The 135,256-nt window shown below is 40.3% G+C and overlaps 1 pseudogene; it reads right to left on the reverse strand.

The window, feature by feature from the left end:
• Positions 1-733: 733 nt before the first annotated feature.
• On the reverse strand, positions 734-95,601 carry LOC132677527 (dolichyl-diphosphooligosaccharide--protein glycosyltransferase subunit KCP2 pseudogene; annotated as a pseudogene).
• Between the last annotated feature and the right edge of the window lie 39,655 nt (positions 95,602-135,256).

The raw sequence follows: 135,256 nt of genomic DNA on the forward strand, positions 1-135,256 counted from the left end.
TCTCCAGGCCAGAAGTCAAGCCAAATACTTGCCATCAGACATGTCTACAATACCTGTAGATTTGGGCGAATTCCTCTTCATGAGGTCCCCAAGATATCCTGAGGTTCCTGCACCTGCCAGGAAATGACATTCTTTACTCACCTGGTAAGGCTGCTGGGAACCCTGTTACCAAAGTATCAGGCCAACATTTCCAAGGGCCTTTATTGGTTCCAAGCTTCATAAAGTCAACCTTAGTTCCTTAAAGCTGTCTGGTCATATTGGAGTCTATGCATGTCACTCTCACATATGACATTCTAGTTAAAGCCTTGGTAAAATAACCAGTATTTCCAATAGCGTCCTGGGACACCATGGGGAAATCTGAAGTAGGCGGTCCAAGGGGGTGCTCTTCACTCCTAGACATCTCAAATGTTTTATTTATAAATACTTTTAGATTTATATAACAGTTGCAGGGACTGTAAAGAAAGCTCCCTATTCAAAGGGAAACCCAGTTTCCCCTAATGTTAACATTTTATATAATCATGGTACATTTGCCAAAACTAAAAGATCAACACTATATATATATATATATATATATATATATATATAGTCAAAATGGTTCAGGGGGGAATGATGTGGGAGCCAAAGGCAAGCTGAGGGCAAAGCACAACATATATATATATATATATATATATATACACACACACACACACACACACACACACACACATATGTATAATGAACTAAACTCCAAACATTTTGGATTTCATCAAATTTTCTATTAATATATTTTTCTGTTTCAGGATTCCATGTGATATCCCCTTAGTCTCTTCTGGTCTGTGACAGTTTCTCAGTGTTTCCTTATTTTTCATGGCCTTGATTGACTGTTTTAAAGAGTGCTGGTCAGGATTTTATAGGATGTCCCTCCATTTGGTTTTGTCTGATGTTTTTCCCATGATTATATTGGGGTTATGGGTTTTGAAGAGGAATATCATGGGGATGGAGTGCTCTTCTCATTATACCAAAAGGTACTTAATAGCAACATGACTTACCGCTGGTGATGTTAACCTGGATCACTTGGTTAAGGTCGTGTTTGTCAGGTTTCTTCACTGTAAAATTGTTTAAGTTTTAGTTTAAATTACAGTTAGTTAACATATGGTATAATATTAGTTTCAGGTGTATGTAAAATTATTATTTTTTCCCTTTCTCTACTCTGTTCTATAGATACCTGAGTCACTAAGCCCAGCCCACACTCAAAGGGAGGGGAATTAAACTCCACCTCTTGGACTGGGGAGCAGGGACATATATCATTTCAAATTATTCTGTAAGGAAGTTTTGCCTCTCTTTCTCTATTAATTAAATCACTTATTTATATCAGTTGGATTGTTAGTGTCTAAACATAGTACTTTTTACCCCCAAATTTACAAACGAATGAGCTTTTCAGAAACATGTGTATCCTGAGGATTCTGAAAAACACAGACAAAACCCATTCCTACTAGGTCACTTCTTGCTTCCTCTGAATCATAGGCTTTAATGATAGCTGTAAATGAAAAAAATAAATGAATGACACACACAGGTGAGCATGAAGATCATTAGCACTGTCTGAGGGTAAGGATGTTTGACTCTAACACCAGTGTCTGACCAAAAAGCTACTCATATTTCCTTTTGCTTTGTTTTGTTTTAAACAAAGAATCAACCTTATTGGACATTCGGGGTCAGTTTCTCTTTTTGCCCTTCCCTGTGACTTTGGCTGGTGTGAGGCCTGGGACTGCTGCCTGATACAGAGTGGAGGAGGCCTTGTTGATGTAGCATAGGCCAACCATGGAGAATGTGAATCAGGTGGTGAGGCAGACTCGGTGGGTGAGGCCGGATGCAAAAAGAGCCAACGGGAGGCAGAGAAGAATCTCATGGAAGATCTTTGCTTGGAATCCTTTGCCAAAGACAAGATTCTCCAGATTATTGAAAGCAGTCAGAGAGAAGACAAAAAGGCCAAAGCCCAGCAGTCCCCATGAATGGCGAGCTACTCGCTGCAGACAAGCTGGTGGCTACCATCTGCAACCTGGTGAAGAGTAGCAAGTACATGAGGGAGGAGAGTGCCAGAGAGGCACCTGCATCTTACCCTTGGGCCCAATGGATGCCTCAGGCCAAGAAATAAGGTAGCCTACCTGAGCCTTTGCTCTGCGCATGCGTCGGCCCCTCAGGGTTCTCCTTTTGATTCTCCTTAAGGCTCACAAAATCTTTCACGTTAAGACTAAGTGCTAGAGGGGTAGTTGATTCAGCCACTTTTGGAAGATGACTCTAAAGTATTCCCTCACAATGTCTTCAACAACTCAGTGACCTTTACCAGGCAGGAAAAAAAGCAGAGGGAGAGCACTGCCTTTTTAAAGTGAGAAGCCTAAAGCTTGAGGCTCTGGCAACCGGGTATTTGGAAGGCTATTTTTTTTCACCAGCCGGAAATCACGGACCAATTGTAGACCGGCTCCTCGGTGTTCTCATTGGTCCGCACCCAAGAAGAAGGCGGGGCTTTGAGTATAAAAAGGAGGCTGGCTGGCGGCCGCAGTTGCTTGCGGTGCTGCTGTAGGGTTGGGGTGTGTGGGTCCCTGAGTGAAGTAGTTCGCGGTTTTACAGGCGTATTAGTAGCTGAGGGGGTTCTCTGAGGGTTAAGGAGGGGATGGGTGGAAAGAACCAAACTTCTCGTTGGATCTCAAGGGAAATTTGGGGTAGCTTACTTTAGAAGTGAAAGAATGAAGAAAAAGATGGGTATCTAAGCAAACAGATCAAGGAACTCGAAAGCAGTCATTTGCAGACCGAAAATATCTCTGTTATGTTATGTAGGATGTTATGGCCGCTTCCTGAAGTCACTTTATCAGTCATGTCTTCCTCGAAATATAGAGGAGAAACTTTTATAGTTATTGGGAGTCCTGGGGGGGGAGGGGCGGTTCTTAAACTTTGGGGCTCCTGGGTGGCTTAGTTAAGCATCTGACTTCAGCTCAGGTCATAATCTCCCAGGTTGTGAGTTTAAGCCCAGCGTCGGGCTCTGTGCTGACAGCCTGGAGCCTGCTTCGGATTCTGTCTCCCTCTCTCTCTCTCTCTCTCTCACTCTGTCCCTCCCCTGCTTGCACTCTGTCTCTTTCTCCCTTAAACATTAAAAAATACAAAAAAACCACACTGAACCTTGAACTTTGAGTTTTCTTCTCTCGTGCTCAAACCTCGCTGAGAAGTCACCTGCTTTAACTGACTTGTGTTTAACCTCCCACTTAGAAGATGGTTGATCAAATCACTCTTCCAACTAACTTCAGTTGTATAAGCCTTAAAAGGACAGAAGTTTAGAGCTTCTATGCTCAAAGCAGATTCAGTAATCTAGCTTTCCTCACAAAAATTTCCTACTTTTTTTTTTTCTAGTGTTCAGTTGGAGTCCTAAAGTCTCTATTGGAAACTCCTGTCTAGACTAATGGCAAAAAGTGAGGACAAACCACCTCCTCCCTGCGTTAAGAGACCAAAAGTTAGATTGGCTTGGGTGGAAACCGTGGGAGAAAAATGTAGAATACTTTGGAATTACATTTCTTTGGGGGAAGGAATTGTCTTTAGTGACAAGTTGGTGAAGAACTAAAGTGAACTTCTAGCACATGTGGCTTTTGAGCCTTCTTACCAGGGAGTTAAGTTTTAACCACATTCATTTTGCAAGCCCTTGTCTGACCTGAAAATGATACAAAACCTGTGGGCTGAAACTTACCTACTTGTATGTGGAGCTGGAGGGGGGAAATGTATTACCTCTCCCTGAACTCTTCATTTAATGTCAGAATTGCTCACCTGAGATCACTTTTCTGATGAGGAACGGATAGGAGCTTTTGCAGTTGGAATAGTAAAGAAATTTGACTTAGATGGTTACCTAAAGCACCATGAGGATTGTGAAGTTTCCTTGAGCTTATTAACAATGTCACAAAGGAAGTCGATAATGTGGCATCTTTGTAACAAACTGATCAAGAGCATCCTAGGTGACAATCGGGACTATGATGATTTCCCAAGTGCTACCTAGCAAATCGTAGTGTCACCTGTATAACAAAGTGGTCTCGTAAAAAATCGCACTATATCCAAACTATACCTAGGTCTACCTGCTTTAAGAAAAATCTGGAAAAATAAAGTAGGATACACAACTTTGTCTACCCTCACCCCTATCAGTGGGGAATTAATTTCGATAATGTACTTGTGAAGGAAAGCCGGGCTCAAGAAGAGCAAAGATCTTGCCTTGTAGACAATGTGCTCAAGACACGTATAGTTCTGGGGTTGGCAATTTGCTTGACGCAGAATCACTTGACCGATGAGATCTGGGGTCTTGAGTCCCAGCTTTTCCAGAAGATGCTGCTGCTTGCTAACTGACGGTTATAACTAGAACTGGGGTAAGGGGAGGGAGTGCTCCAGCAGGATGAGGCCCAGGGATTGCAATTAATGGCTTTGCTTCTTCATGGCTGCCTAACACTGAAAACCAATATTCTCGTTACTCCTCCTGTAGCATTCTCACCTGTAATCATGTCTTTACTGATGGCAAAATTTCTCTGCTTTCCAATAATTCCAGAAACTGGTATACTGGTGACTTGCAATGAAGAATTCAGTTAAACTTAGGTGAATTCTAAGATGAACAGCATGGTATGTTTTGTCTGCCAGTCCCCTTTCCATTTCTGTAAACTTCATTAAATATAAAAGTGAAAGGAAAAAATGAAAAGCAAACCATATACACAACTTCAAATCTACAAAATACTTCAGTGTACTAGACAAAATGCTGACTTCCCAGTAGAAAACTAACTGGAGACCCTGAAAAGCTTTGCTTTTCTCCTTAAAAATGCAGACCAAAACAACACCTACTGTTTGCCTATTTAAAGGACTCCACTGCAGGTGGGCCCTATAAAACTGGTGTCTGTATGTTGGTGTTACTGCATAGGCTTCTGGAGCCACTTGGCTCTAGATATCAAACTAGGGTATGATGAAGGGTTAGTAGTCACTTTTGTAAGACCATAAGTGAAGAGTGGGGAGAAGGGGTTCAATAACACCAAGCTTCTTAAATGTCAAACTTCTAGAACAAAACCTGGAGCAGTGCAGGGTTCTCTGCCAATGGGAATTTGGCCATGCTCTAGGACCTTTTTATCTGTGTGGTTACCTCCGAGCTGTGGCCTGATGTGCATTCTGTCTGCTTTCTGGCCACTGGGCTCCGTTCAACCCAAACCTCCTAAGTTTTTTTCTTGAAACTTGCCTGGGATTTAGCTCTTCATAACTCCAACCCCGACAAACCCTTAGGGTGGCATTAATAGAAATTCTTCAGCTGTGGCAAGACGATTTTGCGTTCAACTCATTACTTGGGTTTCTGCTTAGTATTCAGTGGTTACCCAGAGCTGCTTCACACCAGAGTTCAGTGCTACCTTCCCAGGAAATTGGTTGTTTGCTTAGTTTATTTCTTAGCACTAAATCTTAGTGTCTGTAGTCAGACCATTATCATTATCCTAATTGTAATCAGCTACTCAGACTAGAACTAAGCAAGAAGAGTAGGAAAACTATTAGAGGTGAGAATTCAATGATAGAAATTGTAACCAAGTAAACTGAAATGTGTGCCTCGGAGAGAAGCAGTTTCTCAGAAGGGTTTTTGTTAAAGGCAGCACTCTGAATATCAAGAGCCCCCCCCCCCCCCCACCATAAATCTTACATGTAGCTGATGCATTATTGGCTATCCTTTTTTAAAAAAATATAATTTGTCAAATTGTTTAACATAGTGTGTAAAGTGTGCTCTTGGTTTTTGGGGTAGATTCCCGTGGTTTGGCTATCCTAACTCAAGCCAGTAGCTTTTGGACCTTTGTGTGTGCAATCTTGATACATAAAAAACCTGCTCTAGGAACAGGGGAGAAATGTACATTTTTATCAGCCTACTGCCCCAGAGAATATTCAAGGTACTAGGGAACATAATTTGAAAGTGTTTAAAATATACTTAAGCTTGTTGAAGAAAAAATACTGACGCATTAGTTTTAAAAGGAAAAAAAGTCCTCATTCAGGAAGACACTTCAAGCTTGCAGCTGTGATTACAGTATTAACTTCTCAATTCTCCCAGTGCTTCTAGGGAAACTCCATATCTTTAGGCCTCATTTCATTTCCTCTACGGCAAACTTAAGTTTAAGTAGAAATGAACTCACTCTGGGTCTTTGGCTTCTGTGATGTCTGTTCCAGTGTTGTCAAGTCTGAGGTCTTGCATGAAATGGAGATGGAATTGGAGAAAAGGCTCACTGGGAAGCTTCAACCTTCACTATGGTTCTGAATCCTTTGAGGCATAAAGCAGTTTGCTTACGTAATAGTCCTTTCACAGACCTGATTCTGTTTAACTCCAAAGGCTGACATTTTTTTCTCCAGGGGAAAAATCCTGTAGAAGCCTGTGGGTGGGAGCTGTGGTGGCCGGAGGTGATCCAGGTCAGTTTTCCCTTCCCCCACCTCCCAAACCTGACCCATGGTCCAGGAGACTGGTGACTGCAGCAAGTGACTGGCTGGGAGCAAATAACTCTTCTCTGAAGCTTGTGTTAATGTGAGGCTGGTCTGAAGGCAACTAGATTCAACAGCCCTGTACTGAGCACACTCTGAAAGGAGGCCTTGCCCTCTTAGGAACGTACAGCACAGCTTAGGAAGGAACACAAACACCCAGCTGTGGCCGAAGATGCTTAACTGCAACAACTCTCCACAGAAAAGGGTGAGGGGGGAGGCTGGCTGGGAGTCAGAAATGAATTTCATATCTGGCTGTTACTCTCCGAAGTAACTTTGAAAAGTGTTGAGTAGACTTCTCTTTTGGCCTAAATTTCCCTTGCAGAAAAAACCATAAAGGCTTGTTTAAAATCTGCTATGGAATCCAGGCACAATCTTCCTCAACTGCGTGATAGAAAGGGCTTCTGAAGAACCTAAGGATGGAGTGAAGGGAATGAAGCTTCACTGCAGTAGCAGGAAGGGTCTCACTTCCCCAGTGGGATGGCCTGGGTGGAAGCAAGGCCAGGTTTTGAGTGGAAGGGTGGAAGCTTGGAAAAGCCCAGGATGGTTTTTGGTCTGTGTGCTGCTGCTGGTGAGGTTTCTAGAAGCAGTAGAGAATTCTTTGAGGGATGTTTACACTAGGTATGATCAACTAAAGGACAAGCAATCACTGTCTAAAGATACCTGATGATGTAACATTTTTGTTCTCATGTCTGAGGTTTAGGAATTCCCAGGTAGATGGGATGTGGTATAAACAGAACAATCTTGTGATCTTGTCTAATTCTCTGAAATCAAGTTCTCATCCCAGAGAACCCTCAACTTCTGAAGTAGCATTTGTGGAAAGCTTCTAGATGACAAGGTTGTTGGCACATAGTCTCCTATAAATTCTTTATAAAGACACTAGAATGGTGCTGAGACATGTGAAACACAAGTACAAACCACATACTACAATCCTAATGACCCCATTAAATGAAACTCCGTTTTAACCCGATAGACAATCTATTTCAACATGTAATACAAAAACTAAAGGGCTTATATTTTGGTACTATTTGTAGTTGCTATGCATCTTAAACTTACAGCACATCTCCATTCAGACTCATTCAAGTGCTTGGTGGCTAGTGGCTATCCCATGGGAATAGATAAAAGGTAACATTGGGGGGCCTACTATCCCTCTTAAACTTCACTTCCCATGTTTTAGATGTTGGTCCAAGCTGACTTGTGTAGAAAGTAGTTTCACTATTGCTGCCAGTTGAGTTCAAACCTTTCAAGAGGGAAATTCCCAGGAATCAGAACATTGGAACCATTTAAACTATTTACTTGGACTTTGTCAGAATGATTGCCTTTGTTTATACCATCATACATCAGCAATATGGCCATCTTCCACACCCCTAGCAATCATTTTGATTATTGTTGGCAAACTTTGTCCTGGAATCTTCAGGGCCATGTCTAAAAGCACACAGTCTAAAGCTTAGTTTACTAACTCATGGCTGTTCTAAGTAGAGGAAACTGGAAAAATACCACATGTAGCTCTTACTTTTTGAGTATTTTCCAATGGAGTTAGTGATATCATAAAGAGAACAAGTACTTAAGCATTTAATACCTAACCAGAGCCTCACTCACTACCACCACCGCCCCCCACCCCCCACCTCCAAAATGCATACCAGAGTTTCTTCATTGTGGGAGAAACTACCTCTTAGTGTTGAATTCCACTCCAGTTAGGCTGGTGATGGACTGTTACCAAAACCCTTCATGAGCCAACTGAAGTATAGATTCTGATAAACTTAACAGGACTGGAGATGTGCCTGCATAAGGACCAGTGTAAGTGGGTATCAAACTGAATTAAATTGTCTTCAGAGTAGAGAGGAATCCTCCTTATAACAACTCCTTACTCAAGACTTCCTAGGTAAACTGATTAAGCCTGGATTGGAATTTAGAACTGGGCTAGTCCCTGCGCCCCCACCAGGTGTTTGCATTCATTGGCAGTATCTAAATTGGCCAAGGGGAAGTTGTGTTGGGAGCAGGAAGGTGAAGAGAAGCATGTCTCTTCCTCAGACCTGTGTTAAAAAGCTGTGGTGAGGCTGAGCCCCAGGTTCAAGTTGGGCAGCTTTACGGTCAAGGTGTCCAGTGGAATATGGAAGCCTCACTTAAGAAATATAGTTTGGTCCTCACATGGTGAAACATATTCTCACATACCCTTGGCACCTCTTAGAAGGTAGGTTGGGCAGTTGACATAAATAAGGCCAAAGCAGAACTGGAACCAACTTTTTCATGAACCTATCTGAGGTCCAAAAATAATGGAGGGTATTTGGGGGAAGTTGTGATACTGTGGGGGTGGTGGTAGGCATAAGCCAACAAAATGGGTTTTGATATCATGCCCTCATTTATAGTCCTAAAGGGCTAAAACATGAGCAATCAGGGGTTTGTTTTGGAGGCATATCACTTCAAACAGTACACAATGCAAAGCTTTGTGAGATATTTGAGTGGCTACAGAATAGAAGCAGAGTCAGTATCTTTACTGTCTGTACTAATTAAGGAAATACTTCATAATTGATAAAAGTGATGTACTTGCTAAGATGGCAAGTCCCTTAGTGGTGCGAGTCCCCAGCAGCCCCAAAGTTGAGGAATGGGAGCCTAGGAGCAGTGTCAGTGTGGAAGTTAATAATGCAGGTGGCCACCATTGAGATCCATGGGGTGATTGAACGGCATGCGAAGCATCTGCCTGATTCTCAGGAACTTCCCAGCATTGTTGGGGGTGGGGGGAGGAGGAGGAGGAGGAGGAGGAGGAGGATGCTTGTGGTATTTTCAGGTCTAGATCTAGACCTCCTGTTGATGGCCAGCATGCAGATATGTGCCTTGTTACATCTTGGGCGCAGACCACTCAACCACCCTTGAGCTGCAATAAATCTCCAGAGGCCAATGGAGAAGTCATCTGGAGGTACTAGCTTTTTTTGTGGCAAGTCATAGCTGGGGGGCGGAGAGCATCACTCAGCTGGAAGCTATACTGTAAAACGCTTTGAATGATTTGGCCGTTACTAAGATGCTTTTGAATAACTTAACACTTGGCACTAGATCACTGGCTTTGTTGCTAAATACCTTAAATATCCTACCTAGTTTAAGAATTAGACTTTAAGCCAAAAGTGTGTGTTAACCCATTATATATCTGAGGGAGCTGGGATCCCATTTACCTTGTCACACGTTGATAACGCTGACCTGGAATCTCCGGTGCTTTCTCCTCACTGCTGCCTCTCTGGATTGTTTCTTGATAGTAAGGATAATGAATCTCAAGTGTTACCTGTGGCTTTTATGGTTTTAAAATTATGTATAATAAACTATGTATAATACTTAAAGGATTTTCTGGGAGTTCTTAACCAGTTAGCTTATATAATAGGCCAGGCTAACTTGTAAGTAGGAGGCAGTAATAATGCAAGAGTGGTTTCCTTCACCTTGTGGGCCACTAGAAATGAGGCTTTGTAGAGACAGCTAATCCTTCATGGTAACTGGAAAAGTTTCTACAACCTGCAACGCCTTGTCAAGTTACCTTAACCTGCTTTTACTGGCAGTTACTGTTTTTACAGGCAGCACTTGCTTTGTTTTGAAAACTACTTACTACTTTGTTTTGAAAACTACTACTCCACTCTCCTAGAATAAGAGTGGTCCTGTCCCCTCTACCCAGTCTTAAAATAGACTTCAGTATTTTTCCCAAGCTAAGTTTTGGCCCCCAATCCAGCAATAAACATTTGTCTAAAATGAGTCTTCAAATGCCAATCATGGTCTTAGCTAATGTAACATGATTACTCAAAGACAAAAATCCCAGAGACTGGTGACAGATCTGTCTTAGGGGGAAGGTAATTCTTACACATTTACTGTTATGTAACTGCCCTTGACTACTGAAACAGAACCAGTCTTTTTACTTAGGGATTCTCTTGCTCTCAAAATAAACTTAAGCAGGACCCACGGTGCCAGACATGGGGCTCAATGTCCCCCACAGATCATGACCTGAGCCAAAGTCAAGAGTCAGACGCTTAACCAACTGAGTCACTCAGGTGCCCCTGAACTAGTCTTCCTATAAAATGCCTAAACACAGTAGAAGACATAGGCATGGGGAAACTGACCAATATTTGACGTGACTCAACACTTAATAGGCTGAAGGGAACTTAACCTGTATTGCCAGCTAGTCAAATGTTTGTCACTTTAGCTAATGCTAACAGATTTAAGTCCAGTCAATGTTTTTCCCTGTCCAAAGAATATACAGGATAGGACCTTGTCTGGTAACAAAGTTCCCTCAAATAGATACTTAATAACTGTGATTCACAGGTTTTTTAAAGTTTTACAAGACTGAAAACTTGGAATTGTATTTTACAGGTTTGTTTTCATTTATGATCTGATCCTCCATAAATTGCCTGAATCTTTGCAACTCGTTTGATACTTGGCATGTCCCTATCACTAACAACTTGAATTAATAGATCTACCTATGTAGAAGCGGAGTTTGGAATTGTTTTAAATTTATTTTTTTTTTTTTTTTGAGTTTGGAATTTTCTAGAGTTCTACCTGTTGCATACCTTCCTGGTCTCCACCCATCCTCATTGTTCATTGGAATTGGGTGTATTTTAGAATGCTTATTTGAAAGGTTCCTCTACCTCTGTCAAGGGTGAGAAAGATCTATCAGATCAATAGATGAACCAGACAGGACTTAATTCCGTGGGCACCTCAATCTAGGCAATGTTGATGTTTAGAAGAATACCTGAAATTTGGAGTGAGGAAGCCAGGCTTATCTCTACTCGGTGTACTCCATAGTGAATTCTTCATTGAAATGCAGCAGGTAGTTTGTTTCATACTATGTTGTGACCCATAACTGGAAATTATTCTGCTTTGTGGTCAATTCACAGATGTTTAAAACACCCTGGATCCGTGGCATAGGGCCCCTTCTGTTTGGGTTCTCCAGTTCCATTCTCATGTCTCCATACTAATTATACTCTTGCCTAATTTTATACCACTTTCAGCTCACCTCTTATGTTCACGTTCTATTCCCATTGTACCACTTGGCTTTAAATTTGTTCTAATCCATTGTACCACTTGGCTTTAAATTTGAGTGGATATTGATGGTTTTAGTTCTCCCTTTTCCTTAGGTTAATAAGAATTTTCAGTCTTAAATATAAATGTTCTTTGCTCAAATATGTAGAACCTGGTCACCTTATGTGAACAGATAAGTGTTAAGTCTGTAATACATGTGTGGATATGACAAGGAATAAACAGTAGCAACAGGAGCCAAGACAATACTATTCGGAATGCTTCTACATATTTTGGTTCATTTATTTCTTAGTAACTACTGCACAGTGGCTCCATTTCTAGAGAAACAAACCTGCGACCCAGAGTATAAGTTGTTTTCTCAATCTCTCAACCTGGGAAATTGTTTGTTTTGGGTTAAAGTGTTTTTATCTATACAATTAAGTTGCCCTTACAATGACTTGCTATAATATACAAATAGAACAAACATTTCTTCAATGCTTTATCATAGTTAAGTGTTAGGTACCTCTATTAATAGCAAACAATCTCTAAAATAAGCCTAAACTACACATAATCAGGTGAATGTTATTTTTTACCTTGCTCAGCAGGAAGCTAGGCATCATAAGGGAATAGTCACTTCCTGTAGAACAAAGTCCTATCTGCTTACCTGGTTCTCTGGTACACTGACTCAAATGTCAACCGTGGGTAACGTGGGGCATCTACCATTATGTGAATGGAAGCTCTTGTTGTGGCAACATGACTGATTAAATATCACGAGCTTAGTCATGTACATGTTTGCATCAGACTAAATGACCAAGTAGACATAAAAAGGTGGTATAAATCTATCATAATCACTTGGCATATACCTTGCTGTCTTTTCCCTCTTTTGTGGCTTAACTGTAACAGATCTCTCTGGTCTGCTTTAATAAACTAAAATCATTTAAGGGCTGCTGCTTAGTACACGTATACACTTAATTCTCCTTAATAGTAAACTCTAGATATAATAGACAGTCTGTCTGATTCAGTGAGGCAATCAGTACCTGTCACCTTGATAAACCAGAACTGATGTAGAAATCTTCCTCTGAGGTGTTTAAGATAGTCCATTTCTACTTCTGACTTACCTGAGAATGCATGCATAAACTGGCCCATTGCCAGTTAAACGAAACTCAACTACTCAGTCCTAGGTAGCTATCAACTTCGATAGGTGATGCTCAGAGGCTGACTGCCCAAAGTATCCCTTGTAAAACGTACTGTGATTTGAACTCTAGGTGTGGTCCAAAGCCAGATACTAGTTCTCTTATATGTGGAGGTGCTAGATGGTTGTGGAAATGCTTCCCTCAGCCCCCAACTCCACTGTCAATTGCTTCTATTCTCTCATGAATGAGTGGTTAACACTTTGCACTTTGTTTTCCCAAATACCTAACTTAGTTATTTTACTCACCTTGTCTTCTCTTTGGTTGGGCTGTTCAACTCTTCACACTTCAGTGCTGTTAAAACTGTTGTACATCTTCATGGGGACCTCCAGACCTTCATGACCCTTCTACTTTATCTCCATATTTCAGTTGCTGCCTTTATTTCCTTGTTAACTTGTCTTTTTCCCAAGTAACAATCTTGTAGGCTCTATTTGTTATGGCTTTCTTATTTTTTTATAGGCAGTTTTTAAAAATTGTAGCTGAAGACTACAATAAAACAATGTCAACATAATGAAAACTATCAGTGCAGTATAAACTTTTGTCAAGATCATGTAATAGACATCCTAAAAAATTAAGGCTTCTACAAAAATTAAGTACCCAGTAAATATTTTGTTCTACCACCAGGATCTCTCTAAAGGTACAGAAACTTTTTTTTTTAATTTTCTGATAAACCTAATCCTGCATGATTCTAAATGCCTACTTTGTCCTTATACTGAAAAGGTAGAGCTTGGATGAATTAATAAAGATTAAGGTAGATCTTTGCCTCTCAACTTAAATGGAGTTTGGATTCTCCCAACTGCCAATTATTGCAGTAAAAGGAGGGGGAGAAGAAAAAAGGGAGAGTTGTCAATCTTAAGCTTAAATTCTCTTTGCACTCTCCCTGCTCCCAAGAAAAAAAGTAAATTTTAATTCTTACAACAGAAGTTTCCCCTTGCCTCCAGATATTCTAAACAAGTTGATAAAACATGGCATAACCACAAATCAAGGTAGCACAAGAATTGAAACTTGTGTGGTAGTCTTTATTTTCACCAATTCTTGTGTGTTAAACTCCCCAACCTAAGTAGCTGCCTTAGTCTAAGATGGGTTCCACTCACTGACTTCACTCTCCTTTCTGAATCCGTCTCTGGCCATCTGTGACTGTTGGAGGCTAAGTCTTGGGTCTGTCCCTAGCAGCAAGAACCCTTGGGAGTGGCCCAAGGGAGTGAGCCCTTGGGAGTGGCAAGACTCATGTGAGAAACTCTTAAGTGGTTCAAGAGATCAGGCTTCTGTAAACATGACCGACTTCCACAACTATGTTGAATGACTTGTCCTAAAAGGGCTTGACCTGGGTGACTGTTTCTAACCAGCTAAGCAGATAGCCATGGAGGGTTATATGAAATTGAGAACGAGTGCCTTATAGCAGATACGGTGAAACACATTACCACAGCGACATAGATGCCAGCTGAAAAAGAATTCCCCCTTTAAAAATATAGTCCCCAACTTTTCAGGCAAGTTAGCAAAAGCAGCCAATTTCACAACTTGGTCAAGCTTTCCTTTTTCTATGGTTGCTAAGTGCCCCCTGTTGGAAGATGTGTTAAAATCTTTAGTTGGTAGTTGTGCTCTGTATGCTTAAATAACAAGATCCTGTGTTTTGAATGGACCAAAGCTCCATAAACATGAGAGCATGGGGTTAGTCTTGATTGGTTCTCTCCCTGTGGCATTTGCTTTGATATGTATTTGGTACAGCCTTCACGGTTTGAATGTTTCCCGGTCTTGGTCTTTTATTCCAGAGAAAGGCTTTTTAGAAGTGGCATCAGTATCTATAAACATCATCCTTGCATTTCTCCCCCTAAAAGCTAGTTGTTTGTTGAAGATAGTTGAGAAAGGGGGGAGCTGGACATTTTAGGCTGGTTGGCATCCTGAAAACTGGCTTCTGTTCTTAGAAAAAACTTTTCCCCCCAATAATCCCCTCCTACTTTCTGGTACAAACTTTTGAAACTGGGCTTGATGGGATGTTAGGAGTAAAATGGTTAATTTTCTGGCAGTAATAACTTATCAAATGAGATGAGTTAAAAGCCTGGGATGTCCCAGACTGTGCATCTCAAAGTATCAGGTGTAGGATCAGTTGGTTTCTAATCTGTCACAGGCTAACACTTTGTAAATACAGTGAAAAGAACTATCAGAATCCAAATTCTATTAGACAAAATGTAGAATTATATTTCAATAATCCAAACAAAAGGGGAAGGAATAGATTTTACATTGATTCTTTAAAGTGACTAAAAAAAATTGTAAGATATGTAAATGTTGAGTTAAAATGGAATACAATTGCACTAAATGTTATGCAGAATGAATACTTGTATTAGTACTTCCAAATGTTCAGTTTCTAGTGTGACGGGAGGTTTGTTTCTTAACTTATTGAATCTAGGTTGGATCCACAGCAATGCTACTCCAAGAAATAACTACCATGTTGTAATAACTTTAGTAGGGGAACTCAAAGAATTGAGTTGATCACAGTGGAAGTCTTTGAAGCCATCACAGCAGGCACAGGAGATAACTTAGCTAAAATAAATGAAGTCATGCTGTATTTGAATTCACCTTCAATCCTTCATTGTTAGCCATTTACAAATTTACCCCATAAAGCTATGGATATCTTTCTACCAGACAAAGGGATTTTGGATCTGAATTTCCTATACTTGGATCTCTTGATGGAAAACAAAATTCAATGTGTTCTAATTCAAAAGATGCTTGATCATTTAGTAGACTTGGAATATCCAGAATACCTACTTCATTGATTTGTCAAATTATGTAACCTCTAATGACTCTTTCAGGAGTCTAACTTTTGTCTTTATCTTACCTGAACTGCATACGCATTTTTATTGGGAGCTTTTAGAGGCTGTTGGTATGGTTTGGAGGCCAGGGAGAATGTGGTTAGGCCCCTTATCTTCTCATCCACTTTGATTCTTCTGTCAACTAGATTATCTCAAAACACCCTTGGGGGAAGGTAGGTTGCAAATAAATGACATTAACTATTAAACACAGCTTTTGAGGTCTTATGTGGCTGAGGAAGAACTAAAATTTATGATATGAACCTTAAAAGTGCTAGCGAACTGAAGTTTCCAGGATTTCAGCATGGAAAGAGTAAAAAATGACTAAATCCTAGATCTACAGTTAGGATGCCATGCTTACAAATTCCCTTGAATGACTGTGCCAAGTGGGGGGTGGGGGCTTGAACTTTAGCCATTTCTTCATCCTCTCATGATGCCCCAGTCTGCCCTGTTTCTTAGTAATGCAATTGGTTCTTGCTTGATATGTAAACAGGGTTTCAAGCCATAAATATACTTCTGTAAACCAGGCTATCATTTCCTAAACCCATCCTATATAGGAATTCTGGAAGTGCTGCTTTCCCATGGAGTAGTCAGGTTTTCAGCAAGGTGACATAATCCAGATTCTAGAACAGATTTGGCACACTGGCCTGAGCCTGGAGTTCTAGATATTCCATCTTCTGGCTGTGTGACCTGTTGGCAAGTTAGCTACCCTCACCAATCAGTACACAAGATGTTTTTCATAGGATGAGTAAAATGGTTCATTGTTCCTCAAGGCTGAGGCAGTTATTTTTTGTCCTGATACAGGACTGTGTAAAATGAGATTTTTTTTGTCAGTAAAGGGAATGGAGCCTTTCAGAAGGCTACATCTAGAGTCTGTAGGGAATTAGGTATTCACAGGCTGCTTACAAAACTGGAGCATTAAGTTCCATAGGGTGTTATAGCACAACACTTTCTAATCACTTTCAGTCATGGCTCTCATGGAAAGTACTTAGTAAGCTGGATGAAGGTGCTCATGGCTGAAAGTCCTAGTTTTCCTGAGGAATGAGAGATTTATGTCCTATAACTATCAATATAACCCACTCTGACTCGCTAGGAAGCTCTGCTTGTGGGTGCTGTTTATTTGGAGAAAATGTCCCTGAAGACCTTGCTAGAAAAACGTTTCAACTACATTCTGCACATTGGGGAAAATTTGGAAGTCAGTGGTTTTTGAACATCATTGCTAGCAGACAGGCAAAAGGTAGGCAACAAAGATGAGACTTGAGTTTGTCTAGAATGTCCCATCTTCACAGGTGAAGCCTCTTAGCTCTCTAACCCAGGTTCTAGAGCCAATTCTATTTATGGTATAATAGGCCAGCGGTGGTCACTTAGTATTAAGTCAGTTCTGTTATTGGTCCATGCTAATCTTGACAGACTTTAGCGACTAATTACTTCTTTCCATTTTCTAAGCTCCCATGTTAAACCCCACTCCTAAGAATTGAATATCTACTTAGATCTTCAAGTCTTCCTGGACCATGGCAATGTACTATGCAATCTACCAAGGAGCAGTAGCTGTCCCTGAGGCAACCCTCCCCGTGTAGTGTCCATGTCCTGACTAACCCTGGTACAGCTTGTTCTCCCAATGAAATCTACCCAGAATCAGTTCTGACCTAAGTAGCTTGCTTCTTCTGAGATTGTTAGATAATCTACAGGATAAGGATGGGATTCTCAACTACTGAAAACAGGACTGATCATAGGCTTTCTTTTCATGAGATTGATGATCAGGGAAAGAAGGTAAATAGAAACATAATAGAACTATCTAGACCTTACAATGTACCACTTCAATATAATAGAGAATCATGTCTTAGTGATTTTTACCATACTCAGAGATCTTTGATCAAATGGTGGGTAGGAGTTGTAAGTGGGAGGCATGCCCAGACATGGACTCGGGCCTTCCCCATGCCTGCCTGTGTAACAACAGCTATCATTGTCTCTTTTCTATATTGGGTTTTCTCTAAATTGTCACTTGGTGGGTTTCAGCATTGCAGTCTGGAAAAAATGCACACAATTATAATCAACATCAGAATTGACACCTGAGACTAAACCTGGGCAAAATTCCCTAAGCCCTTCTGGTGAAGTTTTGTCTTGTGTTCAAGACTGGGGCTAGGAAAGGGACATGGAACTGAGTCCTGTTGGGGAAGCTCATGGAAAAGATATGACTGCCAGTTTACCTATTAACTGGACCTGAGCAATTAGATTCTTACCCCCTCCTTTGCCCTTGGAATGTGGACTCCAATTTTCCACATTCCTGCTCTGAGGCTGTTCCAAGGACCTAGCCTTGGGATAATAATGTGGTATTGAATAGGTACTGTTATGCCCAGAATTTGTGATCCCCAAAGACCACCAGGGAGCCGAGTCCCATGCAAAAGCAAAGAGCCTTTATTCAAACTAGCTCGAGCTCAATCCCTTGCCTGCACCCGATGCAGCGGTGAGATACCAGAGAGAGAGGGTGTTTCGCAAGCACAAAGGTTTTATAGGGGTCTAGGGGCAGTTGGGGGGGGGGGTGTGATGGTCGTGGCCTTAGCTGATTGGCTGGGGAAGGGTCAGAGTCCCATTGCGCAGGTTGCCTGGCATGGATTGAAAGGGAAGTAGGCGTGGTCTGAGGTTTGAGCGGGAATTTCTATCTGCGGTTTTCCCAGAAAGGGGGCCATTTCGGGGACATAATCACTCAAGATGGAGGATACAGAACAAAATGGAGTCGGCCAGCCTAGGTCCACTCTTTCAGTACATGGTATACTTGAATGTCCTCAGTTAAAGCCTCTCTATAAACAAATTTTAAGACTTGGTGAGTGGGTGCAGGGATCCGTTTGTCTTCTCGCTGCCCAAGACCAGACTCCTGTAAGTTCCCATTACTTACTAAAACTGCTACCTACCAAACTGGAATGCCATGCCTCTTTCTTTGGTCTTTCGTTGCCCTTCACATATAATCTCAAGTTGTACCCTGGAAATTCTGGAGAGGGTTGGAAAACAAAAGATCTGTCTCTAGTGAGCTCGTGAAAGGCAAGGCACTGAGGGCTGCCTGAATAAATTTTTGTCTTACTGCTTTTGGGGGGAAAGAAAGGAATAAGACTCCTAAATTGGGAAGAGGAATGGTGAAACCCCAGAGACATGGGAGTTGGGGAGGATTGAGGCAGTGGCCACTGGCTTCAATGGTGCCAGGAGACCATGGAAAATCGAAGAGTAGGCAGTGGAAGGGCAAGGAGAAGCCTTGTTTTTATGTACTTGGCCGTGTATTTCTTGCAGTGCTGACAGAGCTACAGTTGCATCTTTAAATGCGATGAGCTAACCAAATTCTGTAGGCATAAGACCTTCAATAATGTTAACTATGTTTATGTTAAAGAAAAGGAAATGGAGTTGGGGGTATATAATGTGATTAACAGGGTTTCTAACATTGGAGTACCTTACCAGTAATTGTTGATCACGTGAAAAATTCATTCAAGTTTTGTTTGCAATGTTTTGTAAGAGGCAGCCATTGGTTCCTTGAATATAGGACAAATTCGAGGAGGAAAAACCCAGTAAGGTTACCGAGTTGATAATTTAGTCCATTTAAAACAGAAAGGAAATCCATCTTGGTGGACATAGCCCATCTATAAAGTTTTCATCTGTAGTTAATTTTTAAAGTGGAGCAAAACCTTTGTTAGGGAGTTGGCAAATATGGAAAAAAGGCTTAGGGCTTTGCTTGTTTTAAACATTGCTAGACAAGCCTGGGTGCTTTAAATTCATAATGTCTCTTGTGGGTGGGTAATGTCAGCTTTGCTTCCCCAGTATTCATTGGGATGTACCTTCAAGAGGTTTCTTGGAGTCAGAAGTAGATTTGGGCAAGAGAGTTGGAGGATGGCTTAAATTCTTGAGGTGCCTGTTTCTCTCAGTTGGTAGAATGTGATTCTTGATCTTGGGGTTGTAGGTTTGAACCCCATGTTGTGTATAGAGCTTACTTAAAAATCTTACAAACAAACAAAAAAAAAATCCTGGCAGTGCCTGGGTGGCTCAATCAGTTAAGTGTCCAACTTTTGATTTCGGCTCCAGTCGTGGTATCATGGTTCGTGAGATCAAGCCCCACATTGGACTCTGTGCTGACAGCATGGAGGCTCCTTGGGATTCTCTACCTTTCTCTGACCCTCCCTTGCTCATGTGCATGTATCCTCTCTGCTGTCTCTCTCACACACTCCCAAAAACAAAACAAAACAACAAAAGCACCACAAAAAAAAAAAAAAAAAAAAACTTGGCTCGTGAGGTGGTGATTTTGTCTCTGTAATAGAATTCCTGTTCTCATTGTAACATCAGGAACTTTTCTAGTTTCTGCTTCCTTCCCTATCCCCTCACTCAATTTTACTCAAAGGAAGAAGAGGAATTGGGTTAAGACTGGAAACAGTTCATGGGGCACATGTAGCTGAACATTTCTCTTTAACTTTGAGCAGTCTGCCCCCCTCAATTTGTGTGGAAAAGCTTCCTACCAAGCAAGATTTCTCTACCTTATGGTAGTAGGTTCATTAAGCCTTGGAAGTTCAGTGGGACTTCCAAACGTGGTTCTGATTTGATACAACTAACAAGAGTATTTGGATTCTGTGATTTCAAGTCTAGTTCTCAACAGGTGCAGCACCACCTGGGGAAAGTGAGGTGAATATGACACCTCAGATACCAACCCAGGATCTGAATTGCTGTCCTTCCTGACAAGCCTAGAGAGGCACATCAGTTACAGTGTTGCTGGTCTCCTATCCATGGCTCCACACCAGTATGCAGAAGAGTTGAGGGTCAGGGTAAGGGATTTCAAGGCTATCAAGAGCTTTCAACAGTGTGACAGAGTATCTGGGCCAGGCTCTCCTCCATGGTACTGGTGGAGCTGGGGATACCACTACTCTAGGAAGTTGCTGTAAAAATTGGGTCAGATGGACCAGGAACTCAGCCAGGTCCTACTACATAAGGAAGTAAATCTAATGGTCTTGGGCAGTGGAGTCTGTCAGGTTCTTGCAATGTGCTCTATTGTCCATATTCTGGATAAGGATTTCTTTGCAGATAGGTTGGTTTGAGTACAAAGCTTGGGCTTCCCAAGATAGACAAATACCTAAGTCTAATCTGGGAGAACAGGCTGTGTTATTTCTTGGGTCTGGTCTGATGAGACCGTTTTGGTGTTCAGCAGTTTCATGTACCATAGTGCAAGTTGAAGATGGTGTTCACAACTCTTTTGCATGCTATATCAAATTCTTAATCTGTCAGCAGTAAATTCATAATAGTTTATATTAGGAATTCGGAGAAACGACCCTCTCTAAGGTCTTAGAGACTTGGATTTATGTTGTAAGAGGTAATGTTAGATGGGGTGGGTTAAATTGAGAGCAGAAGTCTTAGTATTCTAGGGCTAAGTCTGAGCAGAAGAGATTAGAATGCCAAGATTTGAACTAATTGGTGAAGACTCTTCTATCACGGAAGAAATGGTAAGGGTTTGAGGGCCAAGAGGAACCTTCTAGAACCAGCTTTGAGAGACTTTTGACCAGAGTGCTAGTACCTCTTCTGAGGTGGTGGTGGGGTTGGAAGAGTTTAAAGCAGCCTCACAGGACAATTAGTCTGCCAGAGGTAGTTCATTTGCTAGATACCATGACTTTTTTCAGGTCTATGGGTTAGAGATTTTTAAAGTCTCCATCACGGTAAGGGGTTAAGAGATCCCGGGTTGTATGGGTATAGAAGATGCTATAAAAAGAATAATGGCTGTGGATGGATTACAGGAAATAGTATGTGAATTTGCTTAAGTATAGGATGTGGCCAAAGTGGATTGTTTATGAGGGCCAAAGTATTCCTTGGATTATATTAATCTCATGGTACGTTCTTAGGAGAACACTGAATGCAGACCTAGAGGGCATGCATGCACCAGCAGGCAGCTGTGTCACTTTGGGTCTTGGAGTTAAGACCCAAGAGACTTCATGGGCATAACGTCTGGGGGCAGGGGTGGGGTGGAGGAGGGGGGTGATGAGATAGGACCAGGCAGAGAAAATCTTCCTGCTTTATTGTAATCTCTGTGAAAGAGGAAGGGAGAATAGGAAGAGCCTGAGACTGCAATACAGCTCTGTATCCAGTCTCTGCCAGCCTAGGATGGAGTTCCAGTGCAAAGATAGCCAGTAGAGGAGTCTTGGATTGGGTAGAAAGTGAAGCCTTAATACACTATATTTAGTCTTTGGCTAATTGCTCCTTGGGAAGAGCATGCCCTAGACTTGAATGCTGTAGTAGATCCTGAAGCATTGCAGCTGGAAGCTGTCAGCTGACTCAAATGTTTATAGCTGCTCTAATCTCCCTTTAAGGCAGAACCTACATGTCCCCTTGACTACAACAGCCCCACCCTTGCACTCTACAGATACAATTCTCTAAACTCATTTGGAGAGAAACTCTTTTGTGATTTCTATGGGCCCCTCTTCCTGATAAGCATTTCATAAGAGGGATAAGTGGGAAGAACTGCATTTCTCACTGCTGTAATTACTTTCCATGCTATATTGGTACTTATCTCCCTTCTCCACTTGCCATTCCAAATTTTCCTTACCCTCAGCTATCACCTCTACAGGTCATTGGGACAGACTGAATTCTTCATGCCTGAAGGATCTATGGTCATAGAAACCATTATTTTATGAAGCCAGGGTTCTCCTATTTATTCAGTTATAATTGGACGAAGGTATGTGGAGAAGTATCCAGTTAGATCACCTAAGTTCCATAGACCTTCCTTCTCCCTGGAATAGCCTTACCACCCATTGGTGATCAAGGTCAATTACTCTTGCTAAAATAGTGACTCTTCTTGTGGGTTGGTTCTTAGGCACAAAGAATCAAAAGTGCAGTGGTAGCAGATTATAGCTTGTAGTTCAATGAAACCCATTCTGGGTCCTTTGGTAAGACTTCATATCTTTTTGTGGCCAATAACCTCTAACCCTGCAAAGCCAAGAGTTTCAGGAGTGAGAATCACACCATCCCCCAGTGGGTTACTGGGAGATGGTGTGGGTCACTCCCTTGGTTCTCAGACTCCTGTAGTTATCTTACTGGGGATGCAGCACCATACAGGCCTTTCCTACTGTGTGCATATACTACCTCATAGAGGATGACCCCTTCATGTATACAAAGTATTGCTTTGGAGCTGGTAATTCTGCTTTCAGCAGAATATATGAAAACTGAGGTCAGGAGCTTCTGGGTGGTACAGTATGAAGTGACCAGTGAATCCCATGATCGTTGGTCCATCTCAGTCTTTGCTTTGAATTGAATCCTCTGGTCCTAAGCTATGACACATACAATTTTTTGTGGATTTCATGACCCCTTTGGATAGTGTTGCAACTTGGGTCTTGCAGGCTGAGAAGAAAAACCCATGCTTGGAATAAGCATCTTGCAGTGACAAGCAACTTCTGGCCCTAGTATGGAAGATGCTCAATAGTTGCCACAAGCTAGCATCTTGGTCCTCCAGTAATATTGCCTATTTAGGGCCTCAGTGTTGATCTGTTGCAGGCAGATTGGACATCCATAGGCAATTGTAGCTCGGTTGGTTCGGGTAAGAGCAAGTGTGTGATGTTGGGTCCACATAGTCTCAGTCAGTCTCTCTCTCTCTCTCTCTCTCTCTCTCTCTCTCTCTCTCTCTGACTCTGTGGCTACTTTATTCATGTATCTGTGTGACTGAAAGACTGGCTAATGTCATGTGGTAGCCATATGTACTTGGTTATTCAGTATATCTTCTGGGGTGGATCCTTTTTGGTGGGGGTTAATGTGGGATAAAAATCTTCATACTTCATGCCCAGCACCAGAGGTCCATCTGTATTTCTCTACCAATATCTCCTAGTTTGATTTTTCAATCTTCTTTCTAGGCTGATGACCAGATATCTAGGCCATAGCCCACCCATTGCCTGTGTGTTCATGTATATTTTCCCCTTGGGGCCTTCTCCTTCATACAAAGTAGAGGACAAAATGTACTCTTTGAAACCTCACCCATTCACAGTTGGGGCTAATACTTGACTGAACTTGAGGTAGTGTTGATAGTCTCTAGTATGTGGTTTATTTATGGGCTGGAATGTAGAGTTAAATGGAGACAAAACCACCAACCCTTTTTGCTTGACTCTTAAATATTGCATGAGGGTGGCTAAGTTAACACTATATTTTTGAGTTAACATTTTGGCTGTGGTAGGGCCAGTTTCGGAAACTTGTTATTTGTGTTATCCTGTGATAGCCCTTACTTAACATGCCAAGGACCCAATGTAGGGGTTAATCCAAATGCCAAGTGTGTTAATCTCAATTATATACTCAGGGGTAGTAACTTCTGAATGGGTCCCCAGACCTATTGCATTATTGATCAGCCAATCTTGGTCAGAACTCCATTTATTAATCCCCATATGTCTGTACTTTAACATAGGGTCATGATCCTTTGGGTCTCCAGATATCAATGTCAGATCTTAAATCCAATAGTGCTCACATTCTCCATATTGTAATGTATGTTAAAAATGAATAAATGTCTATAAGAACATTTGCCTCCCTGACCGGTCTGGTCCCCTAGCTATACCTCTAGAGTTCCTGGCACTAGAACTCCTTCTGTGGGCATTGAAACTATGGCCAATATGAATAAGGCCTGATCCTGTCTTTGAATGAAGCAATCTCATGGGAAGGATAGGACTGTAGTAGAATGAGTTTGGTGTGATGACAGTAGAGCATCTTATTAATACTATGAAAAAGCACAAAAGTCCATCATGGGAGGAGGGCCAGGGAAAGAGCCCTAAAATAAGTCTTCTAGAAGTATTGTTTCCCTTGTGAAAAGGTAGAGGTTGAGAAACAAGTGCCTTTGATGCAGACAAGGCAAGATTATGGAGAACCTCAAATTTGTGATTGCAAGTATCAAGCTGGAGAAGGGAGCACTTTTTAAGACCTGGATGTTAACACCTATCTAAAAGGTAAGATATCTGGTCTTTAGGCAAGGAAGTGTCATATTCAGACTTGAATCTTCAACTTTATAGCAACATTCAAGTAGAAAAACTGATTTTTGGAACTAAAAGATATGTTATAAGAGTGGTTGGTAATAGACATCAAGACTAGCTTACAGGTTTCTGCTATGGGCATTCTTGAATAGATCCAAAAAAACTAGCTTATGACAGGTAGCTGCAATTGAGCTATTACTTGGTGTCTCATTTTCAAGACCAATAGTAAATTGTGATCTGTCTCAAATGAAGCATAATTCTCTGCCATAAAAGATGTGGCCTTACCCTCAAACCCTAGGGGTCTACATTCTAATTTGCCTATTAGGGTTTTCCAGAGACTTACAGAGAATATTTATACATCCCAAATACCGCTAGCACCACTGGATTTGGTAGATCAAGGTGGATCCAGGATAACTTGTATTATAGCTTGAATGTCATTTTTTCCATGGGTCTGCAATCTCACTGGATGCTTCTAAAACCGTAGCACTTCTTAAGGCATGGACAGTTTTCTCAGGATGAACCTACTGTAGGGTGCCCTGCCTTTCATAAAGAAAACTCTTAATGTCCCATTATTTCTTGAGGAGGTTTCTTTTCAGCATTGTTTGCCTCAGGGTACCTGGTTCCTCTATACCAGATTGAGGGATGTAAATGTGGTTCAATTTCAACGGACTTAAGGCAATGGAGATCTGCCTTTCTGTTGTTTACTCTGGCATATTCTTCGTGGGTGACCTATCCATGTTCAACTGCTGATCACATAGAATCCTTTAACAGCTTCCAAGGAAATGAGAATTTCCATGCCCAGTGGCAGGGTGTTTACTCCTGAGTGGTAGGGATAACCAGAGACTACACATGGGGTTGGAAGGTCTTGGGGGTCAAAACCATCCAGATCCTTAGGGGGGGAAAATGAAGTTCCAGAGTGCCAAAGAGGTAAGGTTGAAAGTTAGAGCAGGTACACATAGCTGTGTCTGGTAAAATGTCTAAGAAAAAACACAAAAGTCCATCATGGGGGGAGGCATTTAAGATTTAACCTCTTTTAGGCATTTAAGTCATTTCAGAGGTTTTTAAATACCACAATACAGCTAAGTAGTACAATATGATCTTAGAGTTCCCCTGCACTTTGAGGCAACTGACTAGACCAGGTTTCACATATGTGTTTAGGCTTGGCCAATAACAAATATGGACCTCTCCCCAGTCATCTGTATTACATTCTTACTGTCATTTGTCTCCCTTCCTTATGTCACTCAGTCTGCCTTCAGGAACTCCCATCAGCTTTTGACCAGCTCCACCCTTCAACTATGATTCCTCAGGACACTTAAGCACACAGCTCATGAAATTTTATAAGGGAGTGCTTGCTTTTTAGCTCTTTATGATAGCCCTGGGAGAAGGACTTAGTAGTTTAAGCTTACCAACAATGGTTCTGAAGTTCACACTTCACGCTAGTGTTTGTGGGCACTGTAAGCTTTCTTAATGAAATGTCTGTGTTCAGTTAGAACTTAATAGCTATTGTGGTAGAGAGGCCTGGAAATACAGTGAAGGCTTAAGTAGCTAAATGAATTCTCTTAAGGTGCTGCCATCATCTTGCACTACTTTAATACTCATTTGGATGACCCAACCAGCTTAAATCAGTTTCTTAAACTGAAATTCGAGGTTAGACGCTAATATTTTTACGTGTGGGGGCTGTCCTGTGCATTGTAGAACATTAAACATCTGGCCACCTCTACACATTAGATATTAGTAGTACCCTGTCTCCCCAGATGACACCCAAAATATCTGTAGGCATTGCCAAATGTGCCCTGGGAGGCAAAACTGTATCTTTCTGCCTCCCATACCCCTTGCCCCATTGCAAGTCTGGAAAGACTAGGTATGATCTTAAATACACAAATCAATGTTGTACTTCTATCTAAACTGTGACATTTTTAGATGGTGTTCTCATTCCCTGAACTCCTGTGTTTAGACCTCTGATGTCTAGATCTTAGGCCTTCATTCTGGCCCTACTCACTTGCCCTTCTTGGATCTTTGTCTATGAACCTCCAGGTAGTTTCATTAACTCCTTTCTACATACATCTTTGTGCTGGTATTTCATCCTGGACTCTGATAAAATAGCAGATGAGTACTTCAAATCTGGTTGTGACATCTAAGCCAATAGTATCTTTGTTACTGCTTCTCTAGGCTGTCACCTGCCTAGCTTCTCCCTGCTCTACATTGATAAGAATGCCACACCAGGGCAGCTCTGAGCAAATAGTAGGCCCAGCAGACCACATCCTGTCTCGTCAATGCTTTCAGCTATCACTGTGGAAACATGCTGTAGAGTGGAAATGTCTCAGTGGGACTGTTTCCAGCCTCTCCCAGAGGGGAAAGGTTACTTTCATAGAATAGGGGAACCTCTTCTGAGCTTCTCCTCAAAAGGTGAGGTCAGGCTTCCTTAGAGCTCAACCAGGCATTGTCAGGATTGGAATCTTTTGGTTCTGCTAACTGGGATTTTTCACAACTGGATAGTCACTTCCCCTGTGTTTGCTGGCAGAGGATCTCCCAGGTTATATGGGACACCTGATTTTGTACAGTAGACCTTTCTTGCCAGGATAAATGAGTTCTAAACTCTAACTCTAGGGAGCAAGGCCTACGTTTGCTCTGGACTCCTGTAACTTGTAAAGCTCTGGCAGGCTAGAGAGATGGCTCTGGTGTGATAGGTTTATTCCAGGAGGAAGATCGGATCACTGTTAGCCCTTCATATCCTGTTGTAGTTAAGTTATACTAAGCACAGTGCAGCAGATCCTAGTTTAGGAAACTGCTGAAGGAAAGGTCATCTCCATGGTTTTGGAGGTATCCAGCTGTCCCACAAGGGGGGAATGCCACAGTGGAGTGGGTTAAGATGAGTGCAAGAATGATAGGGTGCCATTTTCCAAATGTCTAGGCTATGGCAAGAGTTAAGTGGGGGAGATTACTTAAATCCTTCATGATCATGAAGTGGTAAGTTCCCTGCACACTCAAAGTAAGTGTTCACCACTTTGAGGGGAGGCTGCTCTCCACTAGCATTATGGGCTATGGTGCTCCATGAACAGGTTTCATGATTCTGTCCGGTAGAATCCCATGAGGAAAGTGAAGTTCATTTCAGGGAGTTGAACAGAGAATATTTGTCAATAGTTTGCAATATCAAAGGTGTAAAAGACTGAAAGAACAGGGATCGGTAAGATCACCTCTTAAGCACTTACCCTAGTACACGCAAAATGTCTTTAACACCTTTGCCATACCTAAAATGCCACATGAACAGTCTCTTAACTAAATGGCCTGCACAACCTTATTAAAAATAGGAGAAACATCCAGAGAAGAGTACAAATTAAGGTGAATGTACCCATGACCAAACCACTCCAGGAAGCTACAGATCATCAATATTTTTGCTGACACAGGCACAGAAATATCAGTGAAACCAAGACTATGCCAGGACACCATTCTGGGTGCCTTCGTGGGAAATTCTACTTAAAATACTAGCTTGCTCTAGTACTTTGTCCTAAAACCCAGTGCTTAACTTTGCCTCAGGACACTTTGTCTTTGCTGTTATTCACTCCTCAACTAGAGAAGAACATTTGGATAGGATCCTGAAACCACCAGCTAGTTCTTAATTTTTTTCTGGATCCTTGTGGGGAAAATTTGGTATTGCTGGGAAGTAGAGAGGCAGTGGAGCTAGTCTCACTTTAGAAAAGTCAAGCTCAACAGGCTTCTCCCTAGATGCTAGTTTCTTGGTATGAATCATTAAGTCCTAATAGAAATAAGATAGGAGTTTCCTATTGCTGCAGCAAATTACCCACAAAGTAGCTTAAAATAGCAGATATCTTAAAACTTGGGAAGTTGGATCTGAAACCAGCCTCATTAGACTAACCTGGAGGTGTAGGCACAGCTACAGACTTGACTAGAGGTTCTGGACTGGAAATTACATCCACTTTCTTGATAGCTGCCCCCCCCCCCCCCCCCACCTTATACTTTGGCTCATGGTCCCCTTCTAAAACCAGTGATTGCTAGCTGAGCCTTTCTTTCGTTTTTGTTTATTTTTGAGAGAGTGAAGGAGACAGCGAGGGAGGGGCAGAGAAAGAGGGAGACATAAAATCGGAAGGAGCTCCAGGCTCTGAGCTGTCAGCACAGAACCCCATGTGGGGCTTGAACCCATGGACCATGAGGTCATGACCTGAGCCAAAGTTGGAAGCTTAACCAACTGAGCCACTCAGGTGTCCCAAGCTGAGCATTTCTTACATTGCATCATCCTGGTACTGACTCTTCTGCCTCCCTTTTTCCATTCTTAAAGACACTTGAGATTTTACTGGTCCTCCTGGGATAATCTGATTTACATGGTAAACTGATTAGCAATCTTCCATTTGTAGTCTTTTCCCCTGGACTTAAAACCATAGCATATGCACAGGTTCTAGGAGTTAGGGAGTAGACTTTGGGGGTGGTTGTACCTACGACAAAAGGGTAAGAGAAGCATTCTCTACCTGGAAGGGGACATGTTTTTATGGAAGGAATCATGTGAATACCGTCTACAATGTCGGTGCTGCCCAGCATATGGGAATAAATAGTGGACACTTGCACCATGGCAAGAACTCTATAAAGGACCTGAGTGATCATTGGATATGGAGACTGAAGGAAATAAGTCAGAGAACCAGGTCTGTGGTGATTTTTGGGAAAAAGATCATGTTTTTTGTTTTCACTTGGACCTGTGGGTTCTTTCTGAGTTTTATATAAGCTGCTGAGCTCTTCTACCATTTGGCAACAACCTGAGGTGCTGAGACTTGGTATTTTCTACCATTTGTGTTCAGATAAAACAATAGGGCTTGGTAGTAGGTGTGCTCATAGTCGTTCCCTGTGGCCTGACCATTGTTTCCCTACAGCTTTGTGTTCTTCAGCATTAATGTTCTTGTGGATTCTGGATGGTTTCTCTACTCGACACTTGTCTTTCTTTGACTTTAAAATCCCTGGGTATTCACTGGTACAATAGGGCTGATCAACAATGACTGGAAATATCTTTCCTCAAAGCCTCTCATTTATCATTTTTACTAACATGGTGTGGGGGTTGGTAGAGGGAAGCCAAAATGCCTGGGTGATCCCTATGGGTCCTAGAACACCCTTCTTTTAATACTTAAAAATTTTAAGGTTTAAGACGTATTAATATACAGTGAAATGATCAGTCATGCTAAATAGAACTTCTCACATAACCACACTTTATTTTGTGATAAAAACACTTAATGCAGTCTTAGAAAATTTCTAGTATTCAATACAGTATTAAAATATAGCTTCTATGACGTACAATATCTTTAGAATTTCTCCTTCTACAGAACCGTAGCTTAGAACTCTCTAACCAACATTCCCCCACTTCCCTCACCTGAGCCCTTGGTAATTACTGTTAAACTGTTTTTGTTTTTTTGTAAACTGCATTTTGTGTTTTAGATTCTAAATGCAAGTGAGCTAGTAAAGATTTTTTCCCTTTCCCATATAACCCAGAACTCCTCTTGTAGCATCACTAATACTGAGGAATGACGAACTGACAAACTATGGAGGATTGTCTGGTACTGTTGACCTGCTTGTTAGGGTGACTTCCATGGAGAGAGAGGTCATTAATAACAATGTATATTCATCTTAGGATATCCATACTCGGGTATTTAAAAAAACATAAAATACAACTTGTCTTTCCTTTTCAAAGTTTGTTAGTAGTTACTCCATAGGGTGTTTGTTTCCTGCAGAGTTAATCCTAGATTTGAGAGCCATCTTTTTTTTTTTTTTTTTTTTTTTTTTTTTAATAACATCTTCCAGTCTGTTTCCCTGTTGAGTTGTTAAAGATGGCTTCTCATGATCCTTTTTTCCCAGACAGCAGGAAGTAAACCAAAAGTGGCAGGCCTACAGCTTTCTAAAGGTATGGGCTGCCATTTGCCCATAATTTTTAACATCTCCTTGTCCAGTATCTGGCTTTGTGGTCACAACTAGCAGAAAGGTTGGTCATGTAGTCTTAGCTGGGGAATTATACAATCCCCTGTATATGAGGGGCTCTGTTACTAAAAGGAAGAACATATTGGATAACCAGGAGTACCACTCTGTATTTAAAGAAGGCCTACCATATTTGGAATCCAACTGAACTATGTTCTGTAACTAGATAATTCACCTCAGATTTCCTCTGCCCCTTCCAAAGCAAGGTGGGCTGATCATGTCTAATCCCTCTAAGGTTACCTAGCTGGCCTAGAGCAAAGTCTGGCTTTCAGTGTGTTGGTTAGATGCTTGCTACTGGCAGGTTCAAGTGGAGTTCTACCACTGAGGAACCTCCTGTTGGACACAAATAATGCATGGGCCTGTGGAGCACCTGTCACACTAATGTTTGTACAGGTTCTGGCCCTTGAGCTGATGTCATGTATGGCACTTCACTGGCATTCAGGTAAAGCAATAGTGTGTAGCCTGGCTGTATGGCTTGGGTGAGGTATAGTAGCAAAACTCTCTGAATTCTGTTCTTCATTGTACAGATGTAAACAAAGCTTGGGCATGAGGTTATTTAAGCAGCCCTGATGAGAAGTGGAGGAAGTAGCTGGAAATCCTTCTTACCTTCTACCACAGGCCTTCTGATAGGTCTGTGGTGTGGGTTTTATACTTGAATGCATGATTCTTAGGCAATATGTTATATGGAAATGCAGCTGTGCTTGACTGTTCCTGTTGGACTAGGTGCTGGGGGTCAGCTGAAACAAAGTATGGGTGATAGCATTAACAGCTTAATCTGTTCTTCTGATCCAGGGCTTTATAGGAAGGCATTCCAAAGCTGATCTTAGAGTGGCAGAGGAGGGGAGTATGTTGTGCCTTGTGCTGGTCTAGTCCCCAGCACATCAGAGTCCACTATCATTGATCTCTAGGTAGTTGTGGTACTTGTGTTTTGTTTTTTGTTTTGTTTTGTTTTTGCCTTGAAATAGTTAATAAACAATAGGGGCAGGGATATATTTGCCCTAGGAGAAGAGTTGGATCCTACTACTTTGAGCCTGGGCCTTTAAAATTAGGTTCTGGGGCACCTGGATGGCTCAGTTGGTTAACTTCAGCTCAGGTCATGATCTCATGGTCTGTGAGCTCGAGTCCTGCATCGGGCTCTGTGCTGACAGTTCAGAGCCTGGAGCCTGCTTTGGATTCTGTGTCTCCCACTCTCTCTGCCTCTCTCCCACTCAGGCTCTGTCTCTCTAACACTCAAAAATGAATAAATGTTAAAACATTTTTTTTCTTAATTAGGTTAAGAACCTTTATGGTATTCATTATTGGTTGTCTAACCCACACCTTTTTTGGTCTGCCTTCAACAAAGAGACTATGAAAACTATATGGCTATGTGTAGCTTTAAGAAGAGCTGAGAAAGAGTTACTAAGACACAAACATAAGTCTACTGGAGGGCTTCTGGGAGAGCTATTTCTAGTTGATTAAAAAATCAAATAGGAACTAAAGCCTTTTCTATATTTGTGCCTGCAATCTCCATGTGATAGCTGGAGCTTATTACACTTTGTGCCTGAATTAAAAGCTTGCTGGCAAGTCAACGTTCTAAAGATGATAGAGTGGATGGAAAAAGCCTGGGTTCGTGGAGACCCCACTGAGCAACAGAACTGTTTATAACAATCTGCCTCCAGACTTGCTGTATGTGGAAAACTGTCCTTGAGTTCTTGAAGCCAAACTGGCATTCTGTGTGAAACCAAATGTGTAACTTAACTGAACCCATTGTGCATGAAACGGTGTTTTAGATTTTGCCTTCTACCAAAGAAGCTTCTGTAAAGTCCCAAAGGAGAAAGAGGAACACGGTCGATCTCTTGACTTAATGCCATAACACAGCTTTTAAAATGGCTAAGAGTAGTCACTTTCATGTAAGAGGTAAAAGACACATAAAAGCTTACCATAAAACCTAAGGTGGACAAAAATATTATATCCTTTTTCTACTTAAAGTAATCTCATCTCTTCACCACCAGTTAAATGTCTGTTATTTGGTCCCTTTATGATTAAGGCTATTTTCAGGTAAAATCTAGGTAACTAAGACTTAATTCCTGGTTAGAATTCTCTAAAATGCAGACCCTGAGAAAAGGATCTGGGAGGAAGTAATGTACTGGGGAGGTGCTACCAGGAAACAGTGAATTAGGGAACTGAGAGAGGGAAGGCTGGTACACCAGCGACTACATTAGTGAGTAGGTAACCACTGTGGCAACTTGGGCCAGTTCTCAGAACCTTCTTGTGGGATAGTTCTGAGGAATGACCTTTGAAGACTCCCAGGGGGAGGGTACCCACTCCTGACCCTCACTGGCTGAGGGTTGTTCCTGGGGGCTCCCTCCCAGTACTCCTGGCAAACATGGTCCTGTGGCAGAACTTGGTGGAGAGACAGAGGAAGCCATTGGCCTATGGAACTATTGACAGGTGACTTTGGGTGACCTGAGTAAATAGGAAGAGTTCGGGATCTACTCAGTCTACCTCTTAAATATTTGGATCCAATATTGCCCCATATTGAATTTACTTGACTGGTTATCATTTTGAGTCAACCTTAAGAAAGCTTAAGTGTAACAATCTACCCACACTGTAATTAGTTCTTAAATTCTTATATACATTCCTTACCTATTCTGGATTCCTTTCTGCTTCTACCAGTAGTTTGGATCAGGATACTTGGCCAGTATGTTGCCCAGACATCTGGTTACCTTGTTCATATGAGGTTGTCATTGCTACAATAACTGTAATATGTCCCACCCATGGTGGCATTAAGGCAACCAATCTCACAAGTCTAGACATAAGCTTCCCTCTTCATAGAAGCCTATGTTGTCATGATTCTCGAGGTCATTGACCTGACATATAAGTAACTCTTCTCTTTCCCTATTGGCCTACTGGCATGGGATGCCTAGCATCACCAGTTGTTAGTTTAGGTCCTCTGTAACCCATTCCATATCTTCTGGGGGTCAGAAACTCTAATCTGCAATACATGAATTTGTAGGGAAATAAGCCATCCAACTATAAGTGGGTATTACTACTTGTTGTTGGTTATAGGTAAAATATTGTAGCTCCTGGGGACAAAATACATGACTATATCTTCATCTTAGAGTGTAACTTGATGAATATGACACTGGGGATATCTAAGAGTTGATTTGAATTGAGCTGAAACATAACCAATTACCTCAAGACACAAAAGCGCTAAGACATGGGATAACAGGCAGTGAACATGGGAAGTGAAGGCTTTTGAGTTCACATGGTTCCAGTACAGTCATGCCTGAGGGGGTTTTAGAGTATCTACCTGAGAAGTTCAGACTAGCTTATCAAATCTGAGGCTTATCTTGTCTGCACCATCTTATTGGGGCCTTGAGGCCTTTCACCTTCAGGAAGTAGTTCCCCAGGAAATCATAGGGCTGAGCATATTCATGGTTTGTAGAGCCCAGGGTATGTGGATCCAGCAGGGGCCAGGGTCACATATTTGTCCAGGTATTCAGGGTGTGACACCTTTCATTCTGGAAAGAGGATAAAGTTGATACTCAAGTAGCAACTTCAGAATACCTTTTGGTGCCTTCATCACTTTATTCTGTCTGGTCCCAGAGAAAGTAGTTTCATATCTTAATAAGGCCATATCCTTGTGGTCAAAATAGCCCAGTAGAGGTTTGCTCAGATGCCAACTGACTAGGTGGTTGGCAGCATCATCTGCGTGGCTGGAACTACCCTGGAGTATATTAAAGTTCATGGTGAGAGGCAGGTGCTATCTATAAGGATCTAGGCGGGTCAGGGACTGGTCATGAGTGTGGAGTGTGTTGGGTTGGGCTTCCTAGAAGCAGACCCTAGGATGAGAATATGAGGGCACACAACCAAGTAAAACTCCATAGGATAGTAGAGAGATAAGATGGGCAAGAGGAGGCTAAGCAAGGGTGTGAGACCAAGTAGAGTCTTACAGATGATAAATAAGTCAATATGGCAGAGGACCTCTGCAGACAGTATAGGTCATATCTCAGTTCCAGTCAAGGGAAAGAGAAAAATATTCCTACCATCTCACTCATCCCTCTTGAATTAAAGCTTGTCCTAGACCGGTTCTAGGTGCTTGGGCCCTCTTCAGATGGTCCCTTTTCCTGCCTTCCCACCCAAAAGACTGGCTTTTGGCAGTCAAATAACCAGGAACTATAATGCCTAAAATTAGGAGAGGCTTTAAGGAGGTGTGGGCTGAGCACTGACAGCTTCTGATAAACGATTTTCCTAAAGCTTAGAGCTAGAAAGAGAACCCTTAGTTTTTTTTGTTGATTCCAAACACTACTAAATCAAGAAGTAGATGAGCAAATCTGGAAGTGCACTGAGTTGTTGTGGATTTTTAAAGTAAGACCAAATGAGAACTAGATTTTGTTTAGGCTTCCCACAAAAGAACATGAAGTTCATGAAGATATAAGGAAGTGTTCTCAGGAGAAATCCATGAGCGAGTGGGAAGATAGACTGTAGGGGTTGGTAAGTAAGCCAAGGAAGAATCTCTAGCAAAATCCTGTGTACTTTATTATCCACATGGATCACACAGGGGGGCACTAAATTCCAAATTAGACTTGGTGAATTGAACTTTCATATATCTGACAGTCATTAGCTAAAATGCCTTTAGTAAGGTGGGGAAGTGTAAACTTTTAGGCACATCTGGATCTTTGGGTGTACAGGCAAAACAGGTCCAGTAATCAAAGGATGGAATTTTAGAATAGAGGCAGCAGCTGGCTCTGGAATCCCATGATAGCCAAGTTGAGGAGACACAGAAATGGTAAAATAACTTTGAGGGGATTATGCACATGGCCTTAACCTCTTTCATTAATGATTGTGTGGTTAGAGGAGGAAAAAGACAAAGAATAGGAGAAAGGAGGCCTAAAGTATTGGATTTATTTCATAAAGCATGTACAAAGGTATCCTGGAAATGTGACCCCTTATTTTGTGTGTATGCTTGCCTTTGGGCTTAACTGTAAGAAAAAGCTCTCAAAGCTTTGTGAAGTACTTTGTTCTTAAATTTCATTCAGCATCTTCTGGAATACTCCTCCAAAATTTGAACCAGTGGCAGCATGAGCAGTTACCAGAGGGTTGCCCACTGGCAGGGCACCACCTGGAGGCTGAGGTAGGTCATTATGGAGAAGTAGGCAACAGACTAGAAACATTGCTTCTTGTTTTTACTATATACTGCATATTCTAGCATTGCCTCCTGGCAGGGACAAGAATCTCAATATTGGCATTTCACCAGTTATTTTGGTTGTTCTGGAGGTAGCTTTAGTGGATTGTAAGGAAGGGCCTGCTGGAGCAGAATTCTGAGTCCTATTAACCATATCTTGTGGGCTCACTCATGGCAGTTCTAGAAAATTTTCAGGTTATACTTTCTTTCCTTGATAAACACTTCTACATGGTCTCTGGCTTAGTGTCTCGCTATTGAAGTTATAAGTGACTTGGTCTGTTTGCCAAAATGCCCAGAGAATTTTGTTGACTTTGAAGTTGAATTTGCCCATGCGTTGACCATGATGAGTATACTTCTCCCTGGAAATGTTATGCTAATGGGCAGAATGAAGATGTCATAGATTCCTCAATACAGGAAACTTCCATCCTTCCATGCAAGGGACTGATAGAAGAAACCAAGGGAATATGATGGACACAACATTAAAAAGTAGTGTGCAAAAAAGTAGTGTGCATTTTTTTTGTACTTTGGTATATTGTAATTTTTTAAAAAGGTAGCTGGATGTGATATACCAGGTGAAGGAAACTCTTGTAAATAGAACTTTAATAACGTGGTGATAAAATGCAGGAGAAGCACTGCATAGTTACAAGCTTAGGTCTCCAGCTTTCCACGAGCCTATGAAGTGGGACTATGAACTCCACAGGTGTTTTATTAGTTGTTTACCTCCTCCTGCAGGTGAGACAAATGGCTAGAGTAGGCTGAAATTGGGTATTTCCTTTCAGTTAAGTTAGGCTCTGATAATACCTGAGCAGGTTAAGCTGTGGTGCATTACTTACCCTTAAAGGTAGACCTTGTTAAGAACAGAGCCCTCTGGCACATTTTAAATCATTCTTACTCCTCTGCTGCTGCCAGAAACAGAAAGGGATTTGTCTTATATTACTGTGGAACTTAGAACTCCTGGAGGTAAATCTTCTATTTTAGGGTTGGGGTGGTCCGTATGACTGAAGGCTGTGGAGTTTTAAAATCTTAGACTTGTCTACTCTGAACTTGCAGAAACTGATCAAATACAGTTTAGGTTTTCCTCCTTCCTTCTGGTTCCCTCTGAAGTTTCCAAAAAAAAGTCTCTAATAAGCCAGGACTGTGTATTTAGTTACCTCTCCTCAATCTAGAGGGCAGTGGTTTACCCTGTATTTCCCCCCCTTATAGATCCAGACAGAGTTGACTTTGTGTTGAAATTTCCACTTGTTAGGGCAGAGTGAGTGACTTCCAAGCATATACATGTGGAAATAGAAATAGGAAGTTTCCTCTTCACCCATTTTGAATACCACCTGCTTGCCTTCTGTAACCACAGCAGTCTGAGATCTGGGTCCTCAGAGGAAGTGAAACCTGGCACAGAAAGAATGAAGCAATAGTTACATTTCCTTTAAAACATGTGATTTTTTTTTTTTTTTATAATGCATCAAAAGTTAATCTCAGCACAGGATTGTCTGTTATGACTTGGGACTAAATATTCTTGCTCTCTGGTGATGGACCTGAGATAAGCAGAGTTTGTGTGTGTGTGTGTGTGTGGGGGGGGAGCAAAGGAGTTCAGCTTTGAAGGCACATCCACATTGTGTGTAAAATTTGTGAGTGTTAAGTAAGGCAGCTCTTTCTTGAAGTAGGTTAGAGAATTCTAGACATCCTCCTCACAGAATGGTGTGGGCATGGGACATGATTCTGCCTAGCGGTCCGGGAGAAGTTCTTCCTGTTCCTAGTGATGACAGAGTCTGAATCCTGTGCAACTCTAGGTTCTGATCTCAATGCTTCCAAGATTTCTTGGTCTAGAGAAGGATAGGAGAATGGAGTCCTTGGCTATGAACCAACTGTATCTGTTGGCCAATTTCCTTTTTATTTCTGCCTGAGCTGCTGCTTGTCAGCCATTGTGTGTAGTAGTGACCCTTATTTCTACTACTGAGATCCCCTTGGTTTGGACATGGATCTACAGATATTAGAGTGGGAAATGAAATGTAATTGTTAGCATCTCCATTGATCTCAGGTCTCAAACTCTTCCTAGAGTTACTCCCATAATCTTGAGGTTTCTTGATCCCAACATTTGAGTTACTGGGCTAGGTTGGCATGGGTGGATTGGGCACTAAGGCAGAGACTTGGTGAGAATTTAGGATTGCAAGTCTCTAATAGAGCCAGGTGCTTGAAGCTGTAGGTTTGGGGGATGTATATGGGACTTAGTGATTACTAGTGTCTTGAGCCAAGATTGAGATGAAACTGGTGATTTCTTGTGTGGAATCAAATGTATAGGAACTAGATGTATAGGAACTTGATGAAGATGAAACTGAAGAGGGAAAAGGAACCTCAGGAGGCAGAGAACCTTCATTCTGCAAATAGGGGAGGAAGGAAGGTTGGTATAAAGCCTCAGATTTGAAATCATAGAAGAGGTTTGAGTAGACTGATAGGAAATCTTGTACTAAAAATTCTTTGAAAAAACAGTCCTGTGTCTTGTAGAAATGGGCTTGCCTTAGTCTTGTCAGGGGGCATGAGCTGGGCAGTTAAACTGCCCACCACAGGATATGAGTGGGCTCTTAATCATTTCTAATATGGGAGCTCTTTGTGGATGTGGATCTACAAACAATAAGAGTATGAAATGTAAGAAACCTAGAAAGTGGGTAAGGAGATCTGTGTCCCCAAAAGATGATTTAGAACTCACTTATATTGGAGGCTAGATAAGGATCCTCAGTTAACTCTAGATCCTGAGGGGGGTGGAAGTAATCAGCTGGTTCAATGGTTCTTGATCTCAGCTGCACTTGGAATCAATAAATTTTACCAATTACCTCTAGGCCTGAATTTCATGTGCCTTGGGTTTAGACTCAAATCATTGAAAAGTAGTCAAGTGGTTTTCTCTATGTATCTGGAATAGAATAGAAATGTGATACAATCACTGTTTTGCCCTGGTTGTTTTGCAGAATCTGTTAATTAGTAGTCCTTTAGGGAGAGACCCTCTCAAGTAGGAGAGTACCATAGTAACTTGGAGTATACCTACAATTTCATTAGCTATCTAAGGAACTGTTGCTTAAGTATGATACCCGTATCCCAAACCCTCAGAAATAACCTTTAAAGGTAAAATTTGTTTTTGGGTAAGCATACTAATACCAGATGGCTAGCTAGAATTTATTTTTTGCCTCCTTTTAATTGGGAAGGTCATCTTGACAGATACCGAGGGATAATAACTAATGTCAAAGCTAGACCTGGGAGTTTCATGGTGGCAACTCCTCAGAAGTTGTGAACTCTGAAAGCTAGTCATTCTACCCTGGGCTTAAGTATTATAAACTTATATTGTTTAACATTTATTTTCATATTTTCAGCCAAACATACTCCTGACTTTCTTGTAAGGAATCATTTCTCAGTTTCCCTCTATCCTTGGTCATTCTTTCATAGATCAGACTTAAGCTCACCAGGATATTCCATTTGCCTACCCACATATCCATGAGTACAGTGACTAGTTCAGGGATGGGGCATGCTATCAGCCATTAAAACACAAGGAGATATTGTTGAAAATGAGCAACTTAGTTTCCAGAAAAACATATGGAAGAAATAGGACAAAGGTAACAAGGTGGAGCACTTGGTATCATAAGAGGAGACTTTGGAATTTCCTAGAAGGTAGAGCCTCTTTAAACCAACTTCACCTGGAGACACAAATTTAGATGTGTCAGTTTTGCCAATGTATTTCCATCTTAAAACGGTTATGGTTTGGATTTACCATCATTTACAACCAAAAGAATCTTAACTGTTACAGCCCAATGGAATATCTCTGAAATGTGGGAATTAAAGTAAACTGATTTGCTTCATTTGCAATGTTAAAGCCAACTTGGTAGTTACTAAGTCTGAGGAGTTAAAAGGGTGACTAAAAGAGCTTCCAGATAATTTAAAATGGGGTTGGAGTGGGAATGAGTTTACTAAAGAGATGTAAAGGTTATGCAAAGGCAAGTATAAAATGGAAATAAGCCCATATCCATATGGCTTTTCTGATATACTTCTTACCAGCACGAGTGCTACTTTCATAAAGGAAAGGTGGTGCTTTCATGAGTAATGGAAGTTGAGAAAAGATAGGAAACTACTACCACTTTGGGGACTCTTGTCTAGAAGTGATTAAAGTTTGCAAGGAAGGAAGAAACTTAAAGTGAAATGAAAACTGCATGCCAAACAAAGGATTAGCAAAGTGTAATGGCTAACACCAGCCCTAGTGCTAGCATTGGTAATAGTCACCCAAGATTTCCTGGATCCACTGAGCTTCCAATCCAAAAGAAACTTCCTGGTCAGTCTGGGTTCCTCTAGCCACTTAATTTGGATACTTCTTGGGGCAGGATGAGGACATTGGGGCCCACATTAGATAATTATGCCCAGGAAGGGCATACGTTGATCTGGGTTAGCAACAGAGAAATGGCATAAGGCAGAACATAAAACCAGAAGAGAAAAATCCAAAATAACCATAAGCAAATATGAGATGGTAACCTGGCAAATAGTGTTAAATTGGTTTAGAAGTAAGTGGTAGGGACTGGGTTTTTGTTTTTGTTTTTTTTTTAAATAGGATCCACATACTTCAGCCATCCCAGGAGCTGCATTTACCCACCTCATCTACACTATATGGCTTAAATCTTTGTTCTGAATGGAGTGGACTTGCAGATACCTACAGGCTTATTTCCATAGCTAAATGTAATAGTGCTTCAGTCTCTGGTTGGGAGCCAAAGCTACTTTTTGTTGTAGTTTGAAGTTACTTAAACTCCAGTTAACATATAATGTAACAATATTTTCAGGAATAGAATTTATTAAGTCCTCACATATGACCCCCCAGTGCTCATCACAACAAGTACCCTCCTTAATACCATCAGCCATTTAACCCATCCCCCTGCCCACCTTCTGTCCACTAACCCTCAGTTTGTCTCTATTGTAAAGAGTCTTTTATGGCTTGCCTCATCTCCCCACCCCTCTATGTTTTCCCTCTATTTTGTTTCTTAAATTCCTCTTGAGTTAAATCACATGGTATTTGTCTTTCTCTGACTTAATTTACTTAGCATAATACACTCTGCTCCACCCATATCCTTGCAAATGACAAGATTTCATTCTTTATGTCTGAGTAATATTCCAGTGTGTGTGTATGTGTCTATGAGTATCACCTCTTTATCTGTTAATCAGTCAATGGATATTTGGGCTTTTTTCATAATTTGGCTATTGATAATGCTGCTATAAACATCAGGGTGCATGCATGTTTCCCTTCAAATCTGTATTTTTGTATCCTTTAGGTAAATAGTAGTACAGTTGCTGGATCACAAGGTAGTTCTATTAACTTTTTGAGGAACATCCATATTGCTGTCCAGAGTACCTGTACCAGTTTGCATTTCCACCAATAGTGCAAAAGGGTTACCCTTTCTCTGCATCCTTGCCAACGGTTTCTTGTGTTAATTTCGGCCATTCTTTCTGGTGTGACGTGATATTTCATCATAATCTTGTATTTCCCTGATGAGTGATGTTGAGCATCTTTTCATGTGTCAGCCATCTGAATGTTGTCTTTGGAAAAGTGTCAATTCATGTCTTCCCATTTCTTAACTGGACTATTTGTTTTTTGGGTGTTGAGTTTGATAAGATATTTAGATTTTGAATACTAACCATTTATCCAATATGTCATTTGAACATACTTTCTCCCATTCCACAAGTTGCCTTTTAGTTTTGTTGATCATTTCCTTTGCTGTGCAGAAGCTTTATCTTGATGAAGTCCCAATAGTTCATTTTTGCTTTTGTTTCTCTTGCCTCCGTAGATGTGTCTAGTAAGAAGTTGCTCCAGCCAAGGTCAGATTCATTCTGCATGTTGCTGTCCAGGTTTTCCAACACCATTTGTTGAAGAGATCCTTTTTTTCCATTGGATATTATTTCCTGCTTTGTTGAAGATGAGTTGGCCATATAGTTGTAGGTCCATTTGTGGGTTTTCTATTTCACTGATCTATGTATCTGTTTTTGTGCCAATACCATACTGTTTTGTTGACTGCAGTTTTATAATATAACTTACAGTTGAACTGTGATGCCACAGACTTTGCTATTTGCCAAGATTGCTGTGGCTATTCAGGGCCTTTTGTTGTTCTATACGAATCTTTAGAATTGTTCTAGTTCTGTGAAATATGCTGGCAGTATTTTGATAGGGATTGCTTTAAATGTATAGATTTCTTTGGGTAGTATAGACATATTAACAATATCTATTATCCACGAGCATGGAATGTTTTTCCATTTTTTTTGTCTTCTTAAATTTGTTTCATAAGTGTTCTATAGTTTTCAGAGTACAGATCTTCTACCTCTTTGGTTAGGTTTATTCCTCCAGGTACCATTGGTTTTGATGCAATTATAAATGGGATTGACTGCATGATTTTCTTTGTGCTGCTTCATTATTGGTGTATAGAAATGCAACAGATTTCTATACACTGATTTTATATCCTGCGACTTTGCTGAATTCATGTATTAGTTCTAGCAACTTTTTGGTGGAGTCTTTCAGGTTTTCCAAATAGATTATTATGTCATCTGCAAAGAGTGAAGGTTTGAGTTCTTCCTTGCTGATTAGATTCCTTTTATTTCCTGTCTGCTTGTTGAGGCTAGGACTTTCAGTACTATGTTAAATATCCGTGGTGAGAGTAGACAACCCTGTAGTGTTCCTGACTGTAGATGAAAAGCTGTTTTTCCCCATTGAGGATATTAGCTGAGGATTTTTCATATATGGTCTGACCCTCTATCCCTACTTTGTTGAGGGTTTTTATCAAGGATGGATGCTGCACTTTGTCAAGTACTTCTGCCTCTACTAACAGGATCATATGGTTCTTTTATTGCGGTATATCACATTGATTTATGAATATTGAGCCACTCTTGCAGCCCAGGAATAAATCCCACTTGATTGTGGTAAATTATTCTTTTAATGTACTGTTGAATATGATTTGCTAGTATGTGGGGGAATTTTTGCATTGATGTTCATCAGGGATATTGGCCTATAATTCTCCTTTTCAGTGGGGTCTTTGTCTGGTTTGGGAATCAAGGTAACACTGGCCTCCTAAAATGAGTTTGGAAGTCTTCTTTCCATTTCTATACTTGGGAACAGTTTGAGAAGAATAGGTATTAGCTCCTCATCAAATGTCTGGTAGAATTTCCCTAGGAAGCCATTTGGCTCTGGACTTCTGTTTGCTGGGAAATTCTTTGATTCCATTTCTTTGTTTATGGGTCTGCTTAAGTTTTCTATTCCTGTTTCAGTTTTGGTAGTTTGTTTCTAGGACTTTCTCCATTTCTTCCAGATGGTCCAATGTATCGGCATATAGTTTTTTATAATCTCTCATAATTGTATTTCTGTGGTGTTGTGATTGCTTTCAGTCATGATTTTATTTGGGTCCTTTCTCTTTTTGGTAAGTCTGTCTAGGAGTTGATCAATTTTATTCTTTCAAAGACCCAGTTCCTGGTGTCATTGATCTGTTCTACTGTGGGGTTTGTTTGTTTCTATATCCTTTATTCTCTAATCTTCATTTCCCTTCTGCTAGCTTTAGGCTTAATTTGTTCTAACTCCTTTTATGTGTAAGGTTATGTTGTGTATTTTAGATTTTTCCAGATTGAGCTAGGCCTGTATTACTATATACTTCCTTCTTATGACCACTTTTTCTGCATCCCAAAGGTTTTGGATCATTGTTTTCATTATCCTTTGTTTCCAGGTATTTTCTTTCTTCTTTAATTCCCTGGTTCAACCATTCTTTAGTAGGACGTTTTTTAACATCCCTCCTGTATTTGTAGTCTTTCCAAGTTTTTTTTCTTGCGGTGGACTTCAAGTTTCATAGCATTGTGGTTAGAAAATATGCATGGTATAATCTCAGTCTTTTTGTACTGGTGAGGCCTGATTTGTGACCTAGTATGTGACCTATTCTGCAGGATGTTCCATGTGCACTCAAAGAATGTGTATTCTGCTTTTGGATGAAATGTTCTGAATATATCTGAAGTCCATCTGGTCCAATGTGTCCTTCAAAACCATTGTTTCCTGTTGATTTTCTGCTTAGATGATCAGTCCATTGTTGTAAGTAGGGTGTTAAAGTCCCCTATTCTATCAGTGCATTCCTTTGTTTTCTATATTTGGGTGCTCTCAGCTTGGAATAAATATAGTTAGATCTTCTTGTTGGATTATGATATAGTGCCCTCCATCTCTTGTTAGTCTTTCATTGAAAATCTAGTTTGTCTGACGGAAGTATGGCTACTCTGGCTTTCCTTTTGACATCCATTTGTATGGTATAAATGTTCTTCATCCCCTTTCAGTCTGCAGGTGTCTTTAGATCTAAAATGAGTTTCTTACAGGCAGCATATAGGAAGGTCTAGTTTTTATCCATTCTGACACCGTGTCTTTTGATGGGAACATTTAGTCCATTTACTCCAATTAGAGTAATGATATGAATTTAGTGCCATTTTATTGTTTATGGAGAATTTATCTTCCTTTCTATGTTGCTTTTGGTCTTTCCCACTTAGTCTCTTCTAATATTTCTTACAGGACTGGTTTAGTGGTCATATACTCCTTAAGTTTTTGAGAAATTAAAAAAAAAATGTTTGTTTTTGAGAGACAGAGCATGAACAGGGGTGGGGAAGAGAGAGAGGGAGACACAGAATCTGAAGGAGGCTCCAGGCTCTGAGCTGTCAGCACAGAGCCCAAAGTGGGGCTTGAACCCATGAACTGAGATCCTGACCGGAGCTGAAGTTAGACACTTAACCAACTGAGCCACCCAGAAGCCCCTGTTTGGGAAATTAAAAAAAAAATCATTTTATTTTGAGAGAGAAAGCATGAGTTGGGGGTAGGGGCAGAGAGAGGAGAGAGAATTCTAATCAGCCTCTGTGCTGTCCATGCAGAGCCCTACATAGGGCTCAAACTCACAAGCCTTGATATCATGAGCTGAGCCAAGATCAAGATTTGGATGTTTGAACCACTGAGCCACCCAGGTGCCCCTGTTTGGGGAAACTCTTTATCTTTCCTATTCTGAATGATAGTCTTGATAGAGTATTCTTGGCTGCATTTTTCCCATTCAGCATGTTGAATATATCATACCACTCCCTTTGGCCTGCCAAGTTTCTGTAGAGAGATCAGCTGCTAACTTTGTCTTCCCTTGTAAGTTAGGGACTACTTTGATCTTGCTCCTTTTAGGATTTTTTTCTTTATATTTTGAAATTTTAACTATGATGTGTCTTGGTGTTGGCCTGCTTTAGTTGATTTTGATGGGAGTTCTCTGTGCCTCCTGGATTTGAATGTCTGTGTGCTTCCCCAGATTTAGGAGGTTTTCAGCTATAATTTCCTCAAATAAACCTTCTGACCCCTTTTCCCTGGGGAAAAGGGATCGCTATGATGCAAATGTTACCATAACTTAAGGAGTTACTGAGTTCCCTAAGTCTATATTCATGACCTAATATTTTTCTTTACAGCTTCATTATTTTCCATAATTTTATATTCTATATCTCTTGGTCCCTGCTTTTATCCTTGTGGTCATTCCATCCTGTTGGTTTTAAATCCTGGTTCCTGCATTTTTCATTTTGGCATGACTAGTTTTTAGGTCTTTTATCTCTGTGGTAAGGGACTCCTCCGTGTCTTCTATGCTTTGTTCAAGCCCAGATAGTATGCTTATGATTGTTGTTGTAAAGTCTGGATCAGGCAGATTACTTATATCTGTTCTGGTTAGATCTGTGGCTGTGACCTTTTCTTCATTTTGGGATGAATTTCTCCATCTTGGAATCTTGTCTAGGTCTCTGTTGTCTTCTGTATGTTAGGAAAGCCTGTTAGGTTTCCTGCTTCTGAGAGTAATCTCTTTATAAGGAAGAGATCATTTACAGTCTAAGTCCTGGTGCTTTAGGAAGTGTTTCTGTAGTATGCTGTGTGTACTCTGCTGCTGTGTTTTAGCCATTCTTTCCCTCAGGTCAGTCCTCTACAGAGATTCTCCTTGCCTGAAGTGGGGAGTGTTTGGACCTTGGCTAGAGTGTGGGGAGTTTTAACTAGGTGTGCTCTGGACTGCTTGTTAAGAGACCTGATGCTATTTCTATTAGAGCTAAAGCTTTATAGCATTCCATGGTTTGTGCTGGCTTCTCTGGAGGGGCCCACTGCCCTGGTTCTCAGGCATACTTATGGAGAAAAGCAACACTTGCAGAGTGTTGGCAGCCACTGTTGGTGCTATATTGCTTACTGAAGTTTATGCTGACGGGTGGCAGAAGGAAATGGTGCCAGCCCCCCCACCCGTCTCCCTAGAGAGGGGCATTCATGCCTGCCAATGTTCAGGAAGCTCTCTCAGAAGAGCAATCTCCATTTGTGTGTTTCAGGTATTCTTTGGATCCCTTCCCTGACTTTACCTTGTCTGTGTTCTGACCATCTGCCTGTTTGTAAGCCCAGTGCACCTGTGTTTTATCCCAGGCTAGCCAGCTGAATTTTAAAACATCAAACTTTAGGGAACTTGCATGGCATGGACCCATGCTGGTCCTCTATGGAAGGGTCTTGCAGAGCTGGGACTGATGAAGGAAAGTCACACCAAAGTGCAGGAGCATGGAGTTTGGAGTAGAGCATAGCAAAGAGCCAGTGCCCAGGTTAGCCACACTCAGGAGGTGTCTCTGTGCCTGTGTGTGTGTGTGTGGGAGGGGTGGGGGGAGAGGGTAATAATGCCTGCTGGCTCTTTTATCCCTAGAAAGGCAATGCCACCTCTGCCAAATGTGCTCCGTGAAGGGGAGGGCACCACCTCTCCCATGAATCCCAGGGACTCCTCAGATTATGCTGTCTGCTCCAGGGCTATCTGCCCTTCTCCACCGGAGCATTGCACTCACAAGGCTCCACATTGGTCAACCCACGGACCTCTAAAACTCAGTCTTTGAGCCCCACTGACTACAAAAACCCTGGAGAATCAGCCCCTCTGGTTTCCCATTCAATGGCTTTGGGGACATGTTTTCTTTGTATGATCCCTTGTGTGTTCCTCTCTGGCTGACTGTCTAGCTCTGTGTGTCTGTCTCCTCCCCACCCCTCCAGGGCTCCCTCTCTCTTTCTCCCCCTCCCTCCCTTCCTTGTGACCAGGGCTCCCTCCCCTCTGCAGCACCCACAATAAATTTCTCCCACAAATCCTGTCTCCATACCTCCTACCTTTCATGATGTGGGCTCTTCTCTCTAGTTGTGAAGTTTGTTCTATCCGTCCTCAGATTTCTTGGGTATTTAGAACAATGCCAGTCTGACTGAAGGGAATGAAAGAAACGTTGTATAGGAAGTGGCTTAGACTGGTGCAATACCAAGTGCCTTGGCAAAATCAAGGGCAAGTAACAGCAAAAAGTGTCCCCTCAGAGGCCAAGTCTCTCACAACAAATGGGACTTCCTCAATATTCCTGATGTGCTTAGCTGGAATATAATCCATGGGAAATAAGGCTTTTTTAATGACTGTCAGTCTGTCTCTTGTGCTGACAGATCTTATCTACCCAGGTCCACAAAGCAGCAACTTCATGATTCCTGCAGGTTACAAAGGGGAGACTGAGATAGGATATAGGTGGGATGAAATACAGCTCTCCTTGGTGGAGTGGATCTTGGATTATAACTAATAACCCATCTTATCCCTTCTCTATTCTCCACTGTAAATTCTTTTCATCCTTGGCTCTCACCTCCTCTGGATTTTAGATTACTTTAGTAGTGTGACCTGAACTGTCATCCTAAGGACTCTGAATCTGTACGGTTCATACCTTTTCAAGCTTGGGCTGCTGAAGTATCAATTATAATGGGGCCAGGAAGGAAATAGGAGATAACCACGTGGATCACATGGTTTCAACATGCATTCATTTTTTAAATACTTATTTTTGAGAGAGTATGTGAGTGAGCTGGGGAAGAGCAGAGAGGGAGAGAGAATCCCAAGCAGGCTCTGTGCTGTCAGCATGGAGCCTGATGCAGAGCTTGATCCCACAAACTGAGATCATGACCTGATCCAAAATGAGTCAGATGCTTAACTGACTGAGATACCCAGGAACCCCTCAACATACATTCTTATCTGCTTCCATCATGTCAGAATAGTCCAACTTTCTGCTAATTAATATCCCTGCAACTGTGACTCGAGAAATGACTCAGATGATTGGGAGTGAGGGACGATAGGACTGCTCTTGTCTTTATCGCTTGGTTCTTGTGCCCATGTGATCTTTCTCAGTAGGGATAAAATAACCTATAGATAATGACTTTTTAATGGACAGACTTCAGGCTGACAGAAGGCATCCCAAACTTACAGCATATTAACTGAGTTAGTACTTCTCCTATGCTTTATGAATGCTTTGTTTTCTAAGAGGCTAACTGGTTTTGAATGGTTGTATGATGTGATAGGAACAGCGGGCTCATGATCAGAGGGCCCATTCTCTACCACTTCTGTGAAGTGAGTCCATTGGTCAGGTGCTTCACTCTGGTATCCAGGCCTATGGATGGAACATGGTAGAAGTCACTAGAGTAGTACTGTTTGAGGCTCTGTGGGCAGGAAAGACAAACCTATATCAAGATTCAGTATCTATTGCTAGTAGGCTAAATTTCTGGGTTTTTTATTTTTGACTTTTTAGAATGGAACTGGTATAACGTAGTGAGGATAGTCAACTTCTGTCAAGTGGCAAGTTGGTCTACTTAAACAAATAGTGCCATTTGGGGATTCAACAGTTCTCTCAACAGGTTGTGTATTCTGAGGCAACAGTAACTAGATTGCCTGAAAATTGGCATTCCATGTAGTTAGACATGTATGTACTCTTCATCCCTGTAACCATGGCTACAGTACTCAATTATGCATTGGCTGAAGAATGCTGGGTACAAACTGGCAGAACGATTTTGACCACTTATTCAGTGTCTCTTTGGTTAGAACTTATGGGTATTAACATGTGATATGAAAATCTGAATATTATATCAATATGCTTTTTCCTAGACCTCATCCTTTCTGATTTTCCAGTCCCTTTTTATCTGGAACCCATCTAGATGGCTAGACAATTGGCCATGACCAAGGGAGCAATATATATTCTCATCTTGAGCCACTTGTCATTTCACTTAGTTGATTTGTAATCTAGCAGCTGGAACTATCAATTACTGTTCCCTAAATAGAGGGTTTGTCACAATCAGAATATAGCCAAGATGCTTTGGAATTGGACCTAGTCTTTAGCATTTGGAACATAAATTTGTTTCTTTCCTAATCCTAAAACTATGTCAGTGCGGACAGAAGTTCTTAAACACTTGAAGAATCTGGGTTATAGTTGAAGAATAAAACTGCCTTTGCTGTCTGCTCCCTTCCAATTAGGAATAGGAGATACTCAATTATTGGATAGTAAACTAAGGAAACGTTTGAAGTATAGTTGTGATTCACTTACTGGCAAAGTGGAGAGTGGGGGGGGGGGAACCACACAAAAAAACTGTCTTGGGGTTGCAGGTCCTGGTAAGTATTAGCTAGGCCTGTTGGCAGAGCCCATGCACTTGCAGGTTAGGAAATGAGGACTGGGTGGTATCTGTCAGTTTGGGGCAGAAGGGATATTGATGATCATAGTGATAGTTTTTGTTTTTTTGCCTAGTTGGTATGTCCTGATTTCAAGCCAGGCTTTAGTCCGACCAGTGTGTTGAGTTGCCTGTTACTGTCCTTGAGAATGGGATGGAAGTCTATAGTAACAAATTATATATATAAAAATAATGCCTTCTTACAAAATCTCTGTATTGAGTTTAGTATAATAAGGCTGATATTTCCCATTTCCCAACAGATGAGCTTTCCAAGTCTAAGAAAAATCCTGTAAGAGGTATATACGAATATATCTAAGCTGGAATGACATGATTTACCTATCTTTCAAGTCTCCTGTGTCAGTGTGCCAAACTGTATCCAGAGTTGGGAACTTCCAGGTGACTGGAAAAATGCAGGATCAGTCAGGCCTATGATTTGATTGGAGAGACCTGGGCCCACACAGCTTCAATGGACCACCTGGGTGTGCACAGGGGAGCAGCTATCAAGCTACTATTGTCACAGATGGAGTAGCATATTACTGATGTTACTGATCTGGCCTGTTTTTTTTTTTTTTTTTTTTTTTTTTTTTTACTTATCAAAGTTATCAACTTTTACATAGTGGGTTGCTGAAGACTAGCCTTGGTTGCATATCTTTCAATCCTGGGTAGGAAGGTTGTCAGTTTGTCTCCAGAGGGAGCAGATTTCATTTACACATTTAGATCAATAAGGGATGCTCTGTATTTATAACAAATCTTCCATCAAAGGTTTGCTTTTCATGTGATGTCACTCAGACCAATCTTATTCTACCTGACAAATTTGCCTTCCATGTGGAGGCAAGGCTGCACCTAAAAGCTAGATAGCATTTCTATAGATCACTTCACCTGACTCCTTTGACCAGAGAATCATAACAAGAGTATTTGAGTAGATCTTTTATGAGAGATGTTTTATGATTCTAGAATCAGTGAGGTCTGTTACTTTCTAGGAAATTAAGGTACTGTAAGATGTTCTATGTCTTCTAAGATATGTGTGGTCTTGAGGTTATCTCTCATCCTGTGTGGCAATGCAGGTGGAGAATCAGACAAGGCTCAAGAGTGAACTGTGGGGTAAATAAAGTAGGGATGAGGTTAGTGTTTTGCTGAGGAGATGAAGACCTCGTTTATGTATTGGAGCTTTGTGTTCCTTGAGACTCCTCAGAGGTGAGTTAGAACTTCAGTTGGGCTGCTCTTGATGGCTTTCTGTGTAGAAAAAACCAGCAGTGATGGACTAGATGTATACTTGGGATATCCCTTAGGACTAGTACTGGATGGAGGCAGTTTTTGGCAAAGAATGGGTTATGTGTATCAATTTTGGGAAGAAAGGTGATGGTGGAGGTGCTCAGTTGGTAGACCCTGACTTTATTCCCTGTTCATTTTGTGACCAAGTTAGGAGGCACCAGTCATTGTTGCCTTTCAGAAGTGGATAAAAATCAGTAACAAATTGATGTCAAAGGTATAATGCTCTTTGGCAGAATTCCTGTATTGAGATTAGTATGAAGGTTGGTATTCCCAATTTCCTAGCAGATGAGCTTTCCAAGCTAAGAATACTGTAAGGCACATATATCTGCCTTTCTACTCTCTCAAGTCAGTGTGCCAAACTGTATCCAGAGTTGGAAATTTCTAGGTCACCGGAGGGATCCTAGATCACAGGCAGACCTAGGATTCTGATTGATGGAGGGGCCTGGGTCCACTCAAATGCACTAGGCACCTGTGTGTGCACAGGGGCGCTGCTGTCAAGCCAGTTCTGGTGTTACAGGTTACGGAGTGGCATATTGAAAGTACTGCTATGATAAAGCTGTATGTGTATGTACACACACACACACACACACACACACACACACACAGATATTTTCAAACTAGGCTAAAACCAATTGTATTGTGGGTCAGGCTGAAGACTTGGTCTTGGTTACAGATCCTTGGTAGAAGATCCTTAGATCTTTGGTAGAAATGTTGCCTTTCTCTTGCCTTTGAGAGAAGCATATTGAGGCAATAGTTCATCTACACAAGCAGATAAATAAGGATCTGCTCTGTATTTCGGTAGGAATTTCCATGAGAAGATCCACCTTCCTTGTGGGCGGGAATCCATCTTCTCCCAGTGGACAGAAAGAAGCCCGGAATTTCATGGGAAAGGAAGTCTGTATTAAGTAGCTGGTTAGTTACGTAGACCTCATCACCTGGCTTTTTGAATAAATGGGCCAAAAAACTGGTTAGCGCACTTAAGCTGGTCTTTCTCTGTGGGTGAAGTGCTTGTTGCTCTCAAAAACAATGAGGGTGACCTGTGGGGCAGACATACTGGAAACTGAGTTGGGCATTTTGCCTAGGTGGGTGGCAGCACTCAATCATACAGCAGAGCTCTAAATTGGAGGCTCAGCTGGGCTGTCTGAGAGGGAACCATCAATGGAATCAGCAGTGATTGACGAGTTGATAGTTGTGAATATCTAGAGTCAATAGCCCTGTATGGAGGCAGTTTTGGTAAAGAATGGGTTAACTTAAAACAGTTGTGCTGTTTAGCAGAAAGAGGACTTCAGTTGGGAGGAAGTGGACTTTGAAGGCTAAAGCACAGCAGAGTGCCTCAGAGAAGCCGGAGTTAGGTCTGGTCATATATCAATGACACACCACACTTAGATGAGTGGATTGGTCACAGTAGCAGAGGATACCATGTTTTCAAAAGTACCTGTGCTTGAATAGTATGGTTCCTTTTCTACAAATACACTTTCACATTTTCTTTACAAAGAGAAAAATACTTGCTCAGGAGGAATAAGTGTATGGCTAAGTGTGCCTTCTATGGGTTCACCTTTCAGGATGTTTTAGGGCATACAACTCTTCCCTGAACAGAGATTTTCTAGACCCCCTAAGACTCATTTAACTTTCCTCAAGTGGGAATAAAGGACAAAGCACTGCAAATTAAGCAACATAAACATGAGGTGTGGACCTTGTGGGAAACAGAAGAGAGTAGCTGATCACCATCCACCCCTGTACTTGTGTGCAGATGAGTTTGCTAGTGTGCACCCACAGGTTCTTTGGTGCATTTTCAATTTGCATAGTGACTCTTAGGCAGAAACATTTGCTGATGATAGCAAACTACAAATGGTGAATTCAGATTACAACTGAACTTTGGTTTAAGAAATCTTGAATTTCTGGCTTGTCTAGAAAAGTTAAATTTTTAAGATCTAACACTAGCAAAAGTGTTCTTTATCAGTCAAAGCAGTCTTTATAATCCTATGATTGTTATCTTGGGGCTATGGTGTGCATGTTCCCCCATCTGGATATTTATGGAGAAGCATCTGCTTAAAATCAGTATTGGGTTAGGTGTAAAACTTAGTTCTCTTAGTTTAGCAAAATTTTTTTGAGAGGGAGCAAGTGATAGAGGGACAGAGAAGGAGGTAGAGAGAATCCCATGAGGGGCAGAGGTAGACCAAGAGAAGCACGGCTTGTGCTCACCCACCGTGAGATCATGACTTGAGCCAAAGTCAGATGCTTAACGAACTGAGTCACCCAGATGCTCCAGATGAGCAAATTTTAGATACCAATAAATCTACATGCATGGGGAATACATCCACTTTCACCCTCCTTTTCAGACCTCATTGGAAGATGTATCAGTACTGAGTTTCAATTTCTCTGACCTCCCTCTTCTCGTGGTGACCACCCTGGCATTACAGAGCATGTATATCCTGTTCATGTACCCTATCCAGACTGTTGATGGCCCTTAGTAGGTAGTGCTCTCCCCTAACTCTGGGAGGAAGAATCTAGAAAACTCAGCATGTTCTTGTGATCCCTGAACTATACAGACAACTTGAGAGAGTTTAGAATAGAAGGATTTTGTCGTAATGATCAGACAACCTGGGCAAGAAAGAATAGAATCTTCTTCATCTTAAGCCTTTTTTGCCTAGTTATGTAGGTTGTGTTGCTTGGAGTTAAATATGGAGGTGGAGTTTGACATGAAGATCCCTTATTAGAGATGAAATTCTGTAAAAGGGATTGGAGAGGAAGCAGGATTGGGAAGTGGTTGAAGCTAACTGAAGTTGTAGGCACAACAGTGCCTCACACAGGCCCATAAGAGCATCAACCTTTTTATGGCCCACCAGAATTATTCCATGGTATCCTGAGATGGCTGGCCTGTGTATGCTGTCTGCAGTCAGGAAGAGGATGTGGGCTGTCAGAGGAAAGACAAACTGTGGACAAGGTTCCAGCAGCTGGAGCAAAAAGCTCTTCCTTGAAGTGAATTTTGGAAAGATAACACCAGATCATTCATATCCAGTGACTTTCTGAATTTGACTGTCCTTTCTAGTCTCTGGCCTGCTATATACATGTGGATGTGGTCTGCATAGCTACCCTCCAGAAGGTCTCTGCCTTTTCTAAAGAGCCCCCCAAACGGAATCTGAGCTTCAGTTACTGGATGTTTACCAAGTGAAAGGGAAGATATAAGTGGGGTGAAAGTTCTATCCTAAGTAGGATGTGAAAGTGTGCAGAGGGCAGCTATTCCTTCAACATCTTTATACCTAGAAACTAAGGTGGGAGAATTCAGTTGGTAGGAGTCTAACTCTGAGGGCCATTTTAGAACACATAAGAGGTATGGTCTACATGTCTCACATGTGAGCTCTGTAACTTGTACAAAATTAAATAGTTCAGAATACGATTTTCTATGTGCTAGATGGTTTAGACCACACGGGAGACTTCTTTTTCTCTGCCCAAGTCAAATGGTTTGAGGTCCCAAGACCTTGGCAGAATGCAGTCCACAATGGTTATCCCCTACATTTACTACTTGGAAAAGCCTATCCAGTAAAGAGTAAATATTTGGTCTAGTACCTTGACAGGAGTTTTTCAGACTACTTGTCTAGATCCTCAGGTTGGAATATTCTTCAGGCTATAACAGCTTTACACCAGTGATCTTAGAGGCACTTGTGGGAGAGAAATCCACAATGGCTCTATCCATGAGGGGCCAGGACTAGAACTCTTTGCTTGCTTCATGATCACCAAAGTCTTTAACTTAAAGCATGTGCTTTCAGAAAAGATGGAGGAAGGAAGAGGAGGAGGAGGCTTTAAGGGCTCCTGTTATATGGAAAAAGCCTAGTGTATATATTGGGTCTTGACATGTGATGTGAGCCATATGTAGGTACCAGTGATCTCTTATAGGTAGATCTCCTAGGCAGAATTAATGATTCACTATAGTAGCAGCCTCATGACACAGAAATCTTCTCTGTTTAGAATGACATTTAAAGGACTGGGGTGTTCTGGGAAATTGTGTTAATGCAAGTTGGCCATATCTTGAGTGGTGCCAGCCCATATCTTTTCTCATTGTTCTTCCTGATTTCTATTAACTCTCCCTGTAATCCATCAGTAGGATAAAGCCTATTTGGACCTGGATAGAATAGATTCCTTAATCAGCTAGGAAATCTTGGCATTGTATTTTGAAAATGGGATTGTGGGGATTGTAGGAATAATGGTCTTCCAGCAGCAGACCAGAATGACAAAGTAGGAGGCATGCCAGTCCTTGCTAGAGCATCCAAAACCTGAGCTGGACATCCTCTGTACTACCATAGAGATTGTCCTCCTGATATTTGGGATTTTTTTTCCCAGCCCTAGGCCCAAGGGCAGTGTTGTCCAACAGTGATAATGTGAGCCACATAATAAAAACTGCAGTGTCCATAGTAAATAAGTGAAACTAAATTTGTTTAGTTAGCTTTGTATTCAAATCCATTACCCCCACTTTTTACTTGTAATTGTGATCTTCATTTAGAATCTTGTTCCCCAGTTACCAGTCTCTGCCTACTGATAGAGAGATTGCCCCATAGGCTTGTTAAATACCTCACAAGCTACCCGGCCTTCCTAAAACTTTCCAATTTTTAGAGAACTTGGTAAATGTTGAAAAATGCAGTGACTCTAAATGGACCCATTTACAGTGGCTTACATGTTTTTTCGCTCAGAAAAGTAGCATTCATTTCAGATTGGCTGAGAGTTGACCATTGGTTATTATACCACTTGGTTAAAGAAAAATAGTGGCTATTCAGAGAGAATGTTTTAGAGGTAGCAGCAGGGATTCAATCATGGTAGCATCGAGCATCCTCACCACATGAGGATATCCATTACATTCATAGATGTGGAGGCCATTAGTCTGCACTGAGCAGGAGTTGTAATCAATGGAAGTTGGTGGCTGGTGTGGCAGGTGGGAAAAGTCATGGACAGAACTGCTGGGTTAATCTTGGTAAATGATGGTGATTATATACTAGGAAAAGGCATAATGAAGGGAATCTGGTCTCTGTGCAGGGACAGCTATTTTCAAGTGAAACCACTTGATGAGGGTGACTCCTATAGGGGGAGAGATTCGCTCTATAGTACTTGATTGAAAGAGATGTGAAGTTAATGTCTATTGGTTAATTTGTCAATACGTGATCCTGTTCCCAGTTCCCAAACTCCTAATGTCGCTAGTTCCTCTTTGCTAGAAGAGTTCTCAGAAGTTGAGGGAATTAATTTTACTCTCATAGCAATACATGACTGTTAGGATGGTACAGGTTTTGGATGTCCTTGAGTTTGAGAGACTGTATGTATCTGATCTCCTGTGTATCTGGGAGACCATTTTAAGGTCTTAGAGTGAAAGGGTCTAAATGTAAGTCGGCTTTGCAATGGTTTTTAATAACTTGTGGCAACATTAGCACTAGGGGTGCATGTCTTCTTGCATGTCTTGTCTAGGATAAAGTAGCTTTCTGAAATCTTTGCCTTCCTTCAATTTGAAATGAGAGCATAATTTTGCTTGTGATTTGAGTACAACTTTATGCTTTATGGGTACTATTTAAAAGTTACTAGTTCAGGCCTTTAACTCCTTACCTTTTTTTATTGTTGTTCTTGTTTTGTTTATTTTTGAGAGAGAACCAGAACAAGGGAGGGGCAGAGAGAGAGGGAGACAGAATTCCAAGCAGGCTCAGGTGGTCAGCACAGAGCCTGATTTGGGGCTGAAACCCATGAATGGTGAGACCATGACCTAAGCTGACACCAAGAGTCAGATGCTTATCCAACTGAGCCACCCAGGCATCCCTTTCACTCCTTACCTTCACCAAAAACCTTTTAAGGTTTTTTGAATATTAGGGATATTAGACATCCGTATAATGTACTTTTAGTTCAACTAGTTTCCATAGATCTATTCTTTTTTTAAAATATAATTTATTGTCAAATTGGTTTCCATACAACACCCAGTGCTCATCCCAACAAGTGCCCTCTCCCTGCCCATCACCCACTTTCCCCTCTCCCTCACCCCTCATCTACTGTTTGTTCTCAGTCCTTAAGAGTCTCTTATGGTGTGCCTCCCTCCCTCTCTGTAACTTTTTCCCCCCTCCCCCCTCCCCCCTCCATGGTCTTCTGTTAAGTTTCTCAAGATCCACATATGAGTGAAGTCATGTGGTATCTGTCTTTCTCTGTCAGGCTTATTTCACTTAGCATAATACTCTCCAGTTCACCCATTTTGCTGCGAATGGCTAGATTTCATTATTTCTCATTGTCATGTAGTATTCCATTGTATATATAAACCACAACTTTATCCAGTCATCAGTTCTTGTATAGTTTCTTATATTTGGAAATTTTTAATGTTCATCATGGTCATAAACTACTCACTGAAAAAATTGAGTCTCTATTCTTTCTCCCAAGCAACTTATTTTCCCTCTTTAGAAGGTACTATCTTTATTTCCTCCAGATATTTATGCATATACTTAAATTTCCAAAGTGAATTATACCATTGACACGGTTTTGTGCATAACCCCTTAAAAAGTCTGAAAGGAGTCTCCTTTCATTAAAAAAGTGTTGGCAGGGCTACATTCTTTTCTGGAGGATATAGATGCAATTCAACCTGTTTTCTTCTCCAGCTATACTGGCTACCTGTATTCCTTGGCTCAAGGCTCTCTTTCAGGCTCAGGCCCAGTGATGGCTAGTTAGTTGAGTCTTTACATCTATTTCAGCTCTGACAGTAGCTCTTCTGCCTCCCTCTTCCACATTTAAAGACCCCCTGTGATTACACTATCCAATTGTGATCATCAAGGATAATTTTCCTGTTTGATGGTTAGCTGATTAGCAGCCTTAAATATATTGGCAATTGTAATCCCCCTGCCATGTAACCTAACCTATTCATAGTTCCTAGGTGTTAAGATGTGGACATCTTTGGGAGTCTTAATCTGTGTACCACAGAAGGAAATGGGAAGCAATCTTCACCAGAAAAGGGGCAGGTGCTCATGAAAGGAGTCATTGAGTGTGGTCCACTATATTGATATTACTATGGGATATATGAGAGGCACTCCCACAATAATAGACATGACTTCTAAAGACACTGAGTGCTCATTGGCTGTAGAGACTGAAAGGGACAGACCCAAAAACCAGTGTGTCTGTGCTTGCTCTTTAGAAGTCCAATGCGCTATCCATTGCGCTACGGAGCCACCTTGTGCTTGCTCTTTAGAAAAAGGTCATGGTTTCTCTGGTCTTTAACTTTGTGTGTTCTTCTTGGTATCTATAAACTACTGAGCTCTTATGTCTGGTTGCAACTTGAGGTGCCATTAGACTTGGTACTTTCTAGCATTTGTGTCTAATTGCAGAACAGTGAGTAAAGGACAGGTGCTTAGGTCATTCCCCTGTGGCCTGACCATGTGTCTCCTTAGGTTTGTGTACTTTGACATGATGTCTTTATGGATTCTGAGTAGTTTCTAATTACAGTATTAATTTTGTCTTTTTAAGTTTTGGTGTTCAAATTATTCCATATCTATATACTGAAGCTACAAGACTAGTCACTTAGGTTTGAGAGGCCAAGTGTAGACAGGACAGACCTAAATGCTTTTCATACTAGAGTGGAAAAGCTAAAATATCTTTGATTTCTACCCAAATTTAACTCTACACTTGAGCCCCAGTTAAATATGCCAATCATTAAGTCATTTCTGGGTTAAGACTTAAATTTGAGGAGAATCAGTCAATTGAGGTCCATTACTGCTTAATTTGATTTCTCCAAAAAGCTCCACTGAGACCAGGGTTTAGATGAAATTTTTAGTAGGAAGGGGATTCCAGGTAACATAAGGGAGTTAGGGAAGTGAAAAAGTGAAGACCTAAATCACTATAAATACATTGAGTGAGCATTGCCAGCAACTTGAACCAAGTTTGCAAAGCGACCCTCTCAGATAATGGAGAGGAATGATCTAGGCAGACTTCAAAAGGTCAGACCATCCCTCTCATCTTCTTAGTGGCTGAGAGTTCCTTGGAGGACAACTTCTTGGCACCGTTGGCCTGCCCTACACATAGGCATGGACTTGTGGCAGGAGAAAACGTGGGCACACAGAAAGCCATTGACATGTGAAACAGTGTAGGTTTCCTCTGGATGACCTCAACAAATGGAGCAAACACTAACTCCTCTTGTCTATTTATGGCTTACACATTTGGAAGCACTTCTGTGCCATATTGACTTCATTGTCTTGACTGGTTGCCATATTAAAAAAATCAACCATTCTAGATAAAAAACATAGGACAATTTCAATAGATATATAAAAAGCATTAGACAAAGTACATGTATCCATAAACTCAACAAAGCAGGTTTAGAGGGAATGTACATAAATGTAATAAAAGGCCATATGTGGAAAATCCCATAGCTTACCTAACTGTGAAAAACTGAGTTTTCCTCTAAGATCAGAAACAAAGATGTCCACTCTTACAACTCTTATTCAACATAGTACTGGAAGTCCTACCCATGGCAATCAGATAAGAAAAATAAAAGGCATCCAAATTGGTAAGGAAGAAGTAAAACTGCCACTATTTACAGATGACATGATATATCAAACTCCAAAGACTCCACCAAAAAATAAGAACTGATAAATGTATCCTGCAACTACTGAATTCAAAATTACACAGAAATCTGTTGCATTGCTATACATAAAGTGGCATAAAGAGAAAAATTAAGAAAACCATCTCATTTACAATTTCACTAAAAAGAATAAAATACTAAGACCTAAACCTAACCAAGGAGGTAAAATACCTATACTCCAAAACGTGTAAGACAGTAAAAGAAATGGATGACACAAAGGGAAAGCTATTTCATGCTCATGGATTGAAAGAACTCATATTATTAGAATGTCCACACTACCCAAAACCACCTACAAATTTAATACAATCCCTATCAACATACTGACAGTACTTCCTACAGAACTAGAACAAATAATTCTAGAATTCACAAGGAACCAAAAACTGAGTAGCCAAAGCAATCTTGAGAAAGAACAAAGCTGGGGCTATGACAATCCCAGATTGCAAGATAAACTAATCTGTGGTAATCAAACTGGTATGGTATTGGCACAAAAATAGACACATAGATCAGGACAGAAGAGAGCCCAGGAATAAACCCATACTTTTTTGGTTAATTAATCTTTGACATAGGAGACAAGAGTATACAATGGGGAAAAGGTAGTCTCTTCAACAAATTGTGCCGGGAAAACTGGACCACTTATGCACAAAAATAAACTCAAAATGGATGAAAAAACCTAAATGTAAGACCTGAAACCATAAAACGTGTAGAAGAAAACATAGGCAGTAATCTTTGACATCAGCCATAGAACCATTTTTCCCAGATATGTCTCAGATTAGAGAAACAAAAGCAAAATTAAACTTGGGATTACACTAAAGTAAAAAGCTTTCACATAGTGAAGGAAACAAAGACCACCTTCCTGAGCGGGAGAAGATATTTGCAAATGAAATAGCTGGTAAGGGATTAATATCCAAAATATATAAAGATCTTCTACAACTCAACACCAAAAACCCAAATAATCCAATTAAAGGGCAGAGGACCTGAAAAGACATTTCCCAAAGATGTAAAGATGACCTTCAGGCACGTGAAAAGATGCTCTCAACATCACTATCATGGAAATGCATATCAAAACCACAATGAGATATCACCTTACACCTGTCAGAATAGCTAAAATTGAAAAAACACAAGTGTTGATGAGGATGTGGATAAAAAGGAACCTTTATCCACTGCAGGTGGGAATGTAAATTGGTGCAGCCACTGAATATGGAGGATCCAAAAAAATTTTTAAATTACCATATGATTCAGTAATTCCACTACTAGGTATTTACCCAAAGAAAATGAAAACATTAACTTAAAAAAATACATATGTTTATTGCAGCACTATTTATAATAGTCAAGATATGGAAGCAACCCAAATGTCCATCCATAGACAAATGGATGAAAGACGTGGTCTATATATGCAATGGAATATTACACAGCCACAGCAAATGAACTTTTGCTATTTGCAACAAAATGGATGGACCGAGAGGGTATAATGAGTGAAATAAATCAGTCAAAGACCCTATGACTTCAGTAATGTGCAATTCAAAAAACAAAAAGGGTAAGAGACACACACTCTGAAATACAAAAACAAAATGTTGGTTGTCAGAGGGGAGGTGGGTGGGGAATGGATGATATGGATAAGGAGATTAAGAGTACTCTTTATATATGTACCATATTGTCTTTATCCATACACATACATGCAGGAATATTACTCAGCTATCAAAAAGCATGAAATCCTACCATTTGCAACAACATGGCTGGAGCTAGAGTGTATTATGTTAAGTGAAATAAGTCAGAGAAAGACAAATACCATATGATCTCACTCACGTGGAATTTAAGAAACAAAATAGGTGTATATACGTGAAGGAAAGGAAAGATAAAAACAGGCAAAACCATAATAGAGTCTTAACTATAGAGAGCAAACAGGGTTGCTGAGCGGGGGGAGGATAGGCTAAATCGGTGATGGATATTAAGGAGGGTACTTGTTAGGATGAGCATTGGGTATTATATGTAAGTGATGAATCACTAAATTCTTCTGAAACAAATACTACACTACATGTTACCTAACTTGAATTTGAAAAAAATCTTGAAATAGTGCACTTATCTAGATGAGCACTGAGCAATGTATAGAATTCTTGAATCATATTGTATATCTGAAACTTATGTTATACTTGAGTCTTAAAAAAAAAAAGCAACAGATTTTACACTCTTCACCTATTTTAAGTTTTTGTCACAACCGTTATGCCCACAGCTGCAATGAGTCCCTAGAATGCAGTGGGTATTAATCATCTCCCTTTTTACCTGTTCTAGATTCCTCTTTATCTTCTGCCATTTCCTCTGCTGATCTAGATGATTTACTCATAGGGAGACCCAATTACCTATCCTGAGTATGTAGTTAACTTACTCTAGTCAGGTTATGGTTGCTGAAGTGTCACCATACAATGTCATTAAGAAATACCCAACCTCACAAGTCTAGACATAGGTTTCTCCTGCAAAATGGAATACTATTTCTTCACAACACTCAGGCTCAATGATCCCTGCCATACCAGAAACTTCCCATTTGCCTTCTGGCCAAAGGTATGAGATGCCTAGCATGACTATTGTTTTAGGTTCTCTGGAATATATTCTATATTTCCCAGTGGAAGTCTTTCTTCTCTGGGGACCACTAATCCAGCCAGGCCTAAAGTGGTGAGAACAGAAAGTACCCCATCTCTGCTCTGACTGTAAGGTGTATGTTGACAGGAATCATGCTACTTCTCTCTTGGTTATGATTATAGTAGTGTATCTCTTCAGGGACACAAAATGCTAAATCTGGCTTCCTTCAACTTTAAGTTGGATAGGATATGCTATTTGGGATATTTAAGGGTTGATTTGAAATCAAATGAAACATTTCACCAATGAACATGAGGCAAAAGCCCTAGGATCCTGGATAACAGCCCCAAACAGAAAAGACCATAGGCAAGTCAGCTAAGCTCAGGTGGCTCCAGTTATACTTGAGGTTGAGCTGCTCAGAAGGTGCCTCCCTGCTAGTCTGGGCTTCCTCTTGCAGCCTTTGGGGTCATGAGGTCACTCATTTTCAGGTCTTTTACTACCTTCAGGAAGTAGTTCTCCAGGAAATTACAAGTATGCTCATATTCATGGTTTTCAGAGTCCAAAAATGTGGATCCAGTACGGCCAGGTTCAGATGTTTGTCCATATATATGGGTGTGGTCTCATTTATTCTGGGAAGAAGGATGTAGTTGACGGACTCACGTAGAAACTTCTGGATTACTTGGGTTCCCAAAACTTTGTTCTGCCAGGTTCCAGAGAAAGTGGTTCATTCCCTCTAGGGCCCCATACTTGTCAAACTATACAACCCCTGTAGATGGTAGGGAGAGGGTGCTCAGATGCAAATTGACTAGGTGGTTGACAGCATCATCTGTATGGCTGCAACTACCCAGGAACACACGGAAGTTTGTGGTGAGAGGCGGGTGCTCTCTGTGAAAGAATTAGCTAAGGGGCTGTGGGTGTGGAGTGTGTGTATCGGGTGAGATGAGAATTTGTGAGTGATCAGGACTTTTAAAGCCCAGTAAAACTCCATAGGGTATTAAAGAAATAGGATGGGCAAGAGGAGGCAAGGCAAGGGCATTATATCAAGCGGAATTCAATGGATGGTAAACAAAGGTCTTAATGACAGAGGACCTCTGCAGGCAGTATATGTTGTACCTTAATTCTTTCAATAAAGGGGAGAGTATTTAATCCCTTTTACCCCGTTCAGCATTGGTTAAAACATACCACAATGGGGACTAAATTCCCAGGCTCTTTGAGTTTGTCACACACCCACCCACATACACACACACCATCCCCAACAAAGGCACAGTCATTGGCTGTTAGTAATCAAATCACCAGAAGTTACTGTGCCAAACATGGGAGTGGGATCTAAGGCCATGTGGGTTGAACAGGGACAGACCTTGATAGAGGGCATCCTGAAATCTGGAGCTAGGAGGGGGAATCCTCACCCGTCTGTTCCTCCAAACACTGTTGAATCAAGATGCAGATACACAAAACTAGAAGTGTCATGAGTTGTAATGAGATCAAGTCTGTTTAGTTTGGTTCCCTAGAAACAGACCATGGGAGACTTATGTGAAAGTAATTAAGGAAGTATTCCTAGGGGAAACAAGTGAAGGAATAGGGGGGCAGACAGGAGTTGGTAGGCGGCTAAGTAAGGTGTGATTTCTGATAAAATCCTGTGCATTGTAGTCTTCATCTAGATCTCACGGCAGATGGGAAGTGAGTACTAGACTACAAGTGAGTTGTGAGCTGGGCTTCCACACTCCTGTAATTGCCAGTGATTAGTACTGGCTGACCTTGTTTGGAGAAATGTAAACTCCTGGGCATTCTGGCTCTTTGGGTGTGCAGGCAAAACAAGTCTAATAATCCAAGGGCAGTGCTTCAAAAGAGTTGCAGGTGCTGACCTTTGAAGACACATGGCATCCAGGGTTGAGGGGATACAGAGAAAAGTTAAAAAGGATTTTGATGGGATATAGGTATTACCTCCACATGGTTCATCAATGATTTTGTGGCTAGAGGGTGGAAAAGACAAAACAGGTGGCAAGTCTATTCCTTTGACTAACACTTTGCTACATGTCTGTCGTAACCCCTTGTGGCTTACAGGCTGGCCTTTGGGCTTTATCACCAGAACAAAGTTCTGTCAAGTATTGTAGAGTCCTTGCTCTCTATTCCAAGGCCCAAATAAGATTTTGGAAGGTGGAGGTACGGGAATCTGCAAGAGTTAGGAAGACTTCCAAAACAGCCTGTATTTGTAGAGTTTTGCATTTCAAATCATGATAGTCTTCATCTATAATCTGCAGCCTTTGGCAATAGGGCCTATTTATGTAGGGTTCATGTGCCTCTTTCTTTAGTTTTAAACTCCTGAGAATGTGTTCAGAATGTTTCTCTGGGACAGCAGTCAGCAAATCCTCTTCTAGAAACACAAGGAATAGAAGTTCTGAAGATAGGGCTCTGTGTTTGTTGGGAGTTTTTTGATTATTGATTCAATTTTGTTAGTAATGAATATGTTCAGATTTTCTATTTCTTCCTGATTCAGTTTTGGATACTTGTATGTTTCTACGAATTTATCCCTTTCTTCTTGGTTATCCAACTTGAACTGCTGGAGGTTTCTGTGCCTGGGCTCCAGCTTTGCTTCTATTACACTTAGGAGTAGGTTAGAGCAGCATATTTACTTAATGAAAAAATCACATGTTCATATAGGTGTCACAGGATGAGCGTTGGGGTAGAGGGCAGAGCTTTGATGGGAGATGAGAGGAAGTTTACTGGGGGATTCTCCTGGGGTCAACACCTGTAAAAGGGAAGCAAGATAGGACGGAGGGAGAAGTTGAATTGCAATGCAGATCAGACCAAAGACTGAGCCATCCCTATGGGGAGTTGTCAGCCTGGGATGATCCTTGAGAGCTACCTGACATGGGATGAGAAGTCTGGGCTTATATTCTCTCAGATTGCTAAATCATTAGATGCCAGCCACCATGGAAGGGGGTGTGACCTCAGATGAGTAGGCTCTCTTCAGCTGATCTAAGGCCTGAAGAAGATGTCAGTTGAGGGCTACCTGTCCTTGGCATTCCCAGTGGCTGGGAGAATAAGTCCTTGATTCCTGAAACAGGGGAAACAGGTGCTACATCACAGCTTATAACCTAGCTTTAAAGATTAGACAGCAATAAAAACAAAATACATATCCATACCTAAGAGGAACGACCGTGATACAGATGACAGGTTTCCTATGAGGCCTTTAAAAAAAACTCATAGGACTAGGATAACAGGCTGTTGTGTAAGTACAGATACATCCTGATGCTTTGTTCAAGTGTGACGTCCGTCCATCTTGAAGGCTCTGAAATTCTAGAACTTAACTGGGCCAAGAGCTGTCTGCTCTGAGGGGACTAAACGTTCTTCTTTTGACCAGATGACTGGCTGTTAATTGTCCAGAGGGTACCCCATCCATGACTGGATCATTTGCCAGGGAAGCTGCCTAGAGTCCCAGCTAGGTCATCATGGGTGAGAAGTAGACAGATGGGTATAGGAACACTCCATTTCTTGTTACATACTGTACTTTCCTAGCACTGGTTCCTGGCACAGATACTATATATTGGTGTCTCACCAGTTATTTGTTCTGAAGCTTGTTTTCTAGTGGATTCCAAAGTAAGGAATTGTTGGAGCAGTATTCTGAATCTTATGTTACCAGCTTGTCTACTTACTCTTAAAAGTTCTGTGGTTTTTTTTTTTTTTTTTTTTTTTTTTGTAAAGTCTTTGGGTTATATTTTCTCGATAATATTCAAATTTTCGACACTGTCTTCTGGTTTAGTGTTGCTGTTGAAGTTATGTGTGACTTGGTAGTGTGCTTAAATGCCCAGAGATTTTTGGTCTATTTTGAAGTCCAATGTGCTAATGCATTAGCCATTATGAGTAGATTTTTCTTGGAGATCATGCTGTCAATTGAGGAATCCGTGTCCTCTTGGTTCTGCTCAAGTGTGGGAACCATCCATTCAGGGGATCAGTAGAAGACACAAAGAAGACCCAAGTTAAGTGTAGTGGACTTCCTACAAAAATTAATGTCTTTTCATCTGCCATTTTGCTTTTGGTATGTCTTGTTTCATTCTTCTCTCTCTCTCTCTCTCTCTCTCCTTCTGACTCCCCCTTCTCCTCCCCGTGCCCGCCCCCTCATTCATTCTTTCTCTCTCTCTCTCTCTCTCTCTCCCTCGGTCTCGCCTTATCTGTCTCTTCTTTTCTCGTTTTTTTTTCTTTATCCTTTTTCTTTGTCTTTCTCTTTTTCTTCTCGTGATAACCAGACCAGGTTGTACCAGGTAAAAGGAATTACTGTAAATAGACCTTGTATATTATGGGGAGGTTTGGGAGGAATGGCCTGTGACCATATGATTAAGTCTCAGGCTTTCTGTGACTTAAGCCTTGGGACCATGAACTTCACAGGTATTTATACCTAGTTATTTTTTCCCCATACAGGTAGGAGAAATGTGTAGAGTGGGGTGCAATTGAGTATATCCCTTCTAGATCAGGCTGTGATAAACCTCAGAGGTTAGGTTTGGTGCACTAGTTGCCCCTGAGAGGGAGGCCATGTTTAGAAGAATAGTGTGCTTTGGCATGTTCTTACCGGTTCCTCTTCTCTTCCTGCTAAACACAAGAGTGGATTTTCTTAGATTCTTATTGGGGAAACCTAGTCAAGTTCCTGCAGGTAAACCTCATATTCTGGACAGGCTTCCTTGACTTTTTTAAATCCTCAGACTTTTCTGCACTGAACTTTCCAAATTGGTCACTTACAGTTCAGGATTTCCTCCTCTGTGCTGGTTCCCCCTTGGGTCTCTGTGATTGTAAGCAGGGACTCTTGTATTCACCTGTCTCCAATCTATGGGGAGCACTTTGCCCTGTCTCTTCCTTTCTCCTATGCATCCAGGAAGAATTTTAAAGTCTGTTCGGTATTTTATTTGTTGGGACAGAGTGGTGATCTCTAAGCTCCCTACATGGTGGTAGTAGAAACCAGAAGTCTCTTTGGCTGATGTTTTGAATACCATTGGCTCAGGCTGTATTAGGAAAACAGATCCAGGTACCTCAGGAAATTAAACTTTGGTGTACAAGGAATATGAAGAACGAAAACAATAGATCTGTTAAAACACTTGGTTGTACATATCAAACTTTTCTGGAAAGAGCTCTAGAACATGATAGAACTAAATGTTCTTGTTTGTTCTGATGAGGGACCAGAGAGGAAGACCATATTTTGTGGAAAAATTCAGTAAGTCTGTTTTAAAGACCCATCCACATTGTGAAATTTGTGACTGTCATGTGAGACCAGGAGATCTTTTTTGGAAGGTTAGAGAATCTCAGACATCACCACATGATGGGAATTGGTGGGACATGATTCTGCCTCATGGTCAGGGAGAAGTTCTCCTCTGTTCCTAGTGTCAACAGGGTCTGAGGCCTCAGTGCAACACCATGCTCTGCCCTCAGAGGGTTTGGAGGAGATTCCTTGGTACCAGTGAGAGGGATAGAAAAATTGGAGTCTTTAGGTATGAGCTATATCTGTTTTGCAGTTCCCTTTACTTGTACTACTCTTGCCAGCCCTTGTATGTAGTCCTGACCCTTCTTTCTATTACTGGGGTCATCTTGGTGAGGACTTGGAACTACAGATATTAGAACAGGGCATGAAATGCAAGAAGACTAGGATTGTGTTGTAGACCACTGAATCCCCCAAAGATGGTTGAAAACCTACTTATATCTGAGGAAAAGTTGGAATTGTCAAGTTAATTCCTTATTCATTGGAGTAGATCTAACCAGATGGTTTAATGATTCCTGATCTTAGCTGCACTTGGAATTGAGAAACCTTAGCAATTACCTATATGAGTTCAGTGTATTAGGTTTCAACTAAAGTTTTGTAAAACTAGACAAATGGCTTGATGTCTAAATGGGAACCTTGTCAGAAAGGCAATGAAATCACTGTTTGGCTTTAAACGTTTTGTTAATTGGTAGACTTTGGTACTGTGTAAGGGAGAGCACCCACAGTAACCATTGTGGTATACTTACAATTTTATTAGCAAAGAAGCTGTTGCTCAAGTATAATACCGCCCTCCAAAGTCATCTCAGAAATATCTCCCAGCTGAACTTGGTGTTGAGTAGGAACCAATACATTTTTATTGTCCCCTTATCCTTATTTAGGATGGCCAACTGCCAGGTCTCAAGGAACAATCATTAATGTCAAACCTAGGCCTGGAATTCTCAGGGTTGCAGTTCTGAGGCAGAGTTCATTTACCCATTCAGGTCAATAAGGGATGTTCTTTATTAACATGAAGTCTTCCTTCTACATGCTATCATTACGGACCAATCTTATCCCAGAAGGCAAAAGAATCAGGCCCAGAATTCCATGTGAAGGCAAGTCTGCATTTAGTAGCTGAATAGTTTTTCTGTAGACCCCCTCACCTGGCTTATTTGACTAGATGGCTCAGAAACACGATCAGCAATTTGAGCTGGTTTCCTCTGTAAGCAAAATGGCATTGGAGTCTAGAAATAGGTTTCTGACTCCACAGGACATTTCTACCAACTGGTTCTCTAAAACCTATGGCTTCTAAGATGTGGGTATTCGTGAGTACTTCTAGCTTGGCTAGAAGTACATACGGGGTTATCGACCAGGTCCAAGAGTAAACAGTGGGGCAGACATGCTGGGATTATGTTCAGTGTTTTGGCCAGGAGATGGCAGCACGCAATCTTATAGTGGAGCTCCATGTTCCCGGACACCCTTCAAGTGAGGTGGAGCCTCAGCTGGCCTGTTTATGAGATGGCTTCTTTGTACAAGGAACCAGCAGTGATTGACTAGATGGTCCTAAGGGAGGTCCTGGGTACACAGCCGTAGATGGAGGCAGTTTTTGGGAAAGGGAATGAATTAAGTGAAAAGGAAAATGGATCTCTGCAGATGATGCAAAAAAAAGCTCTTTAACATGAAGAATAAACAGATTCTTCAGGCGAAAGCAGAACAGAGTGCCCCAGAGAAGCAAGTAAGTTTCTCATTGTATATCAGTGACATACACCTAGATGAGTGGATTGTGTTATAGTAGTAGAGGATATCACATCTTTGAAAGCACCTGTGCTTGAGCAGCATGGTTCCTTTTCTACAAATAAACTTGCACAGTTCTCTCTTATGCATAGACAAAATGGGACACCAGAAGCAGTGTGTCTTCTATAAGTTCATTTCAGGATTTTTATCACCTACATCTCTTACCTGAACATAGGAATTTGTCTAGGCCACTGAGGTTCACCTAATTTTCCTCCTCAGGTAGGAATAAGGCAAAGTACTGTAAGTTAAACGTGACCATGAGGTGTGGACCTTGCGGGGGAGGGGGAAGGAGAGAAGACCACAGCTTATCACCATCCACTCCTGCACCAGTGTGTAGCTGGATTTGTTGGTGTGCACTCACAGGTTCTTAAGTGCGTTTTCAATTTGCATAGTGACTCCTGGGTAGAAAGACTGTATCAATCATAATAAGAAAGTACAAATGGTAAATAAGATTGCAAGAAGTATCTCTGAATGTTGGTTCAAATAATTCTGAAGTTTCAGCTTTTCCTGAGATGCTGGAAAGTTATGAGACAGAACACTAAGAGACTTGTATTAGTCAAGGCAGATTTTTTTTTTTTTGCTCTAGTTATTTTAATTTTATTTTTTTAAATTCAAATCCAAGTTAGTTAGCATATAGTGAAACAATGATTTTAGAAGTGGATTCCTTAATGCCCCTTACCCATTTAGCCCATCCCCCCTCCCACAACCCCTCCAGCAACCCTCAGTTTGTTCTCCATATTTGAGTCTCTTTTGTTTTGTCCCCCTCCCTGTTCTTTTATTTTTGCTTCCCTTCCCTTATATTCATCTGTTTTATCTCTTAAAGTCCTCATGTGAATGAAGTCATAAGATTTTTCTTTCTCTGACTAATTTCACTTAGCATAATACCCTCCAGTTCCATCCACATAGTTGTAAATGGCAAGATTTCATTCTTTTTGATTGCTGAGTAATACTCCAGTGTGTGTGTGTGTGTGTGTGTGTGTGTGTGTGTGTGTGTGTATACACCACATTTTCTTCATTCATCCATCAGTGGACATTTGGGCTCTTTCCATACATTGGCTATTGTTGATAGTGCTGCTATAGACATGGGGGTGCATGTGTCCCTTCAAAACAGCACCCCTGTGTCCCTTGGATAAATGCCTAGTAGTGCAATTGCTGGATTGTAGGCTAGTTCTATTTTTAGTTTTTTGAGAAACTTCCATACTGTTTTCCAGAGTGGCTGCACCAGCTTGCATTGCCACAATGCAAAAGAGATCTTCTTTCTCTGCATCCTTACCAATATCTGTTGTTGCCTGAGTTGTTAATGTTAGCCATTCTGACAGGTGTAAGGTGGTATCTCATTGTGGTTTTGATTTGTATTTCCCTGATGATGAGTGATGTTGAATTGCTCATAATATTCTTCTTATTATTTTTATTTCTGCTCTGTTGGTTGTGATCTCTCCTCTTTCATTCTTGATTTTATTTATTTGGTTCCTTTCCCTTTTCTTTTTGATCAAACTGGCTAGTGGTTTATCAATTCTGTTGATCTTTCAAAGAACCAGCTTCTGGTTTCATTGGTCTTTTTTGTTTTGTTTTGTTTTTGGTTTTGATAGCATTAATTTCTGCTCTAATCTTTATTGTTTCCAGTCTTCTGCTGTTTTTGGATTTTATTTGCTTTTTTTTTTCCCCCCCAGCTCTTTAAGGAGTAAGGTTAGGCTGTGTATCTGAGATCTTTCTTCCTTCTTTAGGAAGGCCTGGATTGCTATATATTTTCCTCTTATGACTGCCTTTGCTGTGTCCCAGAGGTTTTGGGTTGTGGTGTTATTTTCATTGGCTTCCATATACTTTTTAATTTCCTCTTTAACTTCTTTGTTGGTCCATTCATTCTTTAGTAGGATGTTCTCCTAGTCTCCAAGTATTTTTTACCTTTCCAAATTTTTTCTTGTGGTTGATTTTGAATTTCATAGTGTTGTGGTCTAAAAATATGCACAGTATGATCTCGATCTTTTTGTACTTGCTGAGGGCTGATTTGTGTCCTAGTATGTGGTATTTTGGAGAACGTTCCATGTGCATTGGAGAAGAATGTACGTTCTGCTTTAGGATGAAATGTTCTGGATATATGTTAAGTCCATCTGGTCCAGTGTGTCATTCAAAGCCATTGTTTCCTTGATTTTATTAGATGATCTGTCCATTGCTGTGAGTGTGGTGTTGAAGTCTCCTACTATTAGGATATCACTATTGATGAGTTTCTTTGTGATTAATTGATTTATATATTTGGGTGCATCCACATTTGGCACATAAATGTTTACAATTGTTAGGTCTTCTGTGTGGATAGACCCCTTGATTATGATATAATTCCCTTCTGCATTTTTTTTTTTTTTTATGTTTATTTACTTTTGAGACAGAGACAGAGCATGGACGGGGGAGGGTCAGAGAGAGGGAGACACAGAATTTGAAACAGGCTCCAGGCTCTGAGCTGTCAGCACAGAGCCCGATGTGGGGCTTGAACTCACGAGCCGTGAGATCATGACCTGAGCCGAAGTCGGACGCTTAACCGACTGAGACACCCGGTCGGCCCCCCCCTTCTGCATCTCTTGATACAGCCTTTTTTTTTTTTTTAGTATGAAACTTATTGTCAAATTGGTTTCCATATAACACCCAGTGCTTATCCCAAAAGGTGCCCTCCTCAATACCCATCACCCCCCCCCTCCCACCCCCCATCAGCCCTCAGTTTATTTTCAGTTTTTAAGAGTCTCTTATGCTTTGGCTCCCTTCCTCTCTAACCTCTTTTTTTTTTCCTTCCCCTCCCCCATGGACTTCTGTTAAGTTTCTCAGGATCCACATAAGAGTGAAACCATATGGTATCTGTGTTTCTCTGTATGACTTATTTCACTTAGCATAACACTCTCCAGTTCCATCCACGTTGCTACTAGGCCATATTTTATTCTTTCTCATTACCATGTAGTATTCCATTGTGTATATAAACCACAATTTCTTTATCCATTCATCAGTTGATGGACATTTAGGCTTTTTCCACAATTTGGCTATTGTTGAGAGTGCTGCTATAAACATTGGGGTACATGTGCCCCTCTGAATCAGCACTCCTGTATCCCTTGGGTAAATTCCTGGCAGTGCTATTGCTGGGTCATAGGGTAGATCTATTTTTAATTTTTTGAGGAACCTCCACACTGTTTTCCAGAGTGGCTGCACCAATTTGCATCCCCACCAACAGTGCAAGAGGGTTCCCGTTTCTCCACATCCTCTCCAGCATCTATAGTCTCCTGATTTGTTCATTTTAGCCACTCTGACTGGCGTGAGGTGTCAAGATAGTCTGCTGTAAGTATGGCTACTCCAGGTTTCTTTTGTTGACCATTAGCATGATAGATGGTTCTCCAGCCCCTTACTTTCAGTCTGAAGGTGTCTTTAGGTCTAAAGTGGGTCTCTTGTAAACAGCATATAGATGGATCTTGTTTTCTTACCCATTCTGTTACCCTATGTCTTTTGATTGGAACATTTAGTCCACTGATGTTTAGAGTGAGTACTGAAAGATATGAATTTATTGCCATTATGTTGCTTCTAGAGTTGGAGTTTCTGGTGGTGTTCTCTGGTTCTTTCTAATCTTTGTTGCTTTTGGTATGTATGTATTCTTTTCTCCCCTCAGAGAGTCTCCCTTAAAATTTTAGTCAAGGAAGTTCTTAGAACCATTTCCAATTTTTACCACTTTGGGGCTGGTCTGAATTTTACGACTACTATAAGTTATAGGTTAACATAAGGAAATCAGCTTGGGTATTGAGCTAGGTAAAAAAAAAAATAAACTACCCAATTACAACTTGACGTAACATATTTCACATTGAATTTACATGTGCAGAGAATGCATCTGCACATTTTTCAGGTGTCATGGAAGTTGTAGCACTACAGTGTTCAAATTTCACTGAGCATTCCAGTGGTGGAAACATGGATGTCTGGTATCTCCCCCTTCTAATGGTGGCTGTGTTGGGATCCTCCCTGGAATTACAGAACATGTGAAGCTTGTTCTTGATCTTGATTTGAAACAATGGCCTTAGTGGGCTGTGTTTTTCTCTGACTTTATGAGGTAGAACATATTTAACTTTTTATACATTTGTGTTTGGGCTGGATAAATGACAGACACCCAGAATCCCCAGCTGAGGGGCTAACACTAGGTAGGAAACCAGACCAGAGGATAAAAAGTATTAGAATCCAGCAGCATAAAGAGCAATAATAATTTGCATATAACCTGAAACTAAGAGTATGGAAATCATGGCATGTCCTAGAGGTGCCAGAACTATGCTGAACTCTTTGAGAGAATTTAGAATTGAAGGGCTATGTTGTGATGTTGAAAAGGCAGGCCAGGCATGAAGGAGTGGAATCATGTTCTTTCATGCCCCTTTTGCTTAATGTTGCAGGTTGGGTTTTTGGGAATTAGATATCGAGGTGGAGTTTGGTATGAAGATCTCTCTTTGGATAAAATCCTATCAAGGGGTTGGGAACGCATGCAAGATTGGGAAGTGCTTGCAGTTAACTGCAGTGTAGACACAACAATGTTGACTGGGCCCCAGAAGCACTGATGTGTGTCAATCCATCAGAATTGCTCCATGGTGGCCTGAGATGGCTGGCCTTTGTATGTTCTCTGCAATCAGTAACTGCAAGTATGTTGCCACGGGAATGGCATGCCCTCTTAGCAGAGATAAACCCTGAAGGAGGGGACAGCTGACTCTACCCCCAGGAACTAGAGCAAAAGGCCCTTTCTTAAAGTGCATAAGCTATTACCTTTCCAAGTTCTCTGTATCTGGTAACTTGTTGAACTTGACCATTCTTTCTAACGTCTGAGCTCCTCTTACACATGGCTGTGCTCAGCATAGCTTTCTTCCTGTGGGCCACCAACTTTCCTACGGAGCCTCCACAGTGAAATCTGATGTTAATTACTTGATGTTTGGCAAGTGAGACAGAAGCCACAGGGAACTAGAGTTCTATTCTAAGCAGGATGTGAAAGTGTGCAGAAGGCAAGTATTTTTTTTTTTTTTCACTTCCTTTCTTTCATATCTAGCAACTTCTGTGAAGTGTGACCTCTGTAACTTGTCCAAACTGACAAACAGTTCAACATACTATTTTCATGGTTTGGATCCCATGAAGACTTGTTTTCCCTGCTCAGGTCAAATGGTTCAAGGTCCTAGGACCTTTGGGAGAGGGCAATCTACAGTGTTACTGTTTTTGCCACTTTGAAAAGCCTTTCCAGTGAAGAAAAGCCACAAATTTGTCTTAGTGCCAGGAGAGGAGCTCTTTAGGTCACTTGTCCAAATCTTCAGATTGGAGTACTTTAGGCCATAGTCTTGTGCTGATTGTCTTAAGGTACAAGGGGTAGAGAATTCAAAGTGGCCTACCCACGGTGGGAGTAGGGGTATGAGTTTAACCCTTTGCTTGCCTCACAATAACATAAGTCTTCAACTTCGAGCCTGGGCTTTCAGCAGAAGAGGAGGAAGAACCTACCTTAGGCTCCTAATGCCTGAAACAATTCTAGTGTAAGCATGGGGGCTTGACCATGACTGTGTGGGCTGTGTATAGGTACAAATGATTTCTTAAATGGGATCTCTTAGGCAAAGCCAATAATTACAGTAGCAGCCTCACGGACACAGAAACTTCCTAAGTTCATCACGACATGGTAAAGTTCTGGGCATTCTTGTAAACTGTTAATGTGATATGGAAAAACCCAACTCCTGGACCATACTTGAGTCCTGTTTCACTGTTTCCCTTGACTATGAATTGCTTACCTCTCCTTACAGTCCATCAACAGGATAAAGCCTATTCATACCAGATAGAATGGTTGCTTTAATATACTTAGGAATCTCGGTATTATTAGTTTTTTAATGTTTGTTTATTTTTGAGAGAGAGCACAAGCAGGGGAGGGGCAGAGAGAGGGAGGGAGACACAGAATCTGGAGCGGGCTCCAGGCTCTGAGCTGTCAGCACAGAGCTTGACACAGGGCTTGAACTGTGAGATCATGGCCTGAGCTGCAGTCTGACACTTAACTGACTGAGCCACCCACGTGTCCCCTTGGTATTATTTTGAAAATGGGATGGAGGTAGGGGAGAAGTGTGTGTAATAAGAGAAGCTTCCAAGGAGCAGACCAGAATGACAAAGATAGCAGGCATGCTAGAGCCTTGCTAAAGCTTCCACAGCCAGGATGGCCACTCTCTCTACCACCATAGTGATCATCATCCTGGTAGCTGGGAATTGTTCTCAGTCCAAGGAGCTGTCTCCTATTAGCTTTGAGGGCAGTGCTGTCCAATAGAATTTGAGCCATATGTTTAAATAGTCTAGTAGTTACAAAATAACAACACAAAATTGGATGAAATTAAATTATTGGGATTTGACCTAGGTTCAAGTCTCAGCTGCTCTGACTTTCTAGTTATAACTGTGGTCCTCATTTAGAATCTTCTGGCCCAGGTACCAGCTCCCTACCTATTAATATAAGAAGTGTCCCCATAGGCTTGAGTATGAGCTCATGAACTACCCAGCCTTTTTCGAATTTTCTAGTTCTGTGGGAACTTGGTAACTGTTCTAAAAGGCACAGTGACTCTAAATGGACCTATTTTCAGTGACTTAGAGGTTCTTTGGCCCAGAAGAGGTAGCATTTATTTTAGGTTAGCTGAGATGTGATAGTTTTGGGTTACTATACCACCTGGGTTGAGGAAAAAATAGTAGCTCTTCAGAGTGAATGTTTTAGAGATGGCAGCAGGGATTGGATTAGCTGTGGTAGCTTCCAATAACCAAATAGGTACCATGGTCAGAATACCAGCATTCATGGATGGGAGACCATTAGTCCTTACTGAGAAGAAGTCATGATCAACAGAAATTAGTGGTAAGTATGGCAGGTGTGGGGAAATCATTGATAGAACTGGATTTTCTGAGTAGGAAATCTTGGTGAATGATGGTGTTGCATACTATGAGAAAGCATAATGAAGGTGATCTGTATACAAAAACAGCTATTTTCCAAAAGTAAAATCACATGGAGACCGACCCCTGTAGGGTAAGAGCTTCTTTGTGTATAGTCCTTGATCAAATGAGACATAAACTTAAGACTCTCTTCCTTGGGGACCCCTCCCCAGCTTCTTTATGCCACTAGGTCCTCTTTGCTGGAGTAGTCGTCCAGGGTTGAAGGACTTTATTTCACCACCAGCACAGCACCATTATGGGTATAACTGTGCAAAGTTGGGATAAATGTTTCTGTTTGAGACACTGTATTTCATCTCCCTTGTATTTGGGAGACCATTTTAAGGAATTAGGGTGGAAAGTTCAAAATGTAGATGTTTTCCAATGCTTTTTAGTAATTTCCCTTATAATTGCATTAGCAATGGGAGTGTCTATATTTCTGCAACCTAGCCAGAATAAGTAGCATTCTCTAATTCTTGCCATTCTTCAATTAGAAATGAGAGCACAATTCTACTTACTTGAGAATCGTGTACATTTTTTGTGTGCTTCATAGGTACTTGTTAAAAACTGTGCCAGTCTTTTGACCCTTTACCTCTTAAGTGTGTTATTTGTAAGTTTTTTAATATTAGTGTTACAGACTTCAGTAGGTAACATGTTTTCTAACCAAACTTGTTTTTATGTCAATTTTGGTTGTATATCTTCTTGTGTCTTTTGGACTTCTGTTCATCATGGGCATAAATTACTCACTGGAAAAATTTAGTCTTTAGCTATACTTTTCCCAAGCAATCCAGTTCCTCTTTATAGAAGAAACTACCTTTCCTTACTTCTGGGGATTTTACATGTATACTTAAATTTCCATGAAGTAGAATCACACTAGATATAATTTTATGCATTACCACTTACATTTTGAAATGTGTCCTCACTAAAATGGAGGTGTTGGTAGAGCTGCATTCTTTTCTGGAGAATCTATATGGGAGACTGAATCTGCTTTCTTCATTTCTCTAGCTATTTTGGCTGCCTGTGTTCCTTGGCTCATGGCCTCCTTCAAAACAAGTGAGAGCTATTTTAGTCTTTTTATATCCCTGTACTCTGACAGTGACTCTTCTGTCTCTTGTCCATGTTTAAAGACTCTCATGATAATACCATCTAACCAAGATCATTCAGGATAATCTTGTTCTATGTCAGCTGATTAGCAACCTTAATTCCATCTGCAATATTAATTCCCCCTTGCAATGTAACCTAGTTCAGTTTCTCGGAATTAGGATGTAGACATGTTTGGTGACCATGACTGTGCATACTATAGAAGGGAATAGGAAGCAATTACAACCTGGAAAAGGGCAGGTGCTTATGAGTGGAGTCACTGTATATGGTCCACTATATTGATGTAGCCCATGGGATTTATGTTGGACACTCCCACCATAATGGAGATGAATTCTAAAGACAGTGGGTGCTCATTGGCTATAATGACAGGAGGGAAATATCTGAGTGCTAGCAGGTTGATTACTTTTGGAAAAGGACAAGTTTTCCTCAAATCATCCTTTATTGTGACTCGTGAGCTTTTCTTGGGGTTTTCACATGCTGTTTTGCTCTTCTAATGCCTGGTTGCAGCTTGAGACGCTGTTAGGTTTAGTACTTTCTACAATTTGTCCAATACAGAACAATAGGACTTAAGGACAGGTACTCAGATTCCTCCCTTTTCACATGGCTGTATTTCTGTTCTTAGCATTGTGTACTTCAGCATTTATATCTTCGTGGATTAAGTGGTTTTTCCATAGATCATATTTTTCTTAGCTTCAGTGTTCAAATTGCCATTTTTAAATTAATGTAGTTGCAAGACTGGTCCCTTACATATTTAAGAAAAAAGCAGAAAGGAATGCTTTTCTTCTAAAAGTAGAAAAATGTAACAGTCTATGTCTTTATCTTAAAATGACCCTTAAGCCCCATGAATCCCATATGAATTAACGTTTGTTTTCAGGTTAAATCAGCCAATTCAGATTAATTCCTGATTATTTTGGGTTCTCCAAATAACTACCCTGAGACAAGGATTTGGGTAGAAGTAAATTACTGAGAGGGATTTCAGGGAGCATAGGGAGGGAGTTAGGGAAAGCAGGTAAACCGTCAAAAATAGATTAGTGAATAGGTGACTATGGGCAAATTGGGCTAATTCTACTGAGGAACTTTGGGAAGATTTTGAGAAGTGATTTAGGTAGACTCCCAAAAGACAGGCCACCAGTACTTCCCTTTCCTGGATGAGGGTTCTTCTGGGACACTCAGGACTCACATGTAAACATGATCCTGTGTAGGAGAACACAGGTAGGAATCAATTGGCCTATGGAGCTTCCTGTAGATGATCTCTGGGTGGCCTGAGCAAATAAGAGCTCAGTCTACCACTCACACATTTGGATCTACTTGTGCCCATATTGAGTTAACTTGTTTTGTTTTGGCTGGTCAACATCTTGATTGACAATTCTTTTAATGTTTACTTTGAGAGAGCACGCACATGCATGTGAGTTGGGAAAGGGGCAGAGAAAGAGAAGGTATCCCAAGCAGACTCTGTGCTTGTCAGTGCTAGACCCCAAAGTGGGGCTTGATCCCAGGAACTGTGAGATCATGACATGAGCTGAAATCAAGAGTTGGACGTTTAACCGAGATACTGAGGTGCCCCTGAAAACTGAATTTTTACAAATAAACTTATAACAACATGATCATTATGACAAGCTACTGTCCCATAGTTGCAACAAGCCCCTAGGTAGTAATTGATATTCATCTTTTGCCTTCAACTTTAACCTCTGCCAGTATTTCTGCTGATCTAGTTGCTGGCTCAGTAAGGGTACCCAGACCTATACCATTAAGGCTCAGGTCATGGATGCTTCAGTCAAAGTGTACTTGTCGCTACTGTGTTTCTAAGAGGCATTCAACCCCACACGTATAGACCTAGGCTTCTCCTATGAAATAGGGACTATTTCCTTCATGATGCTAAAGGTCAGTGACACCTGCCATAACAGTAATTCTTTATTTGCCTGCTGGCCTATAGACGAGAGATTCTTTAGAGTGATCATTTGTAGCTTTAGGTCCCATGGAACCCATGCTGTATCTCCTGATGGAAGTATTCTAGCAGGGACATCAGAACCACAAATTCTGCAGGGCCTAAAGTTGTAAGGACAGGAAGTACCCATCACCAAGTGGATCTTAGGGTGTAATGGTGTCAGGAACCATTCTACTTCTACCCTTTGGTTATGGATACAGTGTTGTAGATCTTGGGGACAAAATACTAACAATGGCTATTTAATCAACTTAGAATAAATTGATGGATATTTTTTGATACTGGATATATTTAAGGGTTGACTTGAAACCAGCTGAAACATCACTAATGAGCATGTGGCAAAAGCTTTAGGATCAAGGATAATATTCAGCTTAGCATGGGAGAGCTCAGATGGTTGAACTTGGATGGCCCCAGTCATACTTGAGGTTGAGCTCTCAGAAAGGTAATTACCAGCTAATCAGGGGCTCATCTTGTCCACACTGTCTGGTCAGAAGGTCACTGATTCTAAGGACTTTTTACCTCCTTCAGGAAGTGGTTCTGCAGGAAATCACAAGAATAGGCATATTCATACTTTCCAGAGCTTAGGATATGTGACTCCAGTAGGGTCAGTTTCTGATCTTTTTCCGTGGCATGCATAATGTACCCCCATGGATTCTGGGGGGAAGGTGCAGCCAATGAACTCAGCTAGCAACTTTGGGATTCCTTTGGTGCCTCAACTTTTTTTCTGCCAGGTCAGAAAAAAATGGCTATTCCTTCTAGGACCATATCCTTGTGGTCAAAATAGAAGCTTTGTAGTGGTGGTTAAAGGGTGCCTAAATGTGAAGTGACCAGGTGATTGGCAGCATCCTCTTGGGTGGATGGAACTACATTGGTATACATAGCACCCACCTGTCAGCACAGGCTTCTATCTGAAAGACAGCTGGGTTAGAGGCTGGCCAGAAGTTTGAAGTATATGTTAGGTTCAGTTCTCTAGAAGCAGACCCTAAGATGAGAATTTGTGAGTGATTAGGACTTACAACTAAGAAAAATTCCATAGGATAGTAAAGAAGTAAGACAGGCAAGAGAAAGCAGAACAAGGGTGTGAGATGGAGAAGAGTTCAGTGAATGGCAAACATGGGTCAATATGGCAGATTACCTCTGGGGACAGTATAAGTGGTACTTCAGTTGTATCAGTGTAGGGCAAGAGAATGAAAGAATTATTTTCTTACCCCATATGTCATTTTCTGAACCCTGCTGGTGGGGGAGGGGACATAAATTTCAGGTCCTTTGAGCTCTATAGGTAGCACCCCCGGTCAAGACATAAGTGCTGACTGTTAGCAGCCGAATCACAAGGAGCTATTACGTCAAATATGGGAGAGAGATTTAAGGAGATATGGGCTGAACACTGATAGCCTCTGATACAGGGATTTCCTGAGGCCTGGAGCTAGAAGAAAATGCCTCCCCCAGTCTCTTCATTCTGAACATTGTTAAATCAAGAAGCATATCTTTAAAACTGGAAGTACCATGACTGTCATGAATTTAAAGTGAGACCAAATATGTAATGGGTTTTATTTGAGATCCTCACAAAAGACAGAGATTCACAGAAGTAATTAAGAGAGTATTCCAGAAGAAATAAGGTGTAGAGAGGTAGAATAGAGATTGATAGGTAAGCCAAGGAAGAGTGATCTCTGGCAAAATCCTGTGCACTGTATTCTCCATCCTCCAAAGGAGAGCATTAAACTGTAAGTTACACTCCATTGTGAGTTGGACTTTCAAAGTTGTGTATCTAACAATCATTAGTTAATAGCTGCCCTTATTTGATGGAAGTGAGGAGGTATAAGCCCTCAGGCACTTAGGAATCTTTTGGTATACAAGCAAAACAGGTACAATAATCCAAGGATGGTGCTCTGAAACAGATGCAGGAGCTGGCCTTGGAAGTCACATGAGAACCAGAGCCGAGAGGACACAGAGAAATGGTAAAAAGGAACTTGAGGGGATGTGGGCATGCCTTCAGCATGGTTCATTAATGACTTATGGTTACGGGAGGAAAAGGACAAAGCATAGATTATATTGCCTTTACTCCCTCATGTAATACCTTTCTAAATGTCTATCCTAGGAATGTGACCCCTCATTTTTTTCTTCAGACTTGCCTTTGAGCTTGGTCATAAGAAGAAAATTATTTCAAGGTAGACTTGTGAAGTCCTTTGCTCTGTTTCTCCAAGAGCTAATTTTCAGTATCTTCTGGAATGCTCCAAAATTTCCACTAGGAGCATGCTGAGAAGTTTTTAGAGGGAATCCCATAGTCGGATGAGCCACTGTCAGGGAGCCACCTGGAGGCTGAGCTAGGTCACTATGGAGGAGAGGTACACAATGAATTAATATAAAAACACTTCTTGCTGTACCCTGTATATCTTAGCACTGCTTCCTGCAGGGACACTAGTCTTAATATTGGCAATCATCAGTCATTTTGGTTGTTCAAACTTGTTCCCCACTGGATTCCAAAGGAAGGGCTTGTAGGAGCAATATTCTGAGTCTTGTTAACAGTATCTTATAGACTCGTGCAAATCAGTTTTTTATGAATCTTTGGGTCATATTTTCTAGATAGTAAAGCTTCTACACTGTCTTCTGGCTTAGTATTTCTGCTGAAATTATGAGTGACTTTGTCTTATTGCTGAAATGCCCAGAGGGTTTTGTTCTTTTACTTTGAAGTTCAATGCACCCATGCACTGGCCATTATGAGTAGATTTTTCTCAGGTATTCTTGGGTCCAAATGAGGAATCTGTGTCATCTTGATTCTGTCCAAGTGTGGGAACCATACCATGCAGAGGATTGTTAAAAGAAACAATGTGAATATAATATAAAATTTAATGGTTTTTTTTCTTCTGTCATTTTACCTTTTGTTATATCTTGTAATTTTGTCATGAACGCCAGACATGATCTAGGTAAAGGGAACTGCTGTAAATAGGCTTTTGATAATGTGGGAAGGTGTAGGAGAAGTATACCATGATCATATGACTAAGTCTCAGGCTTTGTGTGTGTGTGTGTGTGTGTGTGTCAAATATAAAATAAAACATAAAAAAATAAACGAGTGCTCTGGCAAATTTCAAATAGTTCTCTCCTACTGCCAGAACAAGATGGGATTTTTTTTCTCAGATTCTTTTTTTAATGTTTAGTTCTGAGGGAGAGAGAGCACAAATCTGGGGAGGGGCAGAGAGAGAGAGATGCAGAATGTGAAGGAGGCTCCAGGCTCCGAGCTGTCAGCACAGAGCCCAATGTGGGGCTCAAACTCATGTACCATGATATCGTGACCTGATCTCAAGTTGGATGCTTAACCGACGAAGCCACCCAGGTGTCCTTTTTCTCAGATTCTTATTGTGGAAATTCAGTCGAGCTCCTGGAAGTAAATGTCATGATGTGTGGGTTCCCTATGACTGATTCCCTCTGAAGTTTTTAAATTTCAGGCTTCTCTGCACTCAGCTTCCAGGAATTGTCAAGTAGTGTTTTCCTTTTCCTCCCCTCTGTTGGTTCCCATGTGGTTGTCCCTTGAGTCTGCACTGTAAGCTGGGTCCCCTTATATCCACCTGTCTCTCAAATCCAGGGGTAGCAGTTTGCCCATGTCATTTGTATAAAGACCAAGCAGTGCTTTGAAAACAGTATGTTATGAATAATGCAAGTCTAGAAAATTTAGGAAGCTACCACCACTTCTGGAACTTCTGTTTAGAAATGGCTAAACTTAAAGCAAGGATTGGCTGAGTGATGTCCTAGTTAATAACATCAGCCCTTATGCTAGCATTGGTAATATAGAGTCACCCAGGTACCCACGAGCCTGGATCCAATGAGCCTGTAATCCAAAGGAACAGATCTGAGTCATGGCATCATTGGTCAGTCTGGGTTTATCTAGCTCTATATAAATTTCAGATGCTTGATTTTCAGCTTCTTGAAGCAGGATGATGGGTGTGGGGTCAAAGGTAGACAGGTATATTTGGGATAGTGATGATTTCATCTGGGTCAATAATAGAATGAAATGGCATATGGTAGAACATAAGAAGACAAGAACAGAAGAATTCAAAATAATTTTCCCCAAGCAAATATGAGATGGAAACTTCTATAGTTCCCATGCCTTCTATCATTTATGCTTGACTAAATTTTGGAAAGGAGTATCCATATATCTTGGGAATCCCATCAATGTGGTATAAAGTTAATATCCATAGTATTGAGGTAATTCAGGATCTGTACCTAGCTACTCTTCTGCCTTTGGAATAAGGTAGCTTTGGGGTATCTATAGATATATACAAGCTTATTTTTTCATTTGAATGGATTAGGATGCTTAAGTTTTTATCTGAGACCCAAAAGTTTTACACTATTATTCTCTATCCTCTGAGATGCAGATGCCTAGATGGGGTTCATCTTGAAGATTTTTTTTTTGTGGTGGGAGAAAGCTCTGTGAAGGAAATCTAGAGGGAACTAGAAGATTCTTGGAGTGATCAACTGCAATGCAAGTCTGATTGGCTACAAGAAAGAGGAATAAATATTGGGTAGGGAGTGCCTTAGACTGTGGTGCAATACTAAGTGACTTAGCAAGGTCAAAGGCAAGTAATACCAGAAATCACCCTTCAGAAGAGTCCAAGTCTCCCAAGAATGGGACTTACTCAATATTCCTTTTGTATTCAGTCACTGGTTGGAATCTATCTATGCAGGGGGTGGGATTTTAATGGACGCCAGACTGCCCTTTGTGCTGACACATCTACTCCTCTATCTGGGTCTTCAGAGAAACTCTATGGTTTCCAAAGGCCTCTATTCCAGAGGAAAAAAGTCAGAGGTTATAAGTGAGGTGAGGTACAGCTCCCCTTGCTGGAGTTTATCTTGGGTCACAATTGATACACTTCTTGTCCTTTCTCCACTCTAGACTCTGAATTCTCTTCATCCTTGACTATCACCTCACCTGAAGTTTGAGTTACCTGGTGGTGTGACCCAAACCATCATCTTAAGGAGTCTGAACCTAATATACCCTTTTCATGCTTGGGCTTCTGGATGTATCTGAGGTAAATGGAACAAGGAAGGAAGTATGAAGAGATAGTTAAATGGGTTTCATACACATTTTTACTTGCTCCCACCATGTTAAAGTAGCCAAACCTCCTCTTGCTGACCAAAGTCCATTATCCCTGCAACTATGATGACTCACAGAATGACTCAATATGTCATTTGGAATGATGAAATGTGGGATCGTCCTAGGTTTTACCTCCTGATTCTTGGATCTAATCTTCTTACTAGGGATACAATACCACATAGATGTCTCTTTAATGTAAAGACTGCATTATGAAGGGAGGCATCCTAAACTTACAGCCTGCCAACTCTGAGTTAGTGCTTCTGTTATGCTATCAGAAGGCTCTTTAAACTTGCTGCTGAAAGAAAGGCTAGTTGCTTTTGCATGGTGTTGCATGTTTTGGTATAGATCAGTGGACCTCATGATCAGGGGCTCACTCTGCACCTTTTCTGTAAGTGTTCTATTGGTTAGGTGCTTTGATTAGGATTCCATTCCTGTGGATGGAACATGGCAGAAGCCCCCAGAGTAGTGGTACAATTTGAGTCTCTGCAAGCAGGAAGGATAAACCTATACCAAGATTAGTTATCTGTTCCTGGGAGATTGAATTTCTGGCTCTTCTAAAATGGAAAGGGTTTTATATAGTCAATATAATTGCTACCAAGTGGTCTCCTTTACAAGTAGTGCTAAAGTAGATATTCATTACTCCTCTTTAACAGTTGGGGCATTCAGAGGCAACAGCAGATTGCCTCTGGAATATGGCATTCCATGTAGTTGGGCACCTATGTAGGCTCCATGCCCACTGAAAATCATTTGCATATTGGCTGATGAGGTCTGGCTGCTGTCATCTGTCAGAGACATTTTGTCTGTTTGACCATTCCATGCTTCTGTGATGGATGTTTTATAGTAGGTGTAATAGAAGTTATGAAAATAGGGCATATGGATACACAAGATTTGCCTTTCTTAGATCTCATTGTCTAATTTTCCAGTCCTTTTCTATCCAGACCCTGACTAGATGGCCAGGCTAGTGGCCTCCATCCAGGAATCGGTATATATTCTTTTTCTTTACACTTTAACTTGGTTTGCAATGCAACAGCTGGAGCTGTCAGTCAGTCCCTAAGTAGGAAGTTCCAAAGGAATATTTCAAGCATATGTGATATGCTCACAATCATAGAGCATAGCTGAGATGCTCTGGTATTGAAATTAGTGTTTAGCTACCATTTGTAACATAATTATGTCTCTTCCCTATTGTCAAACAACTGTTAGTAATGCTGATGGTTTTCTTATACCTGAAGAATTTACACATGTGATTTAAGAACATCACTGCCTTTGGTACCTGGGCCATGATGAGAAGGGTTGTGAGATCTTTTGATTACTGGATATTGAGGAAGTTACTGAAATAAAATCATTACTCTCGTTTACTGGAAAAAGTTGCAAGATACGAGTTGCCCCTGGAGTACTGCAGGACTTGATCAGTACTAGTTAGGCTTTATGGTAGATCCCATGTCCCATGCAGATTAGGGAATGAGGACTGAGTGACATCTGTCAGTTTTGGGCAGGGTGGGTGGTGATGATTTCTTGTCCAGTTGGTACACCCTGACATCTAGCCTGGTTAATTTGTGAACAAGTATGGAGAGAGTCACCTGCCATTGTTCTTGTCTTTCAAAATAGGATGGAAATCAGTAGTGACAAATGTCAGAGGTCTAATGTTATTTTCTAGGACTTTCTGTAAGTTAACTGTGAAGGCTTATCTTCCACATTTCCTAACATGTGAGAATTCCAAGGCTAAGAAAAACTGAGAGGTCAGTGAAAACATGTCTGAACTTAGTGGACATAAAATGTACCTTCCTTTCTAGCCTCATGAGTCAGTGTGCCAAATCATATCCAGAGTTAGTAACTCTGTGCTTCGGAAATCCTAGATCAGAGAGGCAGGCCTATGATACTGGAGTAATGGAGGAACCTGGGCCCATTCAAGTGCACTTGGCACCTGGACATCCATAGGGGAGCTGCTATCAAGCCAGTTCTAAAGTTACAGGTTACAGAATGGCATATCATTAGTGTTACTGCTGTAGTAAAGCCATATTTTTAACTTAAAATTCAAACTAAGCAATTGTTGTATTGTGAGTCAGGCTGAAGACTTAGGCTTGGATGCAGATCCTAAGGAGAAGGTCCTAGGATCTTTGGTAGAAATGGTGCCTTTAATTTGTCAATTTGTCTTTGCGGGGAGGCATGGGGAAGCAAGAGTTGATCTACCCATGCAGCTTGATAAGGGTATGCTCTGTATTTATATGAAGTGTTGCTTAAGTCTCCTTTCTACCTACTGTCACTCTGGAACCAACCTTACCTTTCCTGGCAGCAAGAATCAACCCTGGAATTCTATGTGAAGGCAAATATGCACTTAATACCTGGATAGTTTCTCTATCCAGGAACTCACTTGGCTTATTTGACTAAAAGAGTCAAAAAATAAGATAGGCCATTTAAACTGGTCTTCCTCTGAGTATAGTGCTTGTGAAGTCCAGAAATGGTGAGATTTGAGTCCATAAATCATTGTTATTAAGTTTTCTAAGATCTATGCCTTCTAAGATCTGGGAGTTCCTGAGGTCTTCTCCCATCCTAGCTGGAATGCAAGCGGAATTCAGACAAGGCCCAAGGGTGAACTGTGGTAATGTACCAGGGCTGAATTCAGTGTTTTGGCCAGGAGATGGCAGCACACAATCATACAGCAGAGTTCCATGTCCTGTGAGATCCTCTCAGGAAAAGCTTGGAGCCATGACTTGGCTATTTCTGAGATGGTTTCTGTGTAGAAGGAGCCAGCAGTGATTAACTAGTTGGTCATAAGGGAGATCTCCATATATAGCCCTGGGTGAAGTCAGTTTTTGGTATAGAGAATGAATGAAAAGGAAAAGGGATCTCTGCAGATGATGCAAAACAAAAGCTATTCAGCAGAAAGAGAAAAGAGACCTAAATAGACTTAGAAAGCTAAGGCGAAGCAGATTGCCCCCGAGAAACAAGAGTTAGCTCTTGCCATGTATCATTGACACACACTTAGATGAATAGATTGTGTCATAGTAGCAGAGGATATTACATTCACAAAAAGTACCTGTGCTTGAACAGCATGGTTCCTTTTCTACAAATACACTTGCACATTTTTCTCTTGTGCATAGAGAAAATGGGTCACCAGAAGCAGTAACTCTATGGCTAAGTGTGTCTTTTATGTGCTCATTTTTCAGAATGTTTTATCACCTACATCTCTTCCCTGAACATAGGAGCTTTTCTAGGCCACTAGGGCTCATCTAATTTTCCTCCTCAGGTGGGAATGATAAGGGACAAAGCACTGTAAACAACATGAGCATGAGGTGTTCACATTGTGTGTGTGTGTGGGGGGGGGGGGGAAGCAGAGAAGACAGCAACTCATCACCATCCACCTCTGCAGCCATGTGAGTTGGATTTGCTGGTGTGCACCCACAGGTTCTTTACTGCATTGTCAACTTGTATAGTGACTCCTAGGTCGATATGTTTTGCCAATCATAATAAAAAATTACAAATGGTGAATTCAGATTGCCAGGAATATTTCTATTCAGCTTTGTTGAATTTTTTTTTTAAATTTTTAGATCTTCCAGAAAACTGTAGAATTATAAGATGGAATACTAGTTAAAGGACTTTGTATTAGTCAAGGTAGTTTTTATATTGTCCTGTATGATTTTTACTGGGACTATGATTTGTGACCAACTCTGGAAGTTATAGGTAAATCTCTTCAGATAATTTGGTTTGGTGTTGGACTAGGGGTAAAACCCAGTTCTCTCACTTGGTCTAGTGTATTTTATAGACACTGTTAAATTTACATGAGCAGAGAATGCATTCACATTTTTTCAAGTAGCCCTGGAAAATGTAGCAGTACAGAGTGTCCATTTCTGAGCACTTCAGTGGTGAGAACGTGGATATTTGGTAACTTACCTCCCTCTGCTAGTGGTACTGTGTTTGGATCCTCCCTGACATTACAGAACATATGAATCCAGTTCTTGAATTCTATCCAGACCATCAATGGCCCTTAGTGAGCTGTGGTCTCCCCTAACTTTAAGAGAAAGAACCATTTTCTCTCTTTAGACATCTGTGTGTTTAGGCTGGATAGATGAGAAACACACAGAATCCCTAGGTGAGTTGCTAACATGAAGTTAATGCCAGAATATAACATGGGAATCTAGGGCTATAAATATCTGTTAGAACTGGCATGTAACTAGAAACCAGAGGAGTCGGGAAATCATAACCATGTCCTAAGATACCAGGTCTGTGCCAGTCTCTTGAATTAGAGGTTAGAGTTGAATAATTTTGTAATGATCATAGGTATTCTGGCAAGACAGAGTGGAATCCTGTTCCTCCTAGCCCCTGTTGCCTAGTGTTACAGGTTCAGTTTTTCAGAATTAAATATTGAGGGGGAGTTTATTATGAAGAACCATGTAAAAGGAATGGGAAAGGGAGCAGGACTGAGAAGCAGTTGCAGTTAAACTGCAGTGTAGACACAACAGCGTTTGGCCATCCCCAGGAGCATTGACAAGTAAGTGTATGGCCCATCAGAGTTGCTCCATGGTGGCCTGAAGTGGGAGCCTTTGTATGACCTCTGCAGTCAGTAATTGGATGTAGGTCCCTAGGGGAAGGGTGTGGCCTTGCAGCAGAAACATACTTTTTGGAAGTCACACCTGACAGTACTCCCAGCAGCTGGAGCAACAAACCCTTTCTTGTGGGAAGAATGGTGTCTTTCCAAGTCCTCCATATCTAGTGCCTTCATGAACTTGACTATCTCTTCTAGTGTCTTGCCTTGTAGGTAGGTAGGTAGGTAGGTAGGTAGATACACTCAGCATAGGTTTCCTCCTGAGGGCCATTGCCTTTCCTATAGAACCCCCTGCCAAGTGGAATCTGATCTTAATTATGAGATGCTTGGCAAGTGACACATAAGCCAAGGAGATGAGAATTAGTTGTACTCTAAGGAGGATGTGAAAGTTTTTTGGAAGGCAACTATTCTTTCAACTTTCTTTCATCCTACTTAGAATCTAGTTTGTAGGAATTAACTCTTCAGAACATTTTAAAGCACGAATGCTAGGAATAGTCTGTGTGTGTCTCTTAAGTGTGACTTCTGTAACTTGTACAAAATAGGATAGTTCAACATGTTTTTCAAGTGCCAGGTCACTTGGACTCAGTGCAAAATTTGTTATCCCTGACTTGGTTCAAAGGTCTTAGGACCTTTGGGAGAAGGCAATCTGCAATGGTTACCCCTGTATGTATCACTTTGAAGAGACTTTGCAGTAAAGAAAAGTCAATTTGTCCCAGTGCCTGGACAGGAGCTTTTTAGGCCACTGTCCAGTCTTCAGGTTAGAGTATCATCCAGGCCATAGCAGCCTTATGCTGGTGTTTCTTATAGGCACAAGGGAAAGAGAAATCCGAAGTGGCTCTACCTGTGAGGGGCCAGAGCATTGTTTGCCTCATGATAATTTAAGTCCTAAACTTTGAGCCTGAAGTTTCAGCAAAAGAGAAGAAAAAGACCCATAAGGACTCCTATTGTCTTGTAATAATTGTCCTATTGTAATAATTGCCCCATTGTAAGCATGGGGCCTGACAGGAGCCATGTGGGCTGGGCCATAGGTACCAGTGATCTCTTATGGGAGGATCTCCTAGATAAAGCCAATGATTATCAATAGTAGCAGCCTCATGGACATGGAAATCTGCTCTGAATCCATAGTGACACTGTAAAGGGCTGGAAAGCTGTGGGTTAATGCAATGTAGAAAAACCAGTTCCTGGCCCATATCCTGAGTAGTGCCAGCCCATATCTTTATCCACACAGTTCCTTATGTTCAATTAACGTAACTCTCACTAACTCTCCTTGTAGTCTATCCACAAGATAAAGCCTACTTAAACCCAAATAGAATGGTTGCCTTAATATGCTTAGAAATCTTGGCATTGTCTTTTGAAAATGGGATTGTGGAGGAAGTAGAAATAATACAGAGTGCCTTTTAGGAGCAGAACTCCTATCAGGGCCTTCTTAGAGCATCCACAGCCTGGAAGGCCACCCTTTTGTACCACTATAGATAGTAACCTCCTGATACTTGGGAATTGTTTTCAGCACAGGGAACTACCTCTTAATTGCCCGGAGGGCAGCTCTGTCCAATAGAGATAGTTTTAGCCACATGTTGTTTTATTTTATTTTATTTTATTAAAAAAAATTTTTTTTTAACGTTTATTTATTTTTGAGACAGAGAGAGACAAAGCATGAACGGGGGAGGGTCAGAGAGAGAGGGAGACAACAGAATCTGAAACAGGCTCCAGGCTCTGAGCTGTCAGCACAGAGCCCGACGCGGGGCTCGAACTCACGGACTGCGAGATCATGACCTGAGCTGAAGTCGGCCGCTTAACCGACTGAGCCACCCAGGCGCCCCACCACATGTTGTTTTAAATAGTTTTGTAGGCACAATAAAAATAATCAGATGAAATTTAAAAATTATTAGTTGTATTTAGACTTGCATTCAAGTCTCAACTACTCCCACTTGCTAGTTGTAATTGTGATTTTCATTTAGAAACTTCTGGCCTGCAATTCCTTGTGTACTTCTAAGGGAACTGTCCCATAGGCATTCTGAAGATCAGCTGATAAACCGCTATGGCTTCCTAAAATGTTACAGCTTTTGGGGACCTTGGTAAATGTTCTAAAAGGCACAGCAAAATCTAAGCACACCTACTTTTCAGTGGATAGAGGGTTTTGGTCCAGAAGAGGTAGCATTCATTGATACTGAGAGTTAATAATTGTACATTCTTATGCCACTGAGTTGAGGACAGATAGTGATGGTCTAGAGAAAATGTGTTTTAGAGGTGGCAGCAGAGGCTGGGTCAGCTGTATTCCCACAAAACAGAATCAAGATACACTGTTTCATACCTTAGCTCACCAAAAATAACTTATAATTCTTTTTAACATTGTATAGATATTTCTCTATCAGTACATACAAACTTATGTGTCTCATTTTGGATTCCCCCAAAACAGAACCTGATATCAGGGGTTTAGTAACTTTCCCATGGTGTGTTCTATAGAGTTGATAATGTGTGATAGAAAATAGTATGGTCCTTGGTAAAGCTCATTGGTCAAAACTACTGTTTAGTCTGTTGGCACACGTGGTTCACATCTGTATAAAAATTTCTGGTGCAATTTGAAGTTTTCCTTTTTTTTTTTTTTTGTCTCTTTTTTTTGTTCTTGAAAGTTTCAACTTCTTTGTTTCAGGAGTAGAAGTTAGTGATTCATCACTTATTCATCACTTACATATAACACCCAGTGCTCATCCCAAGTGCCCTCCTTAATGCCCATCACCCATTTAGCCCATCCCTCCACCCAACACCTCTCCAGCAACCCTGTTTGTTCTGTCTTTAAGAGTCTCTTAGGGTTTGCCTCCTTCTGTTTTTTTTTTTTTTTTTTTTTAATGTTTATTTTTGAGAGAGTGAGTGTACATGAGTGGGGAGGGGAATAGAGAGAGGGAAACAAAGAATCTGAAGCAGACTCTAGGTTCCAAAGTGTCATCACAGAGCCTGATGTGGGGCTTGAACTCACAAACTGTGAGATCATGATCTGAGCTGAAGTCGGATGCTTAACCAGCTGAGCCACCCAGGTGTTCCTGCCTCCCTCTGTTTTTCTTCTTTTTCCTTCCCTTCCCCTATGTTCATTTATTGTGTTTCTTAAATTCCACATATGAGTGAAGTCATATGGTATTTGTCTTTCTTGGACTTACTTTGCTTAGCATAATATATTCTAGTTCCATCCACATTGTTGCAAATGGCAAAATTTCATTCTTTTTGATCACTGAGTAATATTCCATTGTGTGTGTGTGTGTGTGTGTGTATGTATATATACACACATATATATGTATATATATGTATGTATATATATACATACATACATACCACATCTTTATCCACTCATCAATTTATGGGCATTTGATATTTTAGCTATTGTTGATAGTGCTGCTATAAATATTGGGGTGCATGTGCCCCTTTGAATCAATGCTCCTGTATCCTTTGAATAAATGCCTAGTAGTGCAATTGCTGGGTCATAGGGTAGTTCTATTTTTAATTTTTTTGAGGAAACTTCATTCTGTTTTTCAGAGTAGCTGCACCAGTTGCCGTTCCCACCAACAGCACAAAAGGGTTCCTCTTTCTCTGCATCTTTGCCAACATCTCTCATTGCCTACGTTAATTTTAGCCATTCTGACAGGTGTGAGGTGACATCTCATTGTGGTTTTGATTTGTATTTCCTTGATGATAAGCAATGTTGAGCATCTTTTCATGTGTCTGTCAGCCATCTGGATGTCTTCTCTGGAAAAGTCTGTTCATGTCTTTTGCCCATTTCTTCACTGGATTATTTGTTTTTTGAGGTGTTGTTCTTTATGGATTTTGGAAACTCACCCTTTATCTGATACATCATTTGCAAATATGTTTTCCCATTCCACTGGTTACCTTTTCATTTTGTTGATTGTTGTGCAGAAGCATTTTATCTTGATGAGGTCCCATTAGTTCATTTTTGCTTTTGTTTCCCTTGCTTCCAGAGACATGTCTAATAAGTTGCTGAGGCCAAGGTCAAAGAGGTTGTTACCTATTTCCTCCTCTAGGATTTTGATGGTTTCCTGTCTTGTCTTTAGGTCTTTCATCCATTATGAGTTTATTTTTGTATATGGTATAAGTGGTCCAGGTTCATTTTTCTGCATGTTGCTGTCCAGTTTTCCCAACACCATTTGCTGAAGAGACTGTTTTTTTCCCATTAGATATTCTTTCCTGCTTTGTCAGAGATTAATTGGCCATACATTCGTGGGTACATTTTTGGGTTCTTTATCCTGTTCCATTTAAATGTTTGTTTTTGTTCCAGTACCATACTGTCTTGATGACTACAGCTTTGTAATACAGCCTGAAGTCCGGAACTGTGATGCCTCCAGTTTTGGTTTTCTTTTTAAGCATCTCTTTGACTATTTGGGATCTTTTCTGGTTTCATACAGATTTTCCTTTCCTGTACAAACACTCTAAAAACAAGAAAAGTTTATCTTACTGGAGCAGCTACTTCTATAAGAGAAGATCTTGGTTCCATCTGTCCAGATCTAGCCCTTCAGAGTTAATCAGGAGCTCTAATGTTGTTAAAACAAGTTCAGTCTTATGTGTGAAGTTAGACTTGTTTGGGCATCCTGCCTAAATGTCCAAAAGCCTTAAACTGCTAACTCTTATAATCTCGTGGTAGAAATGAAAATGATTATCTACCTAATTGAGTCAATTACCCAGATAGGGTAATATAAGCAACCAGTTTTGAAATTTATAAAAACTGTTAAGTAAACTAGGGAAACTAAAGGTAGAACAATTCAGAAATTTTTTATAACTGTAATTTCAGTTTGGAACCATGGATGTGGTAAATATTTGGATGTAAATGGATCTGAGTTGAGATCTCGCCTTTATTTAACTGTTCTGACTTTGAGGGATTTTTCTTTCCTAAAAAAGCAGGCATTATACCTAATCTACACAATAGTTACAAGGAGCAGAAGAATGTATGTATGAGATAGCACTTCAAATCTGATGAACTACATTTGACCCTTGAACAATGTGGGGGGATATGGATGATCACTGCCTATGTTAAACTCCCCCAAAACTTAACTACTAATAGCCTACTATTGACTGGAAGCCTTACTAATAACACTCAACACATATTTTATATGTTATATAATATACTGTATGCTTAAAGTAAGCTAGAGAAAAGAATATTACTAAGAAAATAATAGAAAATACATTTGAAATACTGTATTGTGTTGACTAAAAAACTTCACGTATAAGTGGACCTGCACCGTTCAAACCCATATTGCTCAAGGGTTGACTGTATGTTCACTTCTCAAAGGTGGACACGCTTTTAAAGGAAAAATGGTGGAAAAATTACAGCTTTTATAGACCAAAACTTGCTAGATTCCTTCAATTAATTGGAGGTTCTCTCAACCCTATGGTTGAACAAAATAGGTCCCAAAGTGAGGCAGGTCTCTTACATGGTGGAAGATCTTAAACACCTGATAGTCTCAAACCACTCACTTTCTCATACCACAGCATGTGTATTCTGTCACTGGCATTCTATAATGAAAGAATAGTGGTAAAAGCCACCAACTTTTGGTTCAAAGCTAAATCCAGACACGAACTATACAAACAACCAGATGTGTGCACAAAAGCTACTTTTGAGCCAAGTAAAATAAGGGCAAGTGGAAAATGACAGCAAATATTGCAAAATGTAATCATTCAGTAATATCAGTTAATGCCAGACTACAGTGAATCACAACTGTGCATTTTCATTGGCAATTAAAATAAACATAAAACTACTTCGTTCCCCATCACACCCTTCACTTTATATCCTGTTTTTTTCCCCCCTATAGTACTTATCCCTACCTGATTGTCTCCCTCAGAGTACAAACTCCATGAGGGTAGGGACTTAGTGTTTATTGCTGTATCTCTCAGCGCCTACAATCACACTTGCCTGACACCCAGTAGAACTTGATATATTGATTACTGGATGCACTGGGCAGGTGAACTTTTACAGATTATTAGTACATCTTTTTTGCCATTGCTTAGAAAAGGAACTTTTGTCTTTCTGAGATTCTTTACCTATGTTCCCTAGAAAATAGATCATGAGTCAAAACTTAGGCACATTGTTTACTGGGGGAAGATGTGTGTGACTTGAGGGCAGCAAGAATGAGGGGATTAAATTAAGGAAGGAGAAGAAGGAACCATATACAACGTGTTAGGTGACTCGAGTTGATCATAGCTTTGTAAGAATACACATAGCTGCTTGTGTAATGCAGGCTGAATGAAAACACAAACATTTCGTGGATTGGAGTATATTTAAAATTTCCAATGAAAAGTACAGCATAGAGGATATAGTCAATAAAATTGTAATGTTGTTTGACAGATGGTGACTACATTTATGGTAAGCACAGAGTTAAAAGAAATTCTGATTGTTATGGTGGACTGCTCAATTTCTCCTTAATTTTTCAATTAAACTAAGTTGTAAACCTAAGCCTCTATGAATCTAACAACCTTAAAATTTATTTCTGTTGAATTGAAACTCTTTAAAATTAGGTAATGATCTTAGATCAAGTATTGACCTTGTCTTGATTTTTAACTGTATACTAGCTATCTTGTTGATACCTTGCTATTTATTTTTCCATCTTTTTACTTTAAAAGTGACATACTTAAATCATCAAGTATCACATTTGAATATCAAATACAAGCATTTAAAGAATCCAGGCCTGGTGTTCTCTTAATTCTCTGACAAGAATTCTTAGAAATCTCAAGGGTCAACTTAACATTGCATTTTGTGCTTTCTGTTCTGCTTCTTTCATCTAACTCTGGTTTCCCTGAGTTTCAGAAAAAGCAAAAAGGTGCCATGTTACCAAACTGGTCATGTTCTCATTGATCACACGGGATCTCTCTCATAGCTTGGATTCTCTTGAAGTCATTGCTTAGATGGACTTTGGGGTTCAAAGGATGTCCACCTGTGAAAGGGAAAGGAAGCAGGGCTAGTTAGAAACGGAAATGTGACAGGGTGCCTGGGTGGCTCAGTCGGTTAAGTGTCCGACTTCGGGTCAGGTCACGATCTCACTGTCGGTGGGTTCGAGCCCCACGTCGGGCTCTGTGCTGACTGCTCAGAGCCTGGAGCCTGTTTCAGATTCTGTGTCTCCCTCTCTCTCTGACCCTCCCCCGTTCATGCTCTGTCTCTCTCTGTCTCAAAAATAAATAAATGTTAAAAAAAAAAAACAAAAAAAAACGGAAATGTGATGTAGGCCAAAGCCTTGACCAACAGGGTGGAGGTGCTCTGGAGTTAAAGTTGCTCATTGGTGTCCTATATCAGGCCTCAACGAGTAGACAGACTGCCCTGGGAGGGTGTGGCTTAGGCAAATCAGTTCTCTCCCACTGTCCCTTAGGGGCTGCCTGCCAATAGTACTTCCCCAGCTTCAAATCAAACCCTTCCTTGAAGGGGGGTCTGGATGGAGAATCTCCATATCTACCACAGTGTCTGTTTCCAAAGTATGGCGGTTTCTGGTCCGGAGGAATGAAGGGTGATACTCTGCTGGCTTCCGAGTATCTCTCATTTCCTATTGGCATCAAATCCTCTGCACTTTCGGGTTGTCACTTAGCTTTTCCAGCAGCTGCCTGTATAAGCCAGATCCCCTTCTCCATGGTGCATGGTGTTCTGCCAAGTCCACAACTGGTAAGTGAAGCTGTATCCTCCGAGTCTTCTCAGGTTGGGCTTGGATCCCTGTGACTCCTGCCATGGCAGGTGCTATGGCCACAGGGTCAGAGTCCAGCCTTCTACCTAGGGGAATCATAGACAGCTGATAAAGCTGGAGATGAGATGATGGTGACAGTTGGGGCTCTCTATTGACCATGCAGCCAACCACCAAGAGGCAGGTAGGACTGAGCAAATTTGGGAAGTGTATCAATCTGGTCTCTGTGAAATGTAACTTCTGTCTCAAAAGCTCATGGGGCAAGTTTTAGGTAAAATGTACAATAGTGGCCACAGTTGTTGTTCTGGGCCACTTCTCACAAACAAAAACAAACTTGAAAGGTCTTCTCAATGTTAGCACATTCTAACAAAGAAAAACTCATTTTACTTTCATATTAAATATTATAAGTAGGCACAATTATATTAGCATAACATTTGAGAATAATACAACTATAGCAAGGCAAATGACTGCTTATTTTCCATCTCTGAAGATGTCACTAGGATAGAAGGCACATTGACTATAGTAAAGCCTAATGAATTAGGATAAGCAGTGAGAAAAAGCAGTATGAGAATAAAGATCTCTAATGTTAGCTCTTTAAGGTCACAAATTCTATAGAGATTACTTGGAAAATCATCCCCCCCCCCCCCCCCCCCCCCCGAAAGAACTGCCTTAATATACTGTGACACTCAAAACTGGCTGCAGGAATTAATCTGCTTTAGTTGGGTCAAATTTCAGTGAATGCTATGTTGTTGTTCAATAGTGGACAATCACTACCAAAAACCCCAGGGCAAAAAACGTGGAGGGAAGAGAATTTTAAATTATTCCTCATCAGCACAAAAATGTCAGAAACCTTGTTGTTGAGCAAACTTTAGGAAGTTTTCCAGTTATCTCTTCTTAGCTTGATGCATCAGGAATGAACTTTTCCATGTGGACTCTGTATTATATATGCCAGACAGATCAACTGGATGCAAACTGTTGGGGGAAGCAGTTATCTTTCAAAGCTCATTGCCAATCAGTTATGGGCCTTGGGTGTTCCTATACATGTTTCTTGGGTATTCTAAGAATGCAAGGCCCTGATCATTCATGACCTGGGCCAATTCTCAGGGTTGTGTTTTCAGCTAGCAACTCTGAAGGATGAGATAACGTTCTCCCTCCAGGGAAAAATAACAGGTTTATTTACTGCTTCTATAAAATGGTGAGTTTCCCAGGTTAAGTGTTTCTTGGCTGCAATGCAAACCCACTGTGACATCTACCTAGATTCTGCCATATCTTTGTCATGAGGCTCAGGGAGGCATAGAGACATGAAACCAAAATGCTCATGTTGCTTGTTTTGCCATTAGTATAATATCCATGGTTTCTCATCTAGGAGTCTTCTGTCTCCCATAAGCATTCATGAAATAGTAACAGGCCACCTTATTAGCTTAGTAATTAGGGTAGAATTCCAAACCCTAACACAAACCTGCCCGAATTTAGAGAAATGTGATTTCCAGAAGGAAATAGGCAATATATTATAAAATAAGGGTGACATGAGAAAGTGGCATAGGTGGAATAACATGAGAAACTGATCTGACATTGGAAAAGGGAATGTTTCTCACAGAAATGAAATGAAAATTGTGCAAAAATGAATCTTGGCATTTATAAGCCTTCTGCTTTGTGAAAGGGGAGTTCTATGGATGTTTCTTGGCTGGTGGTAATTTAGGGAATCCTCAAATCAAGAGAGGGTTACTTTCAACCCTAGGTTTGTAGTGACCTCAGAAGTCTGGATAGAATTTCTGTTATAGAAGTCCTTGAACTTTAGACACTAGTTCCCAACAAAAGTTCTTGAACTTTTGGGAATTGGAAAAGGTAGTAATTGATTTTTGTGAGCTATGTTTTTAGTATTTCAAAATGGCTAAATGCACTTACTCATTTTCTTGCATAGCTTTTTTGACAAGTTAACAAATTCAAACACCAAGTTTCTCTGCTTTTGATTGGGATGTTATTGCTTAACAGATGTGAGAATACTGATTCTCTTGATCATGAATTCCATTTGGCAATAAAAAGTTGGTCTTTTCTGATTGTAATGTTCAAATGTTGATGGCAGATATATACTTGGTGTCTAAAAGGACAGTGAATAAATACAAGGAATCCCTGAATTGTGAGGAACTTTTGCTTTGGAATTAATCTGACAGTGTGATTTGACATGCCTGATCCGAGCTTGATTTCACTTTGCTTTTATTTTGGGCAAGGCTAGTGCAGGCTAGTGAGTAATCAGAGCTTTTGGTCTCTCTAATAAGAGTAACCTCCTGCTTTCATGAATCTTGCTTTTGGCCTCTTTATGTTGCAAGGCACAGACTTAGTAGAGTAACTTCAAATTATGGACTCCATGTGTGAATAGGGGCATAGCCATAAGAACTAAGAATGGAAATTAGGAGCCTATCATCACTCTATGGCCTGGGGGTTGGCAATCTTTTTCTGAAAGGGCCAAGGGTAAATACTTAAGGCCTTGCAGGCCATATAATCTTTGTCTTAACTACTCAATTTTGCTGTTTTAGTGGAAGTAGCCATAGACAATACACAAACAAATGGGTGTGGCTATATTCCAATAAAACTTAAACTGGAGGTAGATTGGATCTAGTCCATGGGCATGAATTTGCCAACCCCTGCTATATATAGCTATACCTCATGACCTTTCAAGTATTTACCTTCTCTTGGTATTTCTCAGTATAAATACCTAAGAGGTCTGATCAATCTCACCTTTTTGTGCCAGTATGTATTAGTTGTTGCATTAAATCTTGTCAAAATGAAACCAAGAGTGATTGATTTACAGGATGGTAAGTAAACAGAAAAGGCTCCAGGTAATTCAAGCACAAATGTAATACAATTAGGTCTTTACGAGTGTAGTCAAAGGGTTAGCCCTATTTTCAAAGTGATATGCCATCATGACAGTCATCTACTGGCCAGAAGGAGTTGCTATGTCATCTACCATGATCTTTTTCTTTTACTTTATTATTGAAGTATGGTTGACATACAATATTAGTTTCATGTGTACAACCTAGTGATATGACAATTCTATAAATTCTTACCACAATGTAGTCACATTAGTGCGATATTATTGACTATATTCCCTATGCAGTATTTTTCATCTCTGTGACTTCATAACTATAAATTTGTATTTTTTAATTCCCCTCCCCTATTTTGCTCCTCCCCTCACCCACTTTCCCTCTGGCAGCTGCCAGTTTGTTCTGTTTATAAGCCTGTTTGTTTGTTCATTTATTTTATTTTTTAGATTCCACTGAGTAAAATCATGCTATTTATCTTTCTCTGACTTACATTACTTGGTCTAATAGCCTCTAGATCCATTCACATTTTTACTAATGGCAAGATTTCATTTTTTATGACTAATATTCCATTGTGTACATATACCACATTTTTACTGGTTTATCTATTGATGGACATTTGAGTCGCTTCCATATCTTGGCTATTATAAAGCTTCAATAAACATAGTGATGCATATACCTTTTCAAAATAATGTTTTATTTTCTTTGGGTAGATACTTGCTAGTGGAATTATTAGACTGCACAGTATTTCTAACTTTTTGAGGAACCTCTATATTCTTTTCCTCAGTGGTTGCATTAATTTACATTTCCGTCTACCATGCACAAGGGTTCCCTTTGCTTCACATCCTTGCTAATACTTGCTTTTTCTTGTCTTGTTGACACTAACCATTCTGACAGGTGTGAGGTGATATCTCATTGTGACTTTGGTTTGCATTTCCCCGATTTGTGATGTTGAACACCTTTTCATGTATGTTCTGTATGTCTTTGAGGAAAAATGTATATTTAGGTCCTCTGCTCATTTTTAAATTAGTTTGCCTTTTTTGTTGAGTTGTATAAGTCTTTATGTATTTTGGATATTAACCTCTTATCAAATATGTCATTGGCACCTATCTTCTCTTTAAGTTGCCTTTTTATCTTGAGGGCATCCTCAAATGTGGAGACGACTTTTATTTTGGTGGAATCCCAATAGTTTATTTTTGCTTTTGTTTTTCTTGCCTGAGAAGATATTTCTAGAAAAATATTTCTTTAATCCATGAGTATGAAATGTTTTCATTTGTATCTTCAATTTCTTCCAATGTTTTATAGTTTTCAGACTGTAGGTTTTTTGCTTCTTTGGTTAAATTTATTTCTAAGCATTTTTGGCACAGTATAAATGAGATTGTTTTCTTAATTTCTCTTCTAATTTGTTACTAGTATAAACAAAGGCAACAGAGTTCTGTATATTAATTTGTATCCTGTGACTTTACCAAAGTCATTTATTAGTTCTAAGAGTTTTTTGGTGGAATCTTTTGGGTTTTCTATATGTAGTATTGTGCCATCTACAAATAATGACAATTTTACTTCTTTCTTACCAATTTGGATGACTTTTACTTTTTCTTGTCTGATTGATGCAACTAGGGCTTCCAGTACTGTGTTAAGTAGAAGTGGTGATGGTAGACACACTTGGTTTGTTCCTAATCTTAGAGGAAAAGCTTTGAGATTTTTCTTTATTGAGTATGATGTTACTTGTGGGTTTCCTGTGTATGACCTTTACCATATTAAGGTATTTTCCCTCTAAAGTCACAGTGTAGAGAGAAGAAATGGATATCTATTTCTTCTTTATCATGAATGGATGTTGTATTTGTCAAATGCTTTTCCTGTATTGAGATAGTCATAGGATTTTTATCTTTTGTCTTGTTAATGTGATGTATCACATTGATTTGCAAATATTGAACCACACTTGCAACCCAGGAATAAATCCTACTTGATTGTGGTGAATGATTTTTAAAAATATATTGTTGGATTTGGTTTGCTAGTAATTTGTTGAGGATTTTTGAATCTATGTTCATCAGGGATATTGGCCCATAGTTGTTTTTTAGTGGTGTCTTTATCTGGTTTTGATATCAGGGTAATGCTGGCCTCATGAAATGATTTGACAGTTTTCCTTCCTTTTCTATTTTTTGGAATAGTTTGAGAAGAATAGGTATTCTTTTTTAAATGTTTGGTAGAATTCACCTGTGAAGCCATCTGGTCCTAGGCTTTTGGGAATTTTTTGGTTACCAATTTAATTTCCTTGCTGGCAATCAGTCTGTTCAAATTTCTTCTATTTCTTTCTGTTTCAGTTTTGGTAGTTATAGGTTTCTGGCACTTTATCCATTTCTTCTAGGTTGTCCAAATTGTTGGCATATAGTTTTTCATAATATTCTCTTACAATTTGTATTTCTGTAGTGTTGGTTGTTTCTCTCTAGTGTTGGTTGCTGCATACCAGAGGTTTTTGACCATTGTGTTTTCATTTTCATTTGTTTCCATGTACTTTTTAAATTTCTTTTATTTCCCAGTTAACTCATTCATTGTTTAGTAGTATGTTATTTAACCTCCATCTATTTGTGGTCTTTTTAGATTTTTTTCTCGTGGTTGACTTCCAGTTTCATGGTGTTGTGGTCAGAAATGATGCATGGTATGACTTCACTCTTCTTAAATTTGTTGAGACTGTTGAAATTTGTTGTAGCCTAATATATGATTTATTCTGGAGAATGTTCCATGTGCACTTGAAAAGAATGGGTATTCTGTTCTAGGATGGAATGTTCTGAATTTATCTGGTAAGTCCACCTGCTGCAGTATGTCATTGAAAGCTCTTGTTTCCCTGTTGATTTTCTGTTTAGATGATCTGTCCATTGATGTAAGTGGAGTGTTAAAGTCCCCTACTGTTATTGTATTATTAATTTCTTATTGTTTTATGTATTTGGGTCCTCCAATGGTGGTTGCATAAATATTTACAGTTGTTATATCTTCCTGTTAGATATCCCTTTTATTATTATATAGTCCCCTTCTTTGTCTCTTGTTACAATTTTGATTTTAAAGTATATTTTGTCTGATGTAAGTATTGTTACTCCTTTCTTTTGACATCTGTTTGCATGATAAATGTTTATCCCCTCACTATCAATATGTAGATGACTTTAGGTCTAAAATGAGTTTCTTGTAAGCAGCATATAAATGAGTCCTGTTTTTTAAATCCATTCTAACACCCTATGTCTATTGATGGGAGTATTTAGTCTATTTACATACACAGTAATTATTGGTATGTATTTATTGCCATTTTATTACCTGTTTTGTGGCTGTTTCTGGATTCTTTGAGTCTTTCTTGTCTTTCATATTTTTGATTTTCTTTAGTGATAAATTTGGATTCCTTTCTCTTTATACTTTACATGTTAGTGGCTTTTGATATATGGTTACCATTATGTTTGTATATACCCTCTTCTGCAAATAGCAGTCTATATTCAGTTGATGGTCATTTAAACTTGAACCCATTCTTTTTTTCCTTCCCACATTTTAGGTATATGTTATTATATTTTGTATCTTTTATGTGTTCCTTGACTGATTTGTTACAGAAATATTCACTTTTAGTCCTTTTGTGTTCTTGTGTTTATACTGTTACTTTTGGTCTTTCCTTTCAACTCAGAGTCCATTTTAATATTTCTTGCAGGGCTGGTTTAGTGGTCATGAACTCCTGTATTTTTTTGAGAAACTCTTGATCTCTCCTCCTAGTCTGAATGATAACCTTGCTGGATAGAGTATTCTTGGCTGCAGATTTTTCCTATTCAGCACTTTGAATATATCAAGCCCTTCTCTTCTGGCCTGCTAAGATTCTGTTGAGAAATCTCCTGCTAGCCTTATAGGTTTTCCCCTGTAAATTAAAGACTTCTTTTTTTTTCTTGCCTTTTTAAAGATATTTTCTTTATTAGGGGTACCTGGGTGGCTGAGTCAGTTAAGTGTCTGATTCTTGATTTTGGCTTAGGTCATGATCTTGTGGTTTGTGAGATTAAGACTGGTGTAGGGCTCTGTACTATCAGTGCAGAGCCTGCTTGGGATTCTCTCCCTCTCTCTTTGCCCTTCCCCCATGCACATGTACTTTCTCTCTCAAAATAGACACTTAAAAGATTTTTTTCTTTATCACTATATTTTTGCAAATTTAATTACAATATGTCCTGGTATTCGCCTGCATTGTTGATTTTGATGGGAGTTCTCTATGCCTCCTGGATCTAGATGTCTGTTTCCTTTCCCAGATTAGGATAGCTTCAAGCTATTATTTTCCTGCAATATATTTTCTTCCCTCTTTTCTCTCTTCTTCTGGAAATCCTAGAATATGAATGTTACTACATTTGATGGAGTCACTGAGGTCCCTAAGTCTTTGTGTTGCATACTTCTTCTTTCTTTTATTCAGCTTCATTGCTTTCCATTACTTTGTTCTAGGTCATTAATTCGTTCCTCTGCTTCTTTCAGTCTGCTGTTCATTGCATTGTGTGTTTCTAATCTCTTTATTTAAAAATTTTTTAAATGTTTGTTTTTGAGACAGAGAGAGTGTGAACAGGGGAGGGGCAGAGAGAGAGGGAGACACAGAATCTGAAACAGGCTCCAGGCTCTGAGCTGTTAGCACAGAGCCTGACACGGGGCTCGAACTCACAGGCTGTGAGATCATGACCTGAGCCGAGGTCGGATGCTCAACCAACTGAGCCACCCAGGAACCCCTCTAATTTCTTTTACTGTACTCTTTGTCTCTGTTTCTTTTTAACTCTTTTATCTCTGTGGTAAAGTTCTCCCAGATGTCTTCTTTTCTCAAGCCCAGTGAGTATCCTTATGATCATTACTTGAAATTCTCTATCAGGCATGTTACTTACATCTGTTTTGCTTAGATCTCTGTGACTGTGCCCTTATTTTCGTCTTTGATTGGTGATAAATTCCTCTGTCCTAATTTTGGCTAAATCTCTATCTCCTGTATTAGAAAAGCTAGTTATGTCTCTTGCTCCTGAAAGTAATGGCCTTATGAAGAAGAGCATATGTAGTGCCCAGGGCCTGGCACTTCAGGGAGTGCCTCCAGTGTGCTGGGTGTGCTCTGCTATTGTTTTTTGGCTGTGGCGTCCTTCAGGCCAGTTGTCTGCAAAGGCTCTCCTTGCCTGTTGTGGACAGTGTTTGGTTGCTGGCCTGAATGTGGTGATTTTTAACTAGATGTGCTCTGGTCTGCTGGTGAAATGAGACCTGCAGAACTAAGGCCTTTTAGAACTCTCTGTTTGGGAGACATGGTATGGTCAGAGGTTTATGCTGAGCTTTGAGGGGAGGGGTGTGCTATGCTGGAACTGAGGCAAGCATGACTGAGAAGGGAAGTTCCACCAGAGTGCAGCAGGTGGGGGCTTGGTGTAAACAAGTTAGGCAGCCAGGTTCCCACTGTGCTGCTTACCACAGGTGGCTCAATGTTTATGCTGAGGGATGAAAGAGGGAAATTGTGCTGGCAAGCTGCTTTGTTCCCAGAGAGGTGTCTTTTTTTTTTTTTTAATATTGTTTTAATCTTTATTTTTGATAGTGAGTGTCAGAGTGCAAGCAAGGGAGGAACAGAGAGAAGGAGACACAGAATCTGAAGCAGGCTCCAGGTTCCAAGCTGGCAGCACATCCTGACATGGGTCTCGAACTCACGAATCGTGAGTTCATGGCCTGAGCTGAAGTCGGACACTTAACCAACTGAGCCACCCTGGCTCGAGAGGTGTCGTCTTGAACACTGCCTCTCAGGAACATACTCTGAGAAGAGCAAATCCTCTCCCCACTTTGTGCCCTGGGCATTCTTCAGATCACTGTTTCCATGCTGAGTGCCCCTGGTTTGTTTGCCTTTCTTCTAAGAGCAGCACAGAGCTCTGCAGGCTCTATCTCAGCCAAGCCTTCTGACCTTTAAAACTCTAGGCTTTAAGCCCTGCTGGCTGCAAGAACTTAGGAAATTCAACCCTTCTCACTTTCCAAGCCAATCAGCACGAGGAAATGCTCTACTTGTGCTTTTCCCTGTATGCTCCTCTCTCTCACCCTTCTCTGGTAACCATGGCTCCCTTCCCTTGGCAGCAACCAGGATCTATTTCTTGCCTAAACTATGTCTTTGTACTTCCTACCTTCTTGAATGTGGCCTCTTCTCTCTCTTTAGCTGTGTAGTTTGTTCAGTTTGTCTTCAGGGCAATTTCTGGGGTATCTAGGATGATTGTAGTTACCTAGTTGTATTTGTGGGATGAAGTGAGCTTAGGGTGGTCCTACTCTTCTTTCTTTCTCCTTCTTAATTACTGATATGTATTTATTGACATTTTGTTACTTGTTTTATAGTTTTTGTACTTTTCTCCGCTCCTTTTCCTCTCCTGTGGTTTGATGACTTTTAGTGTTACGCTTGGATTCCTTTCTCTACTTTTTGTGTATCAAAGTTTTTGACTTGTGGTTACCATTGGCTTTATATATAACATACATATATAACGTGTGTGTAGCAGTCTATATTAACTTGATGGTTTAATTTTGAACTATTCTAAAAGGAATAAATTTTTACTGTCTTCATGTTTTATTTATATGATGTCACGTTTCATATCTTTATTTTGTGTATCCTTTGACTAGTTTTTGTAGACAGGATTGATTTTTTTTTAACTACTTTTGTGTTTTAACTTCTATATCAGCTTTATGTGATCTATTACCTTTAGCATAGGGTTTCTGTTACTCGTGAGTCTTTTTTTTCCCTTTTGTAATTACTTTATGTTATAGTCTTTTCTTTCCACTTAAGGAATTAGCTGTAAAATTTCTTGTAAACCTGGTTTAACTCCTTTAACTTTGGGTAACTCTTTATTTCACCTTTAATTCTGAATGATAACCTTGCCAGGTAGAGCATTCTTGGTTGTAAGTTTTTACCTTTCAGCACTTTAAATATATCATGCCCCATTCCCTTCTCGCCTGCAAAGTTCTGAAAAATCAGCTGATAGCCTCATGGAATTTCCCTTGTATGTAATGGTTTTCTCATGCTGCTTTTAAAGTTCTCTATCATTACTTTTTGCTATTTTAATTATGTGTCTTGGTGTGGATTTCTTTGGGTTAATCTTGTTAGGGGTGATCTCTGCTTTCTGGACCTGGATGTTTCCTTCCCCAAATTAGGACGTTTTCAGTTGCTATTTCTTCAAACAAGTTTTCTTCCCTCCTCTCTCTCTCTCTTCTTCTGGGATCTTTATAGTGTGAATATTATGCTTGATGATGACACAGAGTTCCCTTAACCTATTCTCCTTTTTTATTCATTCTCTTTACTGTTCAACTTATTGCTTTCCATAACCCTGCCTTCCAGATATCTGATCCATTCTTCTGCACCCATTAATCTGATGATTCCCTTAAGTGTATTTTTTTCATTTCACCTATTGAATTCTTCAGCTCTGATTGGTTACTTTATATTTTCTTCGTTGAACTTATGGTTGTGTTCATCCACTCTTAAGTTCAGCGAGTATCTTTATGACTATTACTTTGAACTCCTTTGCAAGCATTTTGCTTATATTCATTTCATTTAGCTTTTACCTTAATTTTGTCTTGTACTTTCATTTGGGACCTATTTCTGTCACCTCATTTTGTCCATATATTTGTTTGTATGCATTCAGTAGGTCAGCTATGTCTCTTGGTCTTGAAAATAGTGACATTATGTAGAAGAGGTCCTGTGGGGTCTATAGTACATTCTTCCCCATGGTCCCCAGAACCAGGTGGCCCAGTGGTGTCTCCTTTATAGTCCCTGTGCACCCTCCTGTTGTGGTTGAGCTGCGACTCCTTTGGACATCCTGGTGGTTTGGGATGACCCTCAGCCCTGGTGGCTGCAATTACTTGATTTGCCTGTTGTGGGTACACTGGACTGGGTTTGCTCTCCACACTGTTGAAAGGATTGGCTGCAGCCACCATGGGCTCACCAGTGAGTGAGGCTGGCACACAGCTTAGCTATCTGCATTTATCTTTGGCCACAAGCTCAGGCCCACTTGAAGGGCGGGTTTTGCTCCCTGCACAGTCGGCTAAGATACTTGGCTATAGGAATGGCAGATACACTATAGTTTAGGATTTTCTCCCATCCATTCCTATCCCCAGCAGTCACTTTGGAGGAATGCTTGCTGAGGCCAGTAGGTTGGGTAGTGTTGGTCTGCAAGGGAACACTGGGACATACAGTGCTAGGAAGGTAGATGGAGAGGCAGTAGCCTCCCATTGGTGGTCCCAGCTGCTACACTGGAATTCACCAACACATTCAAAACATAATTCTTTGCAGCACTGGGATAACTGCCACACCATTAGCTGACAACCCTTTTCTGGTTATGCATTTCAGTTTCTCAAGTTCTTGTTTTACCAGTAGGATCCATGTAAGTTGTTTTCTGAAGCTTGACCTATTTTCCTTTAGAAATTAACTTAGTATTCTACTGAACTGGGAGGAAAGTTTCACTGCATACATTAAGCAGTAGCCCTCTTTCTTATGCTATCTCACTTCTTGCCGGCAGCAACCTAATAATTATCAAATCTCAGAAATAACAGACTGATACTTTGAGAATGATATGCCCATTCTTGGCTTTCCATTTTTCAAACTAGTTCATCGTTACAGTCATCAGGCAAGAAGTTCATGGCCAAGGCATAGGGTGAAGGGAAAAGTACCCTTTGGGAAGGGCACGAATAAAGAAAGTTTGAATCTAAGGTAGCAGTCTTAGGAGATGCTGGTGCTACTGCTTCTGCTGGTTAATGTTTTTATGTACCTTTAAGAAGGACTTCTCACCACACCAAATATATAGCTATTCCTTCAATTTTTTTATCAAGTCGTGGTGTTACATTACTAATGGGCTCTGGGTTTGATACCTACCTTGAGTCTGGAAAATGGGCAAGATTAGCTGACATGAGTGTTTTATTTCCCTGATCTAGATAATTTTTGATAAGTCCAGCAAGTCTCTCATTGACTGTGTATTTCATCCTTATTAACACAGTGGTTTATTAACCATTGACAGAGATCCTGTGGGTCAGAGCCTTGATCATCACTGTAACTCTTCTGCTTCTTCTAGTGATTACATCTACCTTGCTTCTGCCAATTAAATGATGACTTATGGCTGCTGCTGTTCTAGGACCCTATGTTATCCTCTGATGACAGCCCAATGCTGTAGTGCTCCCTTTTGTCATCAACATTTTGGCCTTCAAAGGACAGCCAACACTATATTTCTCAAAGACTTCTGTGCTTCCCTTGCTGCCACAATTCTTCAGTGAAGGGTGTATCTTTCAGGCCTTCCTGGGGAACATAATTGTATGGTGGATTCCCTGGTATTATATAATAAATTCATTCTAGCTTACCCAAATCTGACCCTTTTGACTATTTCCTCAGTATTCAGTCTACAGTAAGTAAGGTGGGAATACCAGAAGTATTTTGGCAATTGTTTTTCATGCTTATGTGGTACTAATCTTAATGCCTTGTTAGGATGATTCTGATGGGATATCCACATTCCCCTTTAAGGAATCATTTTTCCTGGCTACTAGGAGTGCTGTCTGTATAGTCCCCAGCTATTTGCCCTTTCAAAATTTGCCTCAGTTGCTGAGACACTTTGCTCAAAGATGTGATCTTCCAATCAAATGATTGATTAGAGTAGAAGTATACAAGTCCAGCCATTTTCATCCACTGTGGGACAACTCTAATGAGTTGTACATCCTCCAGAATTCCCTATAGAATTGGGTGAAGTTTTTTTCAGGTCTCCACTGTAGTTTGACTTTTCCCTCTGACCAACTCTATCTACCTCCCCCTTACATATTAATAAACACAAAAGTTTTACTCAACATCTGTCCGGAGAACCCAACATAAGACAGTTGGCACCAGGGGTGGTCCAAGAAAGCAGGCAATAATATGGTGTACTCAGGTTGGATTTAGGCTGGGTTATTCAGGTTGGCCATTTTTAGTAGAATGGAGCACAGACAGCCATGCTACAAGATAGTGCTCCAATTGTTAAATGGCTTTTCCGGTGGTGAATTAAGATGGTGTACTGGTAGAGGGAAATGCATTAGCTGATACTTCTCAAACATACTATGTAATGTATCAGGGAAATAGTCTTTATTCTTATTTTGGCTAAGACCCATTGACAATGGAGATCCAGAGTGTCATCATGTCTCCTCTGTTACAGTAGGGACATATTAGTGCCAGGTTATGAATATAGTCCTGGGCAAAGTTGAATTTATTATGGGTCATTTTTGTCTCTGGACCAGCCCGGTAGTCATGTCTCTGGTCTCTGCATATACTAGAATTCAGTTGTCATTTGGAGCACCCACTCCATGTTGAGTTATTAGCTTTCTCCACCTATAGGTCAACTTAAAGAAGCTGGAATTCTTTCCAGAGAAAGGATGGTGATGTAAGTGTCACTGTTAAGATTATAAATGACGTGGGGCTGGTAGTTCCCATCATAACTCCATTTAATTCACAAGTCTGGCCCCTTCAGAGCTCACATGAATCCTGCAGGATGATAGTGGACAATTGTAAACTCAGTTAAGTACTAATCTCAACTGTAGTCACTGTTCTAGATGTAGTATCTTTGCTAGAGAAGATTAATATAGACTTAAGGGTGTGATATGCAGCTGTTGATTTGGCAAATACATTTTTTTTCTATTCTGATTAAAAACATCAGACAGTTGGCATTCATATGCAATATAAAACCATATTCAGGAACAGTTTTGTCTCTGGGCTATGTTAACTCTGTTTGATAATATGGTCTGATGAGATTTGGACCACTTGGTCATCCTACAGAATATTACACTGATCTATTACATCAATAACCGCATGAATAATTAGCTAGGACAAGCAAGAGGTGGTTAGGATTCTGGAGGCCTTGGTAAAACACATGTGCAGCAGATGATGAGAGAGAAACCCTATGAAGATTTAGAGACCTATTCCTTCAGTGAAGTTTTTGGGATCTGGTAGTCAGGTGTGTTCCAGGATATCCTTTCAACATAAATAGCTGTTTCTTGCATCTCCTACTGTGGAGAAAGAAGCCTAAAGCTTTGATAGGCTTCTTCATGTTCTAGAGTTACCACATTCCAAACCTAGGAATACTGCCCTAGCCTTAAACTATTGTTCTATGTTCCATCGAAATTCACGATTGCATCTCGTAGTAACTGTGCTGCTACAATGTGCTAGGGTTATCACCCTGATTTCCACCAAAAAGAGCCCTTTTTGCCATTTGGCTAACAAATGATTTAATTTTGGAATCCTTTCTTAAATATCTCCTTTCTAAGATCATTTCTGGAACTAATTGCCTTGGTTTGGGTAGCCCTAGAAATAGAACCTGAGGCAAGTTTTTAAGTACCAGTGGTTTGTTGGCTACCTTCTCTTCCCTGTCTCAATCTCCCATCCATGACTGGTATATACTTCACTTAAAAAAATAGAGTACATTATCAAGTTTGCTGTCATGAGAATGACTGAAGCTTAGTTCTGCAGGGGAAGCTCTGGGTTCCAGAATAGACACACATGACTCAGAATCCTCCCAACTTGAACCAAGGGATCTGAAATCTCTTATATACTGTTTCCCATCATTCATTGTTTGGGGGTTGTTTGAAGGGGGTGCTGATTTTGATATTTTTGGCCTGCCACAACTGCTTTGATCCTGAGAGCTCTTTAGGTAAAGGCATGCAAACTGATGTATACAGAATTGGCAAGTGGGAGGTGACATGGATGGGGTACCAACAGCATATGCTATAGTAAGGTTGACCAAACTATTTACATATATTATTATGTTGAGTAATTTTAGCTAATTTACTCCATTTACTGCAGTTTTATTTCCTTCTTGCTCCCCATTGGGTAAGTCAAATTTTCTTTTGCTAGTTTTGGTAGTCATACATTCTATTCTTATCATGTGGTAGTTGAACCTACGTTTTTATGTCTACAATAAGTGTCCTCCCCCAAAAAGAGGCGAAGCCTTGTTAAAGATTTTTTTTGTTTGTTTCTTCCCGCCATCATGCCCTCACATCACCCTGATCCAATTCATGTGCAGTGTTATTGTCTTGAGATTTGGTTCTGAGTTGGTAATGCGATACTGTTCAGTGCTTGTTTTTCTTTACACAAAACTTTGGTGAAAATGTAACAACTGAGGTTGGTTGAGGAATCCAGGGGATGTTTAGAGAGATGGACAAGGGGAACAAATAGAGCTGTCAGCTCCTGTCACTGTTCAATGTGACCAGTTCATATCTTGTCCATTCCTTGCAGGAAAGGTTAACTCTAGAGGAAGAGCAGAGTAGAATATGACTTGGAGCAAGAACGTGACTGGAAATTTGGTGGCTCTAGCTCTGAAGTCAGTTGATTTGTGGCAGGTGACTATACTTCTCCCAGGAAAGGCAGAGGGAATACTTGCAAAGGATTGCTACCATGGGTCCAATCAAACAAAAAGGCTTAAGTTCTTCGTCTTTAACTACTTCTCTTGACTCTCCACTTGAGCTAAAACAAGAAGAGGGAAGAAACGTGAACATACTTAGTACCTCACTACCAGAGGTGAGTCCTTACATATCACCTCTTTCCCTAACCTAACCTTAAGTTGACCCAATTGTTACGAGTTTAGGATGGGACTCCAGTCACTTTCAGTTACTACAAATACTTTGGGACCATCCATGGAAAGAGATTGAACACAGCACGATTAAGGTCAGGGAATAAAGCAACAATTTCCTATTTTGTGCTCCAGAGTTCAGACAAGTTCAGTAAACTGACTACAAATGACTATAATCTATTTCTTTGTCCATCCTCTGCAACAACTTCAAAACTCCACTTGCCATGTCTCCTGTTCAATTTCCATATCCCTTCTCCTTCATTCTGTCCTGTATGACACTTAACTACATCTGATTCTTTTCTTTTTTCCTTTAATCTCAGGATAGCTTGGGATCAAGGCCAACTTTTCTAGTGTTCTTAACATCTCCCACCTAACACTTGACTTCACCAGTTATGCATTCTCTTCAGGTCTCCACTCCCACTGGCTCTTTCTCAACCCATAAGTAAGCCTGTCTCTCTCTGATCTTAGAGTACCACCCTTGATCTCCTGCTGTTCTCTAGCCCTTGTTCTTTGCCTCCTTTCTGATCCAACCCCCAAAGTGGTATACTGATTTCTCTATTTCCTTTCTACCTCTCCTCCTCTACAATCTGACTCCATGTCATACCACAAATTATAGACCTTCAACTCACGCAAACACAAATGAATGCATTTCATTAATGAGGTTTTGAAAAAAAAAAAACACCTTTCTATTACTCCTCTATGATGATAATTTTTACATGCTAACCTAGCTAGGCTACGGTCTTCAGTTATTCAAAAACTAATGTAGGTGTTGTTGGAAAGGTAATTTATAGATATTAAGTTCTTAATTCATTGTTTAGGATAATGTCCCTTAACATCAATGTTAAGTGATCCTAATTCAGTTACTTAAAAGGTCTTAAAAGCAGACATGAGGCTTCTCTGTTGAAGTAATTCTACTTATCAACAGAAGTTTCAACTACGCTTGAGTTCCCTTCTGTACTTCCTGAAAGCCTTTCCTATGGATTTTGAACTTGCCTGGCCAGCTTCTGCAATGGGAAGCCAGCATAGTTGGATACTAATAACCAAATACATATAGAAGGTGAGATTCTGGATGACCACGTATTTGCTACTGTAACACATTCTTGTCAAATTAGGAAGTGTTACTGTGGTTGGCTAGATGCTCCAGACTGCCCTGGAAAAGTGAAAACAATGAGCTCAGGGCTTCAAATTCCCAGATAAAACTCTGGATAAAAACCCTGAAAACTTTCATACCTGTCCTTAAACCTTTATCTGCTGAAGCTGCAGGCCCAAAACTTCTGAAAACTAAACCCAGAGTCTCATCCTATGAAGGGCTGAATCTCAATACAAATTGAATTCCCAACCTAATATGATATCTTCTGTTAAAGTGAGTACATTGATAAGGAATGAGATCCTGAACATTGGAATGGAGACATTTGGGCAGATCCCAAGAAACTGCGGACATCAAACCCCTAAATCTTGCTGACTGTTCTTGCCAGTAGAAATTGCCTTGCCTGAGGAGGTTAATGGTTTTTTGCTTAAAATATTTGCCTTGATAGGCACTGCTGATTCTCCTAAGGGCCTGGTCCTGCTACCTCCCTTGGTTTCTAAATCTAGAAACAAACTAGACCCAAGTTTTAGAAACTCCAAAAAAGTAAGGTGAAAATGTGAGCCATGAGGAGGTATACTACACTGAAACATAACGGCATGATTTTTTTCCCCAATTTCTACTCTAAGGAGTATATAGGAATGGATCTCAACTGTGGGATGGTGATGGAAAGAATATAAAGTTAGATCAGGCTGAATCTACTGATATGAGCTAAGCCTAAATTCGGATTCAGTGTTTTAGCCTAAGGGACCAGAAAGGTTCTAACATTTTGTCTGAAACACAGACTGAAAGGTGGCCTCTACTAAATGAAGTTGAAATGCCAGAATTGCCTTGGTGTACTATAGAGGATGATATCCAAAGGCTTAGGGAAAATGGAATATTAGATTTATAAAGTAGGACCTTCTCACTCACCCCAAGAGGGTCCAGAGGACACAATTTCACCACAATTTTGAGAGCATCGTTGAAGAGCTCCGTGGTCAATCTGCTCTGTAAACCAAATTACAGTGGGAACTGCTACCATACAACTGGTATCTTGAAATGCAATGGGGATAATGGGATTGTGGGATGGTAGAAACTAAGTGGCAACACTTAATCCCCAAATATAAGGTGAGAATAGCTACCATAATAGACAGTAGAGCCAAAACAATAATCAGAATAGTCTGGCTTGCAGAGATGTGTGATGTTGATTAGTTGATCATGATGTCTCTAGAAAAGAAACAGGCAGTCTAGTAAATTTTTGCTCTGTAAAAGTAGATGGTCTACTAAAGGGTAAAGTCTAACTTGAATCTCAAACACACAAAAGTAATGGGCCCTCAATTTCCAAGCTTGAGTCACTTCACAGACCAAGAATTTCATGAATGCAGGGGGAGTCTCGGTCCCTTTGAGAAATCACCTTGCTACATTGTCAAAATTGAATGCTTTTAATCTTTTCCATAGCATTCCCTAAATAGACCACAGTGAAATTTTGGGTAGGAACTAGTGTGTCAGTTTAAAACCAGTGTCTAATAATGCCTGAGAAGTCTTTTTTTCTCCAATGCACATGGGAAATAGCCATAGGTCTACCAGTCACAGTAGGGGCTTATGGAAGTAATATAATGGTATTTTAGCTAAGATACATCTCAGAGTAGGTCCAGTGAGCCCCAAACTCATCCTGTGGTTATTTTCTCAGTTCTAGAATGCATAACAGGAATAGACCTACTCAGCAATGGGCAAAATCCCCACACTTATTCCTTGACCTATAGAGTGAGGGTTTTTATAGTAGGAAAGGCCAAGTGGAAGCAACTAGTATTGCTTTTACCTACAAAAAGTAACAAACCAAAAGCAATACCACATTCTGGAGATAAGTTCCACTATAGGGACTTGAAAGATGCAGGATGGTGATTTCTACCATGTCCCTACTCAACTTTACTATTTGACTTGTGAAGAAAACAGATGGATCTTGGAGAATGGCAGGCCAGAATTGTTACAAACTTTAGTTGGTGATCCAAACTAAGCCAATGTTATAGATGTGATTTCACTGTTTGAGCATGTTCCCTGGTACCTAATATGCAGCTAGTGATTTGGCAAATGCATTTTACTCTGTACCTATTAGTAAAAAACACCAGAAGCAGTTAGCTTTCGGATAGGCCAATGATACACTTTCTCTATTCTGCTTTAAGTTCTCACCCTGTGTAGGGTATTAGCCCTATGTCATAACTTAGCCTGGAGGGTCTTTGATCATCTTTTTCTTTAGACCTCTTGGTGGTTCATTACATCAATGATACGCTGATTGGACCTGGTGATCAGGAAGTAGTAATTACTCCAGATATATTGGTAAGGCATTTGCATATTAGAGGGTAGGATATAAATGCTACCAAATTTAAAAGCCTTCCACTTAAGTGAAATTTTTCTAAGGGTCCTGTGATATTGGTATGTGAGAATGTATTTTAAGGTGTAAAAGACGTTGTTGCACCTGGCCTTCCTACCACCAAAAAAGAGGTACAGTTGTTAATGGGCCTTTCAGATTCTGGTGGCAATGTATGTATTCCTCAGTGGCACGTGCTCTAGCCATTTACCAAGTAACCCGAAAAGGTGCTAGCTTTGAGGGGTACTCAGAACAAGAGAACCTTGTTCTTTGGAAACTTCTGTCACTTGTCATATGATCCAGCAGATGTAATGGTGCTTGAAATGTCACTGGCAGATGGAGATCTTACTTGGAGTCTTTGGTAGGCCCTTAGTTGAATCAAAGCACAGACACTGAGGATTTTGGAGTGGAGCTCTACCATCATCTGTGGATAGTTAATATAATATCATTCTGAGAAATAGCTCTTTATCTGCTACTGGGCCCTAGAAGAGACTGAATGAATAACCACGTGCCAAGCTGCCCCTCATAAGTTAGTGTTGTCTGACCCATCAAACCATGAAATTGGGAATAAACAACACTCCATTAACAAATAAAAGTGGTACATACAAGATAGACTTAAGCAGACCCTGAAGGAACAATTAGCCTGAGGAATTGGTCTAAATATCCAGAGCTCCCACTTCTGCTACACCACCTTTCTTCTTCCACTCATACCTATAGTCTCATGTAGATTTCAGTTGACTGAAGACAAAATTCAGGCCTGGTTGACAGATTGTTCTGCGTGAGATGCAGTCACCAGAAGTGGACAGATGCAGCATTATAGCCCCTTTCTGGACATTTTCAAAGGATAGTAGTGAAGGAAAATACTCATTGGGCAGAACTTTATCTTGTTTTCAAATCTGTTTTTTAAAAAATTTATTTAAATTCAAGTTAGTTAACATACAGTATAGTATTGGTTTCAGAAGTAGAACCCTGTAATTCATCACTTACATATAATACCCAGTGCTCATCCCAACAAGTGCCCTCCTTAAGGCCCATCACCCATTTAGCCCATCTCCCCACCCACCTCCCCTCCAGCAACCCTCAGTTTGTTCTTTGTATTTAAGTGTCTGTTATGATTTGCCTCCCTCTGTTTTTTTCCTTCCTTTCTCCTATGTTCATTTGTTTCTTACATTCCACATAGAAGTGAAATTGTATGAAGTTTATCTTTTTCTGACTTATTTCACTTAGCATAATACATTCTATTTCCACCCATGTTGTTGCAAATAGCAAGGTTTTGTTCTTTTTGATCAAGTAATATTCCATTGTGTGTGTATGCATACATACACACATCTTTATCCATTCATCAGTTGATGGACATTTGGGTTCTTTCCATAATCTGGCTATTGTTGATAGTTTCGTAAATATTGAGGTGCATGTGCCCCTTCAAAATAGCACTCCTATATCCTGTGGATAAATACCAGGTAGTGCAACTGCTGGGTCTAGCTTAGTTCTATTTTTAACTTTTTGAGGAAACTGCTTTCCAGAATGGCAGCACCAGTTTACATTCCCACCAACAGTGCAGAAGTGTTCCTCTTTCTCCACATCCTCACCAACATCTATTTCTTGAGTTGTTCATTTTAACCATTCTGACAGGCATGAGGTGGTATCTCATTGTGGTTTTGCATTTCTCTGATGAGTGATGTTGAACACTTTTCATATCCAATGGGCAGAACCCTAAACAGTGCACCTTTACTTTGCTGGGGAGGAGAAATGTCCAGAGGTAAGCTGGATAATATGGTAGTTTGAATTTTAATTTTTTGAAGATCTCCATACTGTCTTTCATAGTGACTACACCAATTTGCATTCTCACCAGTAGTGCACCAGAGTGTTCCCATTTTTCCACATCCTCACCAATACATTTGCAATTAGCTTCTACCATAGCTGCAGGCACAACAAATGGCAGAGCTTGCTCCCTGTGCAGCCAACTAAGAGGCTCAGCAGCAGAAACTACAGGGATGTGGGTGTGTGGGGTTATCTCCCCCTATCTCCAGGGCAGTAATCATTTTAGAATAGTGGTGGTCCCAGCTTGGGCTACCTGCCAGGTGTTTGGGACGGGAGCTGCTTTGGAGCCATGTTTGCAAGGCCAGTACATTGGGTGGGGCAGATCTGAAGGGGAATGCCAGGGCTGGGCACATAGTGCTATTTAGGTTGGGGGAGAGCAAGAAAAGTGGCATTTGTCTGTACTCGAATCCTGGATAAATCTATAGATTATTGCCCCTACAGCATGTGTTTTAAGATTACTCAATTCATCTGCTTCATGTATATCCCAGATGCTTTTGACACAGCTGTTTCTGTGCTGTAACTGGGGCTCAGTTATTGAAGTTACTAGCTCTTCAGGGGTGGTGATTCAGTTTCTTGTTGCTTTCTGAATTTCTTGGAGTGAAGTCCTGCTTATTTTTTAAAGCTAAGTTCCACTGATTTTCATTTCATGTTCTGAGGGCTTATCTTCTAGCATAGGTCCCCAAGGCCGGGGGTGCTTGGTGTGAGGTCTGATCCCCTTGCTCCTCCATGCTTGTGTGGATCTCCTGTTTGTGGTTAGTTGAACATGGGGCTTTGTTCCTGGTGGCATTTCCACCCCTCCTACCCTTTTGGATGTGGCCAGCTCTCCACAAATACCTGAAGAAAATCTATTGTGCCAGTCTTGAGGTGTTTTTTAGGGTTGTTTGCATAGATGGTAAGTATTGTCTTTGTGTGTCCATGAGACAAGGTGAGCTCAGGATTCTCCTACTCCACTATGTTCCCCAGTTCTCCCCACAATCAGATTTGTTATTGATCTGTATGTGTTCTTTATATAGTTCGAATATTAATTCCTTATCAGATACATAGTTTGCAAACATGTTCTCCCATCCAGTAGGTCCACTTCATTGTGCTGATGGCTTCCTTCACTGTGAAGATGATTTTTGGTTTGATATAGTCCCACCTGTTTATTTGTGCTTTTGTTGCCATTGCTTTGGAGTCAGAGCTGTTGAGAACAACATCAAGGAGTTTATTGACTATTTTTTCTTTTAGGACTTTTAGGTTTATTCAAGTCCTTAATCCATTTTGACTTTGATATGCCCCGATTCGAGAGACACCCCCCCCCCCCCCCCCCCCCCCCCGAAAACAAACCACCAGAGTCCAGAATCAAAGCCAAGCGGCAAGGGTCGTTTATTGCAGGTTCGAACCCGGTCCTCTGTGCACTGGTTGCCGGTGGTGCTAAGAGGCCCCGAGTAAGGATCTTACAGCTTCTTTTATAGCCCCACACAAACAAGTTAGGGACCTTTTTTAGAGGTTACAGAGCTGTTGTTGGTTAACATTTAAATTTGAACGCTCAGCAGAACTCGATTGGTTCCCGCCTTTATTTTAAACCATTCAGCAGAACTTGATTGGTTCCCGCCTTTATGTCAGACTACAACCGGGTGCACCCTGGCTGGTTTCGGGTATGGGGGGGGGGGGGGGGGGGGGAGAAGATCTTTTCTTTGCAGTTGTGAGTACACCTGGTAATTTTTCTCTTAGCCTCTCAACTTGTGTTTGTATAAGATTGTGATCCAGTTTCATTCTTTTCCATGTAGCTGTCCAGTCTTCTCAACACTATTTATTGAAGAGACTATCATTTCTCCATTATATGTTCTTGCCTTATTTGTTGTAAAATAATTGATCATAAATGCTAGAGTTTTCTTCTGGGCTTTGCATTCTGTTTCATGACCTGTGTGTCTGTTTTTATCCCAGTGCCATACTAATTTGATTACTTTAATCAAATTTGAAATCATGAAAACTCCAGCTTTGTTATTTCTCAAGATTACTTTGTATGGAACCACAAAAGATCCTGACTATCCAAATTTTAGGTTTTGCTGTGAAAAATGCCATTGGGGTTTTATAGTTTTTCCACTGAATCTGTAGATTGCTTTGGGAAGTATGGACATTTTTACAATATTCTTCCCATCCATGAGCATGCAATAGCTTTCCATTTATGTGTGTCTTCAATTTCTTTCATCAATGCCTTATAGTTTTCAATATACAAGTCTTTCAACTCTTTGGATAAATTTATTAGGTATTTTATTTTTTGTACAATTGTGAATGGGATCGATTTATTAATTTATTATGATTTTTTATTAATGTAAAAAAATACCACTGATCTGTATATTGATTTTGTACTTTTCAACTTGACTGAATTTGTTAATTAATACTACCAGTTTTTTGGAGTATTTAGGGTTTTCCATATATAAAATCAATATCATCTGCAAATAGTGATAGACATCCAAAGTGGAAAAAAAATAGTTTTATTGAATACAGTATTGGAAGTCCTAGATAAAGCATTTTGGCAGGTAAAAGAAAGAAAAAAGTGGTAAGACCAGGTATCCTTATCTTGTCCTTGATCTTAGATAAAAAGCTTTTGGCTTTTTACCCCTGAATATAATGTTAGTTGGGAGCTTATCTTTATTATGTTAAAGTATCTCCCATCTATACCTACTTTGTTGCGAGTTTTTATCATAAATGAATGAATTTCACCAAATCCTTCTTTTGTACCTATTGCAATGATTATATGGTTTTTATCTTTCATTTTGTTAATGGGGTGTATCATGATTGATTTGTGGATCTTGACCAGTACTTGTATCCCTGGAGTAAATCCCACTGAATAATGGCATATGATCCCTTTATGTGTTGTTGAATTCAGTGGGCAAATTGGTGCAAAAATCCTCAACAAAATATGTATATCAGGCATACTGGCTTGTGATTTTTTTTTTTTTTTTCATGGTGTCCTTGTCTGGTTTTGGTATCAGAATAATGCTGTTCTTATAAAAATGAGTTTGGGAGTGTTCCTTACTCTTTAATTTTTTGGAAGAATTTGAGGAGGATAGGTGGTTTTTTTAAGTTTTGATTTTAATTCCAGTATAGTTAATATACAGTGTTATGTAGTGTTTTAGGTATATTATATAGTGATTCAACAATTCCACATTACTTTTATTCTTTTTTATATTTTAGTTATTTAATATACATAGGTTTTGAATCTTCTCTGTATGTTTGAATAGTAGTAAAGAGATTGATCAGTAATTGTAAAACTCCAAAAAATAAAACTCCAAGACCAGATGGCTCCATGGGTGCATTCTACCAGTCTAGATTTTTTTATTTCTTCATGATTCATTCTTGGAAGATTTTGTTTCTAGGAATTTATCCATTTTTTCCATGTTGTCCAATTTATTGATCATAAGAGACTACTATACACAATTATATGTCCTTTGTATTTCTTTGTTACCAGTTATAATTTCTCTTCACTTCTAATTTTGAGTCATCTCTTTCTTAGAGCCTAAAGTGACAATAGAAAAAAATCCATGAAACTAAGAATTAGTTCTTTGAAAAGATAAAATTAGCAAACCTTTAGTGAAATTGACCATTCCACCACCATTTTGTTTCTGCTTTGATCTTTATTATTTCTTTCTAACTTTGGGCTTCATTTCTTTTCTGGTTCCTTCAGTTATAAAGTTTGAGATTTTTCCTTTTTCTTGAGGCAGACCTGTATCATTACAATTCTTCTCAGTATTGTTATGCTGCATTCCATAGGTTTTGGTATGCTGTATTGCCATATTTATTTGTCTAAGTATTTTTAAATTTCTCATTTGATTTCTTCATTGACCCACTGGTTAAGTACCTTGTTGTTTAATTTCCACATATTTGTGATTTTCCAGTTGTCTCTTTGTAATTGATTTCCAGCTAAATACAATTGTGGTTGGTAAAAAATTCTTGATATGATTTGATTCTTAAAGTTACTGAGACTTACTTTGTGGCCTAGCATATGATCTATCCTAGAGACTATTTCAGGTGTACTTGAAAAGAATGTGTATTTTGCTGCCTTTGGATGGAATTTTCTGTATATGCTTAGTCTATCTGGCCTAATGTGTCACTTAAGACTGATGTTTTATTATTGATTTTCTGTCTGGACGATCTATTCGTTGATTTAAGGGGAGGTATTAAGGTCCCCTACTATTATTGTATTCAGTTAATTTCTCCTTTTAGGTCTGTTAATATTTACTTTATATAGTGAGGTGATTCTATGTTGGGTAAGTAAATATTTACCAATGTTACACCTTTTTGTTTGACCATTTTATTACAGTATTTGTTTGAAAGACAAAGATGAGCATTACATAATGATAATTTTCTATTTTCTAAGTATAGCTACTCCAACTTTCTTTTGGTTCCCATTTGCATAAAATATCTTTTCTATCCCTTTACTTTCAACTTGTGTATGTCCTTACATTTGAGCTGAGTTTTTTAAGGCAACATGTAGTGGGTCTTTATCACTACTTTTTTTTTTTTTTTTGAAAGTTTTAATTTTTTTGAAGTGTAACTAACATAGTGTTACATTAGTTTCAGGTCTACAAAATAATGATTCAACAGTTCTATACATTTCTCATTGCTCAACAAGATAAGTGTGCTGTTCATCTCCTTTATCTATTTCACCTGTCCCTCCCACCTACCTCTCCTCTGGCAACCACCAATTTGTTCTCTGTATTTAAAAGTCTGGTTTTTTATTTTTCATTGGTTTTTTAAATTCCACATTCAGATTAAGTGAAATTCTATGATATAGGTCTTTCCCTGACTTAGATCACTTAGCATTATAACCTCTAGGTCCATCCATACTGTCAAATGGTTAGATCTCCTTTTTTATGGTTGAGAAATTCCACTGTGTGTGTGTGTGTGTGTGTGTGTGTGTGTGTAGATACTACATCTTTATCCATTCATCTATTACTGGACATGGGTTGCTTCCATCTCTTGGCTATTATAAGTAATGCTTGCAATAAACATAGGAGTTCATATATCTTTTAAAATTAGTGTTTTCTTTTTCTTTGGGTAAATGCCCACTGGTGGAATTATTGGATCATATGGTAATTCTATTTTTAATTTTTTGAGGAAACTCCATACTGCTTTCCACAGAGGTTGCATCAATTTACATTCCCACCAACAGTGCATGAGGGTTCCCTTTTCTCCATATCTTTATCAACACTTGTTATTTCTTGTCCTTTTGATACTAGCCACAGGATGTGAAATGATACCTCATTGTGGTTTTGATTTATATTTCCCTATGATTAGTGAGGTTGAGAATCTTTTCATGTATCTGTCTTTTTTGGCAAAATGTTTATTCAGGTCCTCTGCCTGTTTCTCCAATCAGCTTCTTTCTCATGACTGTGAGGTCATGACCTGAGCTGAAATCAAGAGTTGGATGCTTAACCGAGCCACCCAGGCACCCCATTCTTTTAACATTTTAAATCTATTATCTCATTCTCTCCTGGCCAGCAAGGTCTCTGCTCAGAAATCCACTGATAGCCCTGTGTGGGTTCTCAAATTCTTTGTGTTTGGCTTTAGTTTTAGTGTTTGTCTTGGAGAAGATCATTTAAATTAAAATTTCAAGGTGAACCTATTAGGTTCATGAACTTGGATATTCAGATTTTTCCCTAGACTTGGGAAGTTCTCAGCCATTGTTTAATATTTCTACTCTTTTCTCTCTCTGGGATTCCAATCATATGTATATTATTTCATTTGGTTCTTATACCCCCATAGGATTTCTTCATTCCTTTTCATTCTTTTTGTTCCTCTGGTAATTTAAAAAACTTATTTTTTAGATTCAAGTATAATTCACATACAGTGTTATATTAGTTTCATATGTACAATAGTATTCGACAATTGTATTCATTCCTTGGTGCTCATCATGATAAATGTGCTCTTAATCCCCTTCACTTTTTTCACCCATCCGCCCTTTTGCTTAACATCATATCCTCTAGATCCATCCATGTTGCAAATGGAAAGATTTCATTCTTTATGACTAATACTTAACTGTGTGTGTATATAACACACACACACACACTATATATATATATATATATATATATATATATATATATATATATATATATATATAATCTATCTCACATCTTTATTCATCTGAGTGGTAATTTTAATTGGTTTGAGTTTTAGCTTACTAATTCTCTCTAGCTTTCTCAAATCTGCCTTGAACCTCCCTACTGAATTCTTCAGTCACTATTTTTAGCTTCAAAATTTGAGAAGTTAGAAAGTACCAATTTGCCCTTGTATTGTTTTCCTGATCTCATTGAATTGTGTTCTTTTGTAGTTCTCTAAACATCTGCATAAAAATTATTCTGAATTATTTGCCTACTACTTCCTGGCTGTCCATTTCTTTGGGGTCTTTACTCCGAGTTTACTGTATTCCTTTGTTGAAGACACACGTCCTTGATTCTTTGTGATCTCTGTAGCTTCCAGACTTTGACTTTGGTAAGGGAAGCCTTTCATCTGCTGGTGGGGCATCCTTGATTGTGCTGTGACCCAAGGTCCAGTGGTGCATGGCATCAAGTGAGGGGGCATGTAGTGTCCCTGGGTCTGGAGTGGGGGCATGATATCTCTTTAGCTCAGATTGCTGGGGCCCAGAGCATCAACAACTTTGCAGCTCTTGCTAAGTACTATGGGGGGGAGGGGTCTGCGGTGGCTGCAAGAGTGGTTGGTGTTCTAAACATCACCTCCTGATCTGGTATCTAGGGACCAGGGCCGGCAATGGTGGTGACCAGAGCCAGTGGTTACACATTCTTAGTTGTGAGAGCCAGCTGTAGGTGTCTGTGTAGTGGCAGAGGCCAGTTGCAGACACTCAGTGATGGGGAGCAGGGCAGGTAGCAAGGGCTCACTAGCAGCTGCAGGGACCCTAGCTATGGGCATTCTCTCTTGTGGCTGGGCATTTAAGTGGACACCAGTGATAGGGGTGCATGTAGCTACACCTGGGTAGAGAGGCTAGCCATAGCTGGGTGTGATGGTGCTGGCCAGTGATAGAAGGCAGGGCTTGATTCAGTCTCATAAGCAGCTGCAGGGGATTTGGCTGTCAGAGTACTCACCTGTGGCTGCACTTCCCCCCTACCCCGCACCCCACCCCCCCCAGAGGATGCACACAGCAGTGGAAGCTGATGACAGTAGTCAGGCTGGTGACATTCAGGTACGGAGCTGGAGGGACTATCCCTGTGTACAGGCACCGTAGTGGTAGTCAGCCTGTGGAACTTAGGTCAGCTTGTTGGGCTCACACAACTCTAGAAGCCTGAGCTGGCTGTAAGCAAATCTGCTGGGCTCCAGCGATTACAGGGAAAAACTTCTTAGGTGGCTAGCATTTTACACTTTGGCCACAGAAATATTGGATGGCTGCAGTTATGCGTCCTGGACTTTGGTGGAGAAGCAGAGGGAGTAGGGGAGGATTTAGTCTGTAGAGCAGATGACTAGGAACTGTCACTTCTCCTGTTACAGGGCTGCTATTGGGAGCCTCTTTTCTTCTTTGTTCCTAGCCATTTTTTTAGATCCCCGAGAACTCTCTAAGAGCTGTTTTTGTTAATGGGTAGCTGCCCAATGTTGATCTTTGCTGGGAGACAGAGACTGGGGTCTCCTATATTGCTAGGGTGATCTCACTGGAGATTAAGTATGGTTTAAAGTGATATAGAAGTTGAAAAGGGGATAAACTATGGTCTTTTGATGTGTCAATGTGGCCAGGCTATAGGCCTCAGTTGTTTACTCAAACATTACACCTACAAAATACCTTCACAGAAGCATGTAAAGATACCTAAAATAATCAGGTTGGGGATGCCTGGGTGGCTCAGTTAAGTGTCTGACTCTTGGTTTTGGCTCAGGTCATGATCTCATGGTTTGAGTTCGAGCCCCACATTGCACTCTATGCTGACAATGTGGAGCCTGCTTGGGATTCCCATTCTCCCCCTCAAAATAAATACCCACCCCCCCCCCCCGCAAAAAAAATCAAGTTAAAGGACTAAAAGCAGTGCTGAGACTCAACTTAAGATAAAACTATGCCTGTGGATAAGTTTTAGCCATACCTAATAGTTCCAACCTACCCTTCCTGACAGGCTGCTCTATAGATTTTGGATTTACCTTGCCAATCCCCACCATTGAACTACCTAATTCCTTGAAATCAATGTATTAATTTATATCTCTTACTGGTTCTGTTTCTCTGGATGAACCCTGACACATTTTCTTTAAGTATTTGATTAATCAGAGGGAGAGAATGAGAATGACTTCTATGATCATACAGATCTGAGCCTTTAGCGTCAGCTGTCCCATGATTGATCCTCTTCTGCCATCTTGTGATGATACTTAGAAGTTTACAATCATGCCTGCTCAAGGAATGCAATTCACCTGGTTGTAATCTAAACCTACTTCTGCAATAATTCAAGTTGATTGAGTACCTAAGCATGTAATGTTAGCCTTGCAGCTGAAAACATACTTAAAAAAAAATGAAAATTTATTCTGTTGTCACAAAATGTTTACATTTTAAAGTTTATAATTAGAAAAGAAATACCTTCTCTAAAGGAAAGCTTTATATATTTGAGGTTCAAATTTCTTCCTTTCTCACTACCTAGGTCCCCATCCCACTCAACTGGTATCCCTTGTCAAAAGGTCCTAAAGTCATGCTTTCAGAAGGCACATCTTGAAGTACATGGATTATTGCAAAAATTTGCATAAAAACATGTACATAATTTTCCTTTTATGCTCAAAAATCTTGGTCACTTTTCAGTAAATCTTTGCTTATTCCTTAATGCATGCCCAGTAGTCTGGCATAAATACTGTGAATGAACCATGATTTAATTTTCTCCTTATTGGTAGACATAGGCTTGAGCAGCTTCTTGACAATTGAAAAATAACACACTGAACTTACAACTCTAGCCTTGCTATGTGCCAGTATTTCTGTGGGGTAGATTATTAGAATGGTGACAACCCCTATTCAATACTGGTGCCAAGTAACTTATCTAATGCCAGAGATAACAAACCTAGCCTAGGACAGTCCTTCTGTTTTCTCATATACTGGTCTACCACTCAGATGGTATAGTCATCGAAGAAAAGTGTGGCCATGGAAGTATTCTGCATGAATCTCCCTTCAAGAAATAACTTTCCATTCACCTGCTAAGAGTACAAATGGTAGACAATCTCTAGCTGTGGTCCTTGAGGATCCATTTTAGTTTTGGAGCAAGCATAGTTTTCTGGGGCAGCCACTGGCTGATGACTAAGCATGGCCGTTAAAACTATGACCTATTTCTGCCCAAATTGTGACCTTGATAATAGCAATGTTTAAGATGAAGTGCCCTCTTGGGTTGGCTGAAACCATCATCACCTCATCACCATGAGGGCTCTCCCAGACCAATCCTCTCCCGTCTTTCCTTGCACACAAGCCATATCAGCATAGCCACCTGAAAACTTTCCTTCAAAGAGGTCCACATTCTCCTCCATGAACCTATGAATGTTACCTTACATGGCAAAGAGGATTTGCAGATATGACTAAGTTGAAGATGATGAGATGGGGATATTACATTGGGTCTACCCCGGTAATCCAAGATAATCACATGGGTTCTTGGAAAGAAGGAAAATTGGTCAGAAGGAGAAGAAATACAGGTTAGAGTGATGCAAGGCCACAAAGGAATGTAGGAAGTCTTTTAGAAACTGGATAAATTAAGGAAAGGGATGTTTCCTTGGAAAATTCAGAAGAAATACAATCTGCTGAGATGTTGACTTTTAGGTCAGTGAAACTTATAGTTCTGAGGGTTAAAGTCCAAAATAAGACAATACCTTTGTCTTAAGCCATTAGGTTTGTGGTAATTTGTTATAACAACAATAGGAAATTGTCATAGAGGGTACCTCTACCCTCAATGTTGTGATCTGTAGTGGAGAGGAATAGTATCCAGGGATAGCGATCTGCAGTGGAGACCACCATGAGCAGAGTTGTCTGCCCTGGGACACAAAACAAAAGCTGTGATTTACAAAAGCAAACAGTATATCAAAGATCCATCCCTAGAACTCCACCAAATGGTGGTGAAGCTGCTGGAACTCTGCTCCCATCCAGGCTATCAAGGTGGGGGAAGAGTGTAAACAATGGTGTTCACCAGACCCTCTGACCAAGACAGAGTATGGGTGTCATAGCTGGCCTACCACCTCAGTGAGCCCTAGGTCCCTATTCCACACCAGCCCTAGCCCTCCCACCATGGTGGCCTAAGCATGGCACTCACCCAAAAACCCCTGGTCAGCACTTATTATAGCTTTAGCCGTTGCATCAAGGTGACACAGATACAAAGCTCCCTTGAATACTCTAAGCTCCAGATGGCTTGCTAGGGCACCCCTGACACAGAGTGCTCTATGTTCTCCTGGTGTCCTACCTGCTTCAGCTCCAGTTAAGCCATAAAAGTGCCCCCTGCTCAGAGTACCCCAGGAATGCCCAGCTCATGCCTGCTTCAGTTCTGGCTGCCTCTCCAGGGCACTCCCTGTGTGAAGCACCTTGTAATATCCCAGCTTGTACCTGTTTCAGCTTTAGCTGTCAGGCACTCTATGCCAGAGTGCCTTCTGCACAGAGAGCCCTGTGACACTCTGACTTGTACCCACTTCAACTACAGCCATCCTGCCTTGATACCCCCTATGTGGAGTGCCCCAAGTCCTCTTAGCCCACACCCTACCTCAGCTCCAATTGCCTTGCCATGTGTATGAAGTGTGCTGGGCCCTCTGGCCTACTCCCTACCTTGGCTTCAACCACCCCAGCATGGTGCCTTTTGCAGGGAGACCCCAGGGACACTCTGGCTTGCACCCATTTCAGTTTCGCTCTCCTGGTGGGGTGCCTCTGTGCAGAGAGCCTCATATACCCCCAGTATATGTCCACCTCAGCTCTGGACATCCCACCACTGCAGGTACCTCCTGGAATTCCCTGGGATCCCCAGACCACACTAGCTACAACTCCAGGGGGCCAGAGTTATCAGGCACACACAATATACACAGGAGGTATACACCAGATATTCCTTCAAGCTTAGAAGTAGCTGTTCCACAGAGTTAATAGACACAAACACAAAAGTCAAGCAAAATATGCTCCAAAGGAAAGAACAAGATAAAATCTCAGAAAAGAACTAATTGAAAAGGAAGTAAGCAATATGTCTAATAAAGAGTTTAATGATCATAAATATGCTAACCAGAGAAGAGAGAAGAATGGAAGAACTCTGTGAGAACTTTAATAAAGAGGTAGAAACTGCCCTCCCCACTAGTAAGTATTTACCCAAATAATACAAAAACACTAATTCAAAGGAATACATGCATCCCAATGTTTATAGCAGCGTTATTTACAGTGGCCAAATTATGAAACAGCCCTAGTCCATTGACTGACAAATGGATGAAGGTGTGTGTAAAAAAAAAAAAAAAAAAAAGGGTGTGTACAAACACACCTACAATGGAATATTACCCATAAAAGAAAATAACATCAGTCCATTTGCAATGACATGGATAGAGCTAGAGAGTATCATGCTAAGCAAAATAAGTCAGAGAAAGACAAATAGCATAGGATTTCACTCGTGGAATTTAAGAAACAATGCAAAGGAGCAAAGGGGAAAAGAGAGAGAGGCAAACCCACAAACAGGCTCTTAACTATAGAGAACAAACTGATGGTTACTCCCATGGAGGTTGGGGTGGGTGGATAAAATAGGTGAAGGGGATTAAGGAGGGCACTTGTGATGAGCACCAGGTGTTGTATGGAAGTGTTGAATCACTATATTGTACACCTGAAACTAATATTACACTGTAGGTTAACTGGAATTTGAATAAAAAGTTAAAACCCATCAATACAATAACTGAAATGAAAAATATACTTGAGGAAATCAACAGTAGATTAGCAGATGTGGAAGAATGGATCAGTGACCAGAGGACAGGGTAATGGAAAGAACTCTAACTGAACAGCAAACAGAAAAAAGAATTTTTAAAAAATAAGGAGTTAAGGGATCTCTTGGTCAACATCAAGGGAACAAATATTCACATTATAGGGGTCCCAAGAGATGAGAAAGATAAATGGGCAGAAAATTTGTTTGAAGAAATAAAAGTGAAGACTTACCTAACCTAGAAAAGAAAGCAGACATCTAGACTCAGGAAGTACAGAATTCATCTGAACCCAAGAAGGTTCATATCAAGACACATAATAATTAAAATGGTTAAGATTAAGACATATTTTTTAAAACACGGAAAAAATGAAAATAAAATCATGGTGGTCCAAAAACCTTTGGGATGCAGCAAAAGTGGTTCTAAGAGGGAAGTTTATAACAATACAGTCTTACCTCAAGAGGCAAGAAAAATCTCAACCTTACCTTTATAGCTAGAGGAGCTAGAAAAAGAACAACAAACAAAACTGAAAAACGAAAGAAAGAAGGACACAATAAAGATTAAAGCAGAAATAATATAGAAACTAAAAACAAAAACGACACCAAAAAACCAATAGCACAGTTCAGTGAAATCAGGAGCTGGTTCCTTTGAAAAAAGAAATCAATAAAATTAATAAATCACTACCCAGACTTATAAGAAAAAAAGTAAAAGGACTTAAATAAAATCACAAATGAGAGAGGAGAAATAATAACTGACACCACAAAAATACAAAAAATTAGATTACAAAAAATTATATGCCAACAAATCGGACAACCTAGAAGAAATGAATAAATTCCTAGGAACATAAATTCCCAAAATTGAAACAGGAAGAAATATAAAATTTGAACAGACTAATAACCAGCAAAGAATGAATCAGTAATCAAAAATCTCTCAACAAACACAAAAGTCCAGGACCACATGACTCCACTGGTGAATTCTAAACATTTAAAGAAGAGTCAATACCTATTCTTCTCAAACTATTCCAAAAAAATGGAAAAGGAAGGAAAACTAAATTCATTCTATGAATCCAACATTACCCTGATACCAAAACCAGATAAAGATACCACTAAAAAAGAGAACTACAGGCCAATATCTCTGATGAACATAGATGCCAAAATCCTCAACAAAATGCTAGCAGACCAAATCCAATAATACATTAGAAAAAAAAAAATCATTCACCACCATCAAGTGGGATTTACTCCTTGATTGCAAGAATGGTTCAATATTCACAACTCAATCAACATTATACGGCACATCAATAAGAGAAATGATAAGAACCATATTATCATTTCAGGGTGCCTGGGTGGCTCAGTCGGTTAAGCACCTGACTTTGGCTCAGGTCATGATCTTGCAGTCCGTTAGTTTGAGTTCTGGGCTGGGCTCTGTGCTGACAGCTCAGAGTCTGGAGCCTGCTTCAATTCTGTGTCTCCCTCTCTCTCTGCTGCTCCCCAGCTCACACTCTGTCTCTCTCTCTCCCTCAAAAGTAAATAAACATTAAAAAATGAAAAGAACCATATTATCATTTCAATAGATGGAAAAAAAAAGCATATGACAAAGTACAACGTCCATTCATGATAAAAACCCTCAACAAACTAGGTTTAGAGGAAACATACCTCAACATAAAAAAGGTCATCTATGAAAATCCCACAGGTAACATCATCCACGATGGTTTGGAAAAATGGAGAGCTTTTCCCCAAAGATCAGGAACAAGACAACAAGGTCCACTCTCACTTTTATTCAACATAGTACTGGAAGTCTTAGAGCAATCAGACAACAAAAATAAATAAAAGTTATCCAAATCAGTAAGGAAGAAGTAAAACTTTCACTATGTAGAAAACCTGAAATCCACCAAAAAACTGCTAGAACTGATAAATGAATTCATTAAATTCACAGTATACAAAATCAGTGTAGAGAAATCTGTTGCATTTCTATACGCCAATAATAAAGCAGCCAAAGCAACCTTGAAACAGAAGAGCAAAGCTGGAGGCATCACAATTTTGGTCTTCATGTTATATTGCAAAGCTGTAGTAATAATAACAGCATAGTACTGGCACAAAAGTGGATGAATAGGTCAGAGGAATAGAACAGAAACCCCAGAAATGAACCCACAACTATATGGTCAATTGATCTTTGACAAATCAAGAAAGAATATCCAATGGGAAAAAGACCATGTCTTCAACAAATGGTATTGGGAAAACTGGACAGCTCCATGCCAAAGAATTAAACTGGATCACTTTCTTACACCATACATAATAATAAATTCAAAATGGATTAAAGCCCTAAATGTGAGATACGAAACCATATAAATTATAGAAGATAGCACAGTTTGCAATTTCTCTGACATTGACCATACACCAACATTTTTCTAGACATATCTCTTAAGGCAAGGGAAATAAAAGGCAAAAATAAATTATTGCCATAAAAATAAAAAGCTTGTACACAGCAAAGGAAACAACAAAACTAAAAGGCAGCCTACTGAATGGGAGAAGCATTTGAAAATGGCATATCTGATAAAGGGTTAGTATCTAAAACCTACAAAACTCAACACCCCAAATAAGCAATCCATTTTTAAAAAAAGACAGAAGGTATGAACATTTTCCAAAGAAGACATCCAGATGGCCAACAGACATATGAGAAGTTGCTCAACATTCCTCCTCATCAGGGAAATACAAATCAAAACTACAATGAGATATTACCTCACACCTTTCAGAATAGTTAAAATCAACAACACAAGAAACAACAGGTGCTGGTGAGGATGAGGAACCAACCCTCTTACACTGTTGGTGGGAATGTAAACTGGCGTAGCCACTGTGGAAAACAGTATGGAGGTTCCTCAAAAATTAAAAATAGAACTATGCTATGATCCAGCAATCACACTACTGGGTATTTACCCCCCAAATACCAAAACACTAATTCAAAGGGATAGGATACATGCACCCCTATGATTATTGCAGTTTATTACTTACAATAGCCAAATTATGGAAGCAGCCCGGTGTTCATAACACTTTATTCAGCCATAAAAAAAAAAAATCTTACCATTTGCAGCAATATGGATGGAGCTAGAGAGTATAATGCTAAGTGAAATAAGGCAATAAGAGAAAGACAAATGCAATACGGTTTCATTCCTATGTGGAATTTAAGAAACAAAACAAATCCACACAGGAGAAAAGAGAGGGAGAGAGAAACAAGATACAGACTGAATTAGAACAAACTTGGTGGTTACCAGAGGTGAGGTTGGGTGGGGGGGAATGGGTGAAATAGGTGGTGGGGATTCAGAGGACACTTATGAGCACTATGTAATGTATAAAATTGTTGAATCACTGTATTGTACACCTGAAGTAGAGAAATATAACACTGTATATTAACAATACTGGAATTCAAATGAAAACCTTAATAAAAAATATTGACAATATAAAAAATGTCACTAGAGATCTGCTTCTGTAACGTCCATTTGTTGTTTTGCTGTTTCTAGTCTCTCACTCTCACTGTAGATTTAGGCCTCTTTATAAAAGCTATCAAGGAGCATTTTGCTCTCACAATTATATCTCAAAAAAAAAAGCTGGTTTGATACATTTGTATATTGCAATATGATTACCACGTTAGTAAACACCTGTCAGGTCACATATATGTCTTTTTTGTTGTGAGAACAATCAAGATCTTGTCTCTTAGGGACTTTGAAGTTCATTATACACTATTTGTTTTTATTATAATCACAATGCTGTTTGTTAGATTTCCAGAACTTACTTCCACCCCTAGAAACCACCATTCTACTCTGTTATTATAAATTCAGCTTTTTTTTTTTTATTTTTTTTATTTTTTTTTATTTTTTTTTATTTTTTAATATATGAAATTTACTGTCAAATTGGTTTCCATACAACACCCAGTGCTCATCCCAAAAGGTGCCCTCCTCAATACCCATCACCCACCCTGCCCTCCCTCCCACCCTGCCCTCCCTCCCACCCCCCATCAACCCTCAGTTTGTTCTCAGTTTTTAACAGTCTCTTATGCTTTGGCTCTCTCCCACTCTAACCTCTTTTTTTTTTTTTTTTTTTTTTCCTTCCCCTCCCCCATGGGTTTCTGTTATGTTTCTCAGGATCCACATAAGAGTGAAACCATATGGTATCTGTCTTTCTCTGTATGGCTTATTTCACTTAGCATCACACTCTCCAGTTCCATCCATGTTGCTACAAAAGGCCATATTTCATTTTTTCTCATTGCCGCGTAGTATTCCATTGTGTATATAAACCACAATTTCTTTATCCATTCATCAGTTGATGGACATTTAGGCTCTTTCCATAATTTGGCTATTGTTGAGAGTGCCGCTATAAACATTGGGGTACAGGTGCCCCTATGCATCAGTACTCCTGTATCCCTTGGATAAATTCCTAGCAGTGCTATTGCTGGGTCATAGGGTAGGTCTATTTTTAATTTTCTGAGGAACCTCCACACTGCTTTCCAGAGCGGCTGCACCAATTTGCATTCCCACCAACAGTGCAAGAGGGTTCCTGTTTCTCCACATCCTCTCCAGCATCTATAGTCTCCTGATTTCTTCATTTTGGCCACTCTGACTGGCGTGAGGTGGTATCTGAGTGTGGTTTTGATTTGTATTTCCCTGATAAGGAGCGACATTGAACATCTTTTCATGTGCCTGTTGGCCATCCGGATGTCTTCTTTAGAGAAGTGTCTATTCATGTTTTCTGCCCATTTCTTCACTGGGTTATTTGTTTTTCGGGTGTGGAGTTTGATGAGCTCTTTATAGATTTTGGATACTAGCCCTTTGTCCGATGTGTCATTTGCAAATATCTTTTCCCATTCCGTTGGTTGCCTTTTAGTTTTGTTGGTTGTTTCCTTTGCTGTGCAGAAGCTTTTTATCTTCATAAGGTCCCAGTAATTCACTTTTGCTTTTAATTCCCTTGCCTTTGGGGATGTGCCGAGTAAGAGATTGCTACGGCTGAGGTCAGAGAGGTCTTTTCCTGCTTTCTCCTCTAAGGTTTTGATGGTTTCCTGTCTCACATTCAGGTCCTTTATCCATTTTGAGTTTATTTTTGTGAATGGTGTGAGAAAGTGGTCTAGTTTCAACCTTCTGCATGTTGCTGTCCAGTTCTCCCAGCACCATTTGTTAAAGAGACTGTCTTTTTTCCATTGGATGTTCTTTCCTGCTTTGTCAAAGATGAGTTGGCCATACGTTTGTGGGTCTAGTTCTGGGGTTTCTATTCTATTCCATTGGTCTATGTGTCTGTTTTTATGCCAATACCATGCTGTCTTGATGATGACAGCTTTGTAGTAGAGGCTAAAGTCTGGGATTGTGATGCCTCCTGCTTTGGTCTTCTTCTTCAAAATAACTTTGGCTATTCGGGGCCTTTTGTGGTTCCATATGAATTTTAGGATTGCTTGTTCTAGTTTCGAGAAGAATGCTGGTGCAATTTTGATAGGGATTGCATTGAATGTGTAGATAGCTTTGGGTAGTATTGACATTTTGACAATATTTATTCTTCCAATCCATGAGCAGGGAATGTCTTTCCATTTCTTTATATCTTCTTCAATTACCTGCATAAGCTTTCTATAGTTTTCAGCATACAGATCTTTTACATCTTTGGTTAGATTTATTCCTAGGTATTTTATGCTTCTTGGTGCAATTGTGAATGGGATCAGTTTCTTCATTTGTCTTTCTGTTGCTTCATTGTTAGTGTATAAGAATGCAACTGATTTCTGCACGTTGATTTTGTATCCTGCAACTTTGCTGAATTCATGTATCAGTTCTAGCAGACTTTTGGTGGAGTCTATCAGATTTTCCATGTATAATATCATGTCATCTGCAAAAAGCGAAAGCTTGACTTCATCTTTGCCAATTTTGATGCCTTTGATTTCCTTTTGTTGTCTGATTGCTGATGCTAGAACTTCCAGCACTATATTAAACAGCAGCGGTGACAGTGGGCATCCCTGTCGTGTTCCTGATCTCAGGGAAAAAGCTCTCAGTTTTTCTCCGTTGAGGATGATGTTAGCTGTGGGCTTTTCATAAATGGCCTTTATGATCTTTAAGTATGTTCCTTCTATCCCGACTTTCTCAAGGGTTTTTATTAAGAAAGGGTGCTGGATTTTGTCAAAGGCCTTTTCTGCATCGATTGACAGGATCATATGGTTCTTCTCTTTTTTTTTGTTAATGTGATGTATCACGTTGATCGATTTGCGAATGTTGAACCAGCCCTGCATCCCAGGAATGAATCCCACTTGATCATGGTGAATAATTCTTTTTATATGCTGTTGAATTCGATTAGCTAGTATCTTATTAAGAATTTTTGCATCCATATTCATCAGGGATATTGGCCTGTAGTTCTCTTTTTTTACTGGGTCTCTGTCTGGTTTAGGAATCAAAGTAATACTGGCTTCATAGAATGAGTCTGGAAGTTTTCCTTCCCTTTCTATTTCTTGGAATAGCTTGAGAAGGATAGGTATTATCTCTGCTTTAAATGTCTGGTAGAACTCCCCTGGGAAGCCATCTGGTCCTGGACTCTTATTTGTTGGGAGATTTTTGATAACCGATTCAATTTCTTCGCTGGTTATGGGTCTGTTCAAGCTTTCTATTTCCTCCTGATTGAGTTTTGGAAGAGTGTGGGTGTTTAGAAATTTGTCCATTTCTTCCAGGTTGTCCAATTTGCTGGCATATAATTTTTCATAGTATTCCCTGATAATTGTTTGTATCTCTGAGGGATTGGTTGTAATCATTCCATTTTCATTCATGATTTTATCTATTTGGGTCATCTCCCTTTTCTTTTTGAGAAGCCTGGCTAGAGGTTTGTCAATTTTGTTTATTTTTTCAAAAAACCAACTCTTGGTTTCGTTGATCTGCTCTACAGTTTTTTTAGATTCTATATTGTTTATTTCTGCTCTGATCTTTATTATTTCTCTTCTTCTGCTGGGTTTAGGCTGCCTTTGCTGTTCTGCTTCTATTTCCTTTAGGTGTGCTGTTAGATTTTGTATTTGGGATTTTTCTTGT

Source organism: Panthera onca, chromosome B1 (genome assembly GCF_046562875.1).
Source record: "Panthera onca isolate mPanOnc1 chromosome B1, mPanOnc1 haplotype 2, whole genome shotgun sequence".
Classification (NCBI taxonomy): Eukaryota; Metazoa; Chordata; class Mammalia; order Carnivora; family Felidae; genus Panthera; species Panthera onca.